This window comes from Anser cygnoides, chromosome 2 (assembly GCF_040182565.1).
Source record: "Anser cygnoides isolate HZ-2024a breed goose chromosome 2, Taihu_goose_T2T_genome, whole genome shotgun sequence".
NCBI lineage: Eukaryota > Metazoa > Chordata > Aves > Anseriformes > Anatidae > Anser > Anser cygnoides.
In genome coordinates, this window is record NC_089874.1 from 6,051,796 (window position 1) to 6,167,005 (window position 115,210).

Here is a 115,210-nt window from a genome sequence, read left to right on the forward strand (position 1 = left end):
TAAGCATTAGGAGCTATATCTGAACTGATGCTTGGCTAAATATCACACTTAGCTGCCATTCAGCCATTTTCCTTTTAATATTGCTATTTTTGTATCTAGGGGTCATTGAATCCAAGCCAGAGGGCTTGGCAGCCCGTGTTGGCTGGGCCTACACCACCAAACCAAGCAGGGCCAGCTTGTCCCAGCCTTTTTTTCTGGCCCTAAGGGTGAACACCAGGACGCAGCTCATGTTCATACGGTTACTCACAAAGCAAGTCATGTCAGTAGGGTTACCACTTCCTGCCCCCTTCCACAAACCCCTCAGAGTGCCCTTGATAGCACGGCCACATACCCAGGTCTATGGGATGCCCTGAGCCATGCCAAGGCGCTGTCTGGGAGCCTTCTCATTTGCATGGCACCAAAAGTCATGCCAGGGAATAAGCCAAATTCTGGGTGCTCACTGGAGAGTGTTTGATCGCGTGCCCTAGTTCTGAGTTTACTAGTGTAGGCATGAGCGTTCAGACCACCTAGTGCTGAGCTTAATTCAAGTGCTGCCATCACCGCCCTCCACGGGGTCTACAAGGAAGCAGGAACCAGCCTGGGATAGCAGACAGCCTCTTTGATCTCTGCAGCAAAGGTGCCCCAGTGACGATACGGGTAGGCAGCTTGAATGTGACCTGAGTTCATCCGAGATATCGCCGAGCTCTCCTGATAAGCCCTGTCTGGAGTAGGGAAGTGTTATTGCCCTGTTTATGCCTGGCGGAGATCACACAGCCACCTTACATGTCTCTCCAGCTCCCTGCTGCATCCCACCCCCCGTCACCCTGGTGCTGCACCAGGTGGGCTCAGTCATGCTCTGTTCCCATTTGCAGATTAATCTAGCATCACATACCCTTTTCCTTGCCAAGATGATGGAAATATCCTGCTTTGGGGCTCAACCTACCTTTTTTCTTTTCATAATCTTTTCTAGTGAGGGTATTTATTAATATGCCACCACTGCCTCGATTGTATTTTGGAGTGGGAGACAGATGTGTTTTAATTTTCAGTTAAATGTGAAGAATCAACATGAAAAGCTTCAAACTTTTCATCTTTGATGCCAGACAAGCATGGAGAGGTGTTTTTCAGAGCCAGGCTTGCTAGGGAGCTATTCATGAATCTATAGATGAAGCTATTTTGCTCCTCAGCCAAGCAACTTTCAGACATTACAGAGCATTTCTATACCAGATCTAATTTTTTTTTTCTATCTGACCTCTAATTCTAAAGAAAACTGCACCTCTTCTTTATAGTACTTAAATTTCAGTTTCTTAAGAGCTCTGCTCAGGAGGACATACAATACAGAAACAGTCTGCATACTTACAAATATGCCAGTGGTGTATGGCACATTTTAGGGACCTTCTTTATTTTAACGTCAAAACAGGGGCTCAGTCCCCCGCTGTAGCCAAATTTACCATGCTCATTTGCACCAGGCTCCAGCAGCAGGTTGTGGCTGCTGGTCTGTTAACGTGGTACTGGCAATTTGGGTGGTTTCTGTGCTTTTATTGTTTCTTTTGCACTTCCCAAGATTGCAGGAATTTTATTTTTATGTTTATTGATGACTTCCTTGCTTTTCTGGTTGAGGAGGAGAGCTCTCCAACCTAGCAGGGGGTAATGTGCAGACTCAAAAACTAGAAGGAAAAAAAAGGACGTGGAAGTTGATGTTCACCTTGCAAACCTTGCAGTTCTTGAGCCAATCTTTTCCTTTCAGGAGGGCCCAAACGGCTGAGGTCTGTCAGGCCCACAGATGGATTTAGCTCTCAGTGAAGATACAAGGCATAAACTGAGTACCTGCAAGCGGGTGATCAACTCCCAGCTCTCACGGCCACAACGCTGAGGAGAGGGACAGGATAACTCTCAGTTCTGGCTCATTACAGACTTGATGGTATCTCCCTTGTAAGTTACTAAACCCATTTTGTTCATCTTGCAACACATCAATTTTATGGCGGAGCCTGAAGTATTTACTCGTCCTTGGGGTTTGCAGTTGTTGAGATACAGGATGTAAAAGCTTACATGTAAAATGTGCCTGAACTCTGCTACCCATTCAACAGCGAGTCAATAGTTCAGGAGTTAATTCATGAGAAGAAGGGAGTAAAAACACACCAAGGTCAGGATCTCATGACCCACAGTCCGTCTATAACTCTATCTGAAGGACCTTGTAATAGATAGGTATGTGGCTTGGAAAATACATAATGTTGTGGTTAAGTGAGGCATTTCACAAGTTTTGTAACATCACACTACTGGCAAACTTTCTTGAGCGCACATCATATTCAGATCGGAGATCTCAGTGGGATGGAAAACGTTAGGGTGATGAAGGTTTTAAATCTCATGACACACAAGCTGATATGCCAAAAAATATTTACAAGCTGGTGAGCGTCCCATAAACTCCCTCCAAAGATTTTTCTCGTTAGGCACCGGAGGAGCTGTGCTGATTTATGCCAGAGCTCTGGTCCTCTCCTCCCCATTGCCCAGCAGACAGGGAGCGCCAAGCCCAGGCAACCTCTCCAGCAGCCCATTTGCTGTTCCTCTTCACAGCTCCAAGAGGTTTGTGTAGTGTCAGCACCCACAGCCACTTTCCTGGCTTTCCATCACTGATGTGGTACAAGGAAGGTTTAGGTTTCCAGTTCTGCACATCTCAGGGCAGGAGGCCCACCTTGAAGTATGATTTCAGGGCATTCTCCTTTCTGCTTTGCCTGTGGAATGCCAAATTGCCCAGCCCCAGAGGAAAGGCTCCACCACTTCTCTAGTGAAATGTGGACCTCGTGAGGCACAAGAACAAAGCTAAGCTCAGTAGGGCCCGCAGGCTGAATGCTTTCCATCTGCCCAGCCTGGCTAAGGCAGGAGACCTGTGAGCAGAGCTTGGGATCCCATGCCCCAGCCTTGCTCCAGGCCATTACGTGTGAGCTGGAAGGGGCTGAAAAGGGCTGGGCATGGTCTAGCTCCTTCTGGGGAAGCTGGAGCACCTTTGCAGGCCTGCAGCTTTGCAGTATGGACAGCGGGTTTCACCATTAAAGGATGTGGTGATGGTGTCTAAGGGGCTGGTAGCACGGTCCTACATGGCCAGATGTTCTCTGCATTGAAGTTGTTCTCCAGATTGGACCAGGGAGATGAAATATCTTGAAGAAAGAAAGGGAGGGGAAGGAAGATGGGACTTCCTAAATACAGACAAGGTCCATGGGGAAGACAGCAGCAGGGGGAGGTGGCAGGGAGCAGGGACAGGGAGGAGGGCTGCTCTCTGCCAGCGCTGCCTCGTGCTCTGGTCTCATGATTCACAGGGCTGCCGCCAGCTTCTGGTGTGACCTGGGGTAAAATCACCGACTTTCTGTTCCTCATGTGCAAAACGGGACTCTTCATACTTCCCTTCATAACTGCCCTCTCTGATTATGGCATGGGATGGTTGGGCCAGAGCACGTATGGCTGCATGCAAGGGTGCAGCTCTGAGCCCTGCTGGTTTCCTGCAGGACCCGGTGCTGTTACCTGAGCATTAATTCAGGGAAATATTTCCATCTGGACTTTCAAGGCAGCCCGTGCCCAGCCAGGGTCTTCCCCCCTTTCTCTTGTAGGTTCTTCTTGCAGCAACCTGGAAAATAAGGGGCAGGAGGAGGGAGGGAGAAAGCATTAATGGAACAAATGCTCCAAACTCGCTTCCAAAAACATTTCCATCTTCCGGCAGCGTAGCAGCTGCGGCATGTCCGACGCTGTGTTTGCCGTAATGGTCACCAGCTGCGAGGAACCGCTTTTTTATTGACCAGAGCACTTCCTCGGGGCTGCAATAGATACCGAACACCTCCGGCTCCAAGTTTCGCAGGTGCCCGGAGCTGGGGCTGGATTTCCCCTCTCCCCCCGCTGCCCTCCAGCCCCTAAGAGCGGTGCTCTGCTCTCCTGGCAGGTCTGAAGCCCCACGCACACCCATAGAGCCATGGTAATTAAGAGACATTTAAAGAGGTAATATCAAAGATAAATCATGCAGCAAAAATAATTAAAAAATAATAAAAGCTGAGACTTTCTTTTCTTTTTTTTCAGGAGGATCTTTTGAGGAGGGGGGCTGGATATAATCTTTTTGAGCGCTCTATTATAAGCCCCGAGTTATGAATAAATCCATATTTTAACATCTGGGATTCATAACATCTTGCTGACAGTCAAATCTCATAAAAGATGTGGTGAGCTCTACAGATGTGGGAAACCTCATTCAGTGAGCTGCATAACAAAGGAAATCTAGTGCTTTTCCACTATTCCTCATTAACTCTGTGGCTGGATGCAGCGGTCCTGACACCAGCGAGGAGCAGAGCTGCAGGGTCACCCATGCTAGGTGCACCCTTGCTCAGAAACGCACACAGCATCGCTGCTGTAAAATAACGGGGGAAAAAAGTGTGGGATTGCCGTCCCTCCTGGTGCTCCAGGCTGTGCGTTCATGCAACAGCAAGTAGTTTCTGCAAGGACAGGCTTCCAAATAGAAGGGTACAAGGTGATGGAAAGCACCACCCGAGGCATCAGGAAGATGCGAGGCTAAGGGATGTGCCTCGGGTTTGTGTGAATGTCCCTTTGATCCCAGCATGGGATCTTCACGAGGTAAAACCGGGGGAAGGAAGGGAAGAGAAAGGGCAGGACACCCTGTCACCCCCATCTCACAAACCCACGAGAGCCTCCACGGCTCCTCCAGCAGGGGCGTAGCTGGTGGAGGTGGCCACAAACCAGACCCAACGCTTGTACTGCCACGGGTGTTACAGCAAGCCAGAGTCCCCTGTCTATCGGGTAAACCCAAGGAAAGCAAACAGTTTATTATGGTCTCATTTAATTTGGACTTATATAAAGTTGGAGCATCAGAGCCTGTATTTAATGCATTTGTGGTGGAGGGGATTTTTTTTTCCTCCCCAAATGGCTCACCATTGATTTTCCTCTTAACAAGTGCTCCTGCTCTGACAGTCCATCTCACTCTCCGTGTTCAGACTAAGAGGTTGTAATCTTCCCGTCGGTGATATCTGAATCCCTTAGCCGTGGGCACGGTTATGTTTTCACTAAAAGAGGATTACAACCTATTAATCAATAAAGATGAAGTGGGTTAGCAGAGCCGTGACAAAGACAGGGTTATTTCGCCCAGGCTGGAGAGACAGGCACGAAATAAAACAGCACCTCAACAGCCTTGTTCTTAGCAATGGGTTTTATGTGTGTGAAAGAAATGGGTAGTGGAGAAGAAAAGAACTGTAGCAAAGAGCTGACGCCAATATCTGGATGATCACCCTACTATTTCATCGGGGTGCCCGCGGTACGAGTGCTGAGCAGAGGCAGGAGACCAAAACCCACTCCTGCCCTGACTGATGCCAAATCTCAAAACGCTTTATGGCAGGAGGACAGAATTACTCGTATCGGACAGAGGGAGAAACTGAGGCACGCGATTTGTTTGTGAGCCTGTAGGAAGTAGGAGCCAGGGCTGGAGAACAGAAAATAGGCTTTGGGAGAGCAGCGAGTCCAGCCCAGCTGGCTGCCTTGCGTGACTTACGCTAAGAGGCTGGCAGGCCTCTAGAGCAGAGCTAAAGCACTGGAACTATGAATTTCCAAGCTTTCAAATATTTGGATAGCCTATAAATATAATTCTAAACTCCTAATCCCCCCCTGTCAAATGGTGTCATTTTTTTTCATCTTTTTTTTTTTGTTGTATGGACCTCCCTTCTTTGTAAAGGTTTTGCTAAAGCAGCCTCAGCTCTGACATCATCTGAGAAATTCATTTAACAAAATGTTTTGAATCATTTGTGCCGGTTCTAGTGACTCTGCCAATGGAAACAGTCCCGGCAGCAAGTGCGATTTTAAACCTTGAATGTGCAATTTTTTTTTTCTCCTCTCCTGTGGTTACATTCAGAGCAAAAACTCTCCCCTTGTCTCTGGGCCAGCTCTCCCTGAGAAGGGGCTGCTCCAGGACATCAGGAGCACAATGTTTGTGTGCCCAGGGAGAGTTCATCTGGAGACAGGGCAGCTTTTTGTGTCCCTGTCCCATGTAACCCACCTGGGGTGGGGAAGAGGAGCAGGAGGATGGGCTGAGGCAACGTTTGCCTCATTGACGTCCTTATATCAGGTTCTCCTTCACTCTTTTTTTCAGTGGTTGCATGGAAGCAGGAACACAACATCCTGAACCAAACAAGGCAGAGATGCAAGGATCCCAGCCCTCCAAGCTGTATTTAATGCTCATCAGCCTCCATATAGCACAAACAAGCAACAAACAAGGTGGCCCTCAAGTATCCCTGATGCACTACTGCCAGATGTCTTCCTTCTCATGGCTTGCATGGACAGAAGTTGGTGCATGAGGTTGTTTTAGGAAGCAGGAATGTCCTTTTCCCTCAGCAACACATCTTTGACCCACCAAACCCAACAGATGTTCATTAAGAGCCACTACGCAGCGCTCAGGACTGGGGAATGAAGTTACTTCCAAACCCAGCGGTCCCTAAATCCCCCTGCGCACCAGAAGCACCCCATGAAACCAAGGTGAGATGCCTCTCTTACGAGAGAGGCTCCAAAAGGAGAGGTGCATGAGATTTTATGGCATTATTATGGCACCACTGACACTGTTAGAAGCAAACACGCTCAGGCTTATAATAAGAGGGTGTAATAGATAGTAAGTGCAAATGACTCATTCACTGAGATTTTCCAGGATTAGACAGCAGCAGAAGGGCAACGGCTGTGTAAAATGGACTTTAAAAAATAATCTTCTAATAAGATTTTAATAAACCTGTTAGTAAATTACAATGCTTGACTTCAGGAACTATTTCTCCCCGGCAGTGTTTTTCTGTGGAGGTGAGGCTGCGATGCTCTCCAGCGTGTGTGACACAACCTCGACCATGCCATGGGCAGAGCCTGGTGGGGAAGGGATTCATCAGGTCAATGGATGAACAAAGAAATCACACCTGTGGGGAGCAGTTCAGTCCCCAAAAGCTGTTTCAGGCCTCCCACAACATTTTATTTCGGGATTAAACTCAACATCCTTTACTTGGAGTCTCTTCTTGTCTTTTTCTTCCTGTTGTCCTGAGTAGATTGATTTCCAAATGAAAATAAATGATGGGTCTTGAAACAAAAAGCCTCCTCTTTTCATTGCCCTCCAGACTGCTTGTAGCAACTGCTGGCTCACCAAAGCCTTGCTCTAAATCCAGCGTCTGGACACGCACGTGCGTATGCCCGATGCAGCGGGTCTGCCACATTTTTGGTACTTTTTAGAAGCCTGTCTCCTGGGGTCAGGTCATTACATGGGAATCTCGGCTCTCGTTTGGAGCAGAGAACTCATTTTTCCAGCTGCCAGAGTTGAGGCAGAAAGCTCACGTGTGCGAATGCTTAGGGGCTTGAAACCCCGAATGCAAAACAGAAGGACCCAGGGTTATTGGCCCTGCTGAATCCTCTCTGAATAGCAGCCTGGTTGTGTTTAAGCTGGACCCGGCCCAGCTGCTCGTCTGGTAGGAGGTGGTGGGCACTTTGGTCCCAGCAGGACAGTGTCCATCTCCCCCTCCGCCTCCTGCTGAGGGCTGTCAGTCATTTATCCCGTTGCCTTATGGAAGCTTCTCCCACCCAAAGACGTTACCACCCATAACGTTACCACATTATGTTATTAAGTGTATCTGGAAGTGTGTTTATACAGATATATACATCTTCCATTTTCACTTTTACTCTCTGGGGAAAGCTTTAAGAGAGGAGGCAGATGCAGCTCCTCTGTTTTATCCCTATCCTACAGGATGAATAGGGAAAATAAACTTCAGAGGGCAATATACCCCGAAACCCCCTTGCTACACCACAGATGGGTCACTTTGTAGGGCTGCCCAGGTCCCTACAAACTTTGCACAGTTAACAGGGTGCTGCTTGAGTCAGAAGGCTTTGTCCTCCAGGACCGTTAGCACTGCAGACTTCAGGAGAAATACATTCTTCTGATGGCCAGCGTCCCAGAAAAGCAAAATTTCTCTTTTGCAACCGCCCAGTGCTGCAACCCATCTGCTTGGCTAATCCGTGTGGGGTAAGGCAGTTTTGGGACACAGCGCCGAGTTTCATGGCACAGTTGCTGCTGACGCAGGAGACCTAACGGGGCTGCATCTTCTGGCTGGGTGGCAGCTGGATGTGGGACGCGTGGGGACACGGGCAGCAAGGCTTTGCTGCCTGATGCTGCAGCCCATGCAGACTCTGCAGCAGGAATCCCTCGGAGATAAGTGCAGCATGTCAGGGTGCCAGTGTCTGCACAGGGAAACCTGCAGGCAAAAAGGGAAAGCCCACATGGGTCACAACGTATTTGAGCAAAACTTACGCATCTGGCTTCTCGTTGCAGGTCGGAGAGGTGGATGCTGCCGGGATCCCTGGGGTCAGATCTCCCAGCCAAAGAGCTGGCATCCAGGAGACCTCCAGATTTTAAAGGCAGGGGCTCCGGCCTCAAAACCTCATGCCTGTTCCCATCCTGCTCCTAAATGATGTCCCCAGCACAGAGCCTCAGTTCCCCTCCTGTACAACTGGAGGTAGCAGCTGCTGGGATGTGACACTAAAACCCGGCGGCCCTGGGCAACCTGAAAGTGTGAGAAGAACAGCAACAGCTCACGGCCAACACCAGCGCCTAAACACAGCCCCAATGCCCTTTGGTAGCTTCCATCTTCCATTCCAGCTTGAGTCATATTGTTATTTTTAATGGCTTGGATGCTGGCATCTCTGCTCTGAAACGAGCCCTTGCAGTGGCTTTAAGGAGCCTCCAGCCCTCTCCTGTGCTCACTGGGGCAGCAGAAGGTGGCCGTGCCCTGCCCCAGGTGTTCCCATTCCCAGTTTAGCACATTTCCCCTGATTTTGCATCAGAATGGGATCGTGCTGAGATGCTGGAGCCTGAAGGCTTGGTCCTTTGCTGGGGGAAGGGGGGCAGTAACTTTTTCAGACAGCTCAGGTATTTCCTCCAGAGCTCGTCTGCCATGTCACCGCACATATTTGCGCTCTGGATGGGGCTTTGCTGGTTAAGGACGGGTAGGATGAAGTCTTGAGGAAGCCTCTTACGGGGTGGTGGGCTGAGGCCCGGCCCCATCCTGCAGCCAGACAACGCCAGCAAGACCAGAGATACGAAGTCCCCATCATGAGCCACCAAAGTGGCAGGGATGGGACCGCGGTGGCTTTGAAAAGCTCGCAGGGAGAGACCATGGAAAGGGCAGGGGACAAGCCCTGAGCAGTGCCTGGAAAAACCATTGCCCTCCCCAGACCTGGGTGCTGGCGTCTAGAGCAGCTTCACTGCAAAGCAACCAACAGACACCAAACTCTGCTTTTTCTCTCCGGAAGCCACCACCAGCCAGCCCAGTGGAAGGGCAATAACCCTCTCACCCAGTCTCCCTCGCAGTTTGTGATAAAGAGCCTTTTGTTGCATTTTAATTTGCAAACTTTCTCTTCTGCCATTCTCATGTACCATGGTTCCGGAGACTCACATAATTATTTTTACAAGAAACGCTTTCAGACAAATAAGTCTGGGGAGGCTTGTAATTTCTATTACCTCATGGCGACTCCATTGATAGACAGCAGCACACCTTGGGAGAATTAGGGAGCAAAAAGTAATGGGGGTTTTGTCCTCGCAAGACAGAGCTGCGAGCACTGCCTGGCTCGCGGCCAACAACACCAATTACAAACCAGGAGCGGGAGACAGGTCCTAGCGCTGAAAAATTACCATTTTCCAACGAGCCCGGTAATGCAGAAGCCGTGCTGTAAGCTACCACTTCCTTCACGGCCCATGAGGAATCCAGGACTGCGATTTCAGCCCCCCTAGGTGTTTAGAGATGGCTTATTGTCACTAAATGTGCCCAAGGATGGAGCTCGCGTTGCTGCTCCTTGCCTTTGCTGCTGCTCACAACTCTTCCCCAGCTGTTTTTATTTTTCCAGAAGACCTTTCTGTCAGGAGACCGAATGCGCGAGCATAAAAAGCAATTTCGGAGGCTCTGTCGTTGGCAATTACACCTGAAAGCTGGAGATTTAATTATTGTGGTACCCCTGCAAGAGGAGTTGCAACGGTCCTATCACACGAGACATTTCAGCGCTAAACCGGGCGGCTTCACCGCATGTCAAGGAGCAAAAAGCACAGCACTCGGCATCTCCCACCCCCAAATCCCAGCACGAGGGCTCCTGTTGACACCCAAGTTAACAATTAGTTGGGTTAATTGAGGACACAGCTGTCTGCCTAACACTGCTTTTCTCTCACACCTATTTTCCTTGCTGCTAACCATCGCCGGTGGTGGTGGAAGCCGCTCGGCACTGTCACAATTCCCACTTCATGCCTGCATTTTCAATTAACACTCTTTTTTTTTTTCTTTTTTTTTTTTTTCTCAGGTTGATGATTTTTGCACGTTTGCTGGGAATCAAACAGTCCTGTCGGCACTCCTCAGCGCCTAGGTCATGTTCTGCAGCTCTCCCCAGCTACGAGGGTGCCTGTGCATTTAGGAGAGCGTCGTATCGCGATGCCCCTGTAAGGCACCGAGGACATGAGGAGCAGACAGCAGTTAGCACGTGTCACTAAACGCATCCGTAACCACTCAGTAAGTATATAACAGCACAGCATATAGGGCCTGAAGTGCTACAGATTCAGCTGTTGTCCAGCACCAGCCCAAAGCAGGAGCAGGTTCTCACAGAGCTGTGGCAGAATAGAGTCAACGAGGAAGACGCAGGACATCACCATCACATCCGCCCAGCCAGTGGAGGTGAGCAGCCCCAGGTATGTCTGAAGCGAAGCCTCCGATTTGCCACTTTAATGTCCATCTTTTCGGGGAAAAAACATCTCGAGGCCCCCATTTAACTTGTGTTTCAGATGTGTGGGGTGGGATGGAGCCCTGGCAGCAGGACAGGAAGCCCAGCAGCGGCAGCTTATTGGGACCGCACAGTGCATGATAAAACCTACACACTCATTTCACCTTTTACGTGCAGAAGAGGACGAGATGGGAAAGCACCAAGAGGCTTTTTACCCCGGGAAAATGCTTTTCATGCTGCAGGGGTGGTGAGGAGGTCAGCATCCAGGGCTTGCCCCCCCCTTATCTGGCCGCCCCGTGCATCTCGCAGCATCTCCCTCTGGTCCTTCCCGCTGCATCCTGCGCTTCGTCTCAGCTTTGCTGGGCCGGTCAGCAGGGAATTTCCTCCCACTGGAGCAGTGCTCGCATGGCACCCAGCCAGGGAACCCAGCTCCGGGATGGTGCTGCCAGCAGCCTTTGGCAAAGGAGCACAGCAAGGGCTTTCCTGGGCACAGGGGAGAGGAGGATATTCCTCCCGAGATGAAAAAGCTGTGCTAAAAACAAACAACCTGGTTCAGGTTAAAAAGAAACAGTTGTGTGTTGTTGGTTTGTTTTGTGTTTTTTTTTTTCTTGTTTTTTTTTTTTTTCCCCTCGAGTTCATTTGTTGGAGGATGGAGTCTCAGAGATGCAACATCAACAAAATGCACATTGAGTCAAAGTGAAATATTTCATTCAACCTACACAGGAAAACGTCTTATGTTATTTGAGGGCTATTTACCCTTCTGTGTAAGCTTCCACTTATTTATGCATGTAATGTTTTCAGGCTGATTTTAAAACAAGAAATGCTGATTCAAAAAGAAGAGCCAAAAAGTTTTGTTTCAAAGCGCCTTTCTCTCTCAGATGCACATAAACGTGCAGACTGGGGTCAGAATTGCTCACTGCATGATTGAATCGCTGAATAATTTCTGTCCTGCACGGGGCTCTAGCCCACAGCAGCTTTACTTTCATCGAAATAAATAAAAGCAAGGGAAGAAGTGAAACCTAGAGGTCACTGGTAGCCTTCCCAAACTTTTTCCAGGATATCCCCTTTCCCCCATGCCCTGGGTTTTGTGCCAAGCATGGCTAAGGGACAGTGACCGGTGACCTCCCCCTCATCCCACAGCCACATTTTGTAGAGAAGCGAGGTTAGGTTCCGGTCCCACCATACTGAAGCTCTCCGGGTCCCCAGGGATGGTGTGGTGACACCACATCGGCGCCAGGACCCGCGTCGGGCTCGGCGATGGGCAACCGCAGCCGCTGGGGTCCGACACGGAGCCGCCGGGTGTAGTCTGCGAGCCGGAGGAAGCGAGGAGCCAGCGTACAACCTGAACTTGGTCAGCCGCGACCCGAACCCCAAAGAGGAAAGCCTGCACGCATGACATCTTCCTGTTAGGAAATATTAATCACGGCCGTGTCCAAACATGGTAAACGAAACCTCAGGAAAACCACTCCTTTGGCGACCGAGTGCTGCTCGCCGTCATGTTCAGGAAGGCCCTCGTGCCTCAAAGGCAGGACCCACCCGGCAGCAGGGCACTGCAGTTACGTATTGCCTCCACGACGTCTGCGTCTGTGAAACAAATTCAGCTCATCCCTGCCGTGCTTTGGGAGTTGTCGCTGTTAGGTGTTAGAGCTTTAGGTTTTAAGGAGCATCCCCGAGAGAAGGCAGCACCATAACCCGGGGATTCTCACCACGCTGCTTGTCGATGGTCCAGCTCCAGCTTGTGGGGCAAAAATACGGCAAAATAGCAAAATTGAGGAATGTCAGGTAAACCTGCGCCTCACCTGCTGATGGAAAGGGTTTGATCACCCGAGTCAGAAACCTGGAGCTCTCTGGAAGCTCCTGGTGGCGTGCGGATATCTTCAGCTCAACACCACAGCAACCAGAGCTGGGGGAACCTGGTGCTGGCTCCCCGCTGCCCCCCAAACTCCAGGGTTTGCAACGCCTTCCTTGCCACAAAGAAACTCGCACAACAGTGCACGTCCAGCAGGAGTAAAATTAATAAAAATAAAAAATAAAAAATTGTCCTCCTTCACCATCTTTTTAATACCACTCTCAAAGCCCCCAGCGCATCGCTTCCCGTCCCACTAAGCCCACTGCTCGTAGGGCCCTGCGCTGGCAGGGAGTGGAAAAAAAATTATCACTTTTAATGTCGCTCCATCCCCCTAAAATGTATCTGCTGGTAGAACTGCACTGGGACATGAACCCATAAAACATTGCAACTCTTGCTGGTGGGGCCTTAAATCCTTCTGAGGGCCAAGCCTTGCTTATAGGGCTAAAGTCCTTTCTGGGATCCCTTAGAGGACAACACTTTCTTGAAAGGATCAAACTTATTTGGTGGCCAACCCATGTCCAGGGGGTCTACATCAATTTTGGGGGCCCAAATCCCCTTGGGGGATCAACCCTCATCAATAGGGCCCAAACACCTTCTGGGGCCAAAATCCCTTTGGGTTCAAAATCCCTTTCTGGGGACAAAAGCCATGCTGCTGTGCCCCAAGTCTTTTTGGAGGGCCCAAACACCTTAAAGAGGCCAAACCTTGCTTGTGGGTCCCAACCCCTCTGTGGGTCCCAAATCTCTTTTGCTGCCCAGCCTGCTTATGATACCCAAGCTCTTTGTGGGGTTCAAACCCCTTTCAGAGGTCAATTCTTGATCATGGGTCCCAAAACACCTTAGGCCCAAACCTGCCAGCCCAGATCTTGGTATCTAAGCCTGCTTGTTGGGTCCCAAACCTCTTGTGGGGCCCAAACTCCTCATGGGGCCCCAACTCCTTGTGGGACTCAAACATCTGGGCTTGGTTGGCTCCCAACCCGTGGGTCCCAAAACCCATGAAGGACCCAAACCCCCTGTGGGGTCCTTATTCATGTTGGTGCCCAAGCTGTGCCCATGGATCCCAAAATCCATGTGGGAACCCAAACACCTTGTTGGGCTCAAACCCATTGCCTGTGGGTCCCAAACCCCTGAAGGGACCCAAGTCATATGTGAGGCCCAAATCCATTTGGGTGTCCAAGCTGTGGGTCCTGTGGGGTTGTTGCTTGTGAGTCCCCAAATGCCATGCGGGATCTGAATACTCTGAGGCATCCAAACCCATTTTGGGGTCCCAGCGTGCCTGTGGGTCACCAAACCCTTGTGGAATCTGAATTCTCCAAGGCATCCAAACCTGTTTTGGGGTCTCAGCATGGCTGTAGGTTGCCAGACCCTTGTGGGATCTAAACACCGAGGCATCCAAACACATTTTTGGGTCCCAGAGTGCTTGTGGGTCCCCGACCCCTTGTGGGATCTCAACACCCTGAGGCGTCCAAACCCATTTTAGGGTCACAGAGTGGTTGTGGGTCCCCAAATGCCATGTGAATTCTGAATTCTCTGAGGCATCCAAACCCATTTTAGGGTCCTGGAGTGGTTGTGGGTCCCCAAGCCCTTGTGGGACCTGAATACACAGAGGCATCCAAGCTCATTTTAGGGTCCCAGAGTGGTTGTGGGTCCCCAAGCTCTTGTGGGATCTGAATCCTCTGAGGCATCCAAACGCATTTTGGTGTCCCTGAGTGGTTGTGGGTCCCAAACCCCTTATGGGGTCTGAGTATCTTGAGGCATCCAAACCCACTTTGGGGTCCCAGTATGCCTGTGGGTCCCCAACCCCTTGTGGGATTTGAATCCTCAGAGGCATTCAAACCTATTTTGGGGCCCTGGAGTGGTTGTGGGTCCCCGACCCCTTGTGGGGTCTGAATCCTCTGAGGCACCCAAACCCATTTTAGGGTCCCTGAGTGGTTGTGGGTCCCCAACCCCTTGCGGGCTCTGAACACCCTGAGTCCCCCAGACCCATTTGAGTCCCCTCACAGCCATAACCCCCCGTAGCACCCCACTTAATTTCCCCGATCGCACCCCCCCCCCCCCCCCCCCGTCCCCCGTGTCCCCCACCCCGTGCGGCCGCCACCCGGCGCCTCAGCGGCCCCTCAGGGGCAGCGCCCCCGGCGGGCCGGGCGGGATGGCGGCGGCGGGGCCAGGCCAAGCCGAGCTTCGGCGCCCCGCCCGGGGAACGGAGGAAGGGGGGGGGGGGGGGGAGAAGAGAAGCAGGAAACCGGGCGGGCCCGGGGCCGAGCCGGCCCCGCTCCTGTCACCGCCTGCGTCAGAGCCCGGAGTTTTCCACTGACGAAAAAGGGCAGCGCGGCGCGGCGCAGCCCCGGCAGCGGCAGAGCGGGAGGCGCCGCGCCAGGCACCGCCGCCGCCACTGCAGCCGGAGCCGCCGCCGCCGCCGACACCCGCCGCCGCCTCCTCAGGTAAGGGGCTTGGCTGGGTTATTTGGGGGGTTTGGGTTCGTGGTGGGGGGGTTTGGGGGTGAATCCGTGATGGGGGGTTTTGGGGATCGGGGTCTGGCTGACTGCCCCCCCCCCCCCCCCCCAACCTTCTTTCCCAGCCGGGCTGGGGGTGAAGGGAGCTGGGGGGGGGGACGCGCATCGGGGACACAAGCGGGACACATCGCGGAGCTCCCCGGACCTCTTGGCTAAGAGGGGGAAAGGGGAGAGTCTTGGGGAGACCCTGCTGTGCCCCCCTTAAAAAAAAAAAAAAAAATTTTTTTTTTTTTTTTTGGGGGGTGGGGGGATGGAGCGCGCCCCCCGTCAGCTCGCTAAGAAACGCTGCGCCTCCGGTGCGGTGATGGTGAAATAAAACCCGTGGGGGGGGGGGGGGGGGGGGGGGGCGAGCCCGGCAGGCTCCCTCTTCCCCAAACTCCCCGGCTCGGGGATGTTTTCCCGTCGCTACAGCAACACCTACCGGCGCTCCGACCGACCGACCGACCGCCCGACCGACGGACGGGGCGCCCCCCCCCGGGTCTCCTTCACAACCGACCCGGGGGGGGCTCTCACACCGCACCTTGGGGGGGGGGGGGGGGGGGAAATAAGGAACAAGAGCAGCGAATAAACCCGCTCGAGTTTCCAAACGTCGATTTATTCCTCTTCTCTGGCTTCCCCGAGCGCCTGTCACCTCCGCCGTGCCCAGCGTCGCCGTGGGATGGGGCTGGCGCGCAGGGAGAAGCCCTGTCCCACAGCTAATTATTATTATTTTTCCTTTTTTTTTTATATATATATATATTTCTTTTTATTATTTCCTTTCCGTGCTTCGCTTTCGTGCCGGAGCGTTTCTCCCGCGGCTCCCGGAGAGCCTTTAATAATTCAGCGCAGGAAACGGGGGCGTATGTACGGCCGGCAAGGTAACGCACGGCGTGTACCTACGGGAGGACGAGTATGGAAACCCGCCGTGAATTATTCATCAGGTGTAATCAAATAGAGGATTTTCCTAGACAAAGCACGCTTCGCCCCTTTCATATTTATTGCAGTGCAATCTGCGCCGAGTACATCTGGAGCCCGCTTCGTCCCGGCCGTGCCAGATAACCTTTTAATGCGTTTGCTAATGTTTCTTATTTACCTTTCGGGCTGTCAGGGAGAAAGAAGGGCTCGGTGGCAAACCCCGCGGAGTTTTTTCTTTGCGAGCTTCCCGAAATATTGGCAGGAGCGAGCTCTTTCGCCCTGCTTCCCCGGGGAAGGCGTTTCGCCCAGCCCCGCAGGAGAGCGCACTTGTGGCACCGCGAGCGGATCCGTGCCTCCGCGCCTGGGTCGTGCGGCGGCAGGGGAGGTTATTTTTAACCAGGGGGAAGGTTATGAAACCTTAGACCCGGCCTTGGAAGGGGGGGAAAATCAGCTGGGCTGAACCGGACGGCACCGCTGCTGGCCCCGAAACTGGGAAGCGACCTCGCAGGGAGGCTGCCCCAGCGGCGGCTGGGAACCCACGGAGGTAAATATGGCAGGAATTAAAATAGTTAAATGGACGGGCAGTGAGTCGGTGCCGATAGCACGGGGGTGACGAAGTTGCCTGCAGGCATTGCCAGGCTCCCTGCTGCCATGAGCTGGCGAGGATTTCGGGGGGCTCAGCACAAGGCTCAGCGCCGCACCGGTTTTTCGCAACGCTCATGCCGAGGTCACCCGACCTGCGTGCAAATGAACACCTGGGAAAGGGGGGCAAAAGACTCCCCCGGGGTTCACTGCGTGAGTCGTACCTGGCTGAAGCGGGTTTTTAAACCAATATTTATCCTGGCTCGAGGCACGGAGCTGGGGCTGGGCTGCGACCTCGACCCCATGCTCCGGGATGAGCCCACCCGGCTGCCCGGGCAGCGGGAGGATGCTGGTGCTCCTAGAGCCAGGAGGTTGGCTCTGAAAATATGTGCTTTTAGTGCATTGCACTGGTTGTTTGCTTTTTTTTTTTTTTTTGTTAACACAAGTTGCTTTGTGGAAGAAGAGTCTGCTTTCAGCTTGCGCGCAGAGTTGGGATCCTTCCACCCTTTGGGATATTCCCTGGTTGGAAAAGAAGAAATTGCAAATATTGCCACGATACCCTAGAAGCTGCTTCGAGGAGCAGCAGCGCAAGCAAGGGTACGCTGGGAGAGGTTTCCTTCGCCTGCCTTGCGTGGCTGCGTGCGCCGCCCCGTAAAAAGTGCAGATAGGGCCCCAAAATCGGGCGCCGAACCTTCTTATCCGTGGTATCTCTTTGTGCAGCCTCTTAGAACCAGCCCGAGTGGCCGCTGATAGTGGTTTTGGTTGCCTTCCTGCTCGCTGGGCTAAACAAATGCCAAGCCTTCTTAAATCTAAATTACTCGAAATATTTACTGTTGATACGTTGTCCAAGAGGAGGATAGTTAAAACATTAATTCTTCGCATTCCTGCGTATTAGGGCTGTACCCTGCAACTCGCTGGGCGCCAGAAATGGGACTTAGCAGATTCGCTTCCCTTCCCCCCTCATTAGACCCCCCCCCCAAAAAAAAAAACTTAAATGCTTGAAAAAAAAAAAAAAAGGAGGGAGAGAGAGAGAGAGAAAGAAAGGAATGCACATCTGGGCTAAATATTTGTTAGAAAGTATTCCCAGGATAGTGGGAGTTCTGGTGCCAGAGAGGAATTCCTGCGGGTTTGATCCATTGCATTATGTACTTGTTCCAAAAGCTGTTTTCAGTAAAATAGATGAGTAAGAAGTCTTAGCCAAGAACAGAATGTCTTTTTTGGCAACTAAAAGGAAGATAGGATTATTTTATTTCAGGTTATGTAAAAAAAAAAATAAAAAAAATGAAGAGAGAGAGAGAGAAGGTGGTAAAATCCTCCTGCGCTCTGTGCTGCTCACAGAGATTTGCACCGCCGAGCAGAGATATTTTCCTTTTTTTTCACGCTGCCGTGCACATTTTTGTGACTTCTGTGCTAGGCACAAATGCGGACTGAAGTCTAAGGCTGGCGGCATCACCGCAGTTCAAATATCCCGGCTGCGGCCGGTGGTTTCGGCGGCACCGCTCCCACGGCGCGAATTCCACAGCCGAGCGCTGGGAGCGAGGAGGGGAGGGCACCGGCTTTGAGCTGCCAGCTGAACCCCCATCCAGAGGGTGGGTTTTTGGGGTAGATGCGTGAAGACATATTTTGTAAAATCCCCTCCCAAATAAATAAATTATTGCACCATCCGTAATACGGCTTGGTTTGCTCTGGCTGGGAAATCCGGCTTTGCAGGTGACCTGAGCATCGGGGCTGCCTCGCCCTGCAGCATCACCCTTCTGCTCTCTTCTCTGGGAGTCCTAAAAATTGGGCAACCCCTTTATAAAAAGATGTCGTTTGTGGGTTTTTTTGTTGGCCCTAGGTAAAAGTCCTGATGCTCCCCAGGCTGGCAGCAACGTTCCCTTCCCAGCGCATCCCCAGGGGCAGGTTTTGGGGTGGAGAGGAGGGTGCTTGTGCTTGGGGAGGGCTGGCCCTGGAGGGGAGGATGGACAGACAGACAGACAGATGGATGGATGGATGGATGGACATCAAATGGGAGGTGGCGTCAAGCAGAAGTGGCTCCGGGATGGGGTGAGCTGCACCAGAGCAGTGTCGCTGCCCAGGGACTCGTCTCCAGCGCCATGACCTCGGCTGCTCCACCACGCGCCGGTGTCCCCGCAGGAGGGGACGAAGTCAAAATGACACCCGCTCGCCTTGCCCGTTCGACTCCCATCCTACTGGAGATCCCATCCTTGGACGAGCTGGGTGCTCCCTCCGTTGGCTGGAAGGTGGTGGTGAACGAAGTATCCTTGGAGCAGCGAGTGGGTGTCCTGCGGCACGAGCTGGTGCTTCCCAGAGTTTATTTTCGCAGTTTTTGGTCACTCCGTGTGGACGAGGAGGCAGCGGTGCCACGCAAACCTCCGCTTCGGGCTTCCCTTCAGACCCACGCCACGGATTTGGAGATTTCCTTCGCTCCTGGTTGTTTCTTAAAAGCAATGGGTGACGGAACAGGAGGAGGAAAAAAAAAGAAAAAACAAGGAGACGCGAGGTTTTGGGGCATCGTGGCTGCCCGCGAGCGCCGCTTTGCCAGGAGAGGGTTTAGCGCAGGTGCCAGGTAGGACACGCTGCCGCTGGAGGGCCGCCAGGGCCACCTTCCCCCCATCTGTTTTGGATCCAGGCCCAAAAACCCAACCCCTGGCACAAGCACCTGCAGCCCCAGGGCCACCGTTCCCCACCAGAAGGGGACGGCTGGAGGACCCAGGGGGGCAGCAGCCCCGTGGGCGCACGTTGCGGTGAATGATTAACTTCTTCCAACCCAGGAATGGCTCCATCCATTCATCTTTAACCTTTTAGGGGACTGCCGGCTCCTGGGAAGCTGCTGGTAAACGTGATTAATGAGCGCTGGGGCTTTGGAGGCACCGCGTACGCGCCCGTCAGCCTAGGTGTTATTGTGCAGCGCCGCTGAGATACCGAAAATCCCGTCACCAGGAGGTTTTGAAGTCTGTGCGGTTTCTGTGCCGGCTGCTCAGAGCTGTCGGGAGGGCGTTGGTTTTATGTTGGGTTTTCTTTTTTTTTGAGACAGGCTTAAATTAACTTCAGACATGCAAAAGAGGGTGAGAAAGTGATACGATTACGGTTACGAGGAACAAAACTGGGGGGAGAGTTTCACAGCAGGGTACGGGGACGTGTCCGGCAGCATCGTACCTGCGCTTTCACCACCCTGGTCCAGGGACATTGGGGCTGTATGTCTGCCTCCTCCCGCTGTTACCAGAATTTCAGGATTGCTCTTGGTTGCGTGCATTGCTGCCGGTTTTATTGCAGGGCTGGCAGGGAGCATCCGCGCTCGCTCCTCCTTGCTGGAGGCAGTTTTGGGGGAGCCCTTCCCACGAGCATCCCGGTGTCAGTGGGCTTTGATATCAATTAGCCTGTCAGAGGCAAAGCCTGCAGCTCTTGTGCAGTTTCAACCCGCAAACTTTATAAAAGCAAAGGTTAAAACATGCAACAAAGTTGTGTTTTTTTTTCGTTTTTCCTTTTTTTTTTTTCTTCTCGAGATGAGCAGTGGAAAAACATGCAGGATATTTCAGAATCTAGGCGAGCACAGAGCTCCTTTGTTTTTAATTAGCTGCGTTGTTTTTAATTGCTACTATGCTTGATACATAACCCAGCCTAAACAAGAATAGCTTATTGAATGGGGGACTGGCTATGAAAGGCACCGTGAGGAGAAGGGCTGTTCTTCACAGTTGATATATTTGTATTTCAGTGCTTCATTTAATAAGTCTGTTTCCCCAGGGGGCTGTAGCAAGTAAATCATGCCAACAGATTGTTCTCTGCAAACTGGCTTATTTTTGTAATTAGCACGACGTTAAAGCTGTAACTGCACAGAGAGCGATCTGGTAAGGAGTTAACATAAAAGAATTAGTAAGCAAAACGGAATACTTATTGCTTGATAACGTTTGTGTCGATTGAATTGGTTTCTGGACAGTTGCTTGTCTGCGATAGTTGTTTTTTCTGCGGCGCCTTAAAACAGGAGAGGAAAACAGCGGATGCGTGCTGGGGTGGCAGCAAGGTGTGGGTTTTGGGGGGCACCTTTTGGGAATCGCACGTGCACGGCCGGACTGAGCTGGTGCCGAAGCCTTGCTTGCAATTGGCGTTATTTCCCTCGCTTTATTTTGTTTTTCTCCCTTGTTTTCCAGTTATATGATAGATACGGCGTCACCATGAGCGGGGTGTTGAAAAGGAAGTACGAAGAGCTGGGGGACGACAGCACCTACTGCTCCTCCTCCTCCTGCTCGCCCCTGTCCTCCTCGGCGTCCTCGGGCTGGGACTCGGACGAGGAGAGCTCCCGCGGAGAGAGCAAGCCCGGCTCTGCCTTAACGCCCAGCTTCACCCGTGAGTACCCCTGCCACCCTCCTCCGGCTCTGCAGCCGCTCTGGAAGCAGCCATGGTGCCTTTTCCCTCTCGTCGTGCTCATTTATCTTGTTTTCATAATCAGCCAGGGAACTCTTCCTCAGCCCTTCCTCCCAGCTTTTGTCACCCGTTTGTAATTTTCTTGCCCGAGTCCAAATTTCTGGGAATAGGAGCCCGGAGGACGTGGGTGTGCAGAGGCCCACGGGTGCCTCCAGGCCGGTGCTATAGCAGCATCCGCCATCCCTCAGCCTGCTCTCAAGCTATTCAGCAGGCAAATATGGGACAGAAAGCACAGCCCATAATGCTGGTTTTTCAAAATGGTTAACCAGTAGCCTAATTACCATTTCGGAACCCGTTTCCTACACAAGGTGGGGACTTTGCCAAAGCACGCGACACGTTTGACATTGCCTCCGCTGTCAGTACAGATAAATGCTGTTTTGTTTTCCCAGCATTATCGGTTTTGAGAGCTTTTAGGAAAACACACAGAAGACAAGGTCATAAAATCCCTTATCTGCTGTGCAAAGGGGAAAACAAGACAATAGGGGACCATCTTCATGGAGGAGAAATGGTCCAACCTAGTAAATTATGCTGAACGCCCAGTGTATGTAGCAGTTCGGGTCCAGTTAGCAGACATACACAAACATGCAGTGGTCTGAAAAGGCTTTAGAAGTCTTGTAATAATAAAGAGTCTCATTCTTGCTTGTCTTCCCAGGTTTGGTGACAAAACAATGAACTTTTTGTATTCTCTGGCTCAATAGGAAAGGGTCAGGAATGGAAAAACAATTTGGGGGGGGGGCGGAGGAGAGAGAAGCAAATGCCAAAGTGCAGCAGTGCAGTCAATAGATGATCGCGGTGGTTAACTTGCCTTTTGATAAAGAGCTGATGTTTTAGGAGATTGAATCAAGGTTATTATGAAAAAGCAATGCACAATGCAAAGATAGCATCAAAGCAACGGCAGAGCCTGGTTTGAAACCCTCAGCTAGTGAGCAGAAGCTGCTGACACAGCTGGGTGAACGCTTTCTTTTTTTTTTTTTTCTCTCATCCGAAACCGAAATGCTGCGTTTTGGCAAGCGAGACCTGTGAAACGTGGGTGCAGCTAACTGTCCAGTCTTGCACTTTCCCAGCTCCGCCATCCGAGGAGCACAGCTCGGTTCTGGCTCTGCCTTGGTCCCGTGCCAGGGAATCACCCAGCCCTTCCTGGCTGCTTTTCCCCTATTCCCACCCGTGCACTAGCAGCTAACGTGGGCCAAAAATTAAAAAAAAAAAAGCCAAACGCTGCATTTGTGCCTCGCTGATTCTCCTTCCTGACATGCAAGCAGCACGCAACCCCTACCGCTGCGTTTTGCATTTGCTTTGTGCAGAGCTCGTGGAAACTCGCTGCCTCTGAGATTGCCCTGACCAATTAGTCCTCCCCCACTCGCTGTGTTTGCAGAGGCAGAACCAGGTATCTCTGGAGGAGCTCTGCTCTAAACGGCGTGCAGCGTGCTTCAGCAGCTTAAGATAAACCAGAGTCATGTATTGCCATGTTTACCCCGGGATCACCTGCAGAAAGATTAACATCTTTGCAGCTGCTCTCAAATGAGTCTCTTGAGAACAAACTATAGCTTCGTAGTTCCTCCCGGTGGATGGCGAAAGGAAGTACCAGAAAGAACAGCTGTTTGGGCTTTTTTTTGGCTCTGCCACAAAAGCCAGAGCCACACCACGCTGCAGCATCAGCGCCCTGGCATCCCGGGAGTGGACCTCGAGGTCCTGGCTGCGGGGCAGCAGGCAGGGTGCTGGGGCTTGGAGCAGGGCAGGCGTGCGGGGTGGTTCAGTTGCTTGTTCGTTCTGCTCTGCTGCACGTGAAGAATAAGCAAATGTGCGTTTCCTGGGGGAAGTCATGCGGGAAGGAGAAGCAGCAGCCGTTTCTTAGGGTGAATCTGAGCAGCGACTCCGATGCACCAGGACTTGGCTTGGTTTCCTCTCCATCCACTTTCCCCCTTCAGATCCTAAAACACAAGATGCTGTGACCTTACCCTGTCGTGTCCCCGTTGCGAGAGCAATTGCGAGCCCTGCATGTTTTTAATATTTTACCTCCATCTGCGGGATGGCAGCACTGACCGTATGTCCCTTCCCCCCTATTTTTAGCCACGTCCATCCTGAAGAAATCCAAGCGGCTAAAGAAGAACAACGTGGAGTTTGACCAGGTCACTGTGTTCTACTTCCCGCGCTGCCAGGGCTTCACGAGCGTGCCGAGCCGTGGGGGCTGCACGCTGGGGATGGTGAGCAAGCACAGCTCCTCCCGGCAGTTCACGCTAGCAGAGTTCTCGAAGGAGCAGGAAAACGTCCGTCGGGAGAAACTGAAAGAGAAATTGAAAGAGGAGAAGTTGGAAGCCTTGAAATGGAAGGTGAGTGGCCGGGTCGGTGGATGTCTTTTTTCAGTTAAGGGTCTTTTTTGAGGCCTCAGGGGAATCGATCCTGAGCCTTCTGTGGGTCTCAGAAACACAGGCAGTGTGGGATTTTCAGCTCAGTTCTCCACCCTTGAGAGGTGGTGGAAATGATGCTGAGCTCCCCCTGTCAGGTGTTCACCAGATTGTCAGGTGAGACCTGGATGAGAGGCTGTGCACCCCACAGTCTTTGGGCTCTCAGATTTGTCTCAGAGGGCTCTGACACAGATTTTGATCCCATGGGTGGCCACCGTTGGGGCAGATCTTCCCTTTCTCATTTCTCCTGAACTGGGCTGCTGACGGTCCCTGGCTTGCTGTCCCCAACAGTTCCCTAACGCTTTGCCCATTTTTTGCCCTCAGCTAACCATGAACGGCACAAAGGAGTCGGAGGAGGCCAACCAGCTCACTATCGAGGACATCGACGACGACGACATCGACGTCAGCAACGTGGACCTGGAGGACGGCTTCTTCCTCCAGCCCTACCCCGCCAAAAAGAGGCGGGCGCTGCTCAAAGCCATGGGGGTGAAGAAGATCGACAAGGAGGAGAAGCGGGAGCTGCACAGCATCCGCCTGTCCCGGGAGGACTGCGGCTGCGACTGCCAGGAGGTCTGCGATCCCGAGACCTGCAGCTGCAGCTTGGCGGGCATTAAATGCCAGGTACTGCCCTCGCCGGGTCGCATTGTCCCCGTCGCGTGCGTCTGTCCTCGGGACAAAGCTAGGAGAAGCTCTCGGAGATGCTCTCCAGGCTGCTAGGCCAGCGCTGCTCGAAAGCATCCACCTCCCAAATCACACATCCCGTGGGGATGTGCCAACGCACCCGTACGGTGCGCAGCGGAGAGAGATGGACCACGTGGGCTGTTCTTGGCAAACAAAAGCTTTTCGCTTCTCCAGCGAGGCTGCGATTTCCCCTCCTCCCCCTGCTGGTATTTTTGTTCCCCTCCTTGCTGCGTGTCACAGCTCCTGGTGCACTCGGGCAAACGTGGGAGCATCAGCGTCAGCCCTGCAGACCCACCTGCAGATCACAGCAGCGGGGTAATCCCGTTATATGCAACTTAGCATCTTTTTTTTTTTAATATTTTATATTTTTATGGGTGCCCACCCCGTTTTGGTTTCGGGGGCATATTCCCTATTCTGGGTGCCATTCGTGTGCTGTGGTTGCACACTGGGGTGGTGCAGGGTGGGTGTGCACAGGCGTGCACAAGCCTCGGATGCTCCGTGTGCGTGTCACAGCCCCCCTCTAGTGGCTGCTCACAGCTGGGACATAAAGGTGCCACGGTTTGTCCTTCATCCCAGGGAGGAGCAGAAGCTCGTGGTATGGATATTAAATATCGAGATGCAGTATATTAAAAACTCAAGTTTGCCCATTTGCCTCTTTCTTGGGGGGTGCTATATTTTGTTGTTTTTTTTAAAACCTTGTAAGTTTTTTCAGTTGTACTGGAATCCATTTTTTTATGACAACCTTCCAAAGAGCAGGTGGAATTTTTTTAATTGCTGTATTTTTTAGCTTGCTTTTAAACCCCTCAGCCATTCTTTCGTGCTGCGGGGGTGGGCTCTGAGGGTCAGGGTGGGCGAAGGGAAGCTTCGGTTTTGGGTTAGTGTCCTCACCCCCGTGTCTCCTTCCCTCCCCAGATGGACCACACCTCCTTCCCCTGCGGTTGCACCAAGGACGGCTGCGGCAACACCGAGGGCAGGATCGAGTTCAACCAGTCCCGGGTGCAGACCCACTTCATCCACACCATCATGAAGCTGGAGCTGGAGAAGCAGCAGCAGAGCAGCGAGGGGGTGGCGGAGGCCGAGCCTCCCTTCCGGGAGAGGCTGCCGCAGCTGGGCTGCGCGGCGGGGAAGGGGCCCTTGGAGGAGCGCGCGGCGCCGCTGGCCCCCGCCTTCCAGTTCAGCCCCGAGCTGGAGGCCCTGGGGGAGAACAGCTGCAGCAGCGACATGACGGACTCCTCCCTCTCCTCCCACCCCAGCGAGGACCTGGAGGAGCCCTACGAGAGCCTCCCCTCCGACAAGTCCCAGTCGGACGTCGACGACGACGGCTTGGCGCGCATCCTCCACTTCAACGACTCGGACGCCGAGGAGGAGGGCGGCCGCTGCCAGGACAACCTGAGCTGTTTCCACCCCGCCGACTTCTTCATCGAGGACCACGGCGGCGAGGCCAAGCCCGGCCCCGTGGCCTCGTCCCACCTCTCCGAGTGCCTGGACGAGAACGCCAACCAGGACGGTGGCGGGATGCTGGAGGAGTCCGCCCACGCGCGCTGCGACGGGTTGTCCTGCTGCGCCCCGGCCCCGGCCGAGCCCTGCTCCAAGAGCTACGCCGACCTCAGCCTTTCCTCTGACTCGTTGGATTTCTTCCAGTCCTTCTCGGACTATAACTTGGGACCCCTTTACAACTCCTTGAAGGAGTACGAGAACCTCGATAACTACTCAGCGTTACAGTTTCAGTTTCCTAATTTCCCCGGCTTCCCGCAAGCCGGAGATCAAGGCTCCTGTTTGTTGGAGTCTCTCTTCGGTTTGTCCGAATCCGTCCCCGAAACCCCGGCCCCTTTCACAGACAATCAGCATTTGGAGGACGCCATCAAGTCGTCGCTGATGGAGACGGTGAAGGTGTGAGGTGCCTGGGTAGCCAGGGACGGGAAGGACCGGCAGCATCGGGGTGCCGAAACCAAAGCCGAAGAACAGTGGGACAGGCAAACTTTCAGCGACAGGATGATGTGCTACGTGAAAAGGAAAAAAAAAATAATCAGACTTTCTGAGCAGACAAACTATTTTTGGTCTTTATAGAACGTGGACGTTTTGACATACTGCAGCTACAATCAGTTCTCTTGCTGTTTGTGCAAAAATTTCTAAACTTTCGTGATGGGGTGGGAGGGAGGGAGGGAGGGAGGGACAAAGACTTTCAAGTATGAATTTCCTCGTGTTTTGTATGCAAAGACCTGTTGAGAAATGCTCCTTGTGAACGTTGCCAGTTGTACACACAGCCCCTTCTAGAAACGTTTCAGTGTTGTGGGAACTTTTTTAGACAACTTCTGAAGCTGTATTTATTGTGAAAATCTGTGATTTGCGTAAGAGCTAGCCCAACACGCTCTTACGTTTAAATCCAAAAAAGGTTTACAGAAGAGATCCGTACACTATATACATAATCATTCTTCATCTATTTATTGCAAATTCCAGAATTTAAATAGCCACCGAAGCTTGAACTAGCATGAAACCTTATTTAAATTGGTAATACCTCAGATGTATTATGTGTACAATCATATTTTTTGCATAATATATCTGTATTTATTTATTTTCTACCTGTAGTACATGAATAGCACTGTGGTTTATCAGTGACCTGGAAGGGCAATAAGGTCTCTAAGTGGCACACATCCTGAAGATGGCCCTGTTGTTTGAGTCTGGAAGGTGCTGGCTGTTTGGTCTTCACGTAACATTTCTACAAGAGCCGAATGCAAGCGGGTGGGAGGGGAGGGATGGGGGAAAGGTTCCTGCAGGGTCCTTGGGTAGCTAGCCAGCCTTTCACAGACACGAGAGCACGAAGGTGTCCGATATCCATGATACGGGGACCCTCAACTGCCCAAGAAACACAAGCTAGCTCAGTCTAAACAACAAAAACCACCCAACCCTTTTCATAAATTATTTTCTAACTTATTTAACTTCCTGAGGATTTGGCCATGAGATCTTTCGGTGCCTGAATATGCAAAGGACCCGTCAGCGGGGGGCTAGATCCTGGGACTCAGGCGAGCAAAGCAAAGGGCAGCAGCACCCTGCTCACACTTCTCAGCGAGTGCTCCTGAGGACTCCCAAATGTCGAGGGTATCGCAGCCCCCCAAACTTGTGGGCCAGACTCTTCGTTTTTAATGGGGTAAATCAAGTCAGGGAGATGGATATGAAGGTTGGTGGGTTATTTATTGTTTGAGTACGGTTGTGGAGGGAAGGAAAAAAAGAGCAATCAGTGTGTTTAGGAGGGAAATTAGAGGCCTCCTTGGCTTTCTGTTGTGGAAATCAGCCCAAGAACATGACACTATTTGGCCACGCCATGTAACTGGACCCAAAATCCGCACGCCAGTGATACACTAAGTGCCTACGCCAGCAGCGCGAGCGGCCGGGTATCGTGATGGGAACCCGCAGCTTTACATTGAGCCCCCCCTTACAAAGGGTGCGGAGCCACCCAGGTCGGGGGGGGGACACCCCAAAATGGGGCTTTGGGGTCCTTTCCCCCGGCTGAACCGCTGATATCCCTGCTGAGTGCTGTTTGGTACCTGCCGTTGGATGGACGAGCCCTGCCCGCTCCAGCAGGCACCACCAGCGCCCTGCCAGCAATTTGGGCAGCTTCTGGCGTACGAATATCGCGAAGGCTGGGTTTTATTATTATTATTATTAATTATTATTATTATTTAATTGTTCATCTTCTCTGGTATTGAGCCGGTCAACCTCGAAGCGTTGCTGACCCACCGCGTCCTCCCGCGAGGCATCGCCCCGGGGACATCCCCGCGGGCAGGAGGGCGACTGTAGGAATACTACTGGCAGATGGAGGATTTCCTGGAGATATATATATATATATAAATATATTATTTTTGTTGTTGTTGTCGTCGTCGTTTCTTTCGACTGAAAATCCCCTTCAGTTATCTTCTAGGTGGTAGTTGCTATCCTTCAGACTGCATCAAAATCGCTGACCGTTGAGAGTCTGGTACCGTTCTGTATTTATTGGCACTAATATATTTTGTAACATTCCTCGGTTTCTCCGCATATATATATATTTATATAAAATATATACTTATATTTTATATATATATATACACAGTTTTGTTTTTTTTTAATGAATGACGGGGATTGACTCCTGCCTTTGTGGATTTTTTTCTATAATTTATTCATTTTATTTGTGTTAGTGCCAAAAAAAAAAGAAGATTTTTTCTCTTTTTTTTTTTTTCCAAGGCACTGAATTGTAAATAATATAATTTTTTTTTCTTCTTTGTATCTGTGTAAAAAGTTACCTGTTAAACATTTTAAAAACTGGGTATTTATTGACACAATCTGTAATTATCTAATGTATTGATTGAAACGCTTTGGTTTCAACATAGCTTTATTTTAGCTTTGTTTGTGTATATATTGTGATTACGTTGCTTAAAGGTACAAGTTAAAAAAAATGCTTTATTTTTACCTTATCCATTTGCATTTGTTTAAAAAAAAAAAGAAAAAAAAGCATATTTGTCTACAGCTGCTGTCTCTCATTTCATCGAAGCAATATGAAGAAATTTCCATTACACTTTCAATAAAAGAATTTTGTTTGAATACGGCGGTGGCTTTGCCCTTCTTGCTCCTTCAGCATAGATGTGCATTAATTTTTATTCCATAGAGCGGCTCAAAAACTTGGATGATGGGGGGGGGGGGGGGGCGTGTGCTGTATTGCATGTCACAGCTGTTCCGTTTTCGGTTTGTTTTTTAACTTTTTTGGGACTGTTTTTGAATGGCTGTCTCCTCGCCTTAGGGTTCCCACCCCAAAGAGTGAGATGGTGGCAGCCTCGGAAGGGGGGCGTCCAGGTGGCCTCCAGGGGTGCCCCAAAGTCCCTCTGGTTTCTCCCAGGGATGGATCTCCTCGCAGAGGGGCACCCCGTGCCAGGCCATCTCCACGTTTTTGACCTGGAGGAGGTCCAGGCTGGTGGGAATGGTTTCTCCAGCAGCATCAGGCACATCACCTGGGGAATAAACCCCAGTTTGCTCTTGTTTGAACTAATTCTGGTGGCAATCAAGGAAAACCCAAAGCAAGCCCGTTTTCCCTCAAAGAGGAGGCCCTGCTGTTGGAAATCTAGGAGCACACCCAGAGTTAAAAAACATCTTTTGGCTTCTTGGTGGAAAGGCCAAATTCATCGGTGAATGTAAATCAGAGATATTAACACAGAGAACAAGCTGGTTTGGGAAATACCTATTTTTACCTGACATTGATGTTTAAGTCCCTCAGAAACCAAGACTGGGTGGGGAAAAAAAAAAGGCCAAAGTCCATGGCAGAGGTGTTTAATACTGTCATCACGGCTTGCACTGATGAACCCATGCAGGACTTGTGGTTTTCCCATTCAAAAGGATATGTAGGATGTGTTTGTTTGTTTGTTTTATTTATATTTTTATATATATAATGGGATTTATGGGATATAGGCGTAATGGCAATTATGTCTACAATTCCCAGTTGCGTTAATTGTTCTCTGGCTGGAGGAAGAGCCCGATGCACAGTTTCAGCTCCTGCACATTTTCGGGTCACGCCGATGGCTTGGCACCATGCCCTGGGGAACAGCAGGGTGGCCACCCCTGAGGGGACAGCCCCGAGGTGCCACATCCCCTCCCCGACCCAGCATCTGCATCTGCGGCCGGGAGGAGCAGCGGGTTTGTGGCAGGCTCCTCGTGCCAGGAGGCGTTTGGGCTTGCTCGGGGCGTGATGCGGCGGAAACCCCGCAGGATTTTCCCCAATTTCTTCGGCTCTGGCGTTAAAGCAGCAGCCACTTCGCTGCTCCTGCCTTTCGAAAACAAATCTGTTGGCTTTTCTTTTCAGCCTCGCCGTGCCAAAATAATAGACAAGATTTTTTTTTCTTTCTTTTTTTTTTGGTGCTAATGTCGCCGCAGCCCACCTGCTTTTTTACCCCCACGGGAGCTTCCCGTGGTGCGAGCCTCCCTCCTCGGCAGGGCTGGGTGGAGGCCAGCCGGCTTCGGGCTCAGCGTGGGACACACGTGCCCAGACCGGTGACACACGGGCTGTGACCCATGCCCAGACCCAGTGACACGCGGGCTATGATCCATGCCCAGACCCGGTGACACATGGGCTGTGATCCATGCCCTGCGTGGCAGCAGGCGGTGGTGCTCCTTTAATGAACCCAATAAATCCCATCCAGCCCGGGCTGCGTGCTCCCCACCTTCCTCACCCTCTTTATTGCCTCTTTATTGACTTTTTTTTTTTTTTTTCCCCCTCTGTATAGCCACCATCGCTTGTAACACCCGGAGGCACGGAATTACTCATCGCCTGCTTTCATTTTTTTTCTTGAGTTGCACCGGTGCCTACGAGAAGAGCTAAAGGTTGCGTGCGGCCAGCAGACAGAAAGCGCTTCTCCCCGGGTCGTGGAGCAGCCTATGGAAAGAGCCTGACTCATTTCTCGCCCAGAGCTGGCACGGGGCAGGAAGGAGACACTCTGGAGCTGTTCTTAGCGGGAAGGGCTATAAAATTGTCAAAGGGAATGGACTTTATCTCCCGCAGGGAAAAACCACGCCGGGAGCTGCAGGGCAGGGCGGGTGCAGGGGTGTTGGCTCTGCCGCAGCAGGGGCATTTCCACAGGGCCGGCTCCTGCATGCCAATGCCTTGTGCCTGCTCTGAAGGTCCAAAAAATAAAAATAAACAATAAAATGCCTCTTCTCCTTGCTCCTCTGTCATGGAAAGAAAAGACTAGTTTCTACCAACCACCATGGCACCAGGGGTAGGGTTGTCCCAGGTCTGCAGCAAAGGCAACAAAAAGCACCCTTGGTGGTGCCTTCGGGTCCCCACTGGCTTCAGGACCTCTGTCCCTGCATCAGGCCCGTCCTCCACAGGAGCAAGTGTTTTTTTTTCCATGGAGTTGAGAAGAAGTTTGCAGGCGCTGAGGTTTTCACTCAGACGTGGAGATTGCCTTGGCCTGCCTATAAAAAAGGCACGGCAGAACTGGCAATTATTGGCACGTTCCCATGGACTGTTTGAGATTAATCTGTCAACATCACAGGATGAGAAAAAATATGTACGTCCTGTAGTAATCCCTTATTTTTTGGGGTACTGACATTCAGCATCACAGAACTCCTCATCTCTCCATAAGGATCCCACAAGCGTCCTCTCCACCAAATTTACCAAAACTACATAGGAGCACAAAACCTGTTTTGATTTCTGATCCTTCTCATCCTGGCCCTTCTGTGGCCAGCCGTCTGTGGAGGGGCTGCAAGTCCTCAGCATCTCAGGAAATGGGTGATGTTAAATGTAGAGAAGAAATGTAAGTAGGTATAAGGTTTCAGAGTTTTCTCTCTAGTGTTTTCTCCCTAGAAAGCAGTGAAAATTCGTCTCTTGTCAGAGGGCTGGCTGGAGTAGAGAATTCAGATAAGCCGTTAATAGAGAGAACTCTTTTCCTCCTTCACAGCTACAACTATTAGGAGTTTTTTTATACTGCTGGATCCACGCATTTCCATCAGTTTGCTTCAGACCACTGAGACTGCTGTGGAGCGAACAGCAGCATTGCCATCTACTGGGCAGCAGCTCGAGCTCCAGCTTGGAGAAGCACTTCTCCTCCACGGATAGACAAAGGATGCAGTGAATTTCACTGGATTTTTGTATTAAAAAATTAAAGTAAGGCTTAAATGATCTGCCTGGGTCTGGAGGATGGGTGAGGATGCCCTCACTTGGTGCGTGTGTCCACAGCTGGAGGAGAGTTAAGTTACTCTTTGGAGTAAATAGAGATGAGAACTTTGTGGTCTTTAAGGGCTTTTTCCATTCAAAGCATAGAATCACAGAATTATTTGGATGAGACGTCCGTAACCTGAACATCTCCATCTGGTTGTGGCATGGCAGGGCTCCATTGCTGAGTGTATCTCCGTGTGTCCTGCAGGCTCTCTCCAGCCGTGTTGTTTGGGGCCATCTGAGGTGCTCAGGGCTATGGAGACATCCCCATGGGGCTGGTGGAGATGACTCGGGGCCTCAGGAAAGCCGTGCGCCTTTGAAGCAGCAGCAGGACGGGGAGGAATGTCCTCAGACATCCCTGGTGGCACTGACCCTCATGTTCGATCCCTTCAGTGAGCCCAGAGCTGTGTTTCACAGCATTTACAGCACTACCAAACAGCTCCGGGTGTCGTAGCCAGTCTTGTACCTCTCCAGAGCACCCTGCACGTGGTGGGACCACTCCAGAAGTAGCCACGGGTATCTGCTTTCTCTGCTCCACCTCAGGACGTGGGGTGCACCAATTTCCCAAAATCTAGTGGGTTTTAGCTGCGTCCTCACCACCCAGCTTTGACGACAAGGCTGGGAACATTATATATGAGCCTTATATTGCTGTGCCCAGCGGCGTTTGCCCTGTACTCTCGGATATTACCTCGCTGTCAAGCTCGGTACCTTCACGCAATAAAACCCACGGGGTTTTCCACGTGCTCCCAAGGTCGGATTTACAGCTTTGCTCAGGGTGCTCAGGACCAAGCCACTCCCACAAGGCTCTTGGAGACCGAGAGGGCAGGAGGGAAGCACGGTGTGCGTGCCGCCGGGCCGCCGCCACCCTCATACCCTGCGTCATAAATCAGGGCTGAGCAGCACAAGCTGTTCCCGTCACAGGAACCCGGAAAGAAAGGCTCTTCTTGGCACCGGGGCCGGGATAACGATCCTGAGCAGTCTCCAACACGTGGTTCTCCTGCTCCTGTGGCTGCGGCGTGATGTTTATCCTCCGGGCTGCTGCATGAGAAGGCATTAGAGGAACAAAGTTCAGAGCGGGCTGACAGCAGGTTTCCAACACCCGCAGCTGCTCCTTGGAGAGCAGGGACAGTTTGTGCAGCTGCAGGAAAAAGCAGGGAGAGCCCTTGTCTGCTGTCATATCGGGATATGAATGTTTGGGGTTGTGTCTATTAGCCACTTAAGCACCGCCGAGGAATAGCACCGAGCACGGAAAGCTGCTCATACATGTGGCTGAATTGTTAATGTGGTGCTGGAGTGCTTTCAGCCCAAGGAGCAGAACCGTCCTTGAGTCTGCTGGATGGAGGGTGATGAGAATTTGGGGCCCCCTGTGACATCCCTAAATCCATCCATGGACTGAGCATGCAGGGATAGACCTGACCCCAGGCATCAGGCACCCCAAAGCCAGCAGGGACTGCACGCCTCCACCTCCCAGCATCCAGGTGGGTTTTGGAAGCAGTGTGAGGGGCTCCAGTGAAAAAAAATAATACCCCAAGACCTCCGATCAGATACGGTCAGGGCGAGATCTCAGCCACCGTCTGGCTGCTGTCACTTGGCTCCTAGGTGAAATTCAAGAGCTGTCAGCCCATCTCTGAGCAAGTCTAATGGATTTAGGCTCCTTCAGGGAGAAGCTGAACTTGCCATCGTGGCAGAAATCACACGTGCTGTCTTAAAAGGAGCAAGAACCATTCAGTAATATTAAAGGGCAGGCAAGCTTCTTAGTTTGTTTGGCTTTTTTTTTTTTTTTTTCCGTGTCAGAGAGGAGAACTGCCAAACTACTGAGCACAGAGGAGGCATTGCCAAGGGCAGCCCGATAAAGCAGAGAGCTGTGGACGCAGCTGGGGCTCCAGCCCTTCTGCAAGCCTTGAAGAAACACTGCTGGTTTCGTTGTAGTTTGTGCTCGCCAAGGGGTTTAAGCAGGGCTTATCTGGTTGCCAATCAGACCTCTATGCAAGAGCAGCTAAAGCCAGCTCCCGGGTGTTTATCGGCGTGGCTGCGAGCAAACACAAAGGACAGAGTGCAAGGCTGTATCCATGCCATTTTATCACGCGCAGCCCACAAAACTTCTCTAGGAGCCGCTGAGAAGTGCGGCAAGGGTTCCTCCGGTTTGCCAATGCCCTCTAGTGGCTTTTGGCGAGCAGAAACAGCGCTCCCAAAGAGCTGGGATTTTGCAAAAATACCGCTTTGTCCCTTAGGAGAGGCAGGGCACGAGTGGGTTGAAACGGAAAAAGAGCGAAACCCAAATCCTGCATTCCCAAATGCTCGTCCTCATGCCCGAGGGAGAGGATGGTTGAGGGATGCCCCTAAAAGATGGTTTTGTAGCTCAACAAAAGACAAAAACTGCCTTCTTGTGCTTTCTTCTGCCTCCCTTCACCGACCCCACAGTTTGCCAACAGGAACATAGCTTTTATTTGGAAATCTGGTACGCTCCAGGTGGGCTTGCGCCGACCATCCACTGAGGGGTGAAGTCACACAGAAACAGGGGATCAAAGTCCCTGGGTGAAATCACTGATGTATTATTATGATCTCAGCCAAACCTGGCGAATAACCCAAGAAAGTGTGGAAGGGATGAGAAGAGGGTTGATGAGCAGGGGGATTTTGCTCCAGCTCTTCCCAGGTTAATGCACAAGTTGATCCTTCTCTAATAACCCCCGTTATTCTTCATGGTCTGGAAAACAAGAAAGAGGTGAATTCAGCAGAGAGCCAGAATACCTAGAAAAAATAAATAAATAATAATAACAACCTCAAAGGCAACAACTCTTTCCTTAGAGTTGTTTGCACCAAACGTAGCACCGCATATCCTGCTTTTAGACCTGCCCAGACCTCCCAGTTCGATTCCTAATGGTTTAATAAGTGGAAGGGTCCAGCTCCTCTGCAATGGCTCTCCTTGCCTTTAAGGGAGATGTGCCAGGGTTACTCACTGGTGTATATCCAGTCCGCATAGGCTGACACACGTGTGAAGACTGTCGGTTTCTTACAGGTGTTACAGTAGGGAATTAACCCACCACTGACCACCCGGTGGACTTGCCAGCGCCCGTCTTTGTAACAGCTGAGAGGGCCCCCGGAGTCCCCCTGGATCGAAGGAAGGAGGGGAACATATTCAGCCAAGTTGTTCAAACCACTTAGGAATGACAGGATTAGGATCGGAGCTGTCTTTGCTCCCCGGTCAGCCTGCATGCCATCTACAAGGACGCTGCAAAGCTCAGACCCGCTATTTATCACCTCAAACTGCACAAACACACAGAAATACACAATACACACCTCAGAAAGAGCTGTAACCCTAATTTCTCTGCCCCCAACACCACCATTGCAAATACAGTCATCGGCAGATAGTCCAGGGCACGCTGCATCACGTGCAGTCCTTCCCAGCTACAACGCCTGCACAGCAGCTCTTAAAAAATCAGCGCCCTCTCCAGCTACAAGGACCAGGGTCCTGTCCTAATTTTTACTCTGTCCTGCTTTTAATCTGTCCTGCTTTTAATTATGACAGTTTAGCAGAAAAATACGGTAAATATCTATAGACCTATAGTTATACTATACCTATAATTGTGCTACAAAAGCAGGAGGGACCCTTGGCACTCTTCCTTTGCCTTTACTTACCACTAACCAGCCCCCAGCTGGTAACGTAATGGATAATTATTAAGTAAAATGTCTCTTTCTGCAGGAAGCGATGCCATCTCAACAAAGCCATTGTTGTAGGCAGGAGAAGAGAGGTGCAGCAGGGCAATGTCTTTGCTGCAAGAGGATACGGGTAAAAGAGAGTTTACTGGAAATCCTGAATTAGTCATAGAGTGGGTCCGATGTCCTCGTGTGTGTTTTGTCACTTATACAGGTCTCTAGCCTATGGATGACGGCAAACACACAGCTTGCAAACTTCATGAATTGATCTTGAATTCCCATCTTGCAAGAGATGGCAATTAAGGATGTGAGGAATTAAGAGAGGAGGACATAGTAAAAATTGATCAAGGGCAAAATCTCTCCCCCAAAAAAGGTCCTACTCCTTTGGAGGCACCCAACCTCGGAGTGAATTGCAGTAGATTTTGGGTGGACAGACATCCCTGAATCTGCTGAGGCTTTACCTTTCCCTTGTCTTGGGCAAAAAAAGGCTGAGGTCATCCCAGGAGGCACCCTGCATCATCTCTAAGAGGGAAGATAATTTGGGAAACCTCCACTGCATCACCTCCCAGCCTCACCGAGGGCGGGAGTGAACATACACAGCACTGCTGGCAGGACAGGGTGCTAAGGAACATGCATCCCTTTGACAATATTGCAAATAATTACCCACTGCTGATGCTAGAGGGATCCCAGCCATCATGAATGAAGACCCTGTCCATACCAATGAAGTACTCAGTGCCATCTGCCTCCAAGAGATTGTGCTCACCATCCACAATCTAGGAATTTCTAATTAATCTAATTAATAATTAATAATTAGTTTCTAATTATTCTAATTAATCTAGACCGTCCACAATCTAGGAATTTTAAAGCACCTTCCACGGGAGGATTTTCAATGGGTTGCAGCAAACCAGCCTTATGAATTAGGAAAATGATGCCTGCAATTTGATGGTGAAGAAAGCGAAGGTGGGAAACGCGTGCTTCTTTCCTCCTTTCCATCTCCGTGCAGCTTTCTCAGGATGCAAACCCATTTGAAACACTCCCATTAATGCAAATGTGCCTCCTCTCATGTAAATCAGCAATCAGCTTGATTTCCACTCCCAGGAAGTCAGCAATTACATGCAAAATCAAGGTTAAAGCAATGAGAGCTTCCCGGTTCCCTTGATTAAGTGTGCAGCGAGATGTCCAGCTGTGCGAGGAAGGCACCAGTGGGGAACTCAGAGGATGAGAAGGATCTGGCACCTGTCTGCAGCAAGACTGAGGAACAGGACAAGAGTTTTGATGCTTTTTATCCCACTCACATGCTGAGGCAATGGGCTGCGGTCATCACCCAGGTGCTGCTGCTGAGGGTTCCACCACAGACGTGACTGTAATAATCTGGGGAACCAGCACAGGCGATCTGGCATTGATCTTCAGGCATTGAAGGACAAAATATTTTGCACCCGGGCCATGCAGAAATGGTGGGTGTCGCTTCAAACAGTGGAATGGCTTCGTAAAAGAAACCTGACAAACAGACCCTGGAGCCTGAAGCAAGCCCACCATCTGCTGGCTGCTCCAGGCTGAATGGCAAGCAAGGAGCAACGTGCAAGGACTTGTGTGAATTAAGATATTAAGTTGTTGGGTTGTTTTGTTTTGTTTTGCCATTTATGGAGCCACAAAAGACCACTGGTAGCATCTGAGTATGAGAAAAGCTGGCCATCTCTGTACACATTTTAATTAGAGGTTTTTCTTTCATATGGACAAGCAGCAGATATCCACATTTTCTTCTACAAATTTTTATCCATATTATCCCAGATCTTTTTATTTATTTATTTATTTACATGGTGCAAATCATCTTCTACATTAGCTGGCTTTGCTCATAGTTGCGTTAAGGCATTGTAGGTAGTTGAAATATGCCCACAAAGGGTCATAAATTGGCTTAACCAAACTGATCTCAAAGGAGTGGGATATTGTGGTTAAGCCAATGTTGGCCATGTCACGTCCTTTCACTGCAAGCAAATCCTGCTTGCTCCTTAAGTGGAAAGGTTATAAAAGCACAGAATTGCTTTGATGAGTGCCACTATTAAATTGTCACCAGCAGGTTTTACCTTGTGTGGACTAGGAGTTTCATCTAGGCTTGGTGGTGGCAAGATAAAGCACATCTTCCCAAGTGGGGACAAAGCACGGAGTAAACAAAAGTGCTGGAAGTGAGCTACCGGTCCTGCTGGCAGGGTGGAAATCCAGAATAAAATCTGCTCATGAATCCGCGGTGCCAGGTTGTCAGTCAAGCTAGCAGAATTAAAACCATACATCTTTTCCCCTATCTTGAAAAACTCTCCCATAAATAAGAAAACAGGCGAAAGCAAAAAGCAGCAAAAATGTATTTCTGGAGTCAGCAGCAATGACTGCTGCAACTGCTAAGATCTACTAAGAAAGTAGCCTTTTAAATCCATTGTGCCAATGAAAATTATCATTAATAAACAAAAATCCACCCTTGGAAAGAGCACCCAAGTCCAAACAAAGCTCTAATTTGCCATTTGGCTCTGTGCACCAAACCCAGCAGGTCTGTTTTTGTAAATGCCCAGCTCTGAACCACCTCAAGCAAAGACCATGGGTGAGAGGATGCTGACCAGTTCCGTGTCTGGGCTTTGGTTTCTTGTTCATCTCTTGGCTGTCTTCAAATGTGAAGTTGTAACCATGCCTTGACTTGGATGTAGGTGAATATAACAAACACTACAACTTTTTGAATTTGCTGTCATTTTCTCACTGCTTTTTTTAGGTATAAAGCTTTATTTTCAAGTATAAGACACCATCACTACCTGCCACTTCCAGCTGTTTGGTGGGGCTTTGTGCCTCCAATTACTCACTCTGTTAGCACCTCCTTGTGAAGAGCATCTCCTGGGGGACTTCCAGAATTGCCCCTAAACAGACCAAAAAATAAAAATTAAAAAAAAAAAGCATTTTTTCCTGTGTATTCCTAATGAGTGTCAGGCTTCTCAAGTGAGAAACTTGTGCTGCACAGGGCTAAGCAGGTCTGAAAGACCAAGTGATTTTTCCTGGAACAGAACAAATGGTGGTTAAAGATGCTGACACCAAGGGATGTCATTTTTTTTCCTCCATGTTTTTTTTCCAAGTCCAAAGAAGACTGCAAAAGCCAGAGGGATTTCGCTGCACTTTGCAATCCCCTTTCAACCCCAGACCCCCAAACACAAAAGGAGGTCATAAGAACTGAAGAAAAAATTTGTTTTGGAACATCCCCAAAGCTCAGACTAGTACCTGGTGACACTGAAATCACTATCCGTCCTGGAGGCTGTCTCTAAAGCCTCCATGGTTGAAAAACACTGTGAGCAGTCTTCTCTACCTTTTATGACAAAGCTGTTGTATAAAGTTAAATTGACTTCTGTTTCCAGAAGTCCCTGCAACCCAGCCAAATTGCCAGGAGATCGAGCATGTTCCTACCAACCTAAATCCCCTTCCTTTGGGGGTAGGTTTCCCTTGCCTCACAGAACTATCAGCTCTCCTTCGCTCAATAGAGAAAAACCCTTTCAGTCAGAGTAACTGTGTCCACATTAGTGGTTTTTTTGCGTGCTGGGATGGTAACTGCGGAGAAAAACCAGACATGCTGTAATCTGCACTACTTAGAGGTTGTGAGGTTCACCCTTTCCCAGCTCAAATAACCCCATTACAACTTACCCAGACAACTAAGACGAACCAGATACTGAAGCATCTTGAGTGAAGTGGTAGCAATACTCCGAGCAAATTCTTTTTCTACTAGCATATCTGCTAAGAAGCTGTGTCTAAATTTGTGATTAAGGTAACTGAGCACAGAACTCATTAAACTGATCCAAAATGTTCTCATATATGGGGAAAAAAATAAAAAGGTGTAAGAACCTGTTTAAGGTACAGCCCAAGGTTATCCAAACACCTCCACACTGCACAGTTCCCACAGGGCCACAAAGCAGATAAAAACCGATAAATTTGGAGTGCTCTCAGATCAAGTCAAAAACAAAACAATGCGAACCCAGGCAAAGCCAGCAGTTTGCTAGTGATTGTTGATGCACAAGTTGCATCCCCTTCTTAGAAATTTATCCGCCTGCCCAGCTGCCTGCTACTCCGTGTAACATGAACTGATCTTTGTCAGCTAGATAATAAAAGCATTAGCAAACAGGGAGGGTGGTTCAGCTTTGGCTGGACGTGTCGATCCAACCTTGGCTGGACATGCTGATCCCTTTTCTGGGATCCTTTTCTCTTCCCTCCTCCCCGCTGAATGCGTTTCCCTCTGCCTGCCCCCAAATGCTGGCTCTCAGCAGCAAAACGGGAGGCGGAGAGCTGGGCTATGTATGCCCCGATGGTAAAAAAGGGTAAGGAGAGAAATGTTGTGGCTGGCAGAGACTGGGATGTGGACAGAGGCTGGGAGAGGCGGCAGGCACTGGTGCTGTGACCTGCACCCCATCTTTGAGAGAAACTCTGACCGAGCTCTTCAGAAGAACATGTAGAAACCTTCATGACGGATAACCTTGGTCTACAGGATGTATGTTTTCCTTTTTAAAGTCCCTATGAACTGCAATCCCTATAATCATTTCATACCATGGAGTATGATGATTTATTTCTCTTTAATGGCTTAAGTCAAGGTAAAGCATGATGTTGTCTTCACAGGAAAAAAAAACAACATATATATATATATTTATATACATATATATTATACATATTATATATATTATATATATGATATTTATAATACATATTATATATGTTTACATATATATTATATATATATATTTGCAGACAACTTAAAATCTTCTGTCCGAAGTGATTAACAAATCGGAGTCAGAACCTTCTCTTTCCCAATTCTATCACCTGTTGGGACCATTCAGTTCTGATTTTATAAAACACATTGTGTTTACACTTCTGCTTCAGAAGTCAGTGAAATCTCAGAACAGCCCTTCTCAGAAGATTGTAATTTAACAAAATACCTCAAACTTTTATCTGTTAGAAGGCATCATCCAGGAATGATCCAATCTCATATTAGGTATGTCTTGGAGCCTCCTCAGTTAACATTCATCCAGTCATTTTCCTGACATCGAGACTAAAGCTGAATCACTCTAAGCAGTTGCTGGCATGTGTAAGGCATCTATGTAGGAACACAGCAGATGCACAGGTTCTTCAGCTAAACAAAAATATGTTCCTGCCTAGTCAGGAAGAAAACAAAGAATCCCTGTAACTGGTGGAAACCCAGAGACTTGTTTCCATGATAAGGCGAAATCCTCTTTGGGACACACAGACCATCAAGGGACAGGCAGTAAACCTCAAAACCTCACCTTGAACTTGAGCTGCAGCCAGAGATCAGTTGTCAGCTTGAGAAACAGCTGGCGTAATCCCATGTGCAGCACAACCCTTCATTTTCTCTCCGGGCCAATTTCACCCAACTTTTTACTGAGGAGTCTGTTTTAAAAGTAGGTTCAGTAAGCATTGACCTCAGCAGGTTTGGGGCTAGACATAATCAACTGAAAAAGAGAGTTAAGGAAATGAACTAGGAAGGATAGCAAGGCTCATCCATACAGTTATGCTGATGGGATCCACCTCCCACGGGATGGATTTGGTAGGACCAGGACTTTCTCCACGTCATTCCACCAGTCCTCTTTAACAAGCCCTTTCTATTTTGCTGGAAGCCATTAAAAGTTCATTGTGATATTTCAGCAGCGAGATCTTTTTTAAGTCACTGATCACTTTTTCCCTTTACATCATAGATCATTTTTAGCTTCCAGTTAGTTTTGGCCAGAGTCAGCGAGTGGCCTCCTCGCCAAGCAGTCTCTTCGCTCACTTTCACTACATTCATCTTCCTCCTTAGACCTGGCCAACTCTCTTATTTTCTATTGCTAATTTGTTATTCCAAAGATTTTGTGTGTTCCCTACGTACAATTTTGTTGAAGAACATTGTTGTCTGTTTATTCTCCTTTTGGACCTCGTGCCATTTAGCTTGAGTAATTGTTTGTCCGTAATCTGTGCTCTACAGCAATGCACATGGCATCGTACTCGTTTTGCAGCTGAGTGGCTTTGATGTTGGGCTGTGTCGTAATGCCCAAAGGAGAAATAAATTACGCCAAGGATGATGAATTACAGCTGTTTTCTGAATTCCTCCACTTCAGACATTGTTTTAGTGCAGAGCTCCGGAGGGACTGTCTGTGTTTTGCTCTGTGCTTTACACATATGCTTGGTGAAAGAGGTGAACCTACAGGTCATATGTGAACGGGGAGATGGGAGACTGAGCACTGGGACTGGGAAGCTGTACAAGCATTTTCCAAGAGTGAAAAACCTTCAATTTATAACTTTAGACTTTAATTGTAAGGGAACGAAATGAAAACAAACATGGTGATTGGAGTTAATGGCAATGAGGAAGCTGATTAGTTTTTGATACCACAGCAGTACCATAGAGCTCCAATTAATTACAAAACTTGGCTTGAGATACCAAAGTCTAGAGCTGCCATCCAAAATGCCACATTTTGCCTACTGTTAGATCTCAGAGGCAGGGGCTATGAATTTTGCTTCAGAACATGCTCAGTCCTGGTTTCAGAGTGCAGGATTGTTGCTCTCGGAAGGACCATCTGAAGCCAGGGCCACCTCAGGGTTTCTCACAAGTGTAGACAAAATGAATGTGCTCCACATCCCCACCAGTAAATAAAATGGACCATCTTTCATACCACAAAGCCAACTCAGGTGGCCCTGTTTGTGTCCACAAGGCAAAACTCTTCCGCATTATAGAAAAAAAGAGGTCTCATCATGCTGCCAATGGAGCGTGGTCTGTCATCTATATCAGCCTTCCAAACCATGCGTGTGAGGTGCATGGGTTGGTGCAAACTGGTGCTACGCTAGACTGTGCTAACATTGATTAAAACTCTACTGTGCTAACGTGCTAACGTTCACTGTACAGACAAAAGGAGGACAATGCCTGGGCTGATGCTCTAGCATTAGTTATTTAATCAGTATACAGACTTTTTGTCCCTGTTCTCAGAGCATCAGAACTAAATATTTTGATGACCACAACATTTTGTGGGTGAGTACATTATTTTATGAATGATGGTAAGGATAAGGGAAGTTGCGAGAGATAGGGTGGCTGGTGGGAAAAGATTCCAGGACTGGAAGAGCAGATAATAAGCTCTGAGTGGAGTTGATGGGGTCTATTGGAAGCTACTGAGCACAAAAATGAGGGCACAGTCATCTTTCGGGGTGGCCCTAAAGCACAAAATGACCTCCAGACATCAAGAAGGTTTATTGCACGTGTTTAATGTGCAGTTTTGTTTATTCTGCTCTTCAACTCTTTTCCTAAGCTTCTGCTATCAGCCATTGTCACTAGGATATTGGCTAGATGGACCTTTGGACCCTATATATATCCTTATTTATGGAGTGATGAGAATTAGAAGAAAAGTTAAAGGAGTTCTGAGGGTGTGACAAGGTTCCAAGGAGTTAAAGCTCTACCCTGAAGCTTAGTGTGAAAGCTGTGCTTTTTGGTGCTGAATCTTTGGTGGAGAGAAGAACCTGTTTAAAGGCATCTTCAGCAGCATTCTTATGCAGTAAGTCTAGGTTTTCAGTAGTTATTATGTGCACTTTGAGTGTTTTACCTCATACAAGAAATCCACTTTTTTTTTTTTTTTTTCTGGGGTAGTTTTATTCTGGCTGACTGAACTGTAGTGCCTAAATTTCACCAGGTAAGTGGAGTAACAGGCAGCTGGGAGGGGAGAGAAGACATCCGAAGGAAATGACCTTCCCTGTTCTGGAGACATTTTCTTCACCATGTCTCCAGAAATTAAAGACATTTATGTTTGCAGTGCAAATTCTTTCTTCTTTACAGCAGCGATTCAACATGACATCTCTACTCAGGATAGTATTAAGCACACTGTTAACTCAAGTATGTGCTAATATAAAGCACATGCTGCTCTTCTCAACAGAGATGATTTTAAATGTATTAAAATAGGAGTTGAGAAGATTCCTTCAAAATGCAAGATTTAAAAAGGCAACACACACAGTGTGTTTTTCATTATTATTTCTCTGTATTCCTTTTCTTCCATACCTGAATTTGAGTTAATCAACATATTGATAAGCTCATAAATAGTCCTGTCATATCATCTTTTGGCAACAAGTTAGGATAACATGACTGGAAAGCCTTTTGTTACCTAAGTAAAAAAGTCTTTGGGTACACTGTCTTGATGTTTGATAAAAGCTTGATCTACTGTCCTGTTCTTAAAAAATATACTACAGTGGCCTTAATCATTGATAAATGAGGATAAAGGGACACATTATCTTATATTTTCTGTTTTTATTAGTACATGGTGAAGCCTTTATTTCAGTAAGAGTACTGTGCATTATTGAGCTGTAAAAAAAGTATGCACAGCTAATTTGTCGTACCACACTATTTATCTCTGTACCAGGGAGAAAATCTTTGAAGATTTTGTTGTTGTTGTTATTTTTATTTATTTGTTTGTTTTTTACCTATAATACATATGATTTAAAATAAATCCTTACCTAGAAGGAAAAATAAAATAAAGAAATTAGAAAACTTTACATTTCAGCAATGGAAATCATAAAATGACATGAGGTAATGCCTGCACATTCACTTTAATGTTAAAAATATTTGTTAATAAAATATAATAAAATAATTTGTTAATAAAAATAATTGACGCTTAATATTGCTTGCTGGTAAAGGAGAACCTTGCAGTACTTTATTTATTGATATTATAGTGGTAATATTTTCTGTTATTATCTCTGGTCAATGGATCTTTATCATGGAGAACTTTGGGATATTCCCAAGCACCACAGACTTTGAGTTGGGATGAAACTTCCAACAGAGCAAGGAGGTAACCATTTTTATTAACTTGAGTAGTAAAGATCATTTGAGAGGCATTCTGATACATCCCTTCTCCGTGTTTGCCACTGATAAAAAAATTCCAGGCTTTCTACAATAGTGACATGATCAAGTGATGAAGTGATTGGGTGAGTTGGTATACTGACCAGCTCCAGGCTCTGCATCTTCAGTATGTGAAGCTCAGGAATGTAGTCTTAATCCAAACAATAGCAGGGATGGCTAAATCCACCAGAGTAGAAAAAACACTTCCATAAGTTATAAACAGTCTGTCAGGAAAGCTGTGGTTATGTGGCAATTGAGGAGCCCCTGTCCAAGAGGATTTAGACCAATCTGAATCATATTGCTGATAGCTCCTTGGCTCCAGTCACTGTTCTTTCTAGCTTTCTGAAAGTATCTCAGAGTTGGATTAGCACATCCCATGTGCCTATTTGAAAAGAATAGAGGATAATCAATCTTCTCAACATGAAGTTACCATACTTACTTATAAAAGCACTAAGAGAAAGGATAGTCTTCTTGGAAAATTTTGAAATGTTCACAGTCAGCATACTTCCACATGCAAATCTATAAACAATAGGAAGTGTATGAATTTCTTTAGGTAGATATTTAACTTTACGATGTATTGATGGACATAGAGGTGTTCTTACACATATGGCATCCACTCATTTATAGCTACAGAGTTCCTACAGTTTTACAGACCACATTCTTGCCAGTCCTGATGCATACATTAATGCAAACTCAACCATTTAAAGAAGACACAAGCCAGGTCCCAACCTCGTAAACTGTTAAGGAAGGAGGAAGCTAGCCTTGGAGGAGAACAAGTTTGTCTGTTTGCTTTTCTCACTGTACCACAACTCTTGCACTGAATCATGACTGCTTAAGTACCTAGCTTCTGCTCACAGGCTTAGACAGAGTGCTTCTGCAGTTAATCGAGTACATTAGCTTAGGTGCTGAATCACTTTCAACTCCACCAATGGTTGCTGGAAACTTGCCAATTCAAATCCCCCTCTGGAAGACAGATGCTCACATTTCTCCACGCTTCTATCTGAAATGTCAAAGTTGATGCTCTTAATCTCACCCCAAAACGCTAGCAAGATCAACAGCTTTTCTAAATGCTCAGTGCTCCCTTTGTGAGATAGTGAACAAGAGAATAGGTTGGTCATGACAAATGTTAACTATGTTGCTTAGCACAATACACAGAGATACACCTATACTATGGTGACGATGACAAATAAAATAACAAGGAGCATTATTCAAAAAGAGCAGCATTTCCTTTAACAACTGCAGCCTGGAAGGAATCACTTGCAGCAACTGGCAAGGATAATTTATAATTAGAGCAGCATACAGCATTAGGGCATTGGCTCATGTGCTCTCCGGTTACAGGTACTTAACATCACACAAAACTGATGAGTTGGGCCAGTTCCATCAGCTGTGCCAAGGGTAATGTTACATACATGGCTGGGCTGTTCTAACAGCTTGTTGCTACAAAAAAATGTGCCTTGTTATCACTCCACTCCTGGCAACAAGGTCCTGAGCTGCCTTGAGTCAGCTCTGGGACCTTTCATCTCACACGGTAAAATGATTTGATTCACTAACCCAGGGAAAATTTATTTGCATTTTTGCTCTGTCATTGTAGAAAGCCGAATCAGGCAGGTATGGCACTGGATGGTTTTCAGCGCCTATGTAAAGAAGCAGGTAGACCACATGGCAAGACGCAAGGCAGGAGGAAGAGCAGGACCGTCCCACTTCAGCACAGCCAGTTCTTGAAGGGCTTGGTTCTCTATCATGTAGTTAGACATCAATGTACAGAAATAAAAGAAAAATTGGACTTTTACATAATAAACTTTTTTTCATTCAGTGCTGCAAAGACAATCCAGTGCAGGTTGAAAGATCTGTGCGATATATTCGCTATTGTGTCTTCACATATTTAAAGCATCCCAGTCACTTATGCCTTCAGAGATCTACTCTCAGCAACCAAGTTGTAAAGACATCAATAAATACATAAGTTAAACAGATTCCAGTTATGAATAATTTGGGCTTGTGGATCCTGCATTACACATCAAAAACAAACAAAAAAACAACCAGCTTTTTGTTATCAGATTGATTATAGTCCAGATTAGTTTTGTTTCATTGTATTTTGATATTATCACTTACAGCAACATGTTAGATGTGGAACCCTACTATTATAATCTTTTATTTTAAAACCAAACACCAGAAAGATCTAAAGTCAAAGAGACACTAAGAACTACTTTGGTTTATATATATGACCTGAAAGCAGGTAAAAAAACCTAAATTTGTAGAATACAATGATCAACAGTTTAGAAAATATTCTGAGATCCCCAAAATAAAAAGAGGCTTTTTCAAGTATATTACAGGACTTATTTGAATTCTCTTACAGACTACATTATAGGAGAACATCTCAGGTAGAAACCTGGCTCACTGAAATAATTTAAGCCAGATCTGACAATTTTTTTTCAGACAGAGGAGTACTTACAATTAAAGCTCTTAAGTAAGCATCTGAAATTGATATATTCAAATTAACAGGCTTCTCTTCTATTTGGAGCACCGTATTTCACTATATGTATGGCTTTCTCCATCTCCATGTTCCAACACTTTCTCCTCCTTCCAAAAAATGTTGTCCTATTAAGAAGTTTGTATTTTTACCAGCTCTAACTTATATAAGCAAATCTGAAATCCCTAGATTTGTTTTTGTGCACATGAAGAAATAGCTCGATTCATTTAAAAAAGCAAGCCTTAAAGTGGTCAAATAATCTGCAGAGAGGTTCTGAGGCACTGCTCTGAAAGTCTGAAATGCACAAGTATTACTTTGCATGCCTCAACAGTCCTTTGCTGTAGTTACATTCCAGTTCCAAAATTAATAGAGCGGATTGTTTGTTTCTTCACCATTTCAAAGAAAAATGCAGTTTTATCAAGGTTATCACTTCTCAGCAAATCAGCTATTTTCCAGGGCTGAAAAGTTATCTATAAATTAAAAGCAACAAAGTACATTTTATCTCAACATTACAATAACTCAGATGCTTCCAAATCTTGCAAAACTTAAACGCTGACTTAAATTATGCAGTACTTTGTTGTGTTTTGGAGGCTGTAACTAATGAGATACAGCAATACTGCTTATCTCTTGGCAGGAGGCTAAGGCTCATAAAGTAAAAAAAAAATAAGTAATGGCAGAGTCACAGGGCCAAAGAGAATTCAGATATTGCCAAGATTTTCAGCTTCTTGGAAGAGAAAGCTCTTTTAAAATATTTCAAATCTATTCATTTCTACTTGTGACACTAAAGAAAATCTTGAAAATACTGACTTCCACTGAGAATTACAATTTTGTAAATGAAATTAAGAAAATAGATTTGCATATTCTTACTTATGAGTTAAAAAAAAAAAAAAAACACTTTTGAGTGGAAACCCAAACAAATACACAGACTTCAAGACTACAGAATGTTACATACCTGGTGATTTTTCTAAAACATTCTGGTAAAGGTTTATTGCTTGTTTATTGCTTCTATTTCCTGAACATGAGATCTGACACTAGACAAAAACCTGTAAAAAAAGGGTGTACAAATAAAGAGTTCTACATATGAACAGGTACTGCACAGTATTAAAAGTTTGGTTATTTTAGACATTATCATAAAAGCACTAATGATTACACTACCATGAAGCATGTGGGATATCTCCACTTTTTAGGAAGAGAAGCCTCTTTTTCATCAGGCCTCCCTCTTTTTCTATGACTTTTTCTGTAAAAACTTCAGGGCTGCAAACCTATCATGACAGCAATTTCATTATTAGTAGTTTTATGTAACAATAGTACGCTGGTGTGTAGGCAGGGAAATACTGGATCTTGACATCAATGATTAAATAATATCAGTTCGTACCATTGTTGTACCTTGACTGCACTTGTCGTCTTGGCACTGATGCTCACATGATCAAGCTCTTCTTCCAAAAAAAAAACCACAACAATTTCAGTACTATCTGATAAAATAAGAAATAACTAAAAATAAACACATATAGATAAACATTTTAATAAGTATCAAGAGCCTCTTATTTTCTCTCTACTGAGCTCTACCATAGAAGACAGAGTAGCTCAGTTTTTTCCAAGACAGTTCCCATCTACCTTTATAATTACACCAAAGACAGATTACCCCACTAGAACAGCTATCTCAGTACGTAAGGAATTATGAATATTCATCAAACAAGATTCTTTACTGATTTTTTTCATGTGAATCACTAAATATCTGAAATGGCAGGGCTAAAATTATTTCCATTAGGAATAAACAACTAGAAGGAACATGGAGGAAATCAAGTACAAAAAATAAGAAGATGGCCAAAAATCAGCGTAATCTTGGAAAATGTTAATAGCAGTTCCATTTATATGAAGTGACATGTGCTTATTAGACATTAAAGCTTGTAATATGTTCCATATCATTAGCTGCCAGTAAAAGCATAGATGGAATTCATATCTAATTCAGTGCTATTTTCTGCCATTTAGTGGACCTGAGAAGCAAGCATTCCCAAATGTAAATGGGAGTTTTTCCAAACCCATATTTTATGGGCTTTAAAACCTAAGTTTACTGCTCATAGAAAACCATACCCGAGCAATTTTCTTTGTTTTGTGACCTGATATTTACATTTGAGTTATGCTACTGTCTTCTGGTGATTTACTTTATTACACATAGTTTAGAAATATTTCTCAATTTTATACATTTTATTGGGTGGATAAATAAGCACAAAACTGGCTAACATGACTGTATTTCGTTTTTGTATTCATGTTCCTTTTTGGATCATATTCCATTCAAGTGCAAGCAATATGATTTAAGAATTCACCTATGACAATTCTTTGGTGTCCAAAAATCAATAAATATTTTCTTGTTTACATTTTTGTGGACATGACACTAACAACAATTTCACTTACTTTGTAAGTGAAGTAAGTAACAGATATTATGAATAAGATGTTGACTAAGATTTTTAAAAAGACTTTCTTTACTAGCTGTTGTATATGTTAACACATTTTTATAGATCCCAGTAGTTTGTACATAGTTCTTCCGACCCACATAGTGCTCATCAGACTGGATGTTAATCACTGCTGCCACCTGCTTCTGAGAAGAAGTTGAACCTGGCTGCTCCACAGAGATGCACTTCAGTGTTCTCTGATGCAATTCAAAAGCATGTAGAAATGAAGAAGAGCGTAAGAGAGATTCATGAAACTGAAATATTAATTGCAACAATTTCTGGTAATTTTTCAGAGCAGTTCCTTTTGCGTCTGTCTATTTTCTGGGCATCCACCTGAGGAGTGGGCACCTGCCTTCTCATCACCTTTTCTTGCTCCAAAACAGAGAACTCAATTCAAGCCTCCTAGCACCAGATTTATGTCCAAACACCAGACTACCGGTATTGTAAGATCAATCTCTTTCAGTCATTCCCCACTGATGCTGTTCCATTTTGCATAACTAACATATTAACATAGTAGGGATGCAAACTTTACTTGTGCTCTCTGGGGAGAGCATGGCCATTGAACTATAGTGTCTATATATTTTTTTTCTTCCCAGCATATTTCTCATATTATGAGGTTTTGGTACAAAATTTCCTTAAAGTCATGAAGGTCAAGAAGGTGATTGAGATTGGCCAGTATGGATTTACAAAGGGCAAATTGCGCCTGACCAACCCAATGCCTTCCAGAGTGAGATGACTGGCTGGTTCGGAGGATAGCAGTGGATGTTGTTTGTACATCTTGATCAGAGAAAAATTGTTGATGCAAGAACTGGATGACTAGATAATAAAGTGGATGGGTGGATTGCCAGGTCCCACTTGTGGCAATACTGGTGGCATGCCTCAGGTCACTACAGTTCAATATGCTTATTCATGATCTAGGTGATGGATTAGAGTGCACTCACACTATATTTGCAGGTATTACCCAACTAGGGGGAGTGGTTGATATGCTGGAGGACAAGATTACTCTTCAGAGAGACCTGGGCAGGCTGGAAATGGGCTGGCAGAAACTTCACGATGTTCAGCAAAGTCAAATTAAAAGTCCTGCCTCAGGAATGGAATAACCATGTGCAACTGTGCAGGCTGGGGGGCACCTTGTACAAAAGGGTCTTGGAGTACCAGTGAACAACAAATTGCACAGTGAACCCTTGCATCAAATAAAGACTAACACGTTGGGCTGAATTAGCAAGAGTGTAGCCAGCAGGTCAAGGGACGTAATTTCCCCCTCTATTCGGCAGCTGTTAGGCTGCATTCCTGGAGCAGCATGTCCAGTTTTATTTTCCCCAATACAAGAGAGACACTCACATACCAGAACAAGTCCTGCAAAGGACCACCAGAGTAGGGGACTGGAACCTAGGGTTAATCAGCTCGCCTGGTAGTATAAAGCCACACTGCACCAGCAGAATACTTCTTCAGGCTCAATTGGAAGTTACTTAGTCACTTAAACACAGGCTTACACAGCCATTTTAAAAGCCCCAGAATATCTGACATATCCTCTCTGGGCTGGCATAGGGCCAAAGGGAGACCTATTCGCCCCTGAAGCTTTGAGGTTTAATCCAAACGCTATCCAAGTTATGTCAATTTGCTCATGACTTCATTACTGCTTGACTGCTACCAACGTGGTTAGCCTGCCGGGCTCCTCCACCACCCGGTACAGTGTAAAGGCTGGAACATTTCCAAGACCTCTGTTTGCATGGGGCACACCTTTGCCTACCAGTCCGAGCAGTTTTGATAGCACCGGCATGCTGGTACAGTAACTGAGCAAATATATAAATTGCTTAGTCTTTGCAAGTCTCAGTAATATGACAAAAAAAAAGTCTATTAAACATGTGTTATTCTGTACTGCTATACTGAACTGAGCTTCATTCTAGAGCTTTGGAAATACCCAAACTTTCTTTAACAGTGAACATCAATGTGTTATTTGTATTGAATACAATTTCTCTCTTGTGAATACAGAGGGAGCTGGAAACACACCAGCACAACAAAATCAACAAAACTGGATACAACTGAACCATTTTCACTGCCTGGTGACTTTTATATGTAGAAATATCCTTATATATGTAGAAATATCCTTATATATGCTTCTCCAAGATTGCAAGGTTCAATCCTTTGCAAGTCCTGTCCTTTTATCGAGGTGATAATCATTCAAAGTTTTTATGTATGTTGTACATAAGAAAACTCTGTCTTAACATTGTCATGGAGACAACTGCACTCACAATTCCTGTTCATGAGCATCCTGCCCGTGTCCTCAAAGAGGTACAAACAAATATGACTGAAGATCTGGGCAGATTTATTATCTACCAGTGAAGTGGATAATCTTGGCTGGTATATAATCACTGGGGACCAAACTCAGTTGCTCACACAGAGGGACCTAGTGTCCCTGGAGATCCCCTGAGGTATCTGAAGAGAGGGCTTGCCTCCCCCTTCCCGTGGGAGCTGCTGTTAAGCTGAGGCCTCACTACCAGCCCCCTGAGCCATGCTGCGGCACCACAGCAGCTAGGCCTGGGCCCAGTCTCAGATGGCGGCCCTGATCTGGATTTCTTGGCTTGTCTTCTTGCTTGAGCTCAGACCCGCCCCTTCATACTGTCATACTGGACTGCGTCTGACCCCGATCACTGCCCTTGGGCTCAGTCCTGCCTCTAGCTTGCCGCTCTCCATCCCAGCTCCTTTCCGCTGAGCTCACTGCTAACGCTGCCCTGCACCATGCTCAGTAGGGCCAATGGAGTCTAATGGAGTTTAAACCAGTCTGACCTACTAGATAGTCTTCCTCTAAGTTTTGAATGATGGATTCCTGTGATCTGTCCTCAGTAATGCTTAGTTTATATTCTGAACCATTTTGGCCAAAGCATCACTGCTTGTTTAGGTTCAACTTCTTTGATCATCTCAAAATTTGTAATAGGTGTACTATTATACAAATACTTTGCATTGATAATTACCAAAGAATTATTTTTTCATGAACATTTTTCATCGTTCTTCATTCTTCTAATTAATTAATCACATTCACAGAGTTTCCTCTGAATTGCAGGCTTGCTTCTGAAGCTTACTGGGTTCAGATGGTTAACATCAGGAAGTGTTCACTCCTTTGAAACATCACCTGTAGAATTTCTGATAAGTTCTACAGAAAACAGTTCTGAAAGAAGCCAAAGATCTTTATTGATACTACACAATTCTTCTGTCACATTGAACAATAACTTGTACAATGTGCAGGGAAAATAACTGTAAGGGCTACACCCTAGAAGTGCCTGTTTTCTCCACTGATTCAAAAAAAGGAACCTATGACTAACTCAGCTGCAGCTTTGTATACTATATCAACATATCTAAGCGTATTTTAGAATAGTCAGCACACATTTCACCTATCAACGTTCATTTAGATAGGGAACTTTAGAAAAGACCAATTCTGCAAGCAAGTTGTAATTGTTAAACACACAAAGAGCTTTGAAAAATAAGCACTTAACGTTTACAATACTCTGCAGAATCTGTCAGTTACATGTCACATTGTTTTAGTTTCATTACCCTGAAAGACAAATTACGTTTCTTTCAAAATTCAACTTCTGCAAAAGCAAAGACCTCATATAGATTTCATTGTGTGAAAATGCCATAACTGCATTATTTCAAGTAGCTCAAAACTTTGTAAAAATGAGAATATATTTCTAATGACTTGCCAATTGTCATGTTTTTAACTTCACATTGCCAGCTAGCTGTTTTATATCATGCACTGACTTTATTATAAAAGGAACATCCTCCCTCGACAAAGTATGTTGGAGAATGCCTACAATTATACTCTTGGGCATTTATTGACGATAATACTATCTTATTTTTACCGTCTAGTAAACAACTAACAAAGTTAAATTTAAAGAGTAAGATTTCAAGACATATTCACTACGAAACTTGACAGCAATTTCCATCCACCAGTTACAGAGCAGCCAGTTCTGACTACATCAAAGTGCAGACTGGTAACCTTTGTGTAATGTCGTGGATGTGACCAGACAGTCCTCTCCATATATTTTTGGAAAATCTTTTAAATGCAGACTGTTTCCTGTTTAACACAATCTATAAATGAAGAATAATCAGGGAAAGAAATACAGGAAGACGAGGATTGAAACTTCTTAAACTCATTGTGTGTTTTCCTCGGTAGGTAAGGATTTGCCTTTTAGTGGAGTTATCTGTAAGATGTGTTCAGAAAGCCTTTTATTCTAGCCTGCTTGCCTCTGGCATGGAATTACATCAAAGTAACTCCAAAGTTGTAACTAACTGTAAGTAGACTTGATTAAGCGGTTTTACCACCTGACCACTATATTATTTTCCCACTGCAGAAAAACCAAACCAAACCAAAACATAAATATTCTTCCTCATCAGAAAGAGGAAGAGGTTTGGATTTATGTAGAAGTATCCACTAAAAATTCAATGAACTTTCTTAGATTTCATATTAAACAAGAAATGTAATGTAAATAATAATAATCCTAAGTACATTATACATTTGTTTCTGCATGTTTATGTTTTCTTGTATTTTGCTAAAAGCCTGATTATTTCATTTTACTTTTTAAATAATGAGAACTTCTGTCTTGTTATGGATGAAATACCATTTATATGCTACTTCTCTAGCTCCTGGGGATATTTTCAGCATTCTGTCAAGCATTTCAACATTTTTACATGTGAGCTATTAAAACATTCCTATGCAATATAATTAATTAGTCCCTTCATTTTTTGTTGTTTCATTTGTTTTCCAGCTCTAAAACAGCTACACAATCTAAAACAAACAAACAAACAAAAGTGTTAAATGTGTTAAATTTCATATGTACATAACTTCTCAGATTGCTAGTGTTACTGAAATCAAAATTGTTCAGCATTTGCCAGATTGGAAAGTAAATTAGTAAACTCTCCTCCTCTAGAAGTCACATTTTTTAAAAATGAACTATTTTTTGCAGAAAGACAAACTGAAAAATAATATACAATTCCTCGATGATATAGAATGTAAATCTCCCATCACCTTAGATGGGACTTCTGCTCAGTCCTAACTGCTGCCGAGCACTGGGTCGCTCCCATGGGAGCTGTAAGTGTTCTGTGTCTTCAGGATCTTTGTATTCCTAAAATTTACTACCTCTAATAGAAGAAGAAATAGCTAGTAGCTAGTGTTTTCTTTTGGATCTGGAATACTCTTGTGTTGATGTTCTAGAAACACCCATGCAAAATAAATCTTTGGTGTAGCACAGAATCTACTTCAAGATATATGCATGAAAATAAAACTTGATTTCTTGTCATAAGAATATCATAACATGATCACTACCAATTCTCCTATGTAATGCTGCTGTTCAATAACTTATTGAAGTCTCCAAGCTCTGTACAAGTTGACAAATTGAACATGAAAACACTGTTTAAGTGTTAAATAAACATGAACTAAATTACCTTTCTGAATAAATACAAACGCGTTGCAAAAGAGTGCTTCAAGGCAGATTCAATTTTTCAGTAATTTCAGTGACAGCAGTACAATTTTGGTACCTAGCAAATTGGACAAAATTGTACTTAAAATATACCTACTTTTGTCAAATCACCTCTAGATTTCTTCCCTTCTACAACTCTTAATTTAATCTGGATAACTAGATAAAATATTGGACTAATGTATTGCCAAACTTCTGGGAAGTAATATGTAAAACACATGGAAAAACAAACAAACACAAAAGAAAACAAGCAAACACAAAAAAATTTGCCTATATTTTTATACCTTTTGTGTGCATAAATGAGTGCCAAAAGACAAGAGAATGAAACATCAGAACGGTTCTGGCATTTCCCAGCCGTGAGTTAGCATCTTGTATTTCACCTGCGGAGACATTGCAGATGGATGGTTGATTCAGACATAATTAGCAATCACTTTAAAAGTGATTTGTATAAATGAACCCTGAGCCACAGTCTAACTAGTAACTCATTTCGCTTACAAGCTCTACCACAATAAGCTGTTCTCAGTGCATGCGTGTTTCTATAATAGCTTTGTAAAGTACGGGGAATAGAAAGGGATAAGGAGATACGAGCGTTGACTTACGAACGACTGAGCTGGGTCAAACCAAAGCCACATCCAGCCTGCTCTCAACCTGCAACAGCAACTCTAAAGCACATGGCGAACAAACACTATGACTGGGACAAGTACAAATGATACTTCCCTTAAATGCTCTCCCAGCCTTCAGATGGTTTCAGCTCAGAAAATAACCTTTGCTGTAGTGGTTTCTGTGTACCTATTGGCCCTCCCTGTATTTTTCTTCAGTGAATTTGCCCAGTGCCTCCTTGGGTCCAAATAAACTCTTGGCATCATGGCCTCCTGTGGTAGGGAGCTGCAGAACTCAGTTAGGTGTTACATGAAAAATCACATCCTTTAGCTTGCTTTGAACCTGTGCCCTCACTGTTTCAACAGTTCCTTTGTTATTAAACTGAAAGAGAGCAAACACCCAACTCCTGACTATGCTCTCTGTTCTGCAAATTACTTTGTAGTACATCCTCTCTTCAGTTGTTTCTCATCTGAATGAAGAAGCCCTGGTTTACTTAATCACACCTAGGAGCAACTAGTGATACCTTTAATTATACTTAAAGCCCACTTTCATTTCTACTTTTTTTTTTTTTTTTTTTAATGGGAAGATGTGAGAAAACTATGACTTCATATGGTAATTCAACAATGTCCTCTTTATCATTCTCCATTTATTTTCTTCATAGTTCTCAATGGATTTGCTTTTTGGTTATTACTGATTTCTGAAATGACACTTTTTAAACTCTAGGTCTCAATTCAGGCTGCTGTTGAACAGCTCAGAGGCCACCATTTCACACATCAAATTGGTCAGGATTTTTTGCCATATGGATAATTTTATGTTTATCTACACTTAATTATACCTGAGGCTTTATTGCCTACATAGTCGATATTGCTTATAGTCTAAGATCTTTCTGTAATTCTGGAATTGCTCCTTTTTTTTACTGTTCTGAATAATTCCATGATATCAGTATAATTTGCCGTTTCCTGCTATTCCCTTTTTCCAAACTTTGGGGAATATGAAGAAAATTAGGGTCTAGTTCTTGCCGTACCTCACAGATGATCTTTCCATGAAGTGATCATTCTCTCTTATCTTCAGTTTAGATACCTTATGGTATGGTTGCTTAGTTTCCTTAAAAGCCCTTGATAAGGTTTTTATGAGGGACTTTTGGAAATCTAAACAACCAGATCACTCTTTCCTGTATGTTTGTTAACCCCTTTGGGAACTCCAGTAGTTCTGCCAGACAGTACATCCCTTTATCAAAGGCATGTTGACCCTTCCCAAGAATGTAACACTCAGGTACCCACTAGACTTACTTTTTATTATGGTTGGTTAGTAGGTGTGCTACAGACTCTGGCATCCGTTTTTGGTATGTTTGAAGAAATATTTATTTCTAATATTTGTAGAAATACAATTATATGGCTAACTCCACAGTGTTTCATTGGCCCATCTGTTACAAAAGACATTTTGAACAAAATTTAAGAAAAGATATAGTTGTGTAATAAGGTTCCCAAATGTGTGTAGGTGTGTAGCAGGAAACACAGAAAAAATGTTTAAGACAAATTTATTTTTTTCTGAATATTTGCATGCACTTCTACCACATGCTCAATGAATATAATGCACAGATCTGCAATCCCACATTGGAAATTACAGAGGAAAAAGTGACCTTAAAAAGGCTCCTAAGAATATCCTGGTCAGGATAAGCCAGTATGTATGGCTTTTGAACATAAATAGCTATTGAAGTGATGGGGAATTTAAGAGCTTCACTTGGAAGAAAAGGCAAGGGATGGAGGAAACAGCTTTTTTATTGCTCTGTCTTTATGCATCGCACTTGAACCACAGGAATAATGTGGATAGATCCTTTGGAAAAATGACATCTCAGAGGTTCAAGCAGTAAGTACCAATTAGTTTAACCAAAATGGATGCTTTTATACTGAAATGAAAGTACTCATGGAGGAAATATAGCTGACACTTTAACTATATTAATATAGTATTGCTTCAAATTACTACTATTACTCTGAAAACTTTCAGAACTCTTCTGTTACTGAAGATTAAGACTAAAAGGCAGAATCAGAAGAATTCATCCTTAGTAAAGCAGAGTGGAACAGATATGAAATTTCAAGGGGAAGGGAAATATCACCACTTCTTAATAATTACCTAAACACAAGGCTCCATAGGCCTTGAAAATCAGCAGCACTGGATCATTGATTTGCTTCTTCAGTTCCAAGTCTGCAAATTGCCTCAGCTAGTGGAAATACATTTCTTGAGCATAGTAGATAATATATGCCTACAGGGAGGAACAGAACAGAAACACTTTCTCTTTTGAAATGTGTAAAGTGTGTGTTGGTAAAACACATTATCAGCGTAGTGATAGGAGAAGGGGCAATGGTTTTGAACTAGAAGTGGGGAGATTTAGATTTAATTAGATGTAAGGAGGAAATTCTTTACTCAGAGGGCAGTGAGGCCCTGTCCCAGGCTGCCCAGAGGAGCTGTGGCTGCCCCATCCCTGGCAGTGCCCAAGGCCAGGCTGGATGGGGCTGGGGGCAGCCTGGGCTGGTGGGAGGGGTCCCTGCCCATGGCAGGGGGTGGCACTGGGTGATCCTTAAGGTCCCTTCCAACCCAAAACATTCTGTGGTCCTATGAAAAATAATGATGTCATTATTGACTGTAACATTCTCAGAAAGAGCAGTCAGACATTGGAACGGGTTGCCCAGGGAGGTGGTGGCATCACCATTCTGGGGGTGTTCAAAGAGAGGTTGGTCCTGGTGCTTAGGGACATGGTTCAGTGGGTAACATTGGTGGTAGGGGGATGGTTGGACCAGATGATCTTGGAGGGCTTTTCCAACTTTAATGATTCTATGAACAGGAGCATCACTTCGAAAAAGCCGTCAGAATGAGAAGAACAGACAACTATATTTCTCAGAGATTTACGAGTGTACGTGAAGAAAAAGACAAATAAATGAATAAAAATCAAATCCATCCCTGCCTTCCCTCCCTCCCTCACGGGGCTCCTCCCTCAGCGGCGGGGAGCCCCAGCCCAGCCCCAGCCCAGCCCCGTCATGGCGCGGCCGCTGCCCGCCCCCAACAAAATGGCGGCCGGGCGGGAAGCGGCGGCGCTAGCCTAGCGCGGGGCGGTCCCGCCCCACACCGCCCGCCCGCCTCTCCCCGCCGCCCACTCGTCGAGGCCTCCGCGGGGCCGGGCGATGCTCCCCGCCGCCAACTCTTGAGCCGCCGCCCGTCCTGGTGGGCATGGGGCTGGGCTCGAGCTCCGAGGTCCCCGACGGCGGCGCCGAGGGCTTCCACGTCCACGGGGTGAGGGGGCGGCGGCCGAGGGGATGAGGGGGGATGGCCGGGAGGGAGCGGCATGTCGGCGGCCGCCACGGCGGCAGGGGAGGAGCGGCGGCTGCCGGCAGGTCCTGGGGTCCCCCAGCCCGGCGGCTTCCACTGGGGAGCCCCAAAACTTTTTGACAGGCTCCGGGGCTCCTTCACCGGCAGCGTTACCTCGCTCCCCGCCGGGTTCCCTGCACCCGGGGCCGCTCCTCGCAGGCCGGACGTGTGGCGGCGGGTTTGCTGTAGCCTCTGCCGTGTTAACAGCTGTTTAATAAGACAAAATGAGCCGTCCTTGCCTTGCGCCGCTGCTGTTCTTCCCCAAACAGCAGCAGAAACGTGCTGCTTCCCACTCCATCAGCAGTTTGTGCTTCCCGGAGTTGCAAGATGTGTTCGGGGTACCGGTATGCTCCCTTCTTCTGCTTTTGTCAGCCTCTTTCATTGACTTAGCTCTGTCAGAAAAGACCATCGGTCACGAAATGTTCCCCCCATTTTTCTGTTAAATACACGATATTGCTTAGTTGTCTGTTGACTGAGCGATGATTGTTGAATTTTGTGACCTATGGTGTGCAAGAGGCAGTCTGTTTTTTCTTTTTTTACTTTTTCTTTCTCCTTTTTTTTTTTTGTTGTTTTGTTTTGTTTTGGTTTTCCTCCAGGGATTTCATGCAAATTTTGCCAGGGTGTCATTTAGTTTTCAAAAACACTGCAGGCTTTTTTGCAACTCCCAGCTCCATACGAGAATCTGCGTGGCTCTCAGACATCTGAACAGGTGTCGCGAGCTCTGTAATAACTTCCACGACTTCTTGTGTACATTTTAATCTTTGGCATTGTGGTATATGATAGTTTCATTGTAAAGCTTTTTGCATGTTATTTAGAATTGGAGTGCAGACAGAACTTTTTTTTTTTTTTTTTTAACCTTGTAGCTTGGTTCAGTGTAATGTGGCAATTTGCTACTGATGCCCTTTATGGTTGTGGTGAGAGTTGATGCTTCCTTCACCCATTGTGGTTAACATCACTTGTCTTGACTATTTGATAATAAAGCATGAATTTTCGCTTTTAAAGTTTCTGCTGAAGTAACTATGCTAATACTTTTTTTTTTTTTAACCCACATAGACAGCTATGCGAGGAATAGCCCCAATACAGATGCGGCTTTATCTATTTAATAGTGAAACGGTTTACGATGTAGCACGAGACCAATTATAAAATGTAGCAGTTGTAACTTTGTAAATGAAACTTCTGAACTTCTTATTTTAGATGATGTGTGGGTTATAACTTAGCCACTGAAAGCACGGGATGGCTTTCAGGACTCAAATATATTGCAGGTTACGGGCTGTACTTTGGTGTTCACGAACAGTAAAGCAGCGTTAGGATGTTTGCAATGGTTCCCTTAGCATTAAGTTGCTTTGCTGCTATGCTTCTAAAAGATATACTCTGCGTATATCAAGTTCTGTTAGCCATGCATTTGTAGCATACTCTTCTAAGTGTTCCTATTCTAATGTGCTTGAAGTTGTGTTTATGAAAAAATAGCACTTTAACTGGGGGCTCTCCAAGAGCTCAGGCAATTAGTAGCATGGAAGAAAATCCCCAAGCAGCTCTTGGAAAACTGAGCCCTTCTCCAGAGTCTTCAGTAGTTAATAACTCCACGCTGTGTGCTCTGAATCGCAATACTTGTTTCTTATGTGGGGTTCAAAACCTATATTTGGCAGCTTAATTCGGCCACCTGTTGTTCTTAGTTCTATAAAAAATAAATTCACAATCGTGGACTGCTTCCCAAGGTCTGTCACTTGGTATCTCTTTTCTGGTTCAATCAAAAGTAAATATTGAATCAAGTGTAAAGATTAACACTGTGTCACTTAGTGTAACCACAGATCCATGTATAGTAATAAAAAACTGTATGCTTTGCAGGTTCAGGAAAACTCCCCAGCTCAACAAGGAGGACTGGAACCTTTCTTTGATTTCATCATTGCAATAGGACACACTAGGCTTGTAAGTCTTTTCTCTTTTTTTTCTTTCCTATATAAAGCATGGCTATTGTAATTATGAAAGGTAGAAGCCAAAGCTGTCAGAACAGAGAACGCATGTTCTATTGGACATGGATATGGTATTAAAAAGATGAAGTAAAACTTGGTAGTGTTTAAAGTCTTTTCTCTGGCTGGATACAAATTTGACGAAAGAGTCTTATTTATGCCTTTAGTCACCTTAACTTCTTAACAGATTAACACTATATTTATGATATCACTCATTCATGCATATTTTCTGCCACAAGGTGATTACTGAACTAGTGAGTCAATGGTAAGAGCTTGCTTTGTTTAAGCAAACCTGTTTCAGGATTTGATAAAATATGAAAAAGAACCATTAACGAGAAGAAAACCGCCACGTGGCCTGTTAGCTTATACTTTAAGGCTGGTAACACAGTTCCGTATGGTGAGTTATCAAAGAGGAGTTGAGTAAACTTGAATGTATTGTTTTGGTTAATAAGGCTCACAGCTTTGGCTGTGAGCTACATGGAAGCTGAATTCAGTGTGTATTAGTGCAGGTATCTTTCTGGAAATGTTCAGTGTAATGGCAGATTTTGGTGGAAGATCAGTCAATCTGATGACATTACAGAATTGTAGTTTGCTAAGATGCTCCAAAAGAGTCTGTCCTTCCACAGCCAATTTGCAGTGATTTTTTTGAAGGGTTGGAGTAAGGGTATGGAGTAGGGACTGGGATCAGGCATGAAGTGTTGCTGTTTATTGTTTTGATTACGTAGTTAAGATTTAATATCCCTGTTACTCAGCAGCAGTTAGGAAGAAAAGGAAAGTGAGTGATGAAACTGAATAGCTGTAATTACTTACATAGAGGAACATGAGCTGACAGTACTGACATCTTTCTAATAATAGAAAATTGAACTGCTGGGTCTGATCGTAAAATGTAGAGTCTAATGACTGTTTTGGTTCTTAGTATTTAAATTCTGCCACAGGTGTGATGTCTGTGTTACGGGTGCAATTAGAAATGTTAAGCGTGTATCTCTCTCTGTGCTCTACAGAATAAAGAAAACAATATGTTGAAAGATCTGCTGAAGGCGAATGCTGAAAAAGCGGTGAAGCTGGAGGTGTATAATATCAAAACAATGAAAATAAGAGAGGTGGAGGTGATCCCCAGTAACATGTGGGGAGGACAAGGTCTTCTTGGAGCCAGCGTGAGGTTCTGCAGTTTCCAGGGAGCCAATGAACACGTGTGGCATGTTTTGGTGAGACGCAATTCTTTGCTTGTCCAACAAGTTGTCTAACAAGCTAAGGACAGAATGTAAATTGCCATTTGAAAACTTCCTGCAAGATACCAATATACTGTTGTTGTTGGGGACTGTTCTGCATGGAGGGTAAACATTGAAAAGGTTTATTACTATTCAAACCTGAAACTTTTATACGTTTTTTTTTTCTGTCAGATGAAATGTGCCACTTAGTATCTGGAATAAGTGGTAGTTCATGTTCCCAGAACATCTCAGAGCGTTTTCATAAGGATCTATAGATAAAGCATGAGAATTTCACCTGCATCTTCATGCTAAGTACAGTGAACTCGGTTGGTGGCTTGTTAGCGCTCATACAACTTCGTTTCTTAGTATTTAAGAGTAGTTTGAGTACAGAATTGCAATGCTGAAATCACAAGAAGTGAACACGGTCTTGAAAGCTCGTCTGAGCCATTTGAACAGGGACACGTTGGTAACTGTTAGTACTGCTATGAAGAAAATTAACTACATTCCAATCAGACCACATTGACTGTATGATGGGGAGAAGGCTGTTTTGTGTCTTATGTTTAAGAATCAGTGGCAAAAGCAAAAAAGGATTTTGGTTCAATTGGTGTGTCTGTTAATTCAACTTCATCAAAGTAATATTCATATATAAAAAGCACCCAAAGAAAACCACTTTAAATTAAAAGGTAGAGATGGAAGTGTAGAACAGCTTAGGTAAGACCGACCCATTTTGTTGTTTCTGGTTGTTAAAAAAAAAAAAAAAAAAAAAAGGCATCTTAACATCTTTGAAGTATTTCATTTTGAATTCTTGGTATCTTGGTCTTTTTTTTATTCAGCATATCCTACAAGACCTATATGTAAACTATTCAAGGATTTTTTTTTTTTTTTGTCCCATAAACAAAATGCTCTTTCCTTCTGTTGTTCTTGGAGTTAGCTTTCCATTTTGATCTTTGGGTAACTTATTCTGCTGTGAGCACAGATGACATGTCATTCTTTCACAGGATGTTGAACCTGCATCTCCTGCAGCTGTAGCTGGATTGCAGCCATACACTGACTACATTGTTGGATCTGATCAGATTCTACAGGAGGTAGGGTGCATGTTCCTTCAAGCAGTGATTGTTTTTGTGCCTGCCATGTTTATGTTGTAGGGTTTCTCTTATATCTGTAACTGCTTGCACATCAAATGTATGGGAGATAGTACTGGGGGATTTCGTGAGGCTGATGTTTACGAGAGATGATTAAAGGCTGAGGTACCTTCTTTTTTAAAAAAAAAAAATAAAATAAAATCTGACTATTACAAAATGGTGCCCCTAAAGATCAAACAACACTAGTGAATTTTAGTCTGTCTTTTGGGTTTTTACTATCTCATGCTGAAGTAAATGCCTGAAATGCTCATTTGCTTCCAGCTCCTCATCTTACACATTTGAGTTTAATAACTACTATTACTTTTTTCTTAGTCAGAGGACTTCTTCTCACTGATTGAATCTCATGAGGGAAAGCCGCTGAAGCTGATGGTTTATAACACTGAAGCAGACTCCATTCGAGAGGTAGTTGTGACTCCCAATGGAGCTTGGGGTGGAGAAGGAAGGTACTGATCTCCAGACTGTCACTGGCTGATGACAGGTTATACACTCGCTTTAATTGAGCTCCTGTTAAAAATATTGATTACAGCTTGTTGTTTTCAACTAAAGCCTTATTTCCTTACATTTGTCACAGAAAAATGATCATTCTTCCATTAAAAAAAAAAAAAAAAAGAGAGAACTAATAATTAGGCATGTTCTGGATCTAGCCCTGTTTGAGTTGACATTGATGACAAAACCTGCGTTCACTTCCCTGATAGCAGATTTACTAACTGCATTCTCACAGTCAAGCATTCAGTAAATCAAGAACAAAATCCAAATCAGGTCAAATTATATATTTTGTAAAGATATAGAAAATAGTTAATCAAAAGCTGAGCTACATATCTGTTAAATATCAGTTGCAGAGTATTCCTTGTGTACTGTAAGTAACTGAAATGATTTTTGCAGGTAGGTATTTCTTGCTCTAGTTTAAGGTCTCGAACTCTTTTTGCTTTAGAGTCAGAATTCAAAACACTTCCTAGCTTTGTCAAGCTTTTCTCAAGTCTTGTTTTACTTTTCTTGCACAGTTTAGGATGTGGAATTGGTTACGGCTATTTGCACAGAATTCCAACACAGTCTTTATCGAAGAAAAAGCCAGAAAGCAAACCACCTTCACCCTTACCAGAAGCTGGAACTCCTGCACCATCTACTAATGGTTACACAGAGGTATGTAAGAAATAAGATCGTATCTATGGCATGTCCTCTGGAATTTCAAAGACTTCAGCTTATTTTAAGATTCGTAACACAGTGTATTTGAGTACAGCGTACAGTTTTGCTTGAATGAAATGAACTTAGGTGAAGGGAAGTAAGAACTGATGATGCCAAGCAGGTGACAGGAAGGACAGCATGAAAGAGAAATTCCCTTTGCTGAGCTTTACCCTTTATTTCCTCAAAATTCCCTCTGGTTTTCCCTCCATATTCTTTATTGTAGTTGGGTATTTGGATGCAATTACAGATATTCCAGTTAGTTTTTCATCGGCATTGGCTGAAATTTTTGACAGATAACTTGCTGTTTTGACAACATGCATAGCAACACCCGTGTCAATCAGTGAGAACCATAGTAGAATGCCCTTCTCAGTAGGAAATAAAATACACCTTCAAGAATTAAGTATCAACCATTCTTCTAAGAACACAGTCTTTGAAGGGTACATTGGAACCGGTCCTAAACAGCAGTGTGATGATAGGGTTCAGCATCAACTTCTCTGAATTGATGTACTTGGAGACAGAGGCAGAACGCTGTCATAGGAAGGTTGATTTCAGGTGAAACTTGCAGCACAAAAAGACGCTTTTCCTTTTTACTGTGTCATTCCAGACTCCATTGTTGGCACCTACTTCTCAAAGTGACAACTCTGAAATAGTTATGAACGTGGATCATTCCACAGGCCAAGAAATGAGTGGGTATTCGCCAGAAAGCTCACTTTCTCCTCCTCCCCCTCTCCAGAGAGTTATGGATCCAGGTATGTTTTCCTGTGTGCTTTTTCCAGCATGCCTTGCCCCTTCCCCTGGCCCTCTGCAATTCTTTAGATGGCATTTAAGTAAACTAAAAGGTCTTAAAGAAGTTTGAGACTTAAATGCAGAACTATGCGCACTGGTGTTTTCCTTAAAGTTTTTTGACTTCATGGGGTTTCAGAGTTGCAGAATTTTGATACTGTGAGCTTTTACCAAGGTTAAGATTCTGTAAAAGTTGTTCCACTTATTTGATAGGTTAAATTTATTAGTGTTTATCTAATAAATAATATGGAGTTAAACGATTTCAATCTGCATGTAACGTATCTTCTTGAATCTGGAATTTTGTGTTAATCTGAAACAGTACTGGAACACTTCATTTTTTCAGGATTTCTAGACATGTCTGGTATTTCACTTCCTGAACTCCCTGACTTAACGAAAGTGTCCAACGTGTCTTCATCTGCCTCCTTCACCATGCCAACAGTAGACACATTAGTAGGCACTGAAAAGTTCATGTCAAACAGTGAACCTTCTGCTTATTTTGGTAAGTGTATTCAGGACTTCCAGGCCTCTGACCTCATCTCTAGAACGGCAGCAACTCATGCCTGATCAACTGTATTATGATTATAGGAATTCAGATGTTTTTAAGAAAAATGAAAAAGGAGATTTGGCTAAAATGACATTTATATAGCAGCAGAAATCAGATATAGAAATGGGCGAAAAGTAACAGGCTTCTTTTTTTTTTATAAAGTTGTAGAACATCTCTCATTAATTTTAAAGCGTTGATGATCCAAATTAACCTGATCTTAAAAGTAGGTATTTCTAAATTCTGTGTAAGTAAGTCTTTATACCACAGGCTTCTATTCACAATTCTAAAAATGAAAAAAAAAAAAAAAAAGGCAGTCTTAATAATGACTTCTCTATCTAAAACAAAACAATTTCATGTTATGGATGCTCTTCCATGCATAAGCATGCTATAGATCAGATGACTAAGTATCTCTTAAAACTTACCACATCATCAGATTTTCTGGATTTTTGCAGAACTGAGTAAAAACAGGTCATGTATTTGGCAGCTGTGAATCTGTGTCACATTCCTGTAACAGGTATCTAACTCAAGGTGATGATACATGGTAACCAGAGGCATTGTTTGTTAGCTGGACAGGTTTGAGCGTTTGCTTGTTTTTGTTTAACTATTTTTTCATTTTCCAGAGAATGCCACAACTCTGAACCCTGAAGATTTAATGATGTATTCTGAAGCCTCTGCCAAGCAGCCTGAGTTGGACCACCTACTGCCTACAGCTTCCTCTTTGCCTTCTTTTACTCTTCCTAATGAAATTTCTTCAAAAACAACACTAGGAACTGATTCAAAGAACGAAGAAACAGTACTCTTAAACAGTTTTGAGAGCTCATTATCCACTACTCTGACGAAACCTGATGATGAAGAAGCATGTGAACAGAAAGAGGAGGAAGCTGCACAAGATCACGAGTGAAATGGATGCTTCTTCTGTTTACAGATGGCCATATGCTGTAATTCTACAGCTTGGAATATTTTTCTGATCTTGAAAGAATTACACCTGTTCTATTTTGTTAGTGTAGACAATAGTATAAAAACCAGAAAAGCATATTTAGATGGAATACATATTCTATTGTCTTCTCTAATCATTGTTTAATAGATTGATTTGTGTTCCAACTTTTTTGAATGCTGTCCAAAATCACTAAATGAAAGGCAAAACTAGGGCAGAAACTATTTGGAGACCAGAGTCTTCAATGGAGTTGAGTGTGTCTTGGTTTCTGCAGTGACAAAGGAATAGCTTTTCTTCTGCTTTTCTATTTACCTAGTTACTCTTTTCATACAAATCATTAAGACACTGGAATAGAACACGGTGCAGCAACACTAATCTTTTTTGTAGCTTTATTTTGTTTAAACTTGCTTTTGAATAGCTCCTGAATGAGTGTTACATGGTGAATAGTAAATATGAAATGAATAATGAAAAACATGAGGGTGTTTTTATGCACCTCAGGGCCGTGATTTGTCATGGAGTTTGAAATCTGGAGTGAAGGTATTCCTAATCAGTAGTTAGTGCCGCTAATGTGATGAAAATCCTCAGTAAATTAAGGGAATCGGGTACATAATCTATGAACTACTGTACATGTAGCTGGCAGGCCAGTGTCAAATTTCCTTCCTCCCCTTCTCGTGGTGTGGTTCTACGCTGCGCCCTACAGAGATCAGGATGCAAAATGACTGACTTGGTTGGAATCGAGTAACCATGCAGGATGGGGAGTTGCAGTCACACGGCGTTGCTTGCAACAGCTCAGCTTCAACAGAATGGTGTAGATGAAGTAGCAACACAAGAGGGGTCTCAGATGAGTACAACATTGGGTAAACTTTGTCCTTTATATTCTGTAATCTTTGTGTTAGTCTTAAATACTGTTTTGCCATAAACTAGGTCAGGATGGTCAAAATATCCTCCTCTTCCTGCTTAAAAGAAAAATACTAAGCCCTAGGTACAGATGGTAGAATTAAAGGATTTGAAATTTAGTCTGCGTAGTCTGGGAAGGAGGTTCATTATTTACATACTGCTAAAAATGAAATTTATTTTCTTCCCCTAGTTGACTGATAGAAGAGCAAACAGCCAAACACTAAAAAAAAGTAATTTAAGTGGTTGGTACGTTTCTGAGACACCTAGGCCATCTATTGAGTTTGTGTGTTGTTGTTGTTTGTTTAGGGCTGGTTCTACTGGTACACCTTTATCAACCCTGTGTTTACTGTGTTTAAGCTTGCAGCAGTACACTTAAGTGATGCTGTACCGTAAGCACCCTTCCGAAATTTCAGAGCAGGAAATGTCAAAATTAATTTCAAATGTCACAGGAATAAACAGTTTAATGCTTCAGCAGTCTTTGTCCAGCTTGCTTCATGTTAATTGGATCTGGGGAGGTGGTTTATGTTTTTGAAGACTTGATTCGTTTTTCATAATGTTTAAAGGGCAATTGTCTAATATGCCAGGTTAGGAAATCCCATTGAGTGTTAACCTCTAGCAGTAGTATGTTACATTCTTGTAACAGAGAGCACTTAAATGACAGAGCTAAACTAGGTGAAGCAGAATCTCAAATCCAATTCCTTGTCCCTTTATAAACTCTGGAGAGCACCTGTTGAGTATTTTGCATCTCTTTGTTGAAATAGAAATGAAGTATTCTTTTACTTGTGGGTGCAGAAATAAAAGAGCTCACGGATTTTTTAATTTCAGAATATAAGCTTAAAAAAAAAAAACAAACTCTGGAAACTCCTGCAAGGGGCTGGTGCCAAATCTCGTACTACAAGGGACAGGATCCACTTGTCCCAGAGCCACAGGCCTGCTGCCTTTCCTTCCTGCTGCAAGCACAGCCACCCCACCTGACACAGATAACATGCCACAGAGTGAGAGCAGTGGAGCATTTGCAGGTACCTCACTGCTCCTGCCTTAAGGAAGGGAGTATCAGGGGAAGTCCAATACCAGGTACTACTGCTATAAGAAAGGTACCTCACAAAGCCTGCGAAGAGAGGCCAGTTGCAAAAAAAAAAACGTAAATATTTAATCCAGGTTTGGAACAAGGAGAATGGAAGACAGAAAGTGTTAACAGGGCTTGAGTGGTTCACTTTATTGTAAGTTTTTTAAAAAAAAAAACATAAATCAGGCGCTGTCCCAGACAACTACTGCTTCCAGTACATATAACGGCTGTATAGTTGGGGGCATCTGTTAAACCTGACAGTAGCAGTTCTTTTGCAGAGACAGGAAGGATTAGCTCAGCAGTGCCATGTGGAGGGCAAAACAGACAAAGGGGTGTTATTAGCTTAATGTACCTTCTATGAATTTTAGAGCTTGGCTGCAGCACAGCTGGGGCTTGGTATTGCCCAGTGGCTCAGCATGGCCAGACAACAGGATAAGCTTCCAGACCTGATTTGCTCCCTAAATAGTCAAGCCTGAAGCCGTGAGTCTGGCAGATGTTAAATCTAAAGAGGCCACCAGGAGCTCAAAGTGTTAGAGCAGGGATTAGGTAAAGCTCTTGTTTCTATCTTCACTGAGCAACCCAAGGGAGCTAGAGCACCTGAATGTGGTCAAGCTGCTGATGGGTGCTCCAAGAAGCCATGGGCCCTCCTTCCACCCAGATACAACTACTCAAAGGTGTAAGTGATTACATCAAGCCTTACTCAAGTGTGGCTGATTTCAAAGGGCAGGACCAAACCCCTCCCTTCTGAAGTAAATTGACACATAGGAACTTCAGGCAGCATAACCCTGTACCAGAATGATCCTCACACCCCAAACTCATGATTTGAAAATAAGCATCCTAGAGATAAACCTGCAAATTTTATTAACAACAAAATGGATACAAAATTAATTCCAGCTAAATTTGAGAATTAAGGTATTTAGTGACCTGAAGGTGAACAAGTACTAAGAAGGATTGTGGAAATACCAAGAAACTCTGACAGAGATGACTTAGTTCCCCCCTTCAACTTTCACAGGAGGTTTGTCTATCTACTCAGTCTGCATGACTCCCCTGCTAGGGTATGTTTAGAAGCATCTCACCCAAGATGCCACACTTGACTGAATTCCTCTAAGCTGTAACTGAGCAATGCTGCAGCAGGAGTGGAGATCACAACACTCCAGTGCGCACTGATGATCTGAACTAGGCACTTGTAGTGCTGAGGGGTTCAGAATTTAACCTGGTGTAGCACCAAGGATTACAGTACTAACTGATTAAGAGGGTGACCAGCTGTTTGGCACCCGCTGTGCTCCTAGAGCACTGCTCAATGACTTCAGCAGAACTGGAAAGAAGCTGAGGGAAACCTCCCAGGGAGCCTTTAATTCAGAATTTCTTCAGAGCCCTTACCATTTCACTTCTCTCCTCATTCCTGGGCAAATATTTTTCACCTCCATTGCCTTTGGCTGTTCTTAGGTGAGAGCAGGTACAAGTCACTCATTGCACTCAATTGGCTATGCTAATCTGTTATTTCCTGGGCATTAAATAGATGTCTATACATTCTTACTATTTGCTTTCGCCTTAAGGAAGCACTCATTTGCACTGGTTCTGCTGTAAGGGCAAGTACCCTGTGTCACCCCTCTCCCACAGAATATAAAGAATTGAAACAACAAATCCCACGTCACTTTTTTCCACTATTTCTGGCCATGAGGTAGAACTACATTATGATTTCTGGTCTTAATTTTAGAAACACTAAAAAAGTAGTGCTAAAAATTACCACTAAATCCTTCAATCCACATATGGATTGAAGGATTCAGTGGTAACTTCCATCCCCCTTCCTAAAATGATACTCATGCTTCAGCTGGAACTACTGGATCATGCTCCTGTTTTCAGTACTACCCCAGCTGAAGGAAAAAAAATCACCTGCCACAGTAAATTCCAAAGTTCTTCCTCAGGACAGATTATGTTACTAAATAATCTATAACTCCTTTCCAGTATGAGCTTAGAAATTAAAGACACTTCTATAAATCAATGGCCTTTTCTATGATTCTGACAATCTGAATCTCTTGTTCATAATGCACCAACAGACTGCAACTCTCGAGATTACTCCTGAACTGCTATGCAGAGCCTCTCATTTTTTTCCCTTCAGAACTCGTACAGACAGCAGAATTCCAGAAAAGGAGATGAAAATTAAAAGGGAGTAGCAAAAAAATTCCTCTTAATTGACACTCCATCCAAAATGGGTGCTGGCAGCCTCTGGGAACACATTTGGTCACTGAAGTACTGCTTCCTCTGAGAGCAGCCCAGGTGAGAGTGCGCAGAGCAAATGCTTTGAGTATTCTGTACTGTCATTTGCAGCATCAGGAAAAATCGTCTCTTAATCGTGATTAGTCTTTCCAGTAGTCTCTTACAGCACTAACCTTCCTACATCCAGAAAACTCAGTGTCAAGAGCTACTTGTAGCAGGGGCAATCTTTTCTGTTTGGTACACTGGCATTTGGCACACCCTATTTTAGTAGTACAAAAGGAAGCACTGCCCATGCAAACTGCATTACTTGCACATTCTCCACCTCAACAGGATCTCAAAGCTCTCATCTGAAGGCTAGCATGCCTGCTAAATTCTTACATCCACCCACATCACAAGATCATCTTCAAGAGATTTCATTAAGGCACTGCAATTACTTCAGCCATTCCTTTACTTGAAACTTGAAAGTACTTTAAGGTCCTCTGTAGTACAAGGGCTAAGTAGCAATGGTACAAGCTCTAAATTTCCGTAAGTGATCCAATATACAAAACAACTTTAGACTATTTTAACTAAAGCCTTTTATTCTGTACAACTGTGAAACATCATTTATCCTTCTGGCATTGCAGACTCCTCTGTCAATCTTTACTGAAACTGCAGTTTTGGGATGGTTAGGGGGGGAAAAAAAGTTACAACCTTGGCTGATTTTAAACAGAATTATTGGGAGCAATTACAATGTATACAACAGGACAGCAAGACAACAAGAAAAAAAGTCTTGAAAGGAAGCACAGACCTTTGCTATTAATAAATACAAGTCAGGACAATTCATCAATAAAAGTTACAGTTCTGTTTAACCATTTAATTTACAAACACCACTAAAAATGTGCAGATAGAACAACTGCATTTGACTGAGCATACACAGAACTAGGCCTTAAAAACTGAAACTGACTCCTTCAAAAGATGGATAAGAGGCTAGCTTAGTTCTGAACCACATCTTTTGTTTAAGCAATGAGCTTGTTTAGCTAAGGTTAAGAGTGCAGAAGGTAATGATTTGATTATTTTTCAAATAAAATACAATGAAAAATATTTAATTTTTCGTTTAACCAATATAATCCCAGTAATATAATCTATTGGGACTTTCTTTAGGCCTCAACCTAAATCTTGATAGCAAGACACAGGAAGGGCAAGAGCATATGTCTCCTGAAGAAACTCAAATATTATACTGCCCTTGGAAGGCACTTGTGCTTCTGCTTCAGAAAGTCATTTTTATATAATTTCTTTATGACAATTTGTAATTTCTTCTGGCTACAAATGGTTTTCTGGGACAGTCCCACATTTTCCCACCAAAAGCTGAAATGCCTTCCCCCCCCCCCCAATAAGTTAAACTCTATAAAAGACTACTATGAGTCTATGACAGCCACAGATTTTCAGAAATAGCAGTGAAAAAAAAAAGAGATTTGCATACATCTACAACAAAAGAAGAACTGCATATAAAACTTTTGAAAAAAAGAGTAAGTATTTTTATATCATGAGTATGAAATCTGCTGTGAATTTTCTGAAGTTTGACATCAAACACATGAAGTTATTTTCAGAATGGTCTGAAGTTTTAACAAAATGTCACATAGTTTTGGAGCAAAGTTACCAAAAATTAGACCACTGTGTCCTTAAAACACACATTGCAGGAACTAGTTATATATATATATATTTAAAAAAAAATCTCTTTAGGTTGCTGCAAAGCATGTTCACTATTATGATGCACAGCATCATTGGACTGACCCTGCTACAACATTTATCTAGTGTTCTTATTCTGCATGTCAATAGCTCTCTAAAGCAACACTTGAATCACAGTATTAACACAAGTCTAATGTTACCCCTTCAATTGCAATTAAATGGCCCGATTCTTTCAAGTATGCAATACCTATTTTCTGTTCCTTTTCTTTTCCAAATGTCTTTAAATGATAGAAATGTTTTAGTAACCTGTGAGAGATCACTGTAGGTACTTTATGAACGGAATGTATTAAAATACCTGGTGTGCAGTTCTGAGTTATATTGCGAACACAGCTACTAATATGGCCAAAATGGTTTCATATCAAACATGAGCCAATGAGAATATAATGTTCTAAAAAAAAAAAAACAAAAAAAGAAAAAGCAAAAAGGAGGAAGCAAAAGTCTGCACTGGATTATCATCCATTCTCTGTACACCTCACACAATACGAACCACTCAGGGACTTCCCATCTCATTGGCTGAGACTAGGACAGACTTTAGTTTAAATCATATAGACTTTTTTCCTCTATATTACAGATCTATTAGTCACTTCAATTAAATGTATACTTTCCGTCCATACTGAGTCATTAGAAGTCTCATCTACCTTAGGGGTTCAGTGGGCTTCTATAGTACTACTCTTGGAACCAGCACAGTATGGTCAAGTAAATGAGCAACCATTTGTGTCCACCACTCCCCTCACGTTGATTTCTGGCGATAATGAAGCGTCAGGTCACCGCCACTCTTCCAAATGAAGTGCTTTACAGTTCGAAGGTCCATATTCGGATCCAAAACCTGAATAGAAAGAATTCATCTTTTATTCCACAAATTGTGCGTTTTAATCCACAATCTGCTATGCTGTCAGAAATTCAAGGATAAAACACTCTGGCTGGGCAAAACACTCCTATGGGTGAATGGCATCAAAGATCAACCATGCAAAGGCTCAGATTCTTCAACTACTGAGTAAATCTCTTGCATTACAGAAAGGTTTTACCAACATAATTTCATTAATGACCACCTCCTCAATATTTAACCTTCATGCAAGCAGCTGACAGGAACAATTCCTTGATTAGAATTTTGAACTGGATGATTTTCAGAGCTCATATTGAGAAAGCTGCCAATCATTACCTTTATATATTGCTTTTTATTCGAGTCTGCTTATACATGTCAATGCTCACCACGCCTCGCACTCAGTGAGTGTATTCCACAAACAACTGCATTAGAAATAGGTGGTGTAGCCTCTGGTAGAGTTACAGAGTCCAGAGTCACTATTCAGCCCTCCTACACCACTGAAAAAGTAAACCCATCCCAGAAACAGCAAAGTTTGGTCTCACTTTCTGCAACTGCAGCTTTGTGGCTTTTTTTTTTCCCCAGTTACTATACTTACTAAGCAATCCGTGATTTTGGACAAGTTTTAAACACTGCTAGAAATGTATAATTAGAAAAATTAAAAAAGTGGTATAAAGGTTCAAAAAATCAACACTTTATTTATTTATAGAAGAGTGAAGTCCAAATAGGAGGACTCATCTGTTCAGTATAAAGTTTGCAGTATTATTCAAATAAATATACATATATATACAAACCACAGAGAACTGTGCTATCGGACTAAGAGCTACTTAAGAACCCTATGAAATAGTGTTAAGTACAGTTGTTGAATATGAGTAAGTGATCTTATAAAGGTTGGTTTTATTCACAGGCTAAAATGCTTGGGTAACTTACCTGGTCCTGGCACAGAAGTTCAATTTTCTCCTCTGCTAGCACAGCAATGTCCTCCTCTTTTTCTTGTTCTCCTGCTTTTTCATTATTGGAAGAGCTAGTTGTCTGAGACTCATTATCCAAGTTTATGATTTTCTCATAGACGTGTTCCATCACTTTTCTCACCTGAAGCATATCACTTGCTGACAGTCGGTCTCTATGTAAATTAAGCAAAAGTTGGTAGAATAATCTTGAGTAAACTACTTCTTATTTGCACAATACCCTACCTGTAGCAAACTATGCAAGTACACAAGATAATTTAATGTTACTCCTACTACAATATGAAGAGTTTATCAGGATCATCCAGAATACCATGAAGCTGAAGATTCCAAAGATTCACCCAGAGGGACTCAGAAAAGCCGTAAGATATTCAAAAGACTAAATTAAAACCAAACTTTAGATGAAGAGCATTGTACGCAACCTTCATTCTTTCAATAGAGAAGGGATTAACAAGAAGATAAAAAGGATATGGAACAAGAAAAGAGGTAAAATAGACTATGCTGTTCTCCTTACTACGCAGCAAAAGGGAATTTCAAAGCAACAAGCGGCAGTTTTTCCACAAAGCACACAAAGTCTATGGAACTGCTCTTTCACAAATTGTCTCTGATGTATAGAATTCATCAAGACTTAAAGAGGACCTGGACATTTATGAACAATACCCAGAATTGTTGCAAATAAACAGTAGGCATACTGTCCACAACACTGGACATGTTTGAGGATCTGCACTGATTTCTAACCTACACAGTCCCCAGTTGCAGCTAATGTGATGGACAGACTATCTCACATTCCCTGTCAGGTTTTGTATCTTCTCCTTTTAAAAATCTATTATTCATCACTCTTACAAAGAGGAAACATAACTGAATATAAAACTGTGGTTCTGGACATTGTAACAACCAGTAAGTTCCTCTGCTTTCTGATGAAATACCACAAACACCACAAAAAGACACCAAGTTAAATTACAGTGTTTGGTTTTTGGAGACTTCTTAGCATCAACTTAAGCAACTGTCAGTTGAAACCGAAATAACCCTTATTTTCTTTCAAATATTCTGATACAACTGAATGCTTCAGTGCATTGGTGATTAAATGACCGGAAACATTTTTCTACAAGTTCAACCACAGTAAGATTCTATTTAAACTTTTTTTGAGCTTCCATTTTTTTTTTTCCCACTTTTGAGAGTCAAATATGCATTATTACTTACTTTTTTAGAGTTTTTGCCCCTGATGATGAATGAGGTTGGAGGTAGAAGGGAATCTTATTGAATTTGGGCATATTTTTCTAGAAGGAAGCAATTTGAAAAGTGTTAAATTTAGGATGAACTATTATCGGCTCCTATTTCTACCAGTTGGTATGTAAAGTACATTCAGATCCTAATTATCAAAACCCAAGAGAGTCTTAATAAACATAACCACCACAGACAACTTCCAAATTACTCATGCTCCCGAGATGCTCCAGTTTAGATGATGTACGTACTATATCTAGCTTTTGAATATGAATTATTGTTCATTTCAAAGGCAATTAGATAGTATGAAAAGACTGCAGCAATGTGAAAACTACTTTCTCTTCCTGAGCTCCACACTTGAAAAGGATACCTACTATGCACAGTGCTGTGAGTTTCTTTTCTAAGATTTCTGTTAAAAGGACATGAACAAAAATCTTAACTGGACATATCAAAAAATAACACGTATCAAAGGTTCTTGAATATAGTCCTTGAGACCACTTATTTTAAAATTCAGTATGTGAAGAACACAGCAAAAAAAAATATCACTTCAGATTGAGTTCAGATAAAAATTTTGTAGTTGACCTTAAAGCAAACAAACAAAATCAACAACAACAAGAAAAAAAATCAAAATCTATACATGGGATACTTACATCCACAGTGATGTCAATTACCCATTGTGGCACGGTTTCATTAAGAAGCATAGATTCAGTTTCACCACCTGAATCCCGACATAATAACCTAAGACACAGAAAAGCTTTATGAATGAAAGCTTTAGGAAAAGAGTAATTGCAATGTGCATTAAAAAAAGTCTCAAAGCCATAACACCATGTAACTTACAACTACCATACAACTTTTAACATTGTAAAACCTACCCCACACCTTGTTGATGTCCACCAACATACGTGAGTTAGAACAATGCAAGAACTATCATTAACAGCTGCTTATTTTCTCTGCCAAGAGCATGTCTTGAATGTACAGTACAGCATGGATACAAGTATTATATTTTGACAACATTTCTGCTTGCACAAAGGAAATGTTTGGCCACTTAATTTACACTTTTGAGTCTCTATACCTGAACAAAGTGCGTCCTCCAGCCTCACCAAAAATAACTGGTGTATGTGGTGGCACTTGAAAATATCCATTTCCTTTCTGGACTCTGTTCTCCTGCTCACCATTCACTGCTGGAAAAAAAAGTCAACAGTAAGACTGCATTAGGCATTAAAACTGGGTATGCACAGACCAGAAGGTGTCTTCTCCACCTACAGTTAATGAATTTAGTAAATGAAACAAAATCACAAGCTTCATAAAAGCAAGAAAATGCCCATTTCCAACACGCAGCAAGTATATCTAAACAAACTCTAGAAAGTGATGAGATTTTCCCCTACACTGACAGTACAGAACGCAAAGATGTTAGCTTTGCCCTTCTACCTGGACTTGCCAAATGTCAAAATAGGGTACTAGTAAAGCTCAAACACATACTTTCTTGAAGTTATTGTATTCTAAATTCATTTTTTAGATAGTTTTAGCAGTATGGTCTTCAAAAAATGAAGAACCTGATTCTACATCCATGCAAGATTCCAAAAAAAACCCCACCCCCCAAAAACAGCATTATTTTTGAAGAGCACAGTTTTTTGTCATTCAGGCGTCTTGAAACACAAGATAGAAGTATTTAGATTTATTCCTTCCACTTGAGAAAAATCAACTCGATTGCATTTCAGCATTAAATTACTGCATTTGAACATTATGTTGAATTCAAGCAACATAAAAAAAATTAAATGGCTCAGGCTCATGAGAGGAACAAATACTTAGCATTCTTACAAGCAAAATGTAGTGAAAGAAATATCAAAAAAATCATCAAGCAAAGAACTCAAAAAAGAAATTTATTACATATTAGGACAGACGAATATAATACTCAAACTAGAAGCAAGAGAAAAATTCTATAGTTTGAAAGATTTCTTCCCAACAGTTCTGTTAACAACAGGTAACAATAATACATGAAGTTCTCATCTCCTTTTTTTACTTTTGAAAAAGGAAATGAAGACTCTGATTCTGTAGTGAATGTTCTGAACATTCCACTAATTCACAACTATTCGCAGAAATAAGTAGTGTAAGTGTCCCAATAATACAAAAGCCTGAGAATTACACTTCTGTCTGACTCTCAAGCTGTGAACTGCCAACATGCAAAAGTATCAGAATCAGCAACATTTTCCAGAAAAGTCTGCCAAGTGCTGTCACCCTGCTCAGAGATCACTTTTGAAAGAAACAAGTAGGTAACTCTTGGCATAATCTTTGTCACAAAATGGCAAGATATTGCTGAACTTAGAGTTTTCTTAATTGCATTATCTGCAGAAAGTAATTTCTAAATTGCCATTCAAAGAAAAGACTTTTAGTCAACTCTGACCTGGGTTGAACATATTTCAAAATAATTCACAAATGTAGGACTTCTACAGTCCCTCTCATTCTGCTAAACTCAGCCACTATCTTGCATTTTACTTGCCTGATTAGACTTCGCATTATTACCTAAAAGAACACTTTTTTTTATAAACTTATCCCATCACTATAATATTCACTGAATGCATTTTTTTCCAAAAACTATTTCTTTTATTTTATATTGCTCATAATGCCTGAAAGCAAATTGGAGTTATGTCAAGAGAGTACTGACTAATGTTGAATAAATGAATCACTGCTCTTTGCTCTCATTATCTAGATTGCTTCTTTTCCTTTTCCAAGTTGAGCCTTGCTTTTGCCACTAATTGTTTTTCATCAAGGCATCATGTTTCTGTAACTTCAGAACCTTACTTTTTTTTTTTTTACTTAAGATTAGAATTCTTAATATTTTTGCTGACACTTAGACAAGAATAAACTACTCAGCATGTTTTGGTGAAAAACAACTTTAAAAGCAATAAGCAGCATTAAAAGCTACAATTCATATACAGACAACTGTAAGATAGCAAATCAAGCTGTATCTGTTAAAGAAACAGACAAAAATATATGAATAAATACTGAAAAAGGAAAACATAAAAAATACTAACCATGATTTATTTCATTTTCTTCTTCATCCATTGGGTTGATGTGTGTTCTAGGCCAATACTCCAGAAGCGCTTGTAGCAGAAGCCCTCCAAGGTTTACTGTCAAGACACAGTTAGGAAAAACTTCAGTTATGTAAGATGTTATGACACCAGTGTTTTTTTACATTTCATAGAATCACAGAATCATTAAGGTTGGAAGAGACCTCCAAGCTCATCTGGTCCAACCATCCCCCTCCCATCAATGTCACCACTAAACCATATCCCTAAGCACCACGTCCAACCTCTCCTTGAACACCCCCAGGGACGGTCACGCCACCACCTCCCCGGGCAACCTGTCCCAATGCCTGACTGCTCTTTCTGAGAAGAAATGTCTCCTCATTTCCAACCTCAACCTCCCCTGGTGCAGCTTGAGGCCATTCCCTCTAGTCCTACCACTAGTTACCTGTGAAAAGAGGCTGACCCTATTTGATCCACAGACAAGAACTTTCCCAAAAGTTTGAGTAGTTCTGTTCCCCCAAAAAAACTATTTATATGAACAGATACCACAAACTCAAAACTGGATGCTACAGTCTTTCAGAAAAAGCTGGTTTTTCAAAAAGACTCAAGTTTCTGAAATGCTACTGCTGGATCACTCACATGCTATAGCATTCTCTAGTTTCAGTAATAGCTCTAAGTTGAGAAATATTACTTTTACCCTTTGCTTTCTGGAGGCCTAAAACCAAGTTAAATAGAAAAAACTGAACAATTGAAATATTTCAGAAAAAAATAACATTTTTATTGGAGAATTCTCTGCAGAATTTAGTCTAAGGAAAACATACCTAAAAACCAACCAACAACTTATCTGACACTGGAATATTTTGTAACAAATACTGGAACTCATTCTGCTTTTTTTGTTTCTATAAAGCACTAATACTAGTAAAAACGTACATTTTGGATCAGAACCATCTGGACTGCTAAATCCAGCATCCTTTGCTGAAACCCAGGCCGCAAAGCAGTCACTTTCATCCAAAGTAATTGTCAGCATCTGTTGGAAGAAGACCATCAGCAAGAAGAACACAGTAACTGTTTTGTATAAAACAAGTCTACAAGTTTACTGAAGGAACAGCTGAGAATACAAAGCTAAAAATCAATTTATAACTCATATTGGAGCATTTAAACTGATAATAACAACAAAAAAAGGTTATAGAGGACTGTTAAGGACTGAGGTAAGATTTGCTGATTTGCTTCAAAGTAAATCAAACCCATCGGATAAACTGTTCTTCAAACAGCAAAATAAAAGCATACAAAATTATATTAATTACAACAACAGAGCAATAGACTTAGGAGTTGTAGCTCACCCCTGTTTTCAAGTCTACTGAGAACCAGTTTGGCACATACACCATTTTAAATCTCTTCTTAATTTCTTCTTCAAAATCTACTTTCCCAAGGTCTTCAACTTTACATGCCTGTACAACAAAACAAACACATAAGTTTAAGTTCTGTGTTGAGTTACATAAACCCTTAAAAACTTTTACTTAACTTTCACATACACTCAACATGATTACAACAATTATGATTTCTCCATAATAACGTAGTGTAGAAATACACAAGTTAAAGTTTCAAATTTTTCTCCAAAAATTGAAAAATAGTTCATGTGGAATGTGATGATTTTTTTCTGAGGTAATGGCATCAAGCCAGTAGAGAAGGATAAAAGAAGAAAAAGTTACAGGAAGACTGGAGGATGTAGTGAGAAGTAACAAACTCCCACTTTTCTTCCAGTTTCCTGGATAGATAGTCGCAGATTTAGAATGCAGTGAATCCTGAACAGAAGACACCACCTTCATTTGCTGAATACCCCATCTCTACAGTGAGTGTGTATGCAGATATGTCTAAGAGATGCTTCTGAAAACCCTACCAACAAAAGCAGAAAATAATTGAATGATTAACATTAGAATCTAACTTTGCTACTAATACTGTTCTCAAACATATAACAACTGTAAATGAAAATTAAGAAAAGCTATTCACTTTTCTACAAGTCTTCTAGAACATTTTTAGCACAAATCTACATTCAGTAACCTCATTCCCTTCTTTTTCATTTCAGTCAGCAAGAACTCAGTAAGATAGCTGAGTATGCTTTATTACTGAATCTTGTTTGGAGCACATAGGATTTTGCAAGAGAAGAAACTGCTGACCATCTCACTGATCTGAGGCTCCAGTCCTCTTTGCACTGTTTTTCCTCTCCTCTGAGGAATCGTTGGATATAAGGAGATAAACTAGGGACAGACATCACGTCTCTCTCATCTCACAGAAGTGAGTGGCATTAGGGAAGAGTCATGCTTCCTCCTGCTAGCTTTCTGTCCAGTCCTGCACTCCTGCCTGCTATCTAGCCAACAGTGGAAGTGGTAAATTCAAACTCCCAGAATAATCCACTGACTACTAATCAGCACAGTCTCTTGGGATCTGTGGATTCATAGCAGACTTAGGACCTGAAGCACAGGTTTCCTTTTTGCAGGGTAAGCGTTCTTATACTACTACATACAGCATTGGGCAGACATGTCCAAGGCCCTCTTTGAGCCCTCTTCAAAAGAAAATCCAATCAAAACATACATTACTGAATTAGGTGACTATTTTCAGGACAGAATTCAAGGGTCTGACTTTGAAGTGAATGAAGATGTTACTACCCAACCTCACATGATACAAAGATGCTCCTAAGATGCAGGAAAGCTCACAAATGCTGCCTCCCATTAAAAAAAGAAAAAGAAAAAAAAGGCAACCATACGAAAATTATTTTTTCTACCACAGCAATCTCCCACAGTAAAAAAAAATTAATTTTTTTTCAAAAAACACAAAGTATTTATTCATCTGACAGCAAATGTTTAACCCAGAATTATGCACTTACCTTCAATACATCCCAGTACGCCACGTTATTATTTGTGTCTTTGGTTAATATGTGCCTCTTGTCATTAAGAATGTGGCATTGAATAATACTAGCACCCCCTATCAAACAAACAAGAATTAAGGTCACTACTGTAGTTGTTTCTTTATATAATTTTACGTTAAATTAAACTGTATAACACAGCATATGTGACTGTTCTTTGGTTTCACTATTTTATATAAGCATCACCAATGTGTAAACTCTATTTTAATCATAACTAAGTTTACATAAATGTTAATCATATTGTCTTTCTATTTCTTGTGGTTTTGACTGAGGTAAAGTTAATTTTCTTCATACAGGCTCATATGATGCTGTGTTTTGGATTTTTGACGAAAACAGTGGTGATAACCCACTGAAGTTTTTAGTTGTTGAAGAGCAGTTGCAGAACACTGCAGAGAGAGTCATTGCAGAGCAGTCCTTACACAGAGTCGAGGTCTTTCCAGAAATCATGTACCAAAAAATTGTGCCAGTCTTAAAGATCTATCATTTCTGCTAACAATACCAGATTTTATAAGCATTCTAGAAAACTGCTGTTTACCTTTTATAACTTGATCAGGCTGTGTGCATAGTGGTGGTATAGGATTGGTACAATCATTATCATAGTCTCCAGATGCCCTAAAATTGTGAATTCCCTTCAAAGTCTAAAGAAAGAAAGAAAATCATGACGCATTCATAATAGTCTAAAAACTTTGCTCTTATCTGTGACTAACAACTGCCAGTTCATGCTGCTATTTAGATGTTAATTATCTATTGCAGGATAAGATACTTTATTCAGGAAAGCAGCATAAATAGATAGCAAAGAAAGTAATTCAAAGCTTGACGTCTTTTGGTCAACTTGAGTATTAACATTTTATTATTTTTAAAGAAAACTTACAGATCATAGCAAGTCACAATTCAATTGCAAGCAACAGACCAACAGATCCCAAACCAAGACTGCAAATTCCACAACTACTTTACTGAATTAATAGTGTAAAATATATCACTTACCCATTTATTCACAGAAGATTTAGTTGTTGCAACCCAAAGTGCTGGAGGAGGATCAGCTGATCTATCAAGTTCCATCTAAATAATGAAACCATAGATGCTTTCAGCCATGCTTAACTTAATTTTACTCTGTGTACACATACAGCTTATATACTGGCTTTCCTTGTGAATATATTCTGTTGGCTTAGAATATAAGCAATATGTGTATATATATATATATCTACACACACACAGCTTATATACTGGTTTCTACTTCAATCACACACTTTTTACACATACACATTCCAATGTCATGTCATCTAGAGTTACAGACAATAAAATGTTTCCAATCTGCACTCTCTTCAAAAGCAGTCTTCTCAAAAGACTCACTTGAGCACGCAGTTTTCTCCAGTTAAGATAAAATTCTGTTTCAGTATTCAAAAAATCCCTTGATCAATCTTCCTACTGGTTCCCATGATTATGCACAATATTCTAATACAGTCCTGTCCATATAAAGTACTTCTAAGAAACATCCATTTTTATCTAAAGCCTTGACAATGCTGTCTTTGTTTCTTAAAACTGTACTAAAGCCTAGTAAAAACAACTTCTCATGTTTGAAGTATATTCAATTTCAGGAATATCTGAATTTATGTGTTTTAGGTAGCAGCTAGGCATTTCTTCAGACAATTAAGTTTCATATGTAATTTAGGAGACAAAGTCAATATATTGGAGATGTGATATGCTAAACACTTGTTACTCAGGTAAGAATGTGCAATACAGATTCTGTTAACAATATATACCTGAAGCCACTGTTTCATTACACAACATGCAATATAATTGCATGTTTTAATAAACTCATTGTCCAAGCTAGTGATTTAAAGCCTTTCTAGCACAGAAAATTTCAAGTTGTTCCTCAAATGTGTATTAAATATTTGAAATATAGTTTAAAGTTAATCCGTGAGACTTCAAACTGTTGCAAAAAAGAAAATCTAACACATGCATCAGAAGACACAGCTAAAGATTTATACCAGGCCTAATATTCTATTTCCTAACACAAACATTTGATGATTTAACTTTTCTTTTTAAACCAAAACTTCCATCAAAATATTCTCTTTAGAAGAACTTGTTTGCGTTGTAACAGAAAGAATACTAGAATATTTAAAAATCTACAGGTTTTTCTTATAATCCAAAATTCCAAGATTTCCAATTCTAGCCAACAATTAGAAATAGTTACACGTTCTGGAGGGTGGACTGGTCAGCCTCAAAAAGAGAATGCTCAGGGACGATCTCAATGTGTATAAATACCTCAAGAGAGAGCACAAAGAGAACAGAGCCAGGCTCTCCTCAGGGGTGCCCAGTGCCATGACAAGTGGCAATGGGCAGAAACTGAAAAACGAGAGATTTCCTCTGAACATCAGGATTTATTTATTTATTATTTTACTGTGAGGGTGACCAAGCACTGGAACAGGTTGCCCAGGGAGGTTGTGGAGTCTCCCCTCCTTGGAGATTTCAAAAGCTGTCTGGAATTGGTCCCAGGCAACCGGCTCTACGTGGTCCTGCTTGAGCAGGGGGGGGTTGGACAAGATGATCTCCCAGAGGTGCCTTCTAAGCTCAACCAGTCTGTGATTCTGTGAAGCAAAATCAGTTACCTTAAGAACTGGTGCCTTTTCTTCACAGATAAGCACACGAATATCAGGATTTCGTAAATCTGTACAATAAATCTTCCTGTCTCTTCCTCCTGAATAAACATGAGTGAAGGCTTCATTGACCTGCAGAGCCCAAACACCTTCATCATGGACTCGATATGTGGCTATACATCTCTGCTGCCCAAGGGACCACAGACGGATAGTCCCATCAGAACTGCCTGAAAGACACTGAGCAACAATCATTGTACTTAAATCAAGCAAGTATTTCAGTATTTTTTTTTCTCTTCCATAAAGAGCTTTCACAATTCTTACTTTTTTTTTCTCCAGTAAGATCATGCTAAATGAAGACTGGCAGTTAACAAACCTAGTCACAGTTTCCAGACATTTTATATCAACCACCACCCCGTACCTAGATGTACCTCATCCATCCACTGACAACCCTTAATCACTCAATCTCTTTAAAATTCTTGTTAGGCTATCTCCTGTAGCCTACAAAATAAAATAGTTACCGTACTGAAAAAGCTAATGACATTTCTGTGTTCTGTTAAATGCCTTTGCCTCAAATAAAAGCACATACCTGGGTGCCATCTCTGTTCAACAACAAAGCTTTCACATTGTCCGTGTGCCCTTTGAGTTTCATTAGTTTAGCACAAGTTCTTGGATCCCACACCCTTAGAACCTGCATAGACACAGGATAACTGCATTAACATTCTTTTCACCAATGCATTTCCGTTACAGAAAATAATGTCTTTCTGAACAAACTGACCCTTATTCTCAACATGCACACATCCATCACCAAAAGCATATTTCATTAGAACAGGATATACATGACTAGATCTTATGCACCTCTAATAATCAGATGTGATTTTCTTCCCTTGTTTGTAATTGCATTTGTTCTGGCTTTTTCTGTCATCTTCTTGAGACATTAAGGAATGGAAATGACTGGAAGCAAGATAGTGTGATGTGGGGGAAAGAAGAAAAAGATTCTGAGAATCCTCTCAGATGTTTGGCTGGTATTTTCATTTTCATATTGACTTGGAAGAAAAATTCTCTCAAGATCAGATTAGGAAAAAAATTATTAGGGAGAACTTCAGGGTATTTTACCTTTCAATAAAACAAAAAGTATGGTCTCTCTCTTGCAAACACTTTACTTCATTATCCCATTTCATTTCCCACCACTGCAAGTTGCTGTACAATCTCCTTCTTACATGTGGCACATGCTTCAGTTTGCATAATCATCTGAGTATAATCATCTAATATGCCCCCAAAATCAGAGCTCTTATGGTGAAATTTAATGATCCTTGATATAGAGAGGTCTAGAGTCAGATGATGTATTAAAGCTATGCAGATAACTTACACATTTTTATACTGAGGCAGGTATTTGTATCCTACACTTCAACTTTTGCTTAGAAAACAACAAAAAGTGTCTATCTTCTCTATTTAAAACACAAAAGCTGCCACAGACGTGAAACTCAAAATGAATAAAGTTGTCTCTTTTCTTTACATTAAAACATGAACTGATGCAGAACATGCCTTAACAAATTTTTGCTTACCTTTTCAGTGGACCCTGATACAATAACTGTTCCCATCTGATTCATTGCAAGGCTGTAGATCGAGTCTTTGTTCCCACTCAGGGAAGAAGCTATTTCAAAATAAAAAGTTAACATTTTCAATTTTATTGCTGTCATTTAAAAACATATTCAGTCAAAAATGCTACCTTTTTCAGACCCGAATGCAATTTGACCTATGAAAATACTGCCACCCTACCCCATATATGGGGATCCTTCAAAAAAAAAAAAAGACTGTACACAGCATAATCCTACAAAAGCACCACCATGATTATCGATCTAGCGTAATATAAAAACACAGTAACCCCTCCGATTTATGGTAACTACAATTCTGGTGTCTTTTTGGCACAACAATTCAGTGCAGGGTGCTATTGCTGTTTCCAACTACTTCATTAGAGAATAGTACGTCTAAGTGATCTCATAATAACTTAGTGTTTGGATTAATGTACAGAAATTTTTCCAAGCCAAGCAACAGTAAAATTCTACATTATAAATTAAAGACTGTTCTCTGAGTTCAGTGGAGATGCATTAGTAAACTTTCACTGTAGCGCTGAATCATGTTACTTGGGCACGGACACTACCGTTTCGTTTGGGAAAACCCTATGGAAACTCTTTAGCATCACAACTACCTGTAAAGGACTGCAGTAATTATCAGAGCTCACAAATTCTGTACCATCTAGCATAGCCTAGCTTTGGACAGATTAAAGTATCAACCCTCAACTGAGACAAGCACGGTCAAAGCAGATGAAAATCTATTCGGAGAGCAGCATGAGGCATTTCAGCAAGCTTCAAAGACTCAAAACCCTATCACTGGTATACCAAAAAGCCTACAACAGCACCAAACTATACCATCAGCAAAAACGTGACATTTTATATAGTAATTTATGCACGTCATGGAAGTAAGTTTTTAACACGCTATTTGCGACCTGTATCATAAACATTTTGGCAGGGAAAGAATTGTGCAGCTTTACTTCAGGGTTCTCTTTACCGTTACCTATAGCTATCTAAACGTGAACTTTCAAATGAAATCTATTATATGTGGTCAAAATAGGTAATAGTCTTCAAGTGTTCCCAGAGAATAATTGAACATAAAAAGCAGCACTAAAAACCTTTGAAGGTTAGCACACTGTCCAACAACCATACAATCTATAAGAGGCTTTAAATCTGCCTCTAGAGAGTTATAACAGGCAGGAGAGCATCAGGAACAGAAGAAAGAATCTGAAGTGCTCAAAAACAAAATTCATGTGGGACAAAAAGCAATGCCTGATTCCTCCCTGTTCTGGAAAGAACTACCTCTCAAAAGCAAAATCTCTCCCTCTAATTTAAATTATGGTTATCCTGATTTGAGACACACTCTATAAAATGAAGTTTCCTTTTAATGTTGGCTTGTGTACATTGCTTCCCTATAATCAGACAGGAAATTAAACCACAAATACAATCTTCACTTAGACTTTGTGGATCACTTGTGTTTGAAAGGACTGAGGAAAACCAGCTTATCTAGGACATACACAGTGTTCTTCCCAACAGAAGCACTCTTAGTTGGCAGAGCTGTACTTAGAGAAAAACCACCTCCCGCCTCCTTCTCTTCCCTCTCCCTAATGAAGCACTACTGCTCTAGCTCCAGAAATGCTAATTTATTTCTGCCATCTCAGAAGTAATGCCTCTACTTCGTTTTCATCTTGTGCTCAAAACAGCAATCCCTGTCTCCCAATTATGATTCACCTGGATCACTGGGGTTCTGTATCACTGTAGCAGTGTTTAAGAAACCCATTTTTTCCCCCACAACCAAGTTTTCTTATTAACAGGCAAATAAATTCTTTCTTCATAAACTCCCTGTTCAACCAGAAGATAGAACGTTTTAACGTTATCAACAAAGTTTGGTGATAAAACACTTCTACTCTTAGTGACAGCAGACATCTGGGGAATAATACGTATATCTGTTTGGTTATGTGCAGTCATGTGTCATCCTACTACTACTTGGCAGTCCAAAATACCTCACTAGAAGTCCTCTCTCTCCTGAAGACTGCACAGATGTGTCAGCGTAAGGCTATACCTGAATTAAGAGTCCTGTAGACAGAAAAAAATGTAAAACTGACAGTTCTGCCCACCAGATGCACCTTTCATTTTTAAAGCTAACAGACCCTGAAATATAACATTCCTTTCGGAAACAGATAAAACCATAATTCAAAAGAAAACCACACCAAAGCAATGAGATGCCTGCTTCTTATTTACATAATCATATACTTTTCCTGAAATTTCTTAATTTGCCTGTTGTGCCAATTCCAAATTTTAGCTTTGCAGACTTTTGTTTTTTCCTTTGAGTTATTCCTAACCTATGAATGAGTAGGCAAGTGGTCTTATTTAGGGAATTTAAGTGTGGCAGTGTGGCAAGATAAGGGCTTTGCCAACGCATGCAGCTGAAACTCGACTATAATGTTTGATACATGTTTGAACAATAAACATAAAATGAAAGAGATCACTCACTTGGAACAGCATTTTTCCAAACAACCCACAGGCAGCAAAGCACATCATTGTCAAACTAGATCCCTTACCACAAAACAGAAATTCTGCAAGAGCCAATGCAAAGCAGGATGATGACGACCCAGACTTGTGTTACTCATTCAAGCAACTTACTATAACTGAACTTCAAGACAGGTGCTATGCTTCCCAAAAGAGAAACTTAACCAGCTCTATGCTGACTATTCCAAAAAAAGTGGTGTTGAAACTGCTCTCTGGGAAAAAAAATCTCAAATTTTACTGCAATGTCTTTACTGGGATAGAGAAGAAGGATCAGAGCATTCTTAAAAGATGATGATGAAATTACGGATTAACCCTGATGGAAAAATCTACCAACATTTTCCCCTTGCCTTCTAATATTTAACTAGTGATTAGATCTCACTACTACACTATCCCTGCATGTAACCAGTGCTTAGTATTACTTCAACACCACCCACAACTGCAGGAATTTATATCTAAATATACATAGTAACTTTATTCTTCTGACAGATGCAATTGATAAATTTATCAAGCCCCTTTAGGGGCTGCGCTGCATTTGTTGCAGCATCTAAACAAATACACAAAATACATTACAGAATTTTCCCTCAAGATATTTCTCGGTATTTTTTGTGTATATTATAATTTGTTTTAGTCAAGGAGCAAAAAGCTTGTCAAGCTAAAGCTCTATTAAGTTTCAATGAACAGCAGCTCATTACATTTCGAGAAAACGTTCAAAGAGACCTGTCTTCTATTCCGAATACCATGACTGGTGGTTGCTGTAGATTTTCAGCTATTACAGAATGCAACAAATGGGCTGAGTACACACTAAAAAAAAAATCAAAGATTCCTGCACTTTTTTTTTTTTAACATACACACAGAAACTGGTATATATAGTCTTAAAATGACCACACAATTATGCTACTCAAAGTACATTGCATTTGCCTCCCCTCCCTAGGTACCTACTTGTGACAGTGTTATTTGAGGCAGTCAGTGCTGTTAGAGTATTTACATCCCAGAGGAATATCTGTCTGTCCAGCCCAGCAGATGCTACCAGTTCTTTATCTTTTGCATATGCTAAGGCTTTCACATAATCCTACAACAAAGTATAACAATGTGAGTCAACAATATTATCCATTTGAAGTCTATATCATAATATTTAAAAGACTGTCAGTAAAATAGAGTAGTTGCAGATAATGTTTTTCACCTTATGCGTCCTTAGTGTTGACATGCAAAATCCCTTATGTGCATTCCACACTTTAACAGTAGTATCTGAAGAAGCAGATATCACTAGATTGGAAAGAATAAAGAGTAAACTTCAAAGGCTTATTACGTTAGAAAGTGTCTGCACTATTCTTTAATTTTCTTTTCAAATGATTTAATGAAAATTGAAATGTGTATATGGGATCAATTTAAACACGTGCTTATATTGTTTTTAGTAAATTTACAATACATCACAGAAATTTTACATGCTAAGACAAGATGTAAAACCACAGAAGCAGCGGATAAAGTTTTATACATAATTTCTGAGTATTTAGTTTTTAAATATTTTAATACTTACATGTTTTACCATTGCAGCACAGTACAATATCATTTACCCAATCTGTGTGATGTTCCATAGATGCTATATAAGGGTCTTGCTGGAAATTTAAAAAAAAAAAAAGTTCATAAGATCTCTTCATGAATGGAAAAGCTAACACGACTATCAGATCCTGCTGTGACATTTTCAACCTTCAAATGGATTGAAAGTTCCCTAACTGAATTTGCTTGAAGTTACTGTTCCAGGTTTTGTTTTGTTTTTCAATGTAAGATATCAAAGTGGTTTTCAGTGGAATTCCTACACATTTTAAACTCTCAGTCCTACCTCATATATAATTTCACCTTAAAGTGTCTGGTTTTGTATCCTGTATGTACAGGAAAACTTATAATCAAAACAGCAGGGCCTGCCAAGCTAGTTATTTCTGCATTTACGGGATCAGACTTGTTCTGTTGCAAAGAGAAACAGAACAACCAAAACACAATACAAGATCTCTCAAGATCTCTCCAAGTCATGAACTTTAGGAAGCTTTATCTTCTGCGTCTTTCACATGGAAGCCCTGATTTCCAGTAATCCATTCAGGTTTGTAACACTCACCTTTTGTTCAGTTGGACCCATAGGAGGGGACCAACCAACTGGAGAGCAGCCTGGCAAAAAAAAACTGTGAGTCCTTGTGGACACCTCTTTGAACATGAACATTGAAGCGTGTGACCTTCTGCAAAGAAGGCTAATGGTGTCCGTGGCTGTAATAGCCAAAGTATCGCCAGCAGATGGAGGGAAGTAATCCTTCCCCTCTACTCAGCTCTGGTGAGGCCATCCCGAGAGCACTGTGTCCAGTTCGGGGCTCCCCGGTGCAAGAGAGACATGGACGTACTCAAGAGAGTCCATCAAAAGGCTACAAAGATGAGTAGCCTCATTTCTGAGGAAAGGCTGAGAGAGCCAGGAGTGTTTAGCATATGTTTAGTGCAACATTTTAGTAAGTTTTCTTTAGTTAGAAGATCAAATGCAATGGTGAAAGAAAGTGGAACCAACAGAATCTGATCAATGGTTCCTCTTCTTCTTCGAAGTAAAGATAACAATAAAGGGGAGGTGATGACTGAAGGTCACCTCAAAATAAGAGAATATAGCAAACAATCCATTGAAAAGTTCATTCAAAATTAACATGATATGCGTAGTCCTAGTGATTGTTCTTCTGTCATCTTTATCACTGGAAATGACAACATTCTGTATTTATCTCAGCTCTAACTAGTTGTTTGGCCCACGCATTGGTTTGTAAAATCCCACATATTTTGTTACAATATGAGTAATGTCAAAATGACTGGCAGTTAATTAAAAATATTGTTAAATATTGTTAATAAACAATAACAGGTGTATACCTGTAGGCAGCTTACTAGCATGATAACTCAAAAAAAAAAAAGGGGAGATTTAACACTGATAAATTCTCTTGGCTTACCTTGTGCTGGTTGACACTCCATATCCTTATAATAGAGTCTCGGCCTGCTGTGAAGAGTCTATTTAATGCTGGATCCAGCTGAAGTGCATTTACCCCATTTCGGTTATATTTCTCCACCTCATCTCTAATCACATAGGAGACCTAAAATACATTTACACAAATCTGATTATGGTATTAAGATATTGACTTGGCCACAAAATGCTACCATCTAATTTCATTTTTGTAAGGTTCTCAGATAGAAAATACGAAGAGCTTTAAAAGCATTTAATGAGTCTGTCAGTTCGAGTTACCATCACTCTTGGTCATTCCCCCCACACACACCTGAAAATGGGGAAGAATCAAAGATGTTAGCAGTCACAGATATGGAGCCCAAAGGATTATTTAAGTATTTTAACTCAGAGAATTCTTAGTTCATTTCCCTGCTCTGCACAGATATGCTGGGTGATCCCAGAAAACACAATGAGTTCATGTCTCATATTCTAAGCAGGTTTCATAGCTTCCAAAGCTGGGATGACGGTGTTTTCCAGACTCACAGGGGAGAGGATACAAGCACTGAGGATTGCACAGCACTGAAAAACTGCAGGTACAAATCCTAGCTATCCCAGATATCACTATTAGTAGTATTAAGATACTTTAAGAAGGACAATATTTTGACATCTGTTTTTTTTGTTTTTTTTTTTTTGTTTTTTTTTTTTGTTTTTTTTTTTAACTACCTCCTTTCTAATCTAATAAGCAGCATAAATATTTACTGTTCTTTCAACCAGAGGAATTATTCTTTCAGTTTCATTCTTTCTGAATTTCACAGCATTGAGTGCATAGGTAATTTCTTTGTTTTGTTTAGAAACACCAAATGGTGATTTGAGGAGACAAACTGCAAGGGCTACTGCACTCTCCACTATTACTGTGCAGTAAATGCAGTTAGAAGGCATTGTAGACTCTTTAGAGCTCTCCCATTCACACTGTGCTGCCTCTCTTCTCATCACTTACACAGGATTTGCACAGTGCTAGGAGGAAAGCCCTCACACTTGGAGAAAAGGAGGGGAAACCGACATCTATGCTTCTTCCCAGATTATATAAAACAGTCACATGGGGGTAAAGTTATAAACTCGTCAGAATCTAACCTGCCAGCAGCAAGAATCATTTGGATATATAGCTATCAGTGTTTTGAAAACACTTTGAAGTAGTAGTCTTCAACCAGAGATCTGAAAGTAATTATTGGATCTAGAAGTCCAAAAACCACATTATAGCAGTACAAAGAAAACGTTTTCCAGATCGTTCTCAATTATGCAAAATAAAACCAAGAAATTGAACAAAATTTTCAGTGGTTCACATCACTGAAGAAACATTGTACACCATCTCAGACTCTATACCACAAGGACTGACAGGTCCATTAGGTGAATGCGTCCTCAACTGAGTTCTCTCATCCCCACGCAGCACAGGAAGAAACCTGCTGTTTCTGACAACCATGCATCCAGTCCTATTCTCTCTGTGCTAGAAACAGCTGCCAACAGCTCTGTTGATCAACTGGAGAATCAAAATTAGGGCCTTGTGAATCCTTGTGCTGCAATACTCTCCATCACTATTCCACAAGTCCATTTACTACACTTAATCTGTTGCGTCCTGATGCTCTTAAAAGCACTTCTGGCTCAGTCTTTGTTAGCCGCTTACAGTCCTTGCAGAGTCACAGCTCTTCCTCTCAATTTCAGATTGTCCTAACTTCGAACACTCTTGGATTCTCCCACCCATTCCAGATTCATCCATAATATTCTTGCCATCCATGCTCAAGTCTCCACCTACACAACTTTAGAGACATTACTGAGAGGACAGTCAAGCACACCTAATAGACTTCTGGTGAAACACTTCAAATACTTGGAGTGTTTTTTAGTGATGTATAGAGCAAGATGTTTGTGCTACTCCTCCCCTGGCCTTAATAATATGACAGCTATGTTGTTAAAAGACCCACACAGTCTGCTTGAATAAAAGAATGTTAGGAACAAAGTCAAGGTCTAGCACCACACAAAACGTAAACCAAAGGGATGGCCATCAAATTCACACTACTTTCAAACTATTTGAATAAAGGCAATGAAAACATTCAGTTAAAAACACTGAGCACGAGCAGATAAACACAAACTAACGTTAGCTAGAAAGAACTCAGAACCTAAAGATCAGTAGATCAAATTTGATGTTCACTACTAGGGTGAAATCCTTCTGAAATGCACTGATGGAGTCCGGAGCAGCAGAGGTCCTTCAGCTGTTGCTCCTCCAAACAGCTAGCAGGACATTTTTTTTGACAAATCCCCAGTTTTTGGATTTGTTCCTCTTCTGTCAATCATCTCCCAGATTTGTTATATTTTCAGGTATGAATCGAGAGTTCTCTCTTTATTCCGTTCATAAAGAAGACTGTCAAACTAGATTGGTCACCTGTATTGGTTTGGTAGCTGCAGGCTCAGTTCGGGAAGGACGGCATCCCGTGGGAGGGACCCCGCGTGGAGCAGGGGCAGAGAGGGACCATGAGGGAGCGGCGGGGAGGAAGCGTCAGGGACTGACCACAGCCCCCAGTCCCTGTGCTGCTCATGGGGAAGAAGGAGACGAGCGTGTATGAGGAGGAGGGTGGTTTTAGTTTGCCTTTAGTTTCTCACTGCTCTAGTCTGTTAGCAATAGGCCATAAATTACATTAATCTCCCTACTTTGAGTCTGTTTTGACCATGATGGTAACTGGTGGGTGTTCTCCCTGTCCTTACCCCAACCCTTGAGCTCCTTCCATTGTATTTTCTCCCCTTTTTCCTTCGAGAAGAGGAAATGAGAGCAGCTGTGGTGGAGTTCAGCTGCCCAGCAGAGTAAAACCACCACATCACCCAAACTTTTTAAGGAGCTTTTTGCTCATAATAACATTACTTTCTTAATCTTCACTAACAGTGAAGAATGCTCATACAAATTAGATGTAGTAAAATAATTTTCACTTCCATCGGTAATGGAATTTGCATAACTATTAAACTGCCATCCAGATGACCTTGAAACTGGCTGTTGGGTTAACTGGGTGTTGTTTTTCTGCTGTTTTAGACATGACAGGAAGACTGACAACAGTTTTCAACTACCAGCAGTAATGAAATACTCAACAGAATTTATTTAGTCTTTTTAATCACTTCCACATGCCAACAATACACACAGTATACACACTGCTCAACAAAAAATAACCTCACAAGACATTTGCACGCCTGAAGCATCCAGGCTTGTATTCAAATAGTTAATTACATAATAACAAAATATATAATAGAAAGGGACAAAATAAGGCTTCCATAAAATCTGTCGAAAGGGTGCTGAAATGCTTCTCAAAACAGGGAAAATAAAGTGGATCAATAAAAATGACAACGTGATTTAAAAGACCCGACAGTTGTTTAAGACTGGTGGACAGCAGGCAAGTTCACTAAAACCTAGAGTTCACTAAGATGAACAGAGGAAGATTGCTGGTAATCCACACGGTTCTCCTTATAACCTTATTTTTGAGAAGAAAGGTCTGCTTTTATAAATTGGACTGCCACTGAGTATAGAAATAGAACAACTATTAGTAAATACAGTAACTATAAAATAAAGTAAATGTTCAAGCATACGTGCCCATGCACAAATATAAATGCAACAGGTTTCTGCTGTGGTAAAATTCAGCCCAACCCACAGGATACACAACTTTTCTGCCCCAGATGAGGTCCTGTATTGTATCTGCAGAGGGCTGTGAAGGTCACCAGGAAGTTGTGGCCACCACCACCTGGCAGAGACTTCAAACAGAGCCGACTGAGAGCACATTACTGCCTGGTTCACAAAGGCGGCTTCAAACCACAAAGATGATGATTGCGATACAGATTTAGTTGAGTTACCGCCATGATATTCCAGAAGGGGCAAGATGGGATATGAAATACTGTAATACTGACCAAGGCTTCTTACATTTATACTGCCATAGCATTTATACACTGCCATAACGAATAACAAGTTTTCACTGTGGTAGACACTGAAAGAAAACATTACAAGGTGATGGACCCTCGCTATAAACTATTTATGGGATCCAGTATCCTAAATGAATCAGGACTAGGCATTTCAATGACTACGAGGTCCGGAGATAAAAACCAGGGTCAACAGATACATTTCAGGACACAAGGCCAAGTGAGGTTCTTAGAGGACCTGTGATTAATCTCCTTCATGCATGAGTATATCAACTAATCTGAAATCTTGCTATCCTAGTTAAATTATGTGTTTCATAACAGATTTTCTTAATGGGTGGGTAAAATGTGCTTTTAAACATACCAGTACTCTATCACGGTGGAATAAGAAGCAAACAGGCAAGGTCTGATAGCATGTATTCCCTGTGTTTAAGTACAGGGAAAATTTCAGACACAGATGCTAATGTGGACAATTAAAAAAATGGTATTTTTCTAAATCCCTGGAAGGATTCCACAACTACCATCAATTGCATTAGAAAGTGAGAGATAAAGCAGTCACACACCAAGAAAAATATCCATTTCTTTAGCATCTTGGTAGAGCAGATGATATTCCTCAAAATAAGTTTTTAAAACTAAGAACATATTGATATTTGAATTTTCACCAGAGGTTCCAAGCCCTAGAATAGAAGTAATGTATTAAGAAGTTCATCTTATCCTTCTACAATGAATCAACCTACTGGCTATTCATTTGCTTAAGAATTAGATATAATATATACACATATATAATCTAACAAATCGTAGTACACAAAATCTGTGCATTTTAGTAAATTCTACCAAAGAAAGATCAGTATCTGAAATATTTAGAAATATATTTTTTTTTCCTTTCACTACTTTCCACTGGCTGCCATGTAATATTAGTGCACAGATATGACAAAATCAGTGCAGAAAGTCTTCTCTGTACAGGACTTACTAATAAAAATATTTAAAATTGAGCCACAATAGTTTCATAACCAAGATACTGATCCAAGTCACATCCAAACTCCCCTGTTGCATCAAGGGGTTTTGAACACATGGGCAAATTCATCCTGGCCAGGCAGCAGGTTTGGGAGAGCAGTTACAAAGCAGCCCCTCACGGGCAGCTGCTTTAAGCCACCTGCTGAAAAGTGGCTTCATCTTGAATTAATTCACAGCAACAGACCTGAAAGCTACAGCGCACAGCCAACTGCTTCTCATACAGTGGTGGCTGCTGCTCCCACACCCCTGCACCCTCATTCCCTCCTGAACTAAGGCGACCTTACTGCTGCAACCCTCATACATGCATAACCAAGCTTAAGCAGCACAAACAGCCTTCCACAGGCCATTTCCAACGCCCGACTGACATTTAAATAATTATACTTCTTACTTTTATTTATGCATGGAATTTATTTTGAGGCCTGAAACACCTAGTCTGATTAAACCCTTCTAAACATAAAATTACACGCAGAAGCATCCTAAACTGACGTTTTGGATGGTTCTGCTGACCAGTAGAACAGGTGCATCAAAGATAATAGTTCAGATTTCCATAAACTTTAACCAGTTCTCATGTCACGTAAGGAATCAGGTTCCTCCACGCCCGAGAGGTGTTTTTCTAAACAGCGTCTTCCCCTAGCCTCATTGATTTGGAAGAAATCGCTCTCCCCCTGTCTCGCTTGATGTAGCAGCGCCCTGAACACTCAGCCATTGGGAAACAAAATAAACTGTTAATGGTTTTAACTTTCCTTCAGCAGCTGATGGATACACGAGCCACTTAGAAACCCACTACGCGGCCAAAATTCTCTATCTAACCGAGTAAGTGAAATAATATGAGTGCAATAAAATACCTAGCTTCTACTCAAGGCTTTAGTTACATTATGTGCATACGTAAAGTTATTCTCTGCTGATTTAGACTTAATATGCACTGTCTGAAGCCCAGATCAGCAGAGCAGTACGTGAAGTAAAAAGCACCAAGTAACACAATGACAGCAGAAAAGAGGACATCATAAATCAGCACAGAAACACCCGTAAATACACATTTTTGAGCTAAACACTGTTTGGAAGAGGAGTGTAGCAGTAAACACAGAAACAACGTACTCTCAGGGAAATAATATTTCATAAAGAAATAGGGCTACATCAAAGAAATAACTAGTTATCATAAACCCCTCGCCTTAGGAAGTTCACCTGCAAGAACCTGTATATGGCACAGGCAACAAGATCAATAAAAGGGACATTAAATTTTGGATTCTTTGTATTTTAAACAATGTCAGCGGGCTTTTTTTTTTTTGGAATACCAAGGGAATTTTTTATTCTTTACCTATCATCTGCTTTTCTTAACCACGAAAACCACTAAAAGCTCAAAAAGGTGTTTTGTCTCAAAGAGAAAAAGTGTTACAAATGATACCTTCGACCACTGAACTGACCTCTGTTTGGAAGGATGCTATTTCAGGTTTAATCAATATTTCTTTTGATTACAATGGATAGAAAGAGCTGAAACTTGCACTTGCTGTTAGAGGGAGGCAGCTTTACACATCGATAAAACCTTAAACCCTTCCCATATTGAGAAGTGTAAAACTATCTAAAGCGCTGATAGCATCCCAGACAACAAGGAAACTAAAGTTAAGGACCACAACAAACACATTTTCATGACTTTCACTGCTAAAGAATGCTTACGGGGGAGCTGACAGGGGGCAGCTGAGCACCTCCCGCACCTGCCTCCCCCCTCCGAAGCAGCCACCCGCCCCTCCCCAGCACCGAGCCTCCCCCTTCCCCTCGGCATTTCAGCAGGCACAAGGAGCCGACGTTTGCAGGGCAGAGCCCCCAGCCCCTGCCCCTTGCCTCTTTCCCTCTCCCCACCGAGCGCAGCCGTCTCCACAGCCCCGGGGAGCCGCGCAGCCGCTGTCCTGCGGGCCGCCCCCACCCCGCAGCCCCTGCCCGGAGCCCTCCTGCGGCAGCCGGGCCGAGCCCAGCCGAGCCGAGCCGAGCCGAGCCGGGCCCAGCCCAGCCGCCCCGTCCCGCCGCGGGGCCCCACCTGCACTTTCCGCCGCCCCGCCGTGTTCTGCCGGTGATGCGCCGCCATCTTGCATGTTGACACTCTGACGTCATTTCCGAGGAGGGCGAGCCGGACCGGAAGCCCCTTTTCTTCCTCCCTCTCCCCAAGCCCGCGCGCGGAGGCGGGGCGGGGCGGGGCTTGCGGCTGAGGCGTTGCTAGGGAGACCGGCGGGGGGCGGGGTCAGGGGAAGGGGCGGGGCCAGGGCTCCCTTGCGCCATTTTGTGCCCGGAGTGGGCAACGTCCTGCCCTTCGTAAAACCACACGGTCACACAATCACACAGCCCTAGAATCATACAGTTACAGAATCACAGAATCATTAAGTTTGGAAAAGCCGTCCAAGGTCATCTGGTCCAACCATCCCCCTACCACCAATGTCACCACTAAACCATGTCCCCAAGCACCATATCCAACCTCTCCTTGAACACCCCCAGGGACGGTGACGCCACCACCTACCTGGGCAACCCGTCCCAACGCCTGACTGCTCTTTCTGAGAAGAAATGTCTCCTCATTTCCAACCTGAACCTCCCCTGGCGCAACTTGAGGCCATTCCCTCTAGTCCTATCACTAGTTACCTGTGAGAAGAGGCCAACCCCCAGCTCCCCACACCTTCCTTTCAGGTAGCTGTAGAGAGCAATGAGGTCTCCCCTGAGCTTCCTCTTCTCCAAATTAAACAACCCCAGTTTCCTCAGTCACTCCTCACAGGACTTGTGTTCCAGGCCTTTCATCAGCTTTGTAGCTCTTCTCTGGACATGCTTCAGGGCCGCCATGTCCTTCTTGTACTGAGGGGCCCAAAACCAAACACAGCGCTCAAGGTGCGGCCTCACCAGAGCAGGGTATAGGGGGACAATCACCTCCCTGCTTTTGCTGGCTGCACTATTCCTGATACCAGCCAGGATGCTGTTGGCCTTCTTGGCAATCTGGCACACTGCTGGCTCACGTTCAGGTGAGCATCAGTCAGTGACCCCAGATCCTTTTCCTCTGCACAGCTTTCCAGCCACTCTGCCCCAAGCCTGTATAGCTGCATGGAGTTGTTGTGACCAAAGTGCAGCACCCACCACTTAGCCATGTTGAACCTCAGCCCACTGGCCTCTGCCCATAGACCCATCCTGTGCAGGTCCCTCTGTAGGGCCTTCCTACCCTCTAGCAGATCGACACTTCCCCCCAGCTTGGTGTCATCTGCAAACTTACTGAGGATACACTCAATTCCCTCATCCAAGTCTTCAAGATACTAAAGAAGATGGGCCCCAACACTGACCCCATGGGAACATCACTGGTGACCAGTCGCCAGCTGGATTTCACTCCATTCACCACTGCACTCTGGGCCCAGTTGTCCATCCAGTTTTTAACCCAGCAAAGGGTATACCTGTCAAAGCCGTAGGCTGTCAGCTTCTCCAGAAGAATACTGTTTGAGACCATGTCAAAGGGTCTTTGACCGTGTCAAGGACTGTGTCCTTGACCATAGGGGCCACTTCCTCACCTGCATTGTTGCTTGCTCCCCGCTTTTTGTTTGTTTGTTTGTTGTTTGTTTTTATTGTATTTTTTTTTGTTTGTTTGTTTGTTTTCATTTCCATGCAGTGCAGTGGCCTAAGAGCCATGTTTTTATCTCCAGGAGAGCCCCAGAGGCCAGGGCTGTGGGCTGAGTTCTTTTCCCCCTGTCTGGAGGTCTCTGCTTGGGGCTGAGGTGCTCACCCAAGGCTGGTGCCATGTCCCAGCCCTGAGGGCCTCCAGCTCCAGCTCACCGGCAGCACTTCCGAGGTGCTGGAGGCTTTACGCACACCCTTCAGGGTACTCAGCTCCAAAGCCTTTGTCGTAAGAGTCTGTGGTGGGGGACAAGTGCTCAGCCCACGTTTGAGTCTCTCCCACTGAGCTGATAGGAAAGACTCATCTGTCTTCCCCAGAAAGCCGTGGAAGATCATATTGTTTTTTCTTATGTGAAAATAGATCCTGAAGTTGTGAGCTTATGGCTGTATGAAGTTCTACACTGATTTTCAGAGATACGCCTCCCAGTTTCAAAGGATCTCTTCGGCACTTAAACCATTAATGCATCAAGTGTTGGGTTGCGGCAGTAACTATATTCTGCGTAAAGATCTGTATAGAATTGTGCATAGGGCTGTCTTCTTGGAAGGCATTTTTTTATGCTGATTGCTTCATTATGGTAGAACTGTAAGCAGTAAAGGAACTGGTGAATTGGACAAGGATTGATAATACCTAGTGACAAAAATTTACTGTGAAAAAAAAAAAAGGGTAAAGGGGTAAGTGGAAAATACATATTTTCACATATTCACATTCATTTATTGCTGATTATAGCCATAACCAGAAAATTCAATGGCCATTCACTAATGCTAATATAAACTTTGCTTATCTTGATATAGATCACATTTTCTAGCATTGTTGAGTGTGCTGTGTCACCATCACAACTGCAAGTGGAGGCTAAGGTTCTGAAATGAGATCTGTCTTGACCAAAGCCCTTCCTTAACTGCAGTATTTCTACAGTTTTGTGTTATTAAAGCAGTGAGAAGCAGTGAGAAGTGAGAATTCAAAGCACCTAAGACAAATGTGGAAAAGTTTTATTGTTGAACACATTGCATTTTCTCTTAGATAAAATTAAGGCTTTATTTTATTATTTATTTTTTTAAACAATAATTTAGTTGTGTACTAGCTTCAGACTAATGGTAATTATCAGAGCGTTTCAGATGCTGATATGCATCGCCTATGTAATCTTAATGGACTATGGACTAAAGAAAGAGGCAGAAGTTTTCTGCTTAAGTAAATTCTGAGCCAAGTGCCTTACTACCTTTCAGTACGCATTAGTCCATTATGAGGTTTGAGATTCTTTTCATAGCACAATAATTTTCACACATACTTTAAATTCTCTCTTTATGTTTCTCTTAAAGATATTTACGTTTGTTTATGATTTTTCTGTTACTCTGAGAAAATAAATGGAATAATTTCATTCATAAACCCTACTAATTATAATCGCAAGTGGACTATTCACTTGCTAGAGTTAATCTTCATATTATGTCTTCAAGGGCAATCTTCTTGCTTTGTATATTTGCTTTAAAATTAGATTTGTTTATAGACTGAGGACCTTTGTTATTTACATTGTTGTGCAGTTTTTAAATTGCTTTTCCTCTCTGTGTGACTATTTGTGGATAGTCCCTGCTATTAGTATATATAGTACAGTGTTTCAAAAACCTTTCATATCAACAATTAATTACTCGAAGGAGAAAAAAAATGCACAGCGATCACTGTATCAGAATCATTGAAATTGGAAGTGACCTCTGGAGACTGTGTAGTCCAACAAAGGTCATATTTGCTGAGGGCTGCTAAAACAAAAGAATTATCGTAGTGATAAGTGATAAGTTTCAGGCTTCTGTGTGTATGTTTAGTAAGTCTGAACTGATACGGAGTCCTAAAGACAATATTACACTAAAAATGGGGTAGGTAAATTTTTCTTTGTTTTGCAGTAAATCTTTCAGCCTTTCATGATTTTTGTTTCATTTTAGAAAAGTGATGAGATCACCTCATTTATAATGTTAGCTTTTGGTTTTGGAAGAGGAGGAACATGATGTATATGTGAGTCCAGGGATTGTTTTTCAATTTCCCTGAAAATCTGATCATCTTTGGCTAAATTGTGAATTTCTGAAAACAGGAGTGCAAGCAAACAGATGTTGAGCCAAAAAGGAAGTGTAAGAGAACTGAGCAGGGTTCATGGGTAAAGCCAGGACATGGAGATGAGGAGAAAACTAAAAGGATGTTTATTGGTTAAGTAACCATTGAAGTAAATAAAAATATAAAGATGTTTTCTCAATAATGATAGGGTGAAGAATGCTATAGCATTTGCCAGCTGCTTCTCCTTGTTTTTTTTTTTTTTTTTTTTTTTTTCCCCAGCCCCTCTTTGTGAGGTTTGGCTGCCACAGCATGAAAAAATAAATAAATCTGAAAATAATTTAGAACCAAGCAGTAAGAATGATTTGGAGCCTGAGAAGTAGGAATTAGAGTGAAAAATTCAGATGTCTACAGAAGAGAAGATGAAAGGAACCATTGTATCAGTTTTGAAATAATTAAGAAATATGGAATAAACTCATTTATGTGTCCATGATGAAGACAAGAAGTAATGGACTGAAATTGCAGTTCAGAAAAAATTATATGAAGCACAAGAAGAACCTTTATTGGCAGTGAGAATAGTGAAGCACTAGAATATGTTGCATATGGAGTCTTTGGAAACACCATCTGTTGTAACAAAAAAACTAGACAAATATCTCCAGGAATTACATCAGGATAATTGATGCTGGTTTGGGCTAAAGCATGAGTGAGGTGGCTTTAGGATATCACTTCCAACTACATTTTTAAATATAATTATAAAAGTAGAGAATGTTTTTCGTAAGCAAAAAGCTCTTTAGTCCTCTAGGAAACGCTGTAATAGGCTATGTAGCTTGGAGAAGAGCTACATAAATTCAAGCTATGAGGAAGACATGCTTTTTAAGGCCAGCTAATCGCTGAAGAAATCCCCCAAAGGACGTGATAGATTCTACGTAGCTTGAAGCCAAAAGTATTGCAGCCAATATATAATTTATGGGCATGAGTCAGTGGTAACTGTTTGATATTGCTGTATTTATTCTGTATTTTACGGGTTGGTGATCTTAAGTCCTATTTAATATTATTGTGAGACTGATTTTTCCTGGGATATCACGTTCTACATGTCCACAAGAACAAGACGTGTTGAAGTAATATAATCTTTAGGCTCCATCATGTCCAAAATCTGCTGTAAAAGTCACAAAAATGTATTCACAGAACAATGTACAATAGTCACAGTCTTTGCTGTGTTTCTCTGGTCTGTCTGTAACTGCACGTCTTGCTGCTGGTCTAACGTCCAAAAAGTTGCAGAATTCATCTGGAATAAAGTTCTGATTTTAGATGACAGTCTAAAGACCCACGGATTTTTTGTGTTATATTTCTTGCATGGTTCAGAATGAGGGAATATTTGTAGAAATTCAGTGAAAATTAACTTCAAATGAGTTTATGATCCTTCTGTTTTTGACTGCTGGATGAGAAGGAGTCAGTTTCCTCATGGCGCAGAGGGGCAAGAGTTGGTGGTGTCACTAAAGCAGCTGACATGCTTGAGCAGGTATCATAGCAGGGCCACTTATGAGCAAAGGCACAGTGGGTACAATAGCAAAACAGTGACCACACATACATTCTTAATGACTGGAGTTTCATGTAAGTAGAAGATATGGAACCGGTATGATGGCAGCTGGAAGCAAAGACATAAATTCTCAAGCCATTTTGATAAATCAGATGCCCAAGGTAGCTGAAGAGGAGGGACAGACAGAACTAAAATCCGGTTTGTTTGTTTTCAGGTTGTAAAGCTGCTTGGTATTGTTGCATTCTTGACAAAAAGTTGAAATTTAGACTTTAATCTTACAGGGGAGCTATGGTAAGAAATAAGTTTGAAACCAAATGCTCAGTCCTTGGTAGAGCTCTTCTTCCATTTGTCATTTCATAATTACATTTGGAGGCATGCGATATAATGTGAGACTTCAAGAGTAAGCTGTGAAAGCAAGAGTGCATCAGAAATACTGGAAATCTTTCAGAAACGATATTAGCAATATTTGCATGCTTGTAATAAGCATGTTACCTTTGAGAAATACAAAATGCTTCAAAAATACCTGTTTTTCAGAATACTGAGAAGAAACATGGAGTGGCTTGAACTTTAGGCACTGAGCTAATTTTCAGACTTACTCAGTGTACATTAGGTCATTAGGCAGAAAGCTACTTTGTGTAACAACGCATTTAATGTGTACTTACCCTAAAAGCTATTTCCTGTTATTCTGTAAAACCAATTAGCTATTTACCAAATACCAAATTTCATGTCCGTGTGATTTCTTATTTCATTGTGCACAATGAAGAAGGGAAGATGGGAATCAAATCAATTATTACCTTGATAAATTCATCACATCCTTTACACTGTTACTTTTTTTTTTTTTTTTCTAAGAGGGATTGGGGCACACCTTCAGTGTATCTCAGATGTGACTGTTGGCCTGAGCCCTTTGAATTTTTCTCACTGACAAACTCTGGCCTTTACCTATTCTGTATAATATAAATCTACTTCTGTGTATGCATGTTTGTTTTTTGTTTGTTTGTTTGTTTTTGCTTTATTCTACATACAACATTTATTTATTGTGCATTCCAGGTATAGCAAAGAAGATGAATTTCTTTTTGCCTGATATTCCATGTCACTCGGTTCAGGGGATATGGTATTTTATGCAGGGCATTCCTGGCATCTCTTGCTCATTTAGGTCTTGAAATTAAGGAGAATCCTGAAGCTTCTGGCCAGCAGCTGAATTAATTCGGTCCGCAATGGATGCATTTGAGTTTGGATTGTAATAAGGGTGTGTGCATTATTTAGAGAGAGCTCTTAATGTGATATGTTGGCTATTTTGTAGTATTTCCCCAGTTGCGGGCATGCCTCTCTCTATCTGCAGATTTTAGATACACACAGGAGGGAGGATCGCAAGTTCTCTGGAGCTGGAGCTTTAGCAGACAGGAATCCCTGCAAATAATTTTATTGCAAGTATATCTGATGCAAAGGTGTCTGCTTGCATTTAACAAGGAGTGTGAAATTTTATTGCTGAGTAGTGAGCTGCCACCATTACATAGCTTCTAAGAAATATCATTTATGAGCTAGAAGCATCAGGGTTAATAACTTACACTACTCCAAGTAAGCGTTATGGAGAAGTATTATACTATGAAAATCTACTACCAATTCTCAAACTGTGTTTGTATGTAAGTAGGGCAAGATAAGGATTAAAAAATTAAGGCCTAATCTAATAAATGCTAATGATTTTGAGTATTTGTGAAGGCCACAAGTGTTCACCTGTTGTTTCAGTGCTTAATTGTCCTTTTTGTCAAATTACACGTGCTTGTATTGGTCTGCATTAGACTAGTTTCAGCTTTCAGCTTTTGTGTGTTGGATTGAAGAGTTATTTACTAGTAAGGCTCTGGTTCAGCTGAATTTAAGTTAGGAGCTTAAATAACACAGTATCATCCCTATAAATGAGGAAAATAACAGAAACCTTGTGTGAAACCCTTCTCTAAGACAGAGGCAAGCATTGCAGGTCCGTTATTCCACTGAATATAGGAGACAACTTTTTCTAGGATTACACCACAGAGTATTTCTCAGAAGAAAGAAATGAGCAGATGAGGATGCTGGATAGAATTGGAGGTTAAGAGGGTCATGCAATGTGCATGAATTGTCAAATGCCTTGCAATTTGTAATAAGTGTATTTATCTGAATAGTAATTTAAAGCAGCATCTCACGTTTAGAGTCGTGGCACAGTCACAAGATACATTTAACTGCCCCAAAATCTGTTTTTTTCAGCACTTGACATCTACGTGCTCACAGTCATTAGACTAATGGTGATGTACTAATGCCACCAAGAAAAAAATATTTTTTTCTTGTGCTCTAGCAATAAAAAAAAAAGAAAAAAAGAAAAAGCAAAGTACGCTTTGCAGTTAATGGAAGAGACAGATCTATGGCAAGAACAAGGAGACTAAATCAACAGTTAGTTGGTTCTGTAATGAACATTATCGTTTTGTTAAATGAGCTTTTTTCTCTTCTTTCTGAGATTTTGAAGATTAATGAAAGAAACTGAGAAGAAAACAGGTATTACAATGTGCAAAAAAAAAAAAAACGGAGAAGTGCAACTCTTTGTACTCCTTTGAGATCTGTCCCTGTGCCCCATTTTTCACAGGGTCAGATTGATGAAGAGGATGCAGCTGAATTATGTTCAGGTAAGGATGGGTTTTGTATTTGGCAATACTAGCAGATGGCAATTTATAAAATGTGGCTGATTTTGACCAGAGCAGATATAGTGCCATTATAGAATGACCTTTTACTGATATTTAAAATTCTGCTCTCTTAATTGAACTTGAGACCATGCTATTGCTTTCAGGAAAAATAACTTACACTTGAACTTAAAATGCCTTATTGTTGCTTGCGTCACAGAACACTTAGCATCTTTATTTCTTTAAAACCATCTTTAGTTGTTTCCTTTGCTGATGGCATCTATCAGGCAAAGTGTTTGATCACAACTGTTTTTCTGTTTGCACGCATTAGGGCTGCCTGGCTTTTAAGGACAGCGTAGTTTCTTCAGTGCAATTCTTCCAGCAAAACTCATGACAGCTCTTCATCATCTGTCACAAAGATTTAGGATTGACCCGATGAACAGTAAAATAGTTGTTGGACAGTAACAGGTGCTGTTGATGTGAGAAAAATAATTGTTCGTAGCAATAACGGTTGTATTTGTCCCTGTTACTACCAATACCTGTTGCTAGCAGATTTTTTATATGACTTTAATTTAAAAATATAACTAATTTCAGGATATGAGGATAAACATGGTGGTTTTTATTTTGCTCAAACAAGGCATGTATGTCTTAATAGAAGTTATGGCATAATGTAATATTGAATGCATTTCAAGCTCAGATTTTGTATATATAAGGTACAGGTACAACTATTTGACCATGATATTTTGTCTTTGTAAAGTAAAATGGATACACATCACACCTGGGAATAATAATAAGTAGATTTTAGAGAATTAAACCCAGTAATATGTAATTTCTACCGAAAGCTTTTAATGAAGTTCAAAATTTGTCCCGATATGTAATGTACGCTGGAAAGTTCAGCTGGTTAAAAGATCAGCTTCAGAAGGAAATATGTAGTAGAACAGTTTTTGTTTTCATGTTTCTACATATATTTTTTCCCATTGAACACAAGTATTCTGTGCTTTTGTAAGTGCAGCTGTGATTTCAAAATAAATAAAATAATTGAGTAATATTTAGGTGATTATTCTTCAAAAGAATCACCCTCTCACTTTTTTCCTTTTTTTTACAGTATTCCCAGTGAGATCACAAAATTTCATTTATTGCTCCCAGAACAGCCAAGCTCCTCCTTCCATCCCTCCCACAAGCATCCCAATACAAAAGAAAACTTTCTGGATGGGAGCTGGCTAGGTAGGCAGGATATTCTTTAGAACAAAATGGTGACAGTGAGAGAATGAAAACCTTCTGTCTTGTAGAAGATACCAGCTAGCTGAAATTAGCTTAAGAAACCAGTGTGAAGGCTTTTTATTTCGATGGGGATGCTGTAAGTGTTTTGGTTTTTTTTGCTAAATATTTGTATACTATGAGAAATATCCATTGCAAATTTGTTAATTTCAATCTACATGTATTGGGTTAAAATATTCAAGAGGTTTTCTGTGGATACGTATACATATGTGCACCTATGCTTTTAGGTCTTAGAAGTGGTTTTATTTTAGATACAGGTAGAATGTACATAAGAAAATGTGCCTTTAATGTAAAACTGTTATATTACAGAAAATATGCAACTATTCCTTTAGTTTACGTGTAGCAGTATAACATTTAACTGAACGTTAATATAATTCTCATTAATTTCAGACTGCTTTATGTACTCTTGGTTTGGTATGCCGGCTGATGCACAGTAGCCCTCAAATTGTTTTTCATACTTTCTAATCTGAGCTTTAATTATCTTCAAATAGTGCAATTTATTTTCCTGCAGAAATTTGTAATGTTTATCTCAAGAAAATGCTGGCAAGTCATTTTTTCGAGACATTTAAGTAATTCACCATCTAGCCTGTTGCATCCATTTCTGGTTTTGGAAGTGATAGAGTGAACGGATTTTATATTATATTCATAGTGTGAATAGCTTTTTGTGTCTGTTTCAAAAACAAACAAAGCTATCAACACAAAAAACACAAAGTTTGGTAGGGGGGAAGCAGGTTGAGGAGAAAAGGGAACACAGTGCTAGGTGGAGGAAATGACCATATATTTCAAAAATAGCAGTAGTCCAATAAAGTGTGTTTTATTTCCCAGATTGTTTTTAGAAAGGAATAAAATAAATCTGCTAACTGTGTTGATAATTATTGGTAGTTACATAGAATAAAAAAATGGTAATCTGAGAGCAGATGTGGTTTTTTTCTGTATTGGATTTGAGTAGGTGATAGCAGTAGCTTTTTGCAGGGTGTTGTATGGCAGAAAAGAGAAATCCTAGCCTATTCCCTAGTATTGATGCATTTTTTCTTTTTCCTTGCAGTTTCTTGTTTCCAAAAAAAATTTGAGCTGCACATGAAAATGGTTTGATTCATTTAATTTTTTTTTTTTTTTAATATTAGTGGTTATTTTTAATAATGAGCATTCGTTACAGTATACATGTCTAGTGCATCCACATATCCACACATAAAGTCAATGGTGAATTTGAAGATGTGTATAACATTGAGAGTTTTCAGATCAGTGTTTCCTGTGGATGGTGAACTGGTTAAATACAAAGTTTGAAATCTGAAATAGGTAATGCAGCTCAAGATCACTGATTTTGCTGACATCCAGTTTTGTTCTTGTAGATCATATGGAAAGGTGACTCTATAGAGTGGTCAACATATCTGTTTAACAGCAGGGAAAGTTTGGGCAGCTACGGACTGGTTCAGTGTAAGATTGCATGTAAGCATCTAAATAGACTGTCTGTCTATGCTCTAGGAGTTTAATCTCCCATTACAGACAGTGGAGATTTATCGTCTCTGGAGTTTTTGGTAGCTATCTCCCTTTGTTCATTTGAGTATCTCTACAGCCTGGATTGACTATGCCTACTACTAGATATCCACCAACTGTAGTGATAGTTAAGATGCCTCGTTCACATGCAGGACCTCAGTGAAGGTGTCTTTATCTACAGACTGTATCCATCCACAACATCTTGGTGTTTCTGAATATGTGTTAATTTGCAATTCTATGTTGTCAAGGTACTAAAAAGGCTACTAATTTTACTGATACAGCTGGAAGGCTAATTTTGCTATGTGAACCAAAGCTATATACGATATATATGGTGCCAGTGTCATTAAGTACTCTTTCATAAACTACTTGGAAGTATTAGGTTCTGGATATTTTGTTATAACGATTGTCTGAACTGTGTGCAAGATTGATTTAAATTTGATTTTGCACATTACCACTAGAAATGAGTTTTGAAACATACAGAGCTTTTAACAAGCTAAAATACAAAGTTAAAACAAGCTTTCTGGAAATGCTGTTGATGAGTATTGAAAAGAGAACGGGACTCTGACGAGAGCATGGATTTTAATAGTTGCAGTCTTATGGTGGCGGGTCTCATAGTAAATAATGCTATATGTTACATTCTTGTTTTATTCATTCATTTTAAGGTACTTTTTGACGTATGTTAAACATATAGTTATTGGATTTTGTGCAAACAAAATCCTACCGCAAGGAATCATTTTTATTCTTTGTGAATATTTCTGTGTGAAAGAGTCTATTAAGTGCATATTAAAAAAATAATAAAAAGTAAGCAGATAATTTCAGTTTATCCTTTATTTTTTCAACTCCAGATGCTTGCAGAAAATGTTCAATCAGTGGCTATAAATGAGGAGCATATAGAAATAACTTGAGAGTCAGAATTAAATACTATATATGCTAGAATTAAGTTGAAACCTCCAAAAGGGACATTTTTCTATTTATGTTCCTTTTTGTTTTCCTATCAAAACCCAAGAACACCTTCCTGTCAAAAACACCATTTACAGATATTGATAGTGTTTTTTCTGAGCAGTTTAGTTGATTTAAATACCTCTCTTATGAACTTTAGAATATCTTATTGGTTAATAGTTTGAATGGTACCACCTACAAAAGGAACCCTACATACCTCTAGGGAGTTGAAAGGAGTTCTGAAATTCACATAAATATAACCAAATTAAGGAGCTGCATATAAAGCTTGAATTTATATTTTGTTTTTCATTCTAAAAGTCTAAGACCATTAGTTATTATCTGTAGTAATTAGCCATTATCCCAGTGAGCAATTTTTAATTTGTGTCTGCGAAACATTGTATTAATGGACTCATTTTTTGGCAGTACTTTGCTATTCTAGATAATGTCCTGAAAGGGTAGTTTTTGTCTTAAGAAACTTTATAGATAATTGTACTATAATAGTGCCCATGTGTCTGCTTTATTTAACGACATGTTCATCTCTTCCTAATACTTTGCAGTATACTTTTCATTGGTATATCTGGAATTCCTTGTGGGTTCTTTTTGGAGATAAAAAGATTCTGTGTTATTTTCGTAGTACCCAAAGTCAGCCTTAAGCCAGTTAGCCTAACTTAAAAGCCACAACTAGCTTATTTACACTCAATTCCATTCCTTTTCTCAAGATGAGAAGAATAAGGGTTTTCCATTTTAATTACAAAAATTGTGAATTTCGTGCCATGTTTTTATATACCTGATGCTGTAGAGAGCAGTCTTTCAGTAGTGAAAGCAAATTTATAACTGTTACTGGTGGACCAATCTCTTTAGGACCAGATACATCAAAACGTAGGGTTTGCAATTGTTAATTTAATTTAAATGGAAATTTCACACATGCAAATTAATAGATTTGCACTTTGGCCTTCAGGAGCGTGTTCTGGGTCGTGTGTGGTTAGGATTTCCCCACACTAACTTGCATGTACACACCGCAGTCTGATCTCTGAGGTTCTAGAAGAAATCCCATCTGCTGGTGCTATGTCATTACCTCTAGGAACACGTGCTTTCTAGCTTCTATCTCAGAGTTTTCTGCTAGGGAGATTTTCCTGCCCAATGCAGACTGAAATCATTTCTGAGGGTAACACTTTATTTACCTCAGTGTCTTGACTTAAAAGTTCAGCTAGACCAGCATCATCTCTTGAGGTAGCTGAGTTAATAACTGAATTCAGGAAATTTCCAGTAGTTACTCTGACTTTTCAAATTTGTAGCCATCTGAGTCACAAAGATATTTTTTTCAGTCAGGTGTTCATAGCTTCCTTTTTCCTAACCTAAGTCACAATCTACAAACGCCTGGCAGCTGATGAAGCAGCAGAATGTGTTGTTCCATGTGAGCACAAGGACAGCACTGGTCTACATCTTCTGAAGAAATCCTCTCACGTTGTCCATGAATGTTTGTCCAATTACAACTTCCAGTTACTGCTGCTGAAGGCGATGTACTTTTTTTTTTTTTTTCTCTTCACCATCACTTTTGACAGGTTCAGCCTTCAGTTTTTTGAAAATTCAGCTTCTGAATCCTTGGTAGTAAAACAATGTTCATATTAACTGAAAACATTTCCTTTGCTTCCTTTATTATAGTCAGTGCAGTTATCTAAAAAGCCAGTCCCTCTGTTGTCCATAAAATCTCTTTGAAAATAAAATTAATCTTCTTAGAATTATTAAAAATTGAATAAGAGAGCATGTTGATTTTTCACTTTATCTGTTGAGCTTTTGATTGGAAATGGCTCTATGTGGTTTTGCAAAATAATGGTTGTTTGATTATACCCTTTCAATTTGTTACCGTGGTACATTTTGATCTCTGAATTGTGGTCCCTGGTCAGATCTGAACTTCTTTGTAAAGTCCCAGAGGAGGAGGAAAAATCCAAAACCAAAACAAAATTATTGCACAATCTGTCAATCACTGGTATATTCTTTTTAAAGAATTATATCAATGCAATTAAAGAAGAGAGCTATTAATTGCAAGAGCATATTGATTCTCTATCATGGTCCATACTTCAGCTCACAAAAATAAAGTAGCACAGCTGGACTTTGGGCAAGCAAATGTGCAGAGTGGTTTAAAGACCTGCTGGTGACCAAAAATGTTTATTAGCTGGGTGCAGGTGGTTCTGTCACAAGTCAGAAAGGGTAAGTCATGCTGTAATGGGTCAACATTTTTTTCATCTTTTGTGGATGAGAGCTGCAGTCATGTAAATTGCTGTCATCTACAAGTTTGCCCAAAGCACCTGTGGCTGCCCCATCCCTGGCAGTGCCCAAGGCCAGGCTGGATGGGGCTGGGGGCAGCCTGGGCTGGTGGGAGGGGTCCCTGCCCATGGCAGGGGGTGGGATTAGGTGGGCCTTGAGGTTCCCCTCCAATCCAAACCATTCTGTGATTCCATGATAATATGATAAATTTGGACCAGATGTAATGAGTAGCTGAATACTTCTAATGATTTGCATTTAGTCACTTCAGTACTTCTCATTGCCTTGCCACCCTACCTCTTTGGCAGTGATTTAAGCTCAGGCAAAAGGCACGCTGGTAGAAGAAAGAAGAAAAGCAGTATTCATCAGTATGTGAGAAGGTGAAGTTGCTTCATCATATTCACCTTTGCCAGGCTGGTGTGGGAGGCAGAGTTGTGTTTTCAATCACACCCATAACCTGTCAGCACGAATAAACAAGTCAGCGACTCGGATCAAAATCACAGTAGTTAAGAGCAATTGAGCGTATTTCCTATTGTGTAAAGCGCAAACATAACTAACAAATCAGCAGAATCAGAGGAGAGAAAAGCTCAAAACCAGAATGGTAAAAACCTGCCATTTCTCATGAGGTTTTTGCTGTGAGCCATGAACATCTCCTTGGGTGTACTCAAAATTCAGCAGTACAAAGCTCTGACCAACCTCGGTGTTGGCGTTGCTTTGAGCAGGGCGTGGATCTGATGAGCCTTGAGATCCCTTCCAATTAGACTATTTTGTGAACCAAGAGAGCAGGAGGGGTGGCAGATATGGGAGTGCTGTTAGCAAAAAGCACAGTAGCTAAGGTGCAAGGCTGCTAACGCTTGCTGTTAAGTTGCTACAAAGAGAAATTCAGTGATTGTCAGAGTTCTGACAGAGCTGGGGTTTTTTCACTTCCCAGGTGAAAAGGAGAAGGAAAAATGCATCAGTTCTGCAACCTGAATTATACAGGATGACTTCAGAATCAACTGCTAGTCTTTACGTGTTTTGTTTTACATCACCCTTTCTTCTAAATGAATTTGTTTCTAGTTGCTTTTGCTCAATTTTCGTATAGGATTTCACAGAAGGAAGAACTAATTTATCTAATCAGTATTAATTTCAGTTATGTATTATTTCTATTAATTTCTCCTTATTAATAACTTTCTCTTTTAAGCTATTTCTAGCACTGGAAACAAATATATAGAAGGAAAGATGGATCCCTTGTTTTGGCCTCCAGAAACCAACAGCTTTCAGCGTTTCACTCCTGAGTCCTTGGCAGCAATTGAGAACAGAATTGCTGAGAAAAAAAAGAAGAAAGACAAAGCTAAGAAGGAGGGTAGTGACCAAGAAGTTGAAGAAGATAAACCTACTCCTCAGCTTGATCTGAAAACCTACAAAAAACTGCCGTCTCTCTATGGGGATGTTCCTGTGGAGCTCATTGGGGAACCCCTGGAAGATTTGGATCCATACTATAGTGATCACAAGGTTAAAACCTTCAAAAGCATTTTTTGGTTTAATTTGGTCTGCTAATCTCTTACGAGATAGTAAAGGCTGTGTTCAGAAGTTGCCCTTTGTTCTGTAGACAGAACATTACTAGCATTTGTTGGGGTAGGAGTGCTAAAGTACGCTCCTTATAATCTAATTACAAGGTATTTTAAGGCCCAGTCAGCAATCAGAATTAATTATGAAAATAAGATACACATGATAGATACTTTTCGATCAAAAATAGGTTCTGAAATAACTGATAATTTCTTATTCAGAGCAGTTTCTATGAAGTCTGAGGGGCTGGCCTCACTGTAGTATAAACAGTACCTGTTAAATGGAAGGTCACCATGGTCTTACTGCAAATGCTTTTGTTGAATTACAAATATACAAGTTAGAAGAGACAGATCTGAAATATTTCCAGTACTCTATGTAACAAAAAGAAAAAAAAATCAGACTACATTAATTTTCTATTTTGTAACATCCGATCAACTTTGTTTATTGTACCGTATTTATATTGCATATATTCCATGCCATTGCAAAGTATTTTCTTTTTTTTTTGCCTATAGGAATATGTAAATTACTTGCTGTAGTATTTCCTTCTAAATTAAATTTCTATTGTGTGATTGCTTATTATTGAGGAGGACTTGACCTGAAGAGCAGAACATTGCATTCTTTAATATACACCAGTAAGTTTCTGGAATGTAATCATTTAATCAGAGAACATGCAGAAGGCTTTGTAATTATTAGTGAAAAGGTTCTTCCGGAGACTTTTTTTTCTCAAAGTAATCAGAGTGACATTCTTGATGAAGAAAAGAGAAACTAAGGCTGATTCAGCCAAAGCCATTTACATAATGTTAGTTTGCTGTGGTTTTGATTTAAGAGATTTCATTTTAACTTCATCTGGCAATAGTACTGAGCTGCAATGGGCCTTAGGGTAGCTTACAGGGAATTACACAGTTACTTGATAGTTGAAGGATATTTCAAAATTAAATTTTCTGGCAGCCTTACACAAAACAATGTGTGCTTTGTGAATGATCTCTTGTAGCCTATAAAACTGTCCAAGGGTAAGGTACTTCTGAGCAATATTGACAACAACATTGCAGTCCCAGAATGGTATCCTTTAATTACTTTGACCAAGTGAGTATCAGCAGTTGCTCTTCTAATTAATTTTTGCTCTTACTTTTTCATCACAGTAAATATAAACTCATATAGTTGGTCTTGTTGTATCATCGTGTCACAGCTCCAAGTAAGAATGCAAGGAAGTTTTACTCATAACTGCAATTAGATATAGTGCAGATTTAAAAACCAAAACATTTAGTTTGGGAAGAAATTTGTGTTTCTTTAAAATATTTCATATACAATTATTATATTTTTTAATAGACTTTCATGGTGATAAATAAAAGGAGGACTATTTTCCGGTTTACTGCTACGCCTGCCTTATGTATACTTGGTCCTTTCAATCCAGTCAGAAAAGCAGCAATTCACATTCTGATTCATTCATATCCTTTCATTGATTTCTGTCGTTTTAATTTTAGAATATGCTGTGCCATTTTCTGTGTTTCTGTTCCTCTCTACATATTAATGTAATTGTAGGCTCATATGGTTTTGATACTGAGAGGTATATTGAATCTTGTATTACAACAGCAAAGATGTTTACATGAGCTTGCTACAAGTAAAACTTTAAAAATCTCATGTTTAAACAGTCTGATCTGCAAATATTGTCATGAAACAACATTTAGAGGCTACTGTATGATATTTTAGCCCTTTTCTAGAACTTTTTCTAAATCTGTGCTGTGGTGACAAGCTTAAAATTTTAATTAAAAAACAAAACAAAATAGGGACTGCCAAGTTATTAAAGCATGAAGAGTGGGAATTACAGCAATGCTTTGCTGAATGAATCTGGTGTTACCCTAAGAAAGGTATTTCACACTCAAGTTTATAGACAGCTCTGAGCACCCATTTTTCATGTATTTGCAAAAAGATAAGCGTAGTTTGAAGAAGGTAAAAATATGAAGGATTGCAAGTACAAAGCTGTAGGCTTTCTGCTTTTTCTGCCAAACATCTGATT

At 42.5% G+C, this 115,210-nt stretch overlaps 3 protein-coding genes and 2 long non-coding RNA genes across 9 annotated transcripts; 2 read left to right on the plus strand and 3 right to left on the minus strand.

Moving 5' to 3' along the window:
* The first annotated feature begins 14,858 nt into the window (after positions 1-14,858).
* CSRNP1 (cysteine and serine rich nuclear protein 1) lies at positions 14,859-28,643 on the plus strand. Of its 4 annotated transcripts, none has more exons than XM_066991433.1 (5): positions 14,859-15,018; positions 20,715-20,910; positions 23,056-23,315; positions 23,715-24,011; positions 24,984-28,643. In XM_066991433.1, exons 2-5 carry the CDS (start codon positions 20,739-20,741, stop codon positions 25,965-25,967), a joined length of 1,713 nt encoding a protein of 570 aa, XP_066847534.1. In that variant the 5' UTR covers positions 14,859-15,018; positions 20,715-20,738; the 3' UTR covers positions 25,968-28,643. The 4 variants fall into 4 exon arrangements, with proteins under 4 accessions (XP_066847534.1, XP_047918389.1, XP_047918388.1 ...); XM_048062432.2 differs by lacking the exon at positions 14,859-15,018 and adding an exon at positions 15,621-15,947; XM_048062431.2 differs by lacking the exon at positions 14,859-15,018 and adding an exon at positions 15,963-16,528.
* Positions 28,644-37,021: 8,378 nt separating this feature from the next.
* Positions 37,022-41,764, minus strand: LOC125182627 (uncharacterized). Its single transcript, XR_007162755.2, has 3 exons — positions 40,692-41,764; positions 40,347-40,562; positions 37,022-38,294 (listed from the first exon to the last, which is right to left on the minus strand). It is a non-coding gene; the product is annotated as an uncharacterized lncRNA (long non-coding RNA).
* Positions 41,765-54,440: 12,676 nt separating this feature from the next.
* On the minus strand, positions 54,441-57,502 carry LOC106036814 (uncharacterized). The gene is made up of 3 exons (XR_010829044.1): positions 57,391-57,502; positions 56,550-56,683; positions 54,441-55,545 (listed from the first exon to the last, which is right to left on the minus strand). It is a non-coding gene; the product is annotated as an uncharacterized lncRNA (long non-coding RNA).
* Positions 57,503-58,318: 816 nt separating this feature from the next.
* Positions 58,319-67,748, plus strand: GORASP1 (golgi reassembly stacking protein 1). Its single transcript, XM_048062393.2, has 9 exons — positions 58,319-58,545; positions 60,466-60,546; positions 61,589-61,792; positions 62,794-62,880; positions 63,250-63,380; positions 63,939-64,077; positions 64,724-64,868; positions 65,246-65,401; positions 66,067-67,748. Exons 1-9 carry the CDS (start codon positions 58,483-58,485, stop codon positions 66,345-66,347), a joined length of 1,287 nt encoding a protein of 428 aa, XP_047918350.2. The 5' UTR covers positions 58,319-58,482; the 3' UTR covers positions 66,348-67,748.
* A 3,363-nt stretch (positions 67,749-71,111) lies between these two features.
* On the minus strand, positions 71,112-97,992 carry WDR48 (WD repeat domain 48). Of its 2 annotated transcripts, none has more exons than XM_048062390.2 (19): positions 97,867-97,992; positions 90,895-91,035; positions 89,466-89,544; positions 89,112-89,194; positions 88,871-89,000; positions 85,397-85,485; positions 84,421-84,522; positions 83,847-84,071; positions 82,222-82,296; positions 81,773-81,875; positions 81,199-81,296; positions 79,658-79,765; positions 79,248-79,344; positions 78,324-78,419; positions 76,364-76,469; positions 75,942-76,029; positions 75,271-75,347; positions 74,036-74,228; positions 71,112-73,111 (listed from the first exon to the last, which is right to left on the minus strand). In XM_048062390.2, the coding sequence occupies exons 1-19, from the start codon at positions 97,912-97,914 to the stop codon at positions 73,016-73,018; spliced, it is 2,034 nt and encodes a 677-aa protein (XP_047918347.1). In that variant the 5' UTR covers positions 97,915-97,992; the 3' UTR covers positions 71,112-73,015. The 2 variants fall into 2 exon arrangements, with proteins under 2 accessions (XP_047918347.1, XP_047918346.1); XM_048062389.2 differs by having other exon boundaries at positions 76,364-76,472.
* Positions 97,993-115,210: the final 17,218 nt, after the last annotated feature.

What these genes read in the sequence shown, in the direction of transcription:
- GORASP1 (XM_048062393.2), top strand. Translation starts at nt 58,483, where the DNA reads ATGGGGCTGGGCTCGAGCTCCGAGGTCCCCGACGGCGGCGCCGAGGGC. An exon ending in GCTTGGGGTGGAGAAGGAAG is followed by an intron (nt 63,381 to 63,938) that starts GTACTGATCTCC and finishes TTTCTTGCACAG; the next exon opens with TTTAGGATGTGGAATTGGTT. An exon ending in CTACTAATGGTTACACAGAG is followed by an intron (nt 64,078 to 64,723) that starts GTATGTAAGAAA and finishes GTGTCATTCCAG; the next exon opens with ACTCCATTGTTGGCACCTAC.
- WDR48 (XM_048062389.2), bottom strand. Translation starts at nt 97,914, where the DNA reads ATGGCGGCGCATCACCGGCAGAACACGGCGGGGCGGCGGAAAGTGCAG. An exon ending in CGTACTGGGATGTATTGAAG is followed by an intron (nt 79,766 to 81,198) that starts GTAAGTGCATAA and finishes TTTGTTGTACAG; the next exon opens with GCATGTAAAGTTGAAGACCT. An exon ending in GGAGGACGCACTTTGTTCAG is followed by an intron (nt 76,030 to 76,363) that starts GTATAGAGACTC and finishes TCTGTGTCTTAG; the next exon opens with GTTATTATGTCGGGATTCAG.
- CSRNP1 (XM_048062430.2), top strand. Translation starts at nt 18,555, where the DNA reads ATGGATGGATGGACATCAAATGGGAGGTGGCGTCAAGCAGAAGTGGCT. An exon ending in AAGTATCCTTGGAGCAGCGA is followed by an intron (nt 18,843 to 20,714) that starts GTGGGTGTCCTG and finishes CTTGTTTTCCAG; the next exon opens with TTATATGATAGATACGGCGT. An exon ending in TGGCGGGCATTAAATGCCAG is followed by an intron (nt 24,012 to 24,983) that starts GTACTGCCCTCG and finishes TTCCCTCCCCAG; the next exon opens with ATGGACCACACCTCCTTCCC.